Source organism: Phyllobates terribilis, unplaced genomic scaffold (genome assembly GCF_046119375.1).
Source record: "Phyllobates terribilis strain yellow unplaced genomic scaffold, ASM4611937v1 Scaffold_9__5_contigs__length_417890890, whole genome shotgun sequence".
Taxonomy (NCBI): Eukaryota; Metazoa; Chordata; class Amphibia; order Anura; family Dendrobatidae; genus Phyllobates; species Phyllobates terribilis.
Window position 1 is genome coordinate 332910308 of NW_027362769.1, and position 144179 is coordinate 333054486.

The following is a 144179-nucleotide window of genomic DNA, read 5'->3' on the forward strand; positions in this document are numbered from 1 at the left end:
CATTCCTGGGTTAGGCTCCGAATGCAGTCCATACAAGGTCCTGGTTATAAAAAGTCCATAACCTGTGAGTCCTTATGATAGCTGCAAGAAACTGAAACACAGAATTACCAAACATGCATGTAACTTGGCAAACAATTTCACATTTGGCAACAAGGTGTAACGGGTCCGGGAGGCGGAACCTCTGAGCTACTATACAAGGGGGCGGCCCTTGTAAGGGAGCGGGTGGCAGTCTCTGGGTGAACGGACAGGGAGTTACGGCAAGTGATCAGGGCAGTCTCTGGGTAAGGGGTAGGTACGACCTGTGATGGCAGAGCCTCCGGGTAGGCTAGCAGGCAGATGGTAGATGTGTGCTCCCAGGTGAGCAAGCGAGAGTCTCTGGAATAGCAGGTGGTCACGGCACGTGACAGCGGAACCTCCGGGCTGGCAGGCAGGTAGGTAACGGAGAAGCGCTCCCAGGTGAGCGGGCAAGAGTCTCTGGAATAGCTGGTGGTCACCGCACGTGACAACGGGACCTCCGGGCTGGCAAGCAGGCAGGTAACGGAGATGCGCTCCCAGGTGAGCGGGCAAGAGTCTCTGAGATAGCTGGTGGTCACAGCACGTGACAACGGAGCCTCCGGGCTGGCAAGCAGGCAGATAACGGAGAAGCGCTCCCAGGTGAGCGGGCAAGCTGGTCCATAGACAGACTGACCGGAGTAGTAAGGCAGACCGTCGGACCTCAGGCAAGCAGGCAGGTAGCTGATATGCGCTCCCAGGTGAGCGGGCAGGCTGGTCCTTTAGACAGACTGACAGGAGTAGTAAGGCAGACCGTCGGACCTCAGGCTGGCAGACAGGTAACAAGTATTCAGGCAGGAATCAAGCAGGTAACTAGCAGGAAACTGGCAGGAAACTGGCAGGTAACTGGCAGGTAACTGGCAACGGGACCTGAGGGCTGAAGCACAGGTGAGACACAGGTGCAAACAACATTGCTCGGGCACCTCCATTTTGGAGGAGGTGCCTTTTATATGATGAAGTCCTCCGGCCATTGGCCGGGGACTCTTTAGGGCGGCGCGCGCGGCCCCTTTAAGAGGAGGGGAGCGCGCGCGCGCCCTAAGCACAGGGGCCGGGAAGGAGCGCGCGCCGAGAGCAGAGCAGGAGGAGGACGCCGGGACGGAGCGCGCGCTGACAGCAGAGCGGGGAGAGGACGCCGGGCAGGAGCACGCGCTGACAGCAGAGCGGGGAGAGGACGCCGGGCACGGAGCAGAGCGGTGAGGGGAGCAGCGTCCCTGCCTAGCAGAGGGCAGGGACGCCAGCGCTACAGTACCCCCCCCTTTAGGCCCCCCCTTTTTTAGGCCAGACAGAAATTTAGCTAGGATGAGAGGGGCATGGATGTTCTCCCGGGGCTCCCACGTTCTCTCCTCAGGACCAAACCCCCTCCAATCTACCAGAAAAAAGGTCTTTCCTCTTACCCTTTTGCTGGCAAGAATGTTCTCTACCTCAAACTTGTCCTCAGCAGAAACCAGAGCAGGAGGCGTACCTGTAGACTTAGAAAAAGAGTTAAGTACCACAGGTTTGAGGAGAGATACATGGAAGGAGTTAGGGATCTGTAAGTTGGCCGGGAGTTTCAATTTATAGGCTACCGGGTTGATCTGACCGATGACCACCAGTGGGCCGATGAACCGAGACCCTAACTTATAGGAAGGGATCTTGAGTCGGACATATTTGGACGAGAGCCAGACTTTATCCCCAGGACGGAATTGAGGAGGGTCCATCGCTAAATGCTGCCAGGGGGCAGCAGGTACTGGCAGAGGAAGAAGGCGGCCGGCCGACAGGTGTCTCGGAACTTTGTTGCGGGCGCAGGACACACAGGCAGAAACAAAGTCCATAACATCCTTGTGCAGGTTAGGCCACCAGTAGTGTCGGGTAATAAGCTGGAGGGTCTTTTTCCGACCGGCGTGGTCAGCTAGTTTAGACGAATGACCCCAGTGTAGGATTCTCTCCCGATCAGGTACCGATACGAACGTCTTACCAGGAGGGAGACAATTTAGACTCACGGGAGCCACCTGCATTACTCTGGCGGGATCGATGGGGCAGTCACATGGTCTATGAGGTGGTGATGTCTCTGCCTCCTCCTTAACAAAGACATCAGTACTAGACCAATAAGGAATCGGAAGTCCAGGTAGATTAGCTGGGATAGGAGAGGGACGGACGGAATGGACGGGAACCAGGCAGGTTTTATGACAGGCCTGTCCCCAGTGAAGGACTTCTCCGGTTTGCCAGTCAAGCACGGGTGCATGTCTCTGGAGCCAAGGCAGACCTAGCAAGAGGGCGTGAGGGAGACCAGGCAGAACGTGAAAGGAGATACTCTCTGAATGCAGCATTCCCACCTGCAGAGTAATGGATTCAGTGATGAATTGGATGGGGCGAGGTAAGAGGCCCCCATCCACGGCAACAACAGACAAGGGTACAGCCAGAGGTTTGGTGGGGATGCGGAATTTCTCCACCAGGGACTGTGAAATAAGATTTCCGGCTGCTCCAGAGTCAAGTTGGGCTAGTTCGGAATAACGATTCTCCCCGCAGATGATTGAGACTGACAACAGCAGGGATGGAGAGGATTTATTTTTGTCTAGATCGACCCCTCTGAGTGAACCTAGATACAGGCGTTCTCCCGACCTCTCCGGGCAGGCACGGATCAGATGCTCCTTACTGCCACAGTAGAAGCAGCTCCCCTCGGCACGGCGGAAATCCTGACGGGATTTGACCATCTTGGTCTGGTCGACCTGCATAGGCTCAGGAGAGTGTACCTGTGGAGAAACGGAAGGAATGACGGGTTCCCGGAAAGTAGGAGCTAGACGTGGAATCCTTCTCTCACGGGTGACCTCTTTGGCACGCTCCTGGAACCGTAGGTCAATCCGGGTGGCAAGGGTTATTAGATCATCGAGAGTGGTAGGAATGTCCCGACCAGCAAGTTCATCTTTAATACGGCCGGACAGACCCTCCCAGAAGACGGAAACCAGGGCTTCGTTATCCCAGGCCAGCTCCGAGGCAAGGGTACGGAACCGTATGGCATATTGGCCCACGGTGAGGCTTCCCTGACGGAGGCGAAGCAGAGAAGATGCGGATGAGGTCCTCCGTCCGGGTTCGTCGAAGGCTTTCCGGAAAGCCATGAGAAAGGCAGGCAAGTCGGACACCAGGGGATCTCCTCTCTCCCATAGAGGATTTAGCCAGGCCAGGGCCTCCCCGGTGAGATGGGACATGATAAAGGCAATTTTGGCTCGGTCGGAGTTAAACTGGTGGGATAATAGTTCAAAATGCAGGGTGCACTGATTTATGAAGCCCCGAGCCAGGACGGAGTCGCCTCCGAAGCGAGGAGGTGCAGAGAGCCGGGGTCCGGAAAAGGATACCATGGTACTGGCGGAGGTTGTTGGTGGATCAGACAGAGTGTTCAGGCGAGTATTAACATTCCGCAGGTGACCCAGGATGGTCTCCTGTTGGGACCTCTGACGGGACAGTTCAAGACAGAGGTCCGAGAGCGAGGGAGCTTGGGTGCCACCGGGTTCCATGGCCCGAGCAAACTGTAACGGGTCCGGGAGGCGGAACCTCTGAGCTACTATACAAGGGGGCGGCCCTTGTAAGGGAGCGGGTGGCAGTCTCTGGGTGAACGGACAGGGAGTTACGGCAAGTGATCAGGGCAGTCTCTGGGTAAGGGGTAGGTACGACCTGTGATGGCAGAGCCTCCGGGTAGGCTAGCAGGCAGATGGTAGATGTGTGCTCCCAGGTGAGCAAGCGAGAGTCTCTGGAATAGCAGGTGGTCACGGCACGTGACAGCGGAACCTCCGGGCTGGCAGGCAGGTAGGTAACGGAGAAGCGCTCCCAGGTGAGCGGGCAAGAGTCTCTGGAATAGCTGGTGGTCACCGCACGTGACAACGGGACCTCCGGGCTGGCAAGCAGGCAGGTAACGGAGATGCGCTCCCAGGTGAGCGGGCAAGAGTCTCTGAGATAGCTGGTGGTCACAGCACGTGACAACGGAGCCTCCGGGCTGGCAAGCAGGCAGATAACGGAGAAGCGCTCCCAGGTGAGCGGGCAAGCTGGTCCATAGACAGACTGACCGGAGTAGTAAGGCAGATCGTCGGACCTCAGGCAAGCAGGCAGGTAGCTGATATGCGCTCCCAGGTGAGCGGGCAGGCTGGTCCTTTAGACAGACTGACAGGAGTAGTAAGGCAGACCGTCGGACCTCAGGCTGGCAGACAGGTAACAAGTATTCAGGCAGGAATCAAGCAGGTAACTAGCAGGAAACTGGCAGGAAACTGGCAGGTAACTGGCAGGTAACTGGCAACGGGACCTGAGGGCTGAAGCACAGGTGAGACACAGGTGCAAACAACATTGCTCGGGCACCTCCATTTTGGAGGAGGTGCCTTTTATATGATGAAGTCCTCCGGCCATTGGCCGGGGACTCTTTAGGGCGGCGCGCGCGGCCCCTTTAAGAGGAGGGGAGCGCGCGCGCGCGCGCCCTAAGCACAGGGGCCGGGAAGGAGCGCGCGCCGAGAGCAGAGCAGGAGGAGGACGCCGGGACGGAGCGCGCGCTGACAGCAGAGCGGGGAGAGGACGCCGGGCAGGAGCACGCGCTGACAGCAGAGCGGGGAGAGGACGCCGGGCACGGAGCAGAGCGGTGAGGGGAGCAGCGTCCCTGCCTAGCAGAGGGCAGGGACGCCAGCGCTACACAAGGTCATTTACAATCTTAGTGCACTCTATATTCTCCAGCGAGCGGGTATCTGCCCCTTTGTGCTCCTGGTTGACCTACGTAGCCCACTGTCTGGTGGTGGACCAAAGTGGCTTTCCCCACTAGCGTTAGGGGTACAGCTAACAGCTGGGTGTACAGGTAGGGCAGGCAGCTGTCTGCGGGTCCTTTGGCTTACCGCAGGCATGGCAGGCTCACTGTCAGCAGAGGGTTGACTCTCCTGGGCTGCTGGTACAGGCTCTTCTGCCTCTGGAACTGCTGGCTCCTCTTCACCTTCCGGCTCTGGTGTTGGTTGTTGCTGGGCCGGTTGCAGGAAATGCAGGACAGGTACCACTATGGCATCATTTATGCGAGTCCAGGACTGAGGGAACTCTCCGAGAATGGTGCTGATCATTTCTTCCTTGTCCTCTGCGGGTTCAAGGTCACTCTGATTCTCTTCTGCACTACGGAGTTGCTCGGGGCATCTTTTGAGGTGGTCCCTGGAGACGACACTAGTGGTTTCTCCTCCGTCCTTGGTGATTACGCACACCTTTGGGTTGTCGTGGTCAGACTGCAGTACGGTGTAGGGTTCCCTTTCCCACTGGTCGTCCAACTTATGTAGCCTTCTTTTTCACTTTAGGACTTGCTCACCAGGTTCTAGGGGACCAGCAGGGGCGTGTTGATTCAAGAGTTTTTCTTGCCTCTCTCTCACCTGGGCCAGGCTCTTCTCCACACTCTCCTGTACCTTCTTGTACTGCAGTTGCCTTTCCGTATCCCAGTCCGCATCCGGGGAGGTGTCCTCAGGTATTAGGACTCCCATCTCCAGGTCTACGGGCAGCTTACCTGGTCTAGCTCGCATCAGGTAAGCCGGGGTGCAGTTTGTAGCATTCACCGGGATATTGTTGTATAGGTCTATCAGGTCCGGCAGTTTCTCTGGCCACAGGCTGCGTTCCTCCAGGGGCAACGTCTTCAGGAGATCGATAACTATATTGTTCATCTTCTCACACATCCCGTTGGTTTGTGGATGGTAAGGCGTTGTCCGAATCTTCTTACAGCCATAGAGGTTGCAGAACTCCTGGAAGATTTCAGCCTCGAACGCTGGACCCTGGTCTGTCAGGACCTGTTCCGGATACCCGTGTGGACGGCAGAAGTATTGCTGGAAGGCTCTGGCCGCTGTTTGGGCTGTCAAGTCCTTTACCGGGACCACCACTAGAAAACGGGAATAGTGATCCACGATTGTCAGGGCATAGATGTATCCTGACCGGCTGGGAGCCAATTTGACATGGTCCAGAGCTACCAGCTCAAGAGGCTGCGTGGTGACGATGGGCCTCAAGGGTGTCTTCTGGCTGGCACGGTCCTTCCTCCTTAGGTGACAAGGGCCACAGTCTCTGCACCATTTTTCTACAGCTCCTCTCATGCCGACCCAAAAGAACCTTCCTCTTAGCAGGAACTCCAGTTTCTTCCAACCGAAGTGCCCCGCTCTGTCATGGTAAGCCCCCAGGACCATAGCTGCATCCCGCCTTGGGACCACGACTTGCCAGGTCAGCTCGTGCGTCCGGTGGTTGACAATTCTTCTGCACAACTTGCCTTCATAGAGGAACAGCTTGCTCTTCTCTTTCCATAGCTGCTTGGCTTCCTCTGGGGCATCTGGATCCAAGCGGGCATCTTCCCGGGTCAGCAGATCTTTCACCAGGCGGATTGCAGGGTCACTATCTTGGGTCTCGGCCCAGCTGTGGTGAGGTAGGGGATTGATCATCACGGTTGTTAGATCCTCCTCCTTCACGCGGTGGGAGTATTGAGCGGCTCCATACCGGTGAAACGCGCGGAGTTCTACCTCCTCCAGCTCTTCTGGGTCTTCGTCACCTTCAGGTAAGTGAGGCATCCTCGACAGGGCGTCTGCGTTGGCATTGGTTTTGCCGGCCCGGTACTTGATCACGAAGTCATAGTTGGAGAGACGGGCCATCCACCGCTGTTCTAGGGCACCCAGTCTTGCATTGTCCAGGTGTGTCAACGGGTTGTTGTCCGTGTACACGGTGAACTTTGCGGAGGCCAGGTAATGCTTGAAGCGTTCCGTCACGGCCCACACCACCGCCAAGAATTCTAGCTTGAAGGAGCTGTAATTCTCCGGGTTCCTCTCGGTGGGCCTCAGCTTCCGGCTGGCGTACGCGATCACCCTTTCTCTGCCCTGTTGGTTTTGGGACAGTACGGCTCCCAGTCCCACATTACTGGCGTCTGTGTGAAGGATAAAAGGCTGGCCATAATCAGGGTAGGCCAGGATCTCATCCCCCGTGAGGGCCATCTTCAACTGGCGGAAGGACTCCTCTTCCGGTTTATCCCACTTGAAGGGTGGCTTTTGACTCCTGGACTTAGACTGTCCGATCAGCAGGTCCTGCATAGGAGCTGCCATCTTGGTGAACCCAGGGATGAACCTTCGGTAGTAGCCTACCAACCCGAGAAACTGTCTCACCTCTTTGATGTTCGAGGGGCTTGGCCAGCTCTTGATTGCCGTGACCTTGTCAGGGTCGGGGGCCACTCCTTCCGCGCTTACCACGTGCCCTAGGTACTGGACCTTTGGTTTCAGCAGGTGACACTTCGATGGTTTTACCTTCAGGCCATAGCCTGCCAGGGCTTCGAACACCTCGGCCAGGTGCTTTAGATGGTCCTCGTAGGTCTTTGAATAGACGATCACGTCGTCCAGGTAAAGGAGGACCGTCTCGAAGTTTCGGTGCCCTAGACAGCATTCCATCAGCCTCTGGAAGGTCCCTGGTGCATTGCAGAGCCCGAAGGGCATACAGTTGAACTCACTCAGTCCCATCGGGGTGGTGAAGGCGGTCTTCTCCTTGTCAGCCTCTGCCACAGGAACCTGCCAGTACCCGCTAGTAAGGTCCAAAGTAGAAAAGAAGTTAGCAGATTTTAGTGCGGCTAAAGACTCCTCTATTCTAGGCAGCGGATATGCGTCTTTGTGGGTGATACGGTTGATTTGTCTATAGTCCACGCACATTCTCATGGTGCCGTCTTTCTTTTTGACCAGAACCAAGGGGGCTGCCCAGGGGCTACAGCTGTCTCTAATGACCCCAGCTTCTTTCATCTCTCTTAGCATGCCCTTTGCGTTCTGATAATGTGCAGGGGGTACAGGTCTGTGTCTTTCTTTTATCGGTGGGTGGCTCCCTGTGGGGATGTGGTGTTCTATCCCCTTTACTTTGCCGAAGTCTAGTGGGTGCTTACTAAAGACTCTCTCGTACTCCTGTACCACCCGGTAGACTCCTTGTTTTTGGTGCAGGGGAGTGGAGTCAGCACCCACATGGAGTTTCTGGCACCAGTCCTCCTTTTGTTTCTGGGAGCCATTACCCTCCGCCTGTGGAGCTGGAGGCAAGGGTTCCACGGCCCTGATAGCTTTGTGTTCGACAACAAACAGTTTGGCGAGTGTAGCGTACCTGGGTAAGTGTACCTCCCTCTCCCCAATGTTGAGGATGCAGACGGGCACCCTCCCATGACGGACATCAACCACCGCCCGGGCTGTCAAAATGGTGGGCCTGCTGTCTGAGTACACGGGTTCTACCATGGCTTGGTAGTCTCTACTAGAGATGAGCGGTGTTCGACTAGAACTGTTCGCCAATCTCAAATTCGAGCTGTTTTGGGCGGTGTTCGAGTTGTTCGACGAACCCGAACGATTTGCAAAAAATTCGGCTGTTCGAGGTTATGTTCGATAACTGTTCGTGCACCAAAAGCGTGTCCTGCATGTCTGGCGCTATTTAGAGCACCAATCATGCAGGGATTGTCTGCCACTCACTGTAATGCCACAGCCATGGTGGTTGTGGCATTACAGTGATTGCCCAAATCGATGGGAACAGTGCCAACAGTGAAACATGAAAAGCCGGCAATTCAGCAGCGGCATACACCTGTACCCGACAATTTAGAACCGAAAGAATAGAGCTTCACACATAGATTAGATAGATATAAACATGTCAGCCACATATATACGAAGTACAGTGAAAGTGCTGCTTACTGTACTTGTCATTTAGCGTAAAGGATTTATCAAAAAAAATAATAGTGTTTTCATGCACCGTCTCTTTAAAAAAGCCGGCCGGCAATTCAGCAGCGGTACCCGACAATTTAGAATAGAAAGAATAGAGAATCACACATAGATTAGATAGATAGAAACATGTCAGTCACATATATATGAAGTACAGTGACAGTGCTGCTTACTGTACTTGTCATTTAGCGTAAAGGATTTATCAAAAAAAATAATAGTGTTTTCATGCACCGTCTCTTTAAAAAAGCCGGCCGGCAATTCAGCAGCGGTACCCGACAATTTATAACAGACAGAATAGAGCTTCACACATAGATTAGATAGATAGAAACATGTCAGTCACATATATATGAAGTACAGTGATAGTGTTGGTTACTGTACTTGTCATTTAGTATTAAAACAAAGGATTTATTATTAAAAAAATTGGCGTGGGGTTCCCCTTAATTTTAGGCTCTAGCGGAGGTTAAGCAGACGGCTGGGGCAGATGTTTGAAGCCTGGGAAGGGGGTAATACCCACGGAGCTTCCCAGGCTACTAATATCAGCCCCCAGCTGAATACATAGCCTTTACTAGCTATTAAAATGGGGGACCCCCCAAAAAAAATGACGTGGGGTCCCCCCTAATTTAATAGCTAGCAAAGGCTAGGAAGACAGCTGGGGGCTGATATTAATAGCCCAGGAAGGGAGCCATGAATATTGGCCCCCTCCCAGGCTAGAAACACCAGCCGTCAGCCGCCCCAGAAATGGCGCATTCATAGGATGCGCCAATTCTGGCACTTAGCCTCGCTCTTCCACGCTGCCCTGGTGCGGTGGCAGGGGGTAATAGGGTTGGGGTTGATGTCAGCTTATAATGCCAGCTGACATCAAGCCCAGGTTAGTAATGGAGAGGCGTCTATAAGACACCCCCATTACTAACCCCATAGTCAAAGTTAAAAAAAACACAAACACCCAGAATAAAGTCCTTTAATTGAAATAAAGACACAATCCTTTATTGTTCTAAATTAAACCATACTTACCGTCACGCCCATTCCAGCTGAAGCCAACGATCTCCTGCAATGAAAGAAAAATAATAAAGCAACCTCATCCTTACCTTTCCATGGTTCCCACGACAGCTTCAGCTCTGCTACATCGAGATGACAGGCTGGACCGCAGCAGAACGCTGCCATCCAGCCTCTCATCCCGCAGACACTGAGAAGCGCAGGCTTGCTTGCGCTGCTCAGCGTCTCTCTGTGACGACATCCAGATGAGCCGAGTTCATGTCCAATGAACTCGGCTCACCTCATGCACGTCACTGACAGCGTGGGAAAATTCTCACGCTGAAGCGGTGAGTGCAGGAGAATTCTCCCACGCTGTCAGTGACTTGCATAAGGTGAGCTCATGTCCAATGAACTCAGCTCACCTCCTGCACGTCACTGACAGCGTGGGAGAATTCTCCTGCACTCAGCGCTTCAGCGTGAGAATTCTCCCACGCTGAAGCGCTGAGTGCAGGAGAATTTTCCCACGCTGTCAGTGACGTGCATAAGGTGAGCTCATGTCCAATGAACTCAGCTCACCTCCTGCACGTCACTGACAGCGTGGGAGAATTCTCCTGCACTCAGCGCTTCAGTGTGAGAATTCTCCCACGCTGAAGCGCTGAGTGCAGGAGAATTTTCCCACGCTGTCAGTGACGTGCATGAGGTCAGCCGAGTTCATTGGACATTAACTCGGCTCATCTGGATGCCCTCACAGAGAGACACTGTGGAGCGCAAGCAAGCCTGCGCTTCTCAGTGTCTGCGGGATGACAGGCTGGATGGCAGCGTTCTGCTGCGGTCCAGCCTGTCATCTCGATGTAGCAGAGCTGAAGCTGTCATGGGAACCATGGAAAGGTAAGGATGATGTTGCTTTATTATTTTTCTTTTATTTCAGGAGATCGTTGGCTTCAGCTGGAATGGGCGTGACGGTAAGTATGGTTTAATTTAGAACAATAAAGAATTGTGTGTTTATTTCAATTAAAGGACTTTTTTCTGGGTGTTGTGTTTTTTTTAAATACTTTACTAGAAATTCATGGTGGTCATGTCTAATATTGGCGTGACCCCATGAATTTCGGGCTTAGGGCCAGCTGATAATGCCAAGCTGGCCCTAACCCCTTTATTACCCAGTGAGCCACCGCATCAGGGCCCTGGATGAGTTGGGTACAGCGCCAGAAGATGGCGCTTCTATGAACGCGCCATTTTCCGGGGTGGCTGCGGACTGCAATTTGCAGCGGGGGTGGCCCAGAAAGCTTGGGCTTCCCTGCGCTGCGGATTCCAGCCCCCAGCTGCCTAGTTGTACCTGGCTGGACACAAAAACAGGGCGAAGCCCCACGTCAATTTTCTTTAAATTATTTCATGAAATAATTAAGAAAAAAAGGGCTTCCCTATATTGTTGTGTCCGGCCAGGTACAAATAGGCAGCTGGTGGTTGGGGGCAGCCCGTTCCTGCCTGCTGTACCTGGCTGGACACAAATATAGTGCGAAGCCCCACGTCAATTTTTTTTAAATTATTTCATGAATTTCCTGAAATAATTTAAAAAAATTGAAGTGGGGCTTCGCACTATATTTGTGTCCAGCCAGGTACAGCAGGCAGGAACGGGCTGCCCCCATCCACCAGCTGCCTATTTGTACCTGGCCGGACACAACAATATAGGGAAGCCCTTTTTTTCTTAATTATTTCATGAATTTCATGAAATAATTAAAAAAAATTGAAGTGGGGCTTCGCACTATATTTGTGTCCAGCCAGGTACAGCAGGCAGGAACGGGCTGCCCCCAACCACCAGCTGCCTATTTGTACCTGGCCGGACACAACAATATAGGGAAGGCCTTTTTTTCTTAATTATTTCATGAATTTCATGAAATAATTTAAAAAAAAGTACGTGGGGCTTCGCCCTATTTTTGTGTCCAGCCAGGTACAACTAGGCAGCTGGGGGCTGGAATCTGCAGCGCAGGGAGGCCCAAGCTTTCTGGGCCCCCCCCCGCTACAAATTGCAGTCCGCAGCCACCCCGGAAAATGGCGCGTTCATAGAAGCGCCATCTTCTGGCGCTGTACCCAACTCATCCAGGGCCCTGGTGCGGTGGCTCACTGGGTAATAAAGGGGTTAGGGCCAGCTTGGTATTATCAGCTGGCCCCAAGCCCAAAATTCATGGGGTCACGCCAGTATTAGACATGACCGCCATGAATTTCTAGTAAAGTATTTAAAAAAAACACAACACCCAGAATAAAGTCCTTTAATTGAAATAAAGACACAATTCTTTATTGTTCTAAATTAAACCATACTTACCATCACACCCATTCCAGCTGAAGCCAACGATCTCCTGCAATAAAAGAAAAATAATAAACCAACCTCATCCTTACCTTTCCATGGTTCGCACGACAGCTTCAGCTCTGCTACATCGAGATGACTGGCTGGACCGCAGCAGAACGCTGCCATCCAGTCTGTCATCCCGCAGACACTGAGAAGTGCAGGCATGCTTGCGCTCCTCACTGTCTCGCTGTGACGGCATCCAGATGAGCCGAGGTCATGTCCAATGAACTCGGCTCACCTCATGCACGTCACTGACAGCGTGGGAAAATTCTCACGCTGAAGTGCTGAGTGCAGGAGAATTCTCCCACGCTGTCAGTGATGTGCATGAGGTGAGCTCATGTCCAATGAACTCAGCTCACCTCCTGCACGTCACTGACAGCGTGGGAAAATTCTCCTGCAATCAGCGCTTCAGCGAGAATTTTCCCACGCTGTCAGTGACGTGCATGAGGTGAGCCGAGTTCATTGGACATGAACTCGGCTCATCTGGATGTCGTCACAGAGAGACGCTGAGCAGCGCAAGCAAGCCTGCGCTTCTCAGTGTCTGCGGGATGACAGGCTGGATGGCGGCGTTCTGCTGCGGTCCAGCCTGTCATCTCGATGTAGCAGAGCTGAAGCTGTCGTGGGAACCATGGAAAGGTAAGGATGAGGTTGCTTTATTATTTTTCTTTTATTGCAGGAGATCGTTGGCTTCAGCTGGAATGGGCGTGATGGTAAGTATGGTTTAATTTAGAACAATAAAGGATTGTGTCTTTATTTCAATTAAAGGACTTTATTCTGGGTGTTTGTGTTTTTTTTAACTTTGACTATGGGGTTAGTAATGGGGGTGTCTTATAGACGCCTCTCCATTACTAACCTGGGCTTGATGTCAGCTGGCATTATAAGCTGACATCAACCCCAACCCTATTACCCCCTGCCACCGCACCAGGGCAGCGTGGAAGAGCGAGGCTAAGTGCCAGAATTGGCGCATCCTATGAATGCGCCATTTCTGGGGCGGCTGACGGCTGGTGTTTCTAGCCTGGGAGGGGGCCAATATTCATGGCTCCCTTCCTGGGCTATTAATATCAGCCCCCAGCTGTCTGCCTAGCCTTTGCTAGCTATTAAATTAGGGGGGACCCCACGTCATTTTTTTTGGGGGGTCCCCCATTTTAATAGCTAGTAAAGGCTAGGTATTCAGCTGGGGGCTCATATTAGTAGCCTGGGAAGCTCCGTGGGTATTACCCCCTTCCCAGGCTTCAAACATCTGCCCCAGCCGTCTGCTTAACCTCCGCTAGAGCCTAAAATTAAGGGGAACCCCACGCCAATTTTTTTAATAATAAATCCTTTATTTTAATACTAAATGACAAGTACAGTAACCAACACTATCACTGTACTTCATATATATGTGACTGACATGTTTCTATCTATCTAATCTATGTGTGATGCTCTATCTTTCTGTTCTAAATTGTCGGGTACCGCTGCTGAATTGCCGGCCAGCTTTTTTAAAGAGACAGTGCATGAAAACACTATTATTTTTTTAAATAAATCCTTTACACTAAATGACAAGTACAGTAAGCAACACTATCACTGTACTTATTATATATGTGACTGACATGTTTCTATCTATCTAATCTATGTGTGAAGCTCTATTCTTTCTGTTCTAAATTGTCGGGTACAGATGCTGAATTGCCGGCCGGCTTTTTTAAAGAGACGGTGCATGAAAACACTAATATTTTTTTTAATAAATCCTTTACACTAAATGACAAGTGCAGTAACCAACACTGTCACTGTGCTTCTTATATGTGTGACTGACATGTTTCTATCTATCTAATCTATGTGTGATGCTCTATTCCTTCTTGTCTAAATTGTCGGGTACCGGTGCATGCCGCTGCTGAATTTGCCGGCCGGCTTTTTTAAACAGAGTGTCTTCTGAGCAGTTTGTCAGCTTTTGGACACCTTTGCAGGTGTTTTCTATGTGTTTCTATGTGTTTTTGTTTGCCTGCCATTGGTTTTAACGGTGTTCGACGGTGTTCTAAGGTGTTCGACGAACAGTTCCTCGAACATCCCGGTGTTCGACGAACCGAACCGAACCCGAACACTACGGGGGTGGCTCAACACTAGTCTCTACCTCTCAACCCGATTGCAGTCCGACACCAGATCATCATTTCACTTTTGGGAGGCATGGAAATGGGGAATGGGTCACTCAGTCTTACGCTACCGATCTCACCACCAGACAGTTCTACCTGCTGCCGTCTCATCAGGGCTTTTAGCTCCTTGTTGAGGACTCTCTGTTGGCTGGAACTAGCATTCACCGCCACCTGTTGTAAGATTACAATTACCTCTGAAAGACAATTTTCAATCACGTTAGTAACCACAGTTATTTTAGGGTGACTTTCACGACGGTCAATGTCCACAATAATCACTCCCTGTGCCGGCAGTTCAACTTTACCAATGTTAATGGTCATCTCCTTGAACCCCATCTGCGGCACAGGTAAGCCATTACTGGCGATGATGCTCAAGTTACTGTCTGGATACCGTGTGATATCAGCATCAGTCCAATACTGCTTAAAAAGTACATAAGGGATAGTGGTTACTTGTGACCCAGTATCCAGCAAGGCGCTCATGGGGATACCGTCCAGCACCACGGGTAAAACCGGGCGCCCCCCAACGTACTTATCACGCCAATTATAAGGGCCTGGTGATCTTATGCCTGGGGGTTGGCCCTCTGCCCCAGGTTGGACCCGTTTAAATTACAGTACCTGGAAATGTGTCCGGGCTGGTTGCATTGACGGCAAATGGGCTGTCCATCCTCTGCGTAGCGGTCTGTGGGCCTCCCTCGGAACGACGGGATCCTCCTCTGTCGACGCCACGGGACATCCTCCGGACTTGAAGCCAGCTCGATGGGTCTTGACGGGTCCACTTGCAACGCCTGGACGGTCCTGGTCAACGCCGCGACGCTCCTGGTCAGCTCCTGGACTTGGTGGTGCAGGTCTTTCGACTGGGCTTGGTTCAGGGCCTGTACATCAGCCCCCACGGGGTCCATAGAGGAGGGCGCCGCCTCCTGGTGGTAGGTGAGAGCAGGGCGCCGGGGGTTTATAGCGCCACTGGTTGCGGATTCACGGAGCACCCTTATGGCTCTGTCCTTAAATTGGGCAAAGGTCAGGTCAGGGTTCTGGAAGAACATGAGGCGCAGCTGGGTCCTGTGGGCGCTAGACAGCAGACCTTCTATAAACTGTTCTGTTAGTAACTTATCCGTTTCCTGCACACTGCCAGGGTCAGTTTGTTGAATAGCCCTCAAGGCTTCCTGTAGATTTAGGGCAGTCTCTGATGCTGTCCTGTGCCCGCTGCTTACATCCATAGAACCTCATTTTAATTTCAGCGGAGGTACGTGTGTCAAAGGTACCCCGCAGCCGGGCCAGAATACCCTTCACAGTCCTATTCTCCTCAGTGGGCCATGATTTTACCTCCCTTTGGGCTGCGCCAGTTAACTGTCCTGTTAGAATGCTGACCTTCTGTTCCTCTGTCAGGGGGTAAACCTGGAACAAACTGTACAGCCTTTCCTTAAAGTCAGTTAGGGCATGGGGCTCCCCTGAGTACTTGGGCAGCCAGGCCGCTCCAGGGATGTAGGGCAGGGAAAAGGGCATCACCGCTGCTGCAGCTGCGTTGTTGGTAGTGGGCGCCTCTGTATCCGACATCTTCCTCCCCCCTAGTTAAGCGTGGCCTACCTTCCGACGATCCTCTTCTGTAGGCCGCGGCTCCGCTGCTGCTGCTATGGACGAGGACCTGGCGTCGCGTCCTGATGACGTCAGCGTCGCTCTCTCTCCCTTCCAGGACCTTGCGCAGCGTCGGTGCGTGGGGCGGAGCTTCAGATCTCGTGCGGTTTTGACGTCCACACCCCTCTTCTTCCCGCGCGGCGTCCTGAAGATGGCGTCCGATGGCGGGAAGCAGCTGCGGATGGCGGGAAGACGGCAGAAGACGGCGGAAACGGTCCAAGATGGCGTCTGATGGCGGGAATCGGCTCCGGATGGCGGGAAATGACTCCGGACGGCGGGAAACTTCGCCACAGGTAAGTTACAAAAGTCTTTTTCAGGCACGCAGTACCCGGTGGTTGCGGGCACGAAATCCTGCCGACTACGCCAAAGCTGACTCACCCCCTGGGCCGTGGGGCACTCGGATCCGGGCAGTAGGGGAACGATGGGAGTAGTAGTGGCAACCCGGTTCCGTGGCTCAGGGTGGTCAGGCCAGTGGTTGTCCGTTATGTGCTGATGTTTATGTCCGACTACGCCACCCGTGGATTTGCGGTTATTAGGAACCGCCGCTGCATGCAGACCGCTGGGGCTGATGAGGTGTGCAGCTAGGGTAGTGTGACTCCCCACGGGAAGAGTGCGGCCCCAGGGCAGTATAGTGGATGGTGGGAGTGATGGTAGTGAGGGTCCCAGTGCCGGTAGTGCTGGAGAGGCGAAGGAGCACACAGACAATAGGTTGCAGTCCAGGGTCTTTACTGAAACAGGTAAACTGACCCATAAACAGTCCCAGCTAGGAGGGGACCTGGATGTCTGAGAGCAACGGGGAAATTGGCCCTGGTCAGGGTGAGGGTGTAGGCTTACCGTGCTTTCTGCGCTCCTTCTGGCTATCTCCTCCTGATAGGGTAACAGCCCACGTTTCCGAGCTTTCCGTGTATTCTCGCCTGTATGGCCTGCGACGTGGGTTCCTTTCTGCTCCCAGCCTTGTACGGCTTTACTGGTACCTTCGGTTGTGGCAGGGCCTCCAGGCTTCTTAGGCCAAGGAATATACAGTCCCTTGCGGACTGGTTCTCTGCTGGGGGATGTAGAATCCTCTCAGCCTCAGACACCAAAGTCTGGTAAATTAAGTCCTCTTTCTGCCAAGACAGGCTCTCTTCGCCTCTTGTCTCTGGCTTGTGGCTCTCCTCCTGCCACACTTCCTCTTAGGTGCAGTGCAACTGTCTGTCCCTGTTCTGTTCTGGGACAAGTCTCAGTGCTGAGACAGGCCATCAAGTTCTCTCTAACCCTGCCCCCAGTACCAGCTTTTATAGGGGCAGCCAGCTCCCCCTACTGGCCTGAGACAGGAGGCATTGCATGCTAATGTTCCCCTGACTAGAGAACCTCCCCCTTGCTCTCAGACACAGCTTTAATTACACTTGTGGCATCCAGGCCAGGGTGACACACTAGTTTATCTTTAGCTCTTCTTTCCATTCTATCTGTTTTAGAATCAAACCGCAGTACTCTAGAAATTTCATGAAACCTTTCACGACACATTGTAGCTCTAAATATGTGGTGACCGGTTTCGCAATTCCACAAACTTTTAGTTGATTCACCATAAGATTTGTATACTCCCGCTAAAAGAAGTAAACCAATATAAGCATTTAGAGCTGTCACATCTAATTTTTTACATTTAGCACCATAAACTACTTGTCCCTCAATGTTTGTCATTTGTATTATAATATTTAGGATAGTCATATTTAGGAACAATGCAAATGCTGATCCTATATCAGATATTCTTGATGTAGCGTACCTTGTAGGACCAGGAGTAGCTTTTATGATATTTTTAGAGGACAATCTACCAGCCTGACTAGGCTGCAAGTTCCAAATTACACACTTGTTTTTAGAAGGGATTTCTTGCATCCGGCTAGTTGTCTGGGTATCATGTTCCTCTTCATACTCCACTTCAGAATCTGAATTTTCAACATTGCTTTCCATCTCGCTTATGTGGTCCTCCTCTTCGGACATTATTTCCTGTGGGACATCATCTTCTGAGGCGTTGACAAGCTCTTCCAATTCAGCGTCAGTCAATATACTTTTTCGAAACATTTTTATCTAAGTTTGGAAAACAAAAGAATAGTTGTAAAGATATGTATTCACAGCGTCAGTCAATAGACATTTTAGAAACATTTTTATCCAAGTTTTGAAAAAAAAAGAATACCTGTAAAGATGTGTATTCACAGCTCAGTGCTCTCTCTCTCTCACAGATTCCAGTGTCTCTTTCACAGGACTTAGCTTCAGGGTGTAAGTCAAATGACTGGTGTCCAATTTATAAGACAACAGTGTCTTCTCTCACAAACTGAAAATGCATTTGACTAAATAAGTACTTGATTACTGATAACAGTGAAACCCCCAGCCTTTGAATGATAGACAACCAGTCTCCTCTCTCACAAACAGAAAATGGATAATACTAGATAATTACTTGCTTACTGATAAGAACAGTGAAACCACCACCATTTTGAGATGAAGTACACATAAAAAAACATAACTCTTGCAGTCAGAAATAATCAGAGACCTGTAGAACAGTATAAAATGCTATCGGGTCATATTAACCCGAACAGTACAAGTGTAACAATCAGCGTGTAGCAAAAAGTAAACAAAAAAAAATATATATATATATATATATATATATATGTATATATATATATATATATAGAGCTCCACAAATGAGAAGTCAAGATACCACTAGTTTCAGATCCTCATATAAAAAAATCTACAGGGTTTCAAAAATCATTTCGGGTCAGTACAGCAGAGTTAAATAGAGTGTCTTCTGAGCAGTTTGTCAGCTTTTGGACACATTTGAAAGTGTTTTCTATGTGTTTCTATGTGTTTTTGTTTGCCTGCCATTGGTTTTAACGGTGTTTGACGGTGTTCTAAGGTGTTCGACGAACATTTCCACGAACATCCCGGTGTTCGACGAACCGAACCGAAACCGAACACTACGGGGGTGGCTCAACACTAGTGGTTAGTGTTCCAGTACATGCTTAAATAAGGCCAGAGTGCCAACACACTCTGGGCCCATATTTGCTAACATTAGGTGTAATGTCATGTAAGTTGTTAAGCATGTTGTTACGGGTCCGGGAGGTGGAACCTCTGAGCTGCAATACAAGGGGGAAGTCCTTGTAAGGAAGCGGGTGACTCCCTGGGAAGGCAAGCAGGCAGCCACGACAAGTGTCGGGGACAGTCTCTGGGTAGACAGGCAGGTGGTCACAGCAAGTGACGGGGACAGTCTCTGGGTAGACAGGCAGGTGGTCACAGCAAGTGATGGGACAGTCTCTGGGTAGACAGGCAGGTGATCATAGCAAGTGATGGGGACAGTCTCTGGGTAGACAGGCAGGTGGTCACAGCAAGTGATGGGGACAGTCTCAGGGTAGGCAGGCAGGTTGTCACGGCAAGTGACGGGGACAGTCTCTGGGTAGACAGGCGAGGCGGATACCTGACAGGTAACTGGCGGGCGCTCCCAGGTGAGCGAGCTGACGGAGACAGCAGGTAACAGGCGGGTAACTGGTGGACGCTCCCAGGTGAGCGGTCAGACAGACGAGGCAGGTGACAGGCAGGTAACAGGCAGATAACTGGTGGACGCTCCCAGCTGAGCGGTCAGACAGACGAGGCAGGTGACAGGCAGGTAGCAGGCAGATAACTGGTGGACACTCCCAGGTGAGCGGTCTGACAGATGAGGCAGGTGACAGGCAGGTAACAAGCAGGTAACTAGTAGACGCTCCCAGGTGAGCGGTCTGGCGGACAAGGCAAGTAACAGGCTGGCAGGCAGGATGAGAAGTCAGGCTAGCGGAACCTGAGGGCTGAAGCACAGGTGAGACACAGTGCAAACAACATTGCTCGGGCACCTCCATTTTGGAGGAGGTGCCTTAAATATGGGAGGTCCAACGGCAATTGGCCGGGGACTCCTTAGTACGGCGCGCGCGGTCCCTTTAAGAGAGGGGGAGAGCGCTCGTGCGCGCCCTAAGCACACTGCCGGGGAAGGAGCGCGTGCCGGAAGCAGCGGGGAGAGAAGCGCTGGAGGACGCCGCGCCAGAAGCGGGGAGGTGAGAGGGGCGGCGTCTCTGCCTAGCAAGAGGCAGAGACGCCGATGCTACACATGTGAGTTTTTTTCACACCCATTGTACGTTAATGAAACCTTATATTTGTTATTGATGTTTTTCTGGGTGTCATTATGTTACACATCCACACAACTCAAACAAACACACTGACACCAATGATATTTGATGTTTTAAATTATTTGTTCGTTTAATTTATAATGTATGTATGAAAATAATAACCAACCATCTGAACAAATAAACAAGGTGTTTTATTGCGCAGCCAGCACATGTTATTCTGTTATTGTTGCAAGAACATCAATAAATATATTTATTTAAAAAACAGCAAATTCCTGATCATTAGTTAAATCCACATAATCACCCTGACTCGACAATGATTCTTCTGTTGGGTTTTGCGTGCTTCAGCGCTGGATGAGTGTGTGCCAATTTGGATGGTAGATGTTTGGGGATTGAGAGAGAGTTTTTGCCCATGTGTGTGTATGGCTGCATGTGTCACAGAGGTATCTGTCGGATAATATTCTTGTGACAAAGAGGTTAAAAAACTTGTTTATTCTGTGGTTTGTGTGTGATGTCTGTAATTTTGAGGGGCTCGTATTGGTGAGCTGGCACACTAGGTTGTGGATAATTTTGTGTTGTAGTAATGTGGCTGACATACAATATGTTTGAGAAGAATTAGCTTGTTGGGATCTTGCCAGAGACTTGTGAAGTCCAAATTGTTGTGTCACAGGTGTCTGATGCCTTGCAGGCAGAGTGTAGGGCTGAGGCTCAGAAAATATTGGCCCACCAGTATCCACTACAGGCATGAGGGTAGTCATATGTGGTTATTGCTGGTTGGATGGTGGTGTTGGGCGGGCAGAAGAAGGGCCAGGCATGTGTTGGTACTGATGGGTGTAGGCGGTGTTTGGCGGGACAGAAGAGAGAGCAGCCATGTGCTGATAATGATGGCTGTATCCAGGGTTTTGTGGAACAGCAGAGGGTGCAGGCATGTGCTTATAGGGTTGGGTTGCAGTTAGATTTACTGGCACAGAAGACAGCATAGCAACATTTTGACCATGTGTACTGGACATAGCAGATGTCAGATGAGTTCCATGGTGGCCAGCTCTCCATTGTTCAATTAGTGCAAGAACCTAGTTTGCCTCCTGCGGTCCCTGGCTTGCATCAATGAGGATCAGTGTTGAGGCCCGTATCCGTTTCTGTCATTCCTCTGGAACTTTTGCAAGACATGGAGACAGTGACCTACAAAAGCGATCAACTGATATTTGTGGTGTGAGGGTATTGATGATCGCAAGAACCCAAGCACCAATCACCTCTGGCAGCATACGCAGGTCTTCCTGATGCCTGGTTCTTCTTCCTCAGACATTGTTGGCAATGATCCTTGGACGAATCGGTGTGGATGATGCATGTGGCTGTGGTGCCTTTTGTGTTTGGGCTGATGGTTGAGAACTTTCTTGTGAGATTAGTGGAGCAGGATCAGTGGAGCCTTAAGCAGCATCAAACACATTTTCAGCCTCTGCTTGTGGATTCTGGTCAGCTGGGGGGGTCTGTCTCGGATGCTGATGTACATGTTACGGATGGTTCTGCTCTTGTAGATTCATCTGAGTCCTCCAGGTTGTCATCAGTTCTATGAGAAAGTACATTGACAAGATATTATTGTAGGCATAATAACATTTAGTCAAACATAAGTGTTGGTATCTTTTAAATGATAACAACATATGAAGCTAGAGCGTCAGTGTAAAGGCATTTACCATTATGAAGATCACAATTTGACTATGTGTACTTCTAACTTAACACACATGTTTTTTATTAGGCACATAATCTGTATGTGTGTTTATGATCTACATTTATGAATGTAACAACTTAACATATCAAATTATGTTATGCCTAAAATATTAAAAAACATACACAGTCACTTACTGGTTGAGTTCCATTATTGGCTTGAGAACCGACAAAATTCTTGTAGTAAACATATCGCCTTTTTTGGTGGCACCTGATGTCGTGGGTAGGGGAAGAAATTCTCGCCTGAACTGATCCCTCACTGAGCGCCATCGCCACTTTAAAAAATCAACTGAAAGACAAAATATATAAGTGTACATGTTTAAAGTTGGTACAAACAATTGCCTAATATACTATTTGTAAATTTACAAAAACTGTAGTTTTGCACACCTAATTCAATTGATAAGTTAAAAATCATACATTTTAAAAGAAAAATCCTTTAAAATTTAAAAAGTATTAGAGCTGAGTACTGTGGGATCAATTTAAGGAATGCTGTCAGCATTAAATTATATTTTGGGATAACATCATAAATGTAAACATTTATTTAATTTTTAAAGTGAAAACTTGGTTGAGGGACTCATGGTAGGTAGAGAAAAATGTAAATAGAGGGTGCAGTAATGCATTATATGTGTGTCCTTGCCAGGGGCAATAAATGGTCAGTGTTTACAGAAACACTGGAGATAACACACAAAAATAACAAGCACACAAAGGGATAGTATTAAGCCCCCATCTCACATAGCGAGATCGCTGCTGTGTCACGGTTTTGGTGACTCACCAGCGACCTCACCAGCGATGTCGCTATGTGTGACACTTTGCAGCGATCAGACCCCTGCTGTGAGGTCGCTGATCGCTGCAAAGTTTCCTGTACCATTTTTTGGTCCTTGCCCTCCCGCTGGTCAGCACACATCGCTCTGTGTGACCAGTGGGAGCAGCGATCAGGCTGGTAACCATGATAAACAGTGGGTTACTAGGGGCACACGTGCACTTAGTAACCCGCTGTTTATCATGGTTACCACTCGGATACGGTGAGCGGTAACCTCCCGCTCACTGTAGCAGAGTGGTAACCATGATAAACAGCGGGTTACTAAGTGCACGTGTGCCACTAGTAACCCGCTGTTTATCATGGTTACCAGCCTGCTCCTGCTTCAGCAGCAGGCTGGTAACCAGGAGCAGGACATTGTGGAAAGATTCTTTCCATGATGTCGCTGCTCCCCTGATCGCTGGAGAGCCTGCCTGTTTGATAGCTCACCAGCGATCACTTAGCGACGCACCAGCGATACCGGCCAGGTCACATCGTTGTCGGGATTGCTGGTGCGTCGTTATGTGAGACGGGGCCTTAAGGCAAACTTTAACATTTGCATGGACAACAATACCAGCCAGCACATGGCCACCTAATGGTTTTTACATGTTATGTTAACAATTGGCAGAGATATTATGGTTCCAAAATCCAAAAAGTCAATTAAAATGTAATTTGCTTTGCAACATACAGTTAATACATTGGATTATTTATGTGCAAATTTACCCATAAGCATCAAATGCAATATACATATGGGGCAATACAATAAGCAGAAATTTCAAAAATATTAGCAGAAAGTTACAAGGCCATGGAAGGGAATTCAAAACAATATTGCACTTTGTTTTTGGTAAAAAATGTAAAGGTATCTGGACAAACACATCACCAGCACACATACTGGATGTACACATGGCAGCTAATTTATTAAATATTTCAAAAAGTAACTAACACATTTTTGAATGTGTTGTAGGAAAAGACTGGAAATAACACTGGTATGATAAGATGCCTAAATACAAGCTGCAAAATCAGGCCACAGACACACACTGCATGTCTAATACATGTTTAAGCAAGGTTGGTTACTAGCAACCATACTTTAAACTAAACATTTGGGTATGAAAAAGAGTTCACACAGTAATATATGATTATTTAGGTACATATGTTATTTAAAATAAAGTCTAAACAATCTAAACATGTCTGGTAATATCTGTGTTGTTTAGCCCTTTACAATTAAAAACCACACAGCATAATGACCAGTCTATGTGACGCGCCCCTGGGCCTGTGTCGCGCTGCGCTGCGCATGCGGGAGCTTACCCGGAGCCGGATCTGTGGAGGGTTGTAGTCTCGTGGCGGTGACCCGGTCCGTGCCCAGGGAGTCAAACTAGACGGCAGTCCATTAGTAGTAAATGGTTGATGACTACGCCACCCGTTGAGTGCAGCCAGGGGGCTGCTGCTGCAGGGCAGACCGCTGAGGCCGATGGTGGGATTGTGCAGCGTGATAGTATAACCCCCAACGGGAGGGGTATGGCCTCAGGGCAGCCGACGTGGATGATGGGGGTAGCAGGAACCACTCAGAGACGGTACGGTGTAGTTCAGGGTCTTTACTGGTAACAACAAAAGACCCTCCCGGAGTACTTGCTAGCGGATGGGGCCTGGTCAGTCCTTGAGCAGATGGGATCTCCCCTGGCCAGGCGTAGTTGTAGGCCTCCCAAACTGACTGTACTCTTCTGGCTACCTTGCTAGGAGCTGATGTAAGTAGCCCACGTCCCTGAGTGTACCGTGTGGTGCTCACCCGTATGGCCGGTGACTCGGGGCCTTCTAATGGCTTCCGCTCCACGATGGCGGTGCTGGTCCCACGCGTGTGACCGTGCCTTCGGGCTTCTGGGCCAGAGGACCTGAAATCCCCTGCCTGACGGATTCTGCTGCTGGGCAGGAATTAGTCCCCACAGCCTCGGACTCCGGGTCCGGTAAAAAGTCTTCTTAGTTAGGGCGAACTCTGCAGCTGCCAGCCCCTGACTCCTTGTAACTGCTGTTTCTTCCTATGCTGTCTCTACTTCTTCTCTTCTTCTACTCACTCACCCTGCCTCAGCCCCAGGTTTATATAGGGGAAGTTCTTCCCCTCCCAAGACTGGGCAGGAGGTGTGGCATGCACAGGATCCCTGACTAAAGGACCTCCCACCTGCTCTCAGACATAACATTACGTTACTGTGGCAACCAGACCCCTGGGGTGTCACATTCCCCCCTAGTAAAATTTAGTACTCTGGGACTAAACACATTTAGAAAACATAACAAGGCAAAACATTAATAATACAATAAGAAAACACATAAAGATGGTTACGGCGTGTCCGCAACCGGGTGCAGTCTCTGAAGAAAGCAAGGTGTCCATTTCACCAACACAGGGAGACGTAACCAGGTAGGGGTCTGTTCTACCCCGAGTCCTTGACAGTCTTTAGTCCATCCTGGGTTACGCTCCAACTATATACAAGGATTCCCGGTAAATCCACCAAGGATTCCTAAAAACAACTAGAAATACAAAATTACACACAAGCAACTATAGACAGGTAAACATTATAAAATAGCTTAAACATTTAGATCCTCCAACGTGCGGGTAACTGGCCTCTAGTGGCCCTAGTGGACCTACGGAGCTGACTGTCTGGCCCTGAACTACAGGGTGTAGGAGCTGTCAAGGGTAAACTGGGCAGCTGTCTACCGGCTCTTTGTCTCACTAGGGGTACGGCAGGCTCACTATAAGCAGAGGGTTGATTCTCCTGTTCTACTTGTGTGGAGTCTTCTGCCTCCTGGACCGGCTGTTCTTCCAGCTCTACCCGTTGCTCCGTAGGTTCTTGGGATGATGGTTGGAGGAAGGTGAGTACGGGTACCACAACTGCACCATTGACTTGAGTCCAAGACCGAGGGAAGTCCCCGAGCACGGTACTAACCATATCTTCCCTTTCTCCCACGGGTCGATGGTCTTCTTGTTCCTCTTCAGGGTTCCTCAGTTGTTCGGGACACTTCTTCAGGTGGTCCCGGGATACAATGGCTGTGGTTTCCCCTCCGTCTTTACTGATGGTACAGACCTTCGGGTTCTCGTGGCTTGAGGGCAGTACGGTGTACGGGTCCTTCTCCCACTGGTCATCCAACTTGTGGAGCCGTCTTTTCCTCTTCAAGACCTGCTCTCCGGGTACCAGGGGAACAGCGGGAGCATACTGGTTGTAAGTCTTCTCTTGTCTTTCCCTAGCCTGACAGAGACTTCGCTCCACGCTCTCCTGTACTCTCCGGTACTGCTGCTGCCTCTCTGTGTCCCAGTCTGTTTCTGGTGAAGTGTCCTCAGGTGTCAGGACTCCCATTTCCAGGTCAACAGGTAACTTACCAGGTCTTGCCCTCATTAGGTAAGCCGGGGTACAGTTGGTGGAACCTACCGGGATGTGGTTGTATAGGTCCACCAAATCGGGCAACTTTTCAGGCCACAGACTGCGTTCTTCCAGGGGCAACGTTTTTAGAAGATCCATTACCACCTGGTTCATTTTTTCACAAAGTCCATTAGTCTGCGGATGGTAGGGTGTCGTCCTTATCTTCCGGCAGCCATGCAGATTGCAGAATTCCTGAAAGACCTCCGCTTCAAAGGCAGGTCCCTGGTCCGTCAGCACTTGGTCCGGGTACCCGTGTGGACGGCAGAAGTGCTGCTGGAAGGCTCTAGCTGCTGTTTGAGCCGTTAAGTCCTTGACGGGGACGACAACCAAGAACCGGGAGTAATGATCCACGATGGTTAACGCGTAGACGTAGCCACTTCTGCTTGGGGTCAGTTTTACATGATCCAAGGCTACCAGTTCCAACGGTTGCCGGGTGACGATGGACTGCAGGGGAGTCTTCTGGCTGGCTCGGTCCTTCCTTCTCAGGTTGCACGGGCCACAATCTCTGCACCACTTCTCGATGGTTCCCCTCATGCCTACCCAGTGGAACCGCTCGCGCAGCAGGAACTCTAGCTTTTTCCACCCGAAGTGTCCAGCTCCGTCGTGGTATGCCTCCATCACCATGGCTGCGTCTCTTCGGGGCACCACTACTTGCCAGAGTAGTTCATGCGTCCGGGAGTTAACCATTCTGCGGCACAACTTCCCTTTGTAAAGGAACAGTCGACTCTTCTCTGCCCACAGTTGTTTGGCTTCCTCCGGAGCGTCTGGTTCAAGGCGAGCCTCCGGCCGAGTCAGCATCTCCTTCACCAGCCGGACGGCAGGGTCGCTGTCTTGCGTTTCCGCCCAGTTGTAGTGGGGTAAGGGGTTCAACGTAGCAGCCTGCTTACTCCTTACCCGGTGGGAATACTGAATAGTCCCATGACGGTGGAACGCAGGGAGTTCAACTTCTTCCAGTCCCTCCGGATCTTCTCCTCCGTCCGGCAGGTTGGGCATCCTGGACAGGGCGTCCGCGTTGGTATTGGAGCGTCCTGCCCGGTATTTAATTGTGAACTCGTAGTTGGACAGACGGGCCATCCACCTCTGCTCCAGGGCACCGAGTCTTGCCGTGTCCAGGTGTGTCAGCGGGTTGTTATCCGTGTACACGGTGAACCGGGAAGAAGCGAGGTAATGCTTAAAGCGCTCAGTGATTGCCCATACTACGGCCAGGAACTCTAACTTAAATGAGCTGTAATTCTCGGGGTTCCTTTCGGTGGGTCGCAGTTTTCGGCTGGCGTAGGCGATCACTCGTTCCTTCCCCTGCTGGATCTGGGACAGTACGGCTCCTAGCCCGATGTTACTGGCGTCGGTGTAGAGGATAAAGGGCTGGCTATAATCCGGGTACGCCAGGATTTCGTCCCCCGTGAGGGCCATCTTCAGCTGGCGGAAGGACTCTTCTTCCAGCTCTTCCCATTTGAAGGGCGGCTTCTGGTTCTTGGCCTTCCGGGACTGGCCTATCAGGAGGTCCTGCATAGGTGCTGCCTTTTTGGTGAAACCGGGAATAAACCTTCGGTAGTAGCCTACCAACCCGAGGAACTGCCGCACTTCCTTTACGCTGGAGGGGCTTGGCCATCCCTTAATTGCGGTGATCTTATCGGGGTCGGGAGCCACTCCGTCAGCGCTCACCACGTGTCCCAGGTATTGCACCTTTGGTTTCAGGAGGTGACACTTGGAGGGTTTCACCTTTAGGCCGTAACTCGCCAGAGCTTCGAACACCTCCGCCAGGTGTTTCAGGTGGTCCTCATAAGTTTTGGAGTATACGATGACATCGTCCAGGTACAACAGGACCGTCTCGAAGTTTCTGTGGCCCAGACAGCACTCCATTAATCGTTGGAAGGTTCCTGGGGCGTTGCAGAGTCCGAACGGCATGCAGGTGAACTCGCTAAGTCCCATCGGGGTGGTGAATGCGGTCTTCTCCCGGTCCGCCTCTGCTACAGGAACCTGCCAGTACCCGCTAGTGAGATCCAAGGTAGAGAAGAAGTTAGCAGATCTTAAAGCAGCCAATGACTCCTCTATCCTTGGTAAGGGGTACGCATCCTTGTGTGTGATACGGTTGATTTTCCGGTAATCTACACACATCCTCATGGTGTTGTCTTTCTTTTTGACTAAAACTAGTGGGGCTGCCCAGGGGCTACAGCTATCCCGGATTACCCCAGCCTCCTTCATGTCTCTAAGCATCCCCTTGGCGTGTTGGTAATGTGCAGGGGGTACGGGTCGATACCTCTCTTTTATGGGAGGATGATCTCCCGTGGGGATGCGGTGTTCTACCCCCTTGACTCGCCCGAAGTCTAACGGGTGTTTACTAAACACTCTCTCATACTCTTGAACCACCCGATAGACTCCTTGTTTCTGATGTGAGGGAGTGGAGTCAGTACCCAGATGTAGTTGCTGACACCAGTCCTCCATGTCTTTCTTAGAGCCGTTACCTTCCTCCGGGTGAGATGGAGGCAAGGGTTCCACAGATTGTATAGAATTTTGATTAGTGATATATAATTTGGCTAGCGTGGCATACCGGGGCAGGTACACTTCCCTCTCCCCGATATTTATTATGCGAACGGGCACCCTCCCATGGCGTACATTGACGACCCCCCGTGCTGTCAAAATGGTGGGCCTACTGTCTGAGTAAACTGGTTCTACCATTGCCTGGTAATCTCTACCTCTCAGACCAATAGCTGCCCGGCACCAAATCATCATTTCACTTTTTGGGGTCATGGCAATAGGAAAAGGGTCACAAATTCTTACGCTACCAATCTCACCGCCGGAGAGTTCCACTTGTTGCCGTTGCATCAGTGCCCGGATCTCTTTCTGGAGCACCCGCTGCTCGCCGGAGCTGGCATTCTTGGCAACCTGCTGTAAAAGGAAAATCACCTCTGCAAGACAATTTTCAATTACATTAGTTCCTAGAGTTATTTTTGGGTGACTCTCATGTTTATCAATATCTACAATGATCAGTCCCTGTGCGGCCAGTTCGACTCTACCAATTTTGAGGGTCACCTCTTTAAATCCGATCTGTGGCACGGGCTGGCCATTGCTGGCGATGATACTCAAGTCGTCGTCAGGGTAGCGGGTAATATCCGAGTCATTCCAGTACTGCTTGAAGAGCACGTACGGGATGGTGGTGACCTGTGACCCGGTATCCAGTAGGGCACTCATGGGAATGCCATCCAGTACCACAGGCAAGACTGGACGTCCTCCCACATATCTGTCGCGCCAGTTCGATGGGCCTGGTGATCTTTTTCCTGGGGGTTGGCCCTCTACCCCAGGTTGTGCCCGTTTAAAGAACAGTACCTTGCCATATGTCCGGGTTGATTGCAGCGGCGGCAGATGGGTCGTCCGTCCTCACTGTATCGGTCACTGGGTCTTCCTCTGGCCGGTGGGGTCCTCCTTGGTCGACGCCACGGGATGTCCTCCGGTCCGGATGCCAGCTGGATCTTCCCTGGGGTGGAAACCTGTAAAGACTGCACAGTTCGGGTTAGCGCAGCAACGCTCTTAGCTAGCTCTTGGACCTGATGGTGTAGGTCTGGAGCCGGGTCATTGTCCAAAGCCTGCGCATCAGCTCCCACAGGCCCTGCTGACAAGGGCGCCGCCTCCTGGTAGTAAGTGGTAGTGGGGCGTCTGTGGGTCACAACGCCACCTGGTGCCGGTTCTCGGAGCACCCGGATGGCTCTGTCCTTGAACTGTGCAAAGTCCAGATGGGGATCCTGTAAGGCCATTGCCCGCAACTGGGTTCGGTGGGCATTGCAATATAAACCCTCTATAAATTGTTCAGTCAACAGCCTGTCCTCGTTTCCCACCCCATCAGGGTCGGTCTGCTTTATGGCCCTCAGGGCCTCTTGTAGGTTTAGTGCATAGTCCCTTATACTCTCATGCGCTCGCTGCTTGCACCCGTAGAATCTAAGCTTAATCTCGGCTGAGGTGCGGGTATCAAAGGTGTCCTTCAGCCGGGTTAGTATCCCTGCGACAGTCTTCCTCCCAGGTGGCCAGGATTTTACTTCCCTTTTGGCTGCCCCGGTTAGTTGGGCCACCAGGATGCTCACTTTTTGCTCTTCTGTGAGGGGGTACACCTGGAAGAGGCTATCCAGCTTTTCTCTAAAGTCATGCAGGGTATGTGACTCCCCTGAGTACTGGGGTAGCCAAGCTGCTCCCGGGATATAGGGCATGGTGAAGGGCATAACTGCAGCAGCGGTAGAGCTGGCGGGGGTTGAGGCAGCGAAGCTCTCCTCCGTATCTGACATCTTCCTCCCCCCTAGTGGACCGTGGCCTACCTTGCGATGATCCTCTTCCGTAGGCCGCGGCTCCGCAGTGGATCGTCAGGGTTGAGGACCTTCCGTCGCGCTCCTGTGACGTCGGCGTCTGCTGGGCTCCTTCCAGGACCTTACGCAACGTCCGGACGTGAGGCGGGGCTTCAGTTCTCGCGCGCTTTCGGAGTCCACGCCCCTCTTCTTCCCGCGCGGCGTCCTCAAGATGGCGTCCAATGGCGGGAAAACTCCACGGATGGCGGGAAAAAGGTCGAAGATGGCGCCGGATGGCGGGAAAACTTCGCGGATGGCGGGAAGAAGGTAGAAGATGGCGCCGGATGGCGGGAAACCTTCACCACTGGTAAGTTTGAACAGTCTTTGCTTTTCAGGCACGCAGTACCCGGTGGTTGCGGGCACGAAATCCTGCCGACTACGCCAAAGTTGACGCGCCCCTGGGCCTGTGTCGCGCTGCGCTGCGCATGCGGGAGCTTACCCGGAGCCGGATCTGTGGAGGGTTGTAGTCTCGTGGCGGTGACCCGGTCCGTGCCCAGGGAGTCAAACTAGACGGCAGTCCATTAGTAGTAAATGGTTGATGACTACGCCACCCGTTGAGTGCAGCCAGGGGGCTGCTGCTGCAGGGCAGACCGCTGAGGCCGATGGTGGGATTGTGCAGCGTGATAGTATAACCCCCAACGGGAGGGGTATGGCCTCAGGGCAGCCGACGTGGATGATGGGGGTAGCAGGAACCACTCAGAGACGGTACGGTGTAGTTCAGGGTCTTTACTGGTAACAACAAAAGACCCTCCCGGAGTACTTGCTAGCGGATGGGGCCTGGTCAGTCCTTGAGCAGATGGGATCTCCCCTGGCCAGGCGTAGTTGTAGGCCTCCCAAACTGACTGTACTCTTCTGGCTACCTTGCTAGGAGCTGATGTAAGTAGCCCACGTCCCTGAGTGTACCGTGTGGTGCTCACCCGTATGGCCGGTGACTCGGGGCCTTCTAATGGCTTCCGCTCCACGATGGCGGTGCTGGTCCCACGCGTGTGACCGTGCCTTCGGGCTTCTGGGCCAGAGGACCTGAAATCCCCTGCCTGACGGATTCTGCTGCTGGGCAGGAATTAGTCCCCACAGCCTCGGACTCCGGGTCCGGTAAAAAGTCTTCTTAGTCAGGGCGAACTCTGCAGCTGCCAGCCCCTGACTCCTTGTAACTGCTGTTTCTTCCTATGCTGTCTCTACTTCTTCTCTTCTTCTACTCACTCACCCTGCCTCAGCCCCAGGTTTATATAGGGGAAGTTCTTCCCCTCCCAAGACTGGGCAGGAGGTGTGGCATGCACAGGATCCCTGACTAAAGGACCTCCCACCTGCTCTCAGACATAACATTACGTTACTGTGGCAACCAGACCCCTGGGGTGTCACATATGCATTTTAAAAATTCATTTTGTTAGGATAAAGGAACTGCTAGGGGATAAGTTACCAAACTTTGCCTGCTTGGCTGGTGAATATGTGGCCCAACCTGGTCTTGGGAAGAGCTGTGCAGCTACAGCAAGCCAAGCCCGCTCTATTGCCAGCATGTCATGGTATCCCTCTGTTCTGGTGTCCCAAAGCTCAGGGTGCTGCTCCACAAGAGATATTAGCCGTGCTGTGTTCACACTGGGGGCCATTCAACATAGAAATCTCACCACACTTGCAAAACACCACCACTCTCATAGTATTCCAACTTCACCTCTCACAAAATGCTAGCCAAAACTTTTAAAACAATCATGGTCTAGACACCTGGCTGATATTGAAACAAATTGTTCTATGTTAACCCTATAACCTTTAAAAACGCACGCGGATGGCACACGGCTAGCACACGGATGTCATCCATGTGCGGTACGTGTTTACACGGACCCACTGACTTTAATGGGTCCGTGTGATCTGTGCTGTCGTCAAAAAACGGACTTGTCTCCGTGTGGAGCACACGGACACATGGTCCGTGAAAATACACTGAGATGTTCACAGACCCATTGATTTGAATGGGTCTGCGCGTGTCAGTGTCTCTGGTACATGTGGAAACTGTCACCACTCATACCGGAGATACTGACGTATGAAAAAGCCCTTACTGTGTGTTTTTGTTTCAATAAAATCAGTTTATCAGCATGAGATTATCACTACAGGACTAGGCGTCTCCTGTCTCCTTGTCCACTCCTGCCCCTAACCATTGATTAGCAGCTTTCTGTCAATATACAGGACAAGCTGAAATATTCTGTCAATACAGAGGACAAGTTGAGTTTTTACTGTTACTATTTTTAGGTACATACAACTTTTAGACGACTGGAATTCTTTTTACATTTAATTTTTTTTACAGAGTCCACCAGAGTATTAGTTAATTCTGCAAGTAGATCTGGTTAAGCACTCAGCTAAAAGTTTTATGTACCCAAAAATAGTAACCGTTAAAATGTGACCTCACATGGCGTCTTCTACAGTAAAAAAAAAAGGTATGGGTATTAAAATATGGCTACCTAACTAAAAATTAATTTCTTGTGCCAAAGTAACAGAACATAAAAACCTACATAGAATCCCAGCGGGATGGTAAGGAGTTATCTGACAGTCAAAAGATGGAGCAGTGCTGAAAAGTAAAGCGGGACGAATAGAGAATGCCCTGCGTGGTAGTTCCAAAGCATCAGCAAACAGAGAAGTTAAGTTTGCCTATAGTGGCACAAGTAGGTCCCCTAAGGCTATGTTCACGCATCATGGCTTTTCAGTGTTTTTTGTGCCTAAACCAGAATGAGATTTTTTTTTCCACTGAACTTTATGACAGCAATAACAGAGACAAAAGGACAGTGAGAAAAATGCTGAAAAAATTCCCCCAAAAAAAGCAAAAAAGCAAGAAAACAGCAACAAAAATCCTGAACAACCTTCTGGCAAGAGATCAGGTTTTGCTGCAGAAAATGAATGCTGAAAAAGCCATGATGTGTGAACATAGTGACTCGCCCCCTGGGCCGTGGAGTACTCGGTAGCCGGGCCGGTCGTTGCTAGGGGAGATGTCACAGTGGCGGTGACCCGGTCCGTGACCCAGGGCGGTCAATAAAAGGAATCTTTGGGAAAGGGGATTATAGTTTTTATATAATGTTCGTGACGCCACCTGTGGAATGCGGCTATATGGAGCCGCCGCTGTGGAGCAGGTCCTCTGGAGCTGATGTTAATGCAGCAGAGTTGGTTCAGTTCTCCATAGGTAGAGCTAAACTCCAGGGCGGTGTGGTGATGGTAGATGATGAAGTAACTGTGGTTGTGCAGTGTGGTGCAGGGGATGATGGCGCAGCAATGATTCACAGAGACAGTGGGGTGCAGTCTTCAGTGTTTACTCACAGTTCTCTCTTTGCTCCTGGTTACAACTGCCAGCTTATAACCTCCCACGTCGTGCTGCGTTCACCAGGCAGGGGTTCAGAAATCCCTCAGGTAATTCCAGAGTGCCTGACAGGACCCTGTTCTAGATGTCTCAGCCATCTTTCTGCGCTGGCTCTCACCCTTCCTGCCATGCGCCTCGCAAACAGAGTCTCAAGCCTTTATCCTCGGATCTTTCTGGGCAACCTGGAGTTCCATTGGATCCTATGTGGTTACCTTTTTGGCGACTTGAGTGTGGATGCGGCAACTACTCCCTGAAAGAGTAGAAGCCTCCGGTTTCTAGTTGAACGTTGTAATTCTCACTAGTTAGGGGCCGGTCCCCTTCTGCGGCTCAATCCCTCCACCGCCTGGTTGATTCGGGCGTGCGGGTGGCCTCCAGCACTGCCCGTACCCCTGGGATCCCTTCTTCACTCTTGGAGCCTTCCCTCTGCTCCCATTCCTTCTGTGGCACCCTGCTATCACAGGTACCACAGGACCCAAAAGGGTGCATGGACGGACTTCTCCACAAGAGGCCCTCACTACACACAGACACCTCCACCCTTCCACCTCATACCACCAGAGGGAGCCCTGTTAGGGATATATATACTGGAGGGTGGAGTTAGGTAGAAGAGTGTGCTGACACTTTAGATCAGTGAAGCAGCACGTGAGCTGCTGGGTGTTGAGGGCCCCGAGTGTGGCTGGAGACAAGGAGAGAGGAGTTAAGGGGGCAGAGGAGCATCTGAAGCTCACCCCAGGAGATAAGCCGGACACCAGGTCCGCGCCTACAGGGTCCTCTACACCCAGTAGGGACAACTGGCATACCAGGAGGATTCCGGACCCCTGGTCAACCTGAATCATCATTTTACAGAACTAGGAACCACGAAGGCCCCAGCGTCCATGGATAGTGGTAGCCGGAGAAAAGTTCTATTACCTAGCAGACAGGTGAGAGAGTGAAACAGCACAGAAGCTAGGCCTAGTTCCAGGCTGGCCAGAAGCTTTAGAGAAAGGAAGAAACGGACCAGGAGGCCTAATACCCACTCACTGGGGAGAGTCCTGAAGTGCACCCTCCTAATAGGTACCCTGGACCATACCTGCCATTACACCAGTAAAGGTACTGAAGCGAATCCTCTGTGTGCATGTCCGTCATTCCCCCTGACCCGACCGGGCCACCTCTCACCTGCATCCCTTCCATCAGCCTTGCCCTGGGGGCCCGCTCCGCCTGTGGAGAGCAGAAACATCCCAGCTGCCATCCCATCAACCCCGGAGGTCTGCAGCAGCGCTGGTACCCATTACCAGGAGCCACAGGTGGCGTCACGAGACAAACTGTTAACAAACCCCTTTTAAAAAGTGACCCCAGAGTACAGGCCCGGGAGCTGACTGCCGTGACCTCTCAAGAAGGTAAAGGCCTGGGTACTGAGTCTCCCCCATATCCCCCTGGGCGAGTCATCTGTTCCTGGTGTCACGAATAGGATTTCATGCCCGTTGCCACCGGGTACTGTGTGCCGTACTTGAACTGTGTTTGTAATGTGGTGAACATCGCCGCCATTACCGCGCCGCCGCGCAGGAAGAAGAGGAGCGTAACCGCGGGAACCAGAGAGGCGTGACCGTTGGTAGAGCGCGAAGCTCAAGCCCCGCCTCATGCTCTGACGCAGGACCAGGAAGCATCAGGTCCTGGTAGGAGACCGTGATCTGCGGAGCTGTGGCCTACCTGGTAAAAGTAAAGAAGGTAGGCTACGGTTTACTAGGGGCGCGCAACTATGGCCGACGACCAGCAAGACGCCGGAGCACCGGTTAACGCTCTCGATGCTCAACTTGCGCCCGGCGCTGCTCAGGCCGGAGCGGCCGCCCCACCAGCAGGGGTCATTTCTCCAGTGATACCCATGGCCCTGCCGTATGTCCCCGGAGTGAAATGGCTTCCCCAGTATGACGGCAAACCAGACACCCTGTCTGGGCTCAAAAGGAAAATATGCGGTGTATTGGACATGTACTCAATGACTGGTAAACAGAGAGCCGCTGTTGTGCTAGGACAATTGGCTAGTGCCGCAGAGCGGGAAGTTGAAGCCTGGCCAGCCGCAAACCAGGAATCAGTATCCATTATATTTAAGAGACTGCAAACTGTCTTTGAAAACCGCACTGAGACAGATCTTCGGATGAGGTTCTACCACTGTACCCAGAAACCTGAGGACAGTATCCGGGACTATGCCTCGCGTTTACAAGATGCCCTGCGGGCCCTGAAACATGTTAGTCCAGCCAGCATACATGATGAAGACAAAATGCTGATAGAACAATTCATCCGGGGGATAAGGTCCCAGGAGGAGAGCAGAACTGTACGATGGTGGGCCTTAGATCATCCAAATGCCACCTTTGACGCCCTGAACGACATGGCTAGTAAGGGCCTTCAGCCCCTGGAAACATCAGATACTGCTATTCAGTGTTACCAGGGTGGGGCCATCCCAATGCCCACGGCACTCACTGCCCCTTCATTAGCGGCTGAGGCAAAAGTGCAAGCAGCGTCCCCTAGCGAGCTGGACAGCCTGCACTCTGAAGTGCGTCAGCTAAGTAAAACCCTGGTCACTGTCCTGAGTGCCCTGCAGCTACAGACGGAGCCCGAGCCGGAAGGAAAGATCCTACTCGCCGACAGTCCTGAGGATGTCCCCTGGATGAGGAGAAGAGGGAGGACAACTCCTCCCCGTGGGAGGACCAACGACCGACCTCGCCCTCCAGGTGAACTCGTTTGCTACCGCTGCCACAAGGTAGGCCACACCACATGGATCTGTCCTTTAAACAGGCAAACCCTGGGGCCAAGGGCCGACACCCAGTAGTAGATCAACCAGGCCCATCGAGCTGGTACGACCGGTGTGTAGGAGGAAGACCTTTCCTGTCCATTGTGCTGGACGGCATAGCAACACCTGCATTACTGGACACTGGGTCACAGGTAACCATCATACCTGATGTCCTCTATAAAAGGTACTGGTCCATAGACGAACTCCACCCGCCAGCCCCAAATCTCTCTGTATATGCCTCCAATGGCCTTCCTTTTAACCTAGTCGGGGTTAAGGACGTGACAGTGAAGGTGGGAAGAGTGGAACTAAAGGACCAAGGACTGATTGTGATAGAGTCTAACCCTGGTGATACAAACCCATATATGATACTTGGCACAAATGTTGTTGGTAACGGTTTGGGAGAAGTGTTGTTTTTACTCCAACAGATTGCTGACACTGCCAAACCAGAGCAGAGGAAGGTGCTCCAGAGAGAGATTCGAGCCCTCCTGTACCAGGAAAAGGTAAAACTAACAGGTGGTGAGATTGGTAATGTACGGGTGACAGACCCGATACCCATTGTGATTCCCCCAATGAGTGAAATGCTGATTTGGTGTAGGGCAGCAATAGGTCTCAAGGGACAGAACTACCAGGTGGTAGTAGAGCCCGTTAACTCAGAGCACAGACCTAAACTCCTAACTGCTAGAGGGGTAGTTGATGTGTGCAATGGAGGGGTACCCGTATGGCTCCTAAATTGTGTGGAGGAGGAAGTCAAATTGCCAAGGTATGCCACTGTTGCTAGATTGTATACTGTGAATGATGATGCCATACACACAGTGGAATCCTTGACCCCACCAGATACAGTGGAGGACAATGACTCCAAAACCCAATTGAAGGAATGGTGTCAACAGCTCCATGTTGGAACTGACGCCACTCCTGACCATCAAAAACACGGTGTTTACAGAGTGGTTCAGGAATATGAACAGGTGTTTAGTAAACACTCACTTGATTTTGGAAGGGTCAAAGGGGTACAACACCACATACCCACAGGTAACCATCCACCCATTGAAGAGCGTTACAGACCCATACCACCAGCACATTACCAAAAGGCAAAAGAAATGTTGCATGAAATGAAAAAGTCAGGGGTAGTGAGGGATAGCTGTAGCCCCTGGGCAGCTCCCCTGGTCCTGGTCAGAAAGAAGGACGGTAGCATGAGGATGTGTGTAGATTATAGAAAAATTAATCGAATAACACATAAGGATGCATACCCTTTGCCCCGTATAGAGGAATCCCTGGCTGCACTAAAATCTGCCAATTATTTCTCTACATTGGATCTCACTAGCGGGTACTGGCAAGTCTCTGTTTCTGAGGAAGACCGGGAGAAGACAGCCTTCACCACCCCGATGGGATTATGCGAGTTCAACAGTATGCCATTTGGACTCTGCAATGCACCCGGAACATTCCAGAAGCTGATGGAGTGTTCCTTGGGACACCGGAACTTTGAGACAGTGCTGTCATACCTGGATGACGTTATTGTGCACTCGAGGACGTATGAAGACTATCTAAAGCACCTGGCGGAGGTATTTGAGGCATTGTCCCGGTATGGGATGAAACTGAAACCTTCCAAGTGCCACCCGCTCAAACGGAAGGTTCAGTACCTGGGACATGTAGACAGCTCAGAGGGGGTAGCACCAGACCCGGAGAAGGTCACTGCCATCCAGAAGTGGCCTTAACCAAGGAACATCAAAGAAGTACGTCGATTTCTGGGACTGGTTGGGTACTACAGGAGGTTCATTAAGGTCTATACCAAAAAGGCAGCACCTTTACAAGATCTCCTAGTAGGACAGTCCAAAAGAGGTAAAAGTCCCCCATTCCAGTGGGGCAAAGAACAGACTGAGTCCTTTGCATTAATGAAGGAAGCCCTAACCGGTGAGGAAATCCTGGCTTACCCCGACTACAGCCAACCTTTCCTGTTATAAACAGATGCCAGCAATGAGGGACTGGGAGCTATGTTATCCCAGAAGCAAAATGGCAGAGAAAAGGTAATTGCCTATGCCAGTAGGAAGCTTCGCCCTACTGAGAGGAACCTGGAGAATTACAGTTCCTTCAAGCTGGAGTTCCTGGCCTTGGTCTGGGCTATCACTGAAAGATTCAAGCATTACATAGCCCCAACTAAATTCACAGGCTTTACCGACAATAACCCCTTGACACACCTGGAGACAGCCAGGTTGGGAGCCATGGAACAGCGTTGGGTGGCCAGATTGTCGAATTATCAGTTCACAATCAAGTATCGGGCAGGTCACAAGAACACCAATGCTGAAGCCCTGTCAAGAATGCCCCAACAGTTGGACACCGAGGATGAAGTGGATGACCTAGAAGAAATTGAATTACCTGCTTTCCACAGAAATGGAATGGTCCACGAGCAACACACCTCCAGAAGATGTCATGGTAGGACGCTAAACCCTTTACCTCATCACAGCTGGAAGGAGACCCAGGACAGTGACCCGGTTGTCAGCCTCATCAAAGGACTGATAACCCAAGAAGGTTCTCACCTGGAGAAGGATGCTCCTCCACAAGCCAAACACCTGTGGAATGAGAGAAGCCGGCTGTTCATCTACAGAGAAAAGCTGTGCAGGAGGTACGTCAATCCTAGAACCCATGAGATGGTGTGGCAGATTGTAGTGCCCAGGACGGATATGCAGATGGTGCTAGAGGCCTACCATGACCAAGCAGGTCATTTTGGCTGGAAGAAGCTGGAAACCCTGCTGAAGGACCGGTTCTATTGGGTTGGAATGCGGAGTTCCATAGAAAGGTGGTGCCGGAATTGTGGGCCCTGTAGCCTCAGAAGGAAAGACTACAGAAGCCAGAAAGCACCCTTGCAGTCCATCAAAACAACCCAACCCCTGGAGATTGTCGCTCTGGATCACGTCAAACTGTCACCCAGCAGATCAGGCTATTCCTATGCCCTGACCATGGTGGATCACTATTCCCGGTTCCTGGTGATAGCCCCTGTCAAGGATCTGACAGCAGAAACTGCAGCAAGAACGTTCCAAGCCTACTTCTGCAGGCCCCATGGATATCCGGACAAGGTGCTAACAGATCAAGGCCCTGCCTTTGAAGCTGAGCTTTAAAGAATTCTGTCACCTATATGGATGCAAGAAGATCCGGACTACACCACATCATCCTCAGACCAACGGTATGTGCGAGAAAATGAATAACATCGTTATTGACCAGTTAAAAACCCTACCTTTGGAAGAGCGGAACCAGTGGCCAGAAAAGCTACCTGACCTAGTGGACCTGTATAACCACATACCTGTGAGTTCTACTAATTGTATGCCAGCGTCCCTCATGAGAGCAAGACCTGGAAAATTGCCCATGGACCTGGAGCTCGGAGTGGTAGAACCTGCTGCAGATATGTCCACGGAAGACTGGGACACAAATCGGCAAGAGCAGTACAGGAAAGTACAGGCCTGTGTTGAAGATAGCCTAAACAAAGTCAGGGAAAGACAGGAAGACCAGTATAACAGGCATGCACCAGCAGAACCCTTGGCACCTGGAGAAATAGTGCTAAAGCGGAAAAGAAGAGGTCACAAGCTCGATGATCAGTGGGAAAGAGAGCCCTTCTACAGTGTTAAATTCCATATTTGACAACACCAAAACTTGCCTGATCAGCAAGGATGGAGGTAGGACAACCACAACAGTCTCAAGAGACCACTTGAAATTGTGCGCAGGTCTACTGAAGACACAGGAGGAAGAAGTACCTCTTATAACACCGGAAAAACCCAAGGAAGATGTAGTTCATACAGTCCTAGGAGATATCCCCGCAGACTGGCCTCAACTCGATGGAGCAGTTATCATACCAGTGATACACTTCTGGCAGCCACCAGAAGAACCTCCACCACAAGAAGAGCCTGTTAGCACCCTAGAAGAACCTGCTCAGGAACAGGAAGAGTCCCCAGTAAGAGGATGATCACCTGTAGAAGCAAAGCCTGAGGGTCCAGTAAACAGTGCACTTGCCAGTCCTATAGAGATGTTGAGGCAGTTCTATAATTTACCCGCACGTAGACCTGATAGGCTAGCGGATAGTGCATGCACAGACACCAGTATCACCCCAGTGCTACGTATATCCACACGCAGCACACAAGGCCAAATCCCTGCCAGGTATAGGGAATAAAGTACAAAATTCCTACAGTGTAAATAGTTACCAAGTTGGGTATTGCCTATTGTTATTTATTGTGTGAACTGAAAAAGTTAAATGTGTGCATTTAGTTACCCGTGAGGGTATAAAGACTGTAGGTTATGGACGGTGAATAACCGAAAAACTTTTCGTTGTACATAGTTGCACTTATTAAAGTGCCCCCTATTGGTTTGATATTAAGACCACTGAACAAAAACCCGTTTGGCGTGGCCGAAGACGTGGTCCAACACCTGGATCACTTATGCCCTGTAGCCACGCCCAGGGCCTACGTTGAGGGTTTTCGGGCGGGTCCCTCATACTACTCTTGTTGCATCTTCACCAGTGAGATGGACACCTGGTTATGGGACTCACTGTAACTTTGATATATGTTATTGTTATTATAATTGTAATTGTTGTTGTTACCTGTTTACAAAAAAATGCTTCAGTCCAGGAGTACTGAGTTGTACTAGGGGGGAATGTGGCACCCTGCTATCACAGGTACCACAGGACCCAAAAGGGTGCATGGATGGACTTCTCCACAAGAGGCCCTCACTACACACAGACACCTCCACCCTTCCACCTCATACCACCAGAGGGAGCCCTGTTAGGGATATATATACTGGAGGGTGGAGTTAGGTAGGAGAGTGTGCTGACACTTTAGATCAGTGAAGAAGCAGCACGTGAGCTGCTGTGTGTTGAGGGCCCTGAGTGTGGCCGGAAGCAAGGAGAGAGGAGTTAAGGGGGCAGAGGAGCATCTGAAGCTCACCCCAGGACACAAGCCGGACACCAGGTCTGCACCTACAGGGTCCTCTACACCCAGTAGGGACAACTGGCATACCAGGAGGATTCCAGGCCCCTGGTCAACCTGAAGCTATCATCATTTTACAGAACTAGGAACCACGAAGGCCCCAGCATCTAGGGATAGTGGTAGCCGGAGAAAAGTTCTATTACCAAGCAGACAGGTGAGAGAGTGAAACAGCATAGAAGCTAGGCCTAGTTCCAGGCTGGCCAGAAGCTTTAGAGAAAGGAAGAAATGGACCAGGAGGCCTAATACCCACTCACTGGGGAGAGTCCTGAAGTGCACCCTCCTAATAGGTACCCTGGACCATACCTGCCGTTACACCAGTAAAGGTACTGAAACGAATCCCCTGTGTGCGTGTCCGTCATTCCCCCTGACCCGACCGGGCCACCTCTCACCTGCATCCCTTCCATCAACCCTGCCCCGGGGGACCGCTCCACCTGTGGGGAGCAGAAACATCCCAGCTGCCATCCCATCACCCCCGGAGGTCTGCAGCAGCGCTGGTACCCATTACCAGGAGCCACAGGTGGCGTCACGAGACAAACTGTTAACAAACCCCTTTTAAATAGTGACCCCAGAGTACGGGCCCGGGAGCCAACTGCAGTGACCTCCCAAGAAGGTAAAGGCCTGGGTACCGAGTCTCCCCCATATCCACCTGGGCGAATCACTTCCTCCTCTCCTTCTCCTGGGCCTCTCTCACTCAGGCCCGCGCTTCCCTGAGCAGAGCTCCCGCAGAGCTCCTGCTCCCAACTCTTCCTCTGACTCAATCCCCTCTGACTACTTATAGAATGTTCCATCCTCTCTTTTATTTTGCTTCTTACTGAGCTCCCCTGAACTACTTCCTCCACCCACACCCACTACATGGTTCCCCCTACTTTGGTTCCCCCCACTCCAGCCAGGGACAGGGCTCAGCAGAGAAGCAGCGCATCTTGCCCCTCCTGCCGGTCTGGAGTAGTGTAATGTTAGATGCAGTTGTTAGGGTCCCGGGCAGCACTCTATCCTTACCTGAGAGTGAGATACCACACCTCTGGGTGAGATGCAGTACCTCTGTGGCGAATGAACCTGCAGGGGCACCACATACCCCCCTGGAAAAACACAGCACGTCTGCGGGCTAGAACAGAGTAAAAACAAAGCAGTTTAAAGACATGCAAACATTTTTAGATGCATCACTTAGAAGAATTTTCAAACAACTTTTCTTCCCTTTATGGGAGGCACATTTCTTAAACGTTACAGGTTACTATATAAAACTTTTTAAAGAACATTTTTTTTCACACATATAAAACATTTCTCATATAAAACATTTTTCAGCTCAATACAGTGAGATACATAACCGGGTGTCCATCTCCCTGGAGAAGGTGCAATTTGAGCAACATGAGGGACCCGTCCGCAAACCCTCAACGTAGGCCCTGGGCGTGGCTGCAGGGCATCGGTGATCCAGTCGTTGGACTACGTCTTCGGCCACGCCAAACGGGTTTTTGTTCTGAGGTCAATTTTGTTGTATAAAACCAATAAGAAGCACTTTAATAAGTGCAAACTATTTACAAGTAAAGTTTTTTGGTTATCCACCGTCCATAACCTATAAGTCTTTTTCTTACCAGATAACTATAAAAACAACTTTTCAAAGCACTCAAGATTATTTCAATACCCTTCCGGGTTACTATATACAGTTCAGTTCCACATACTGCCATAGTAGTCGTGCTCCCTCTGGGGAGACACCTGTTTGCTGTAGGCTGGCCCAGCCGGGTCATCAGCCTCTGATTGCAGGGGCATGTCCTTTTCTTCCACTACCCTGTGGACGTTCAGGGCATACCATCCCCGCTCACCTCAGTGCCTGGTGTAGGTAATGCGGTCACCAGTGTACAGATCTCTGTCTGGATGTCCTTCCTTGAGGTGGGACTCCACGTCCCTCCTGTTGACAAAGAGATCCGTCTCGGCCTGTGGCTCCCTGATGAAGCCCCAGCCGGCTTCCAGGTTAAACTTTACCATGGTCCCTTCTGCACTGGGACTGTGTGCGGCCTTCTTGGCTTTGCGGGCCCGGGCTTTCTCCTCCATATTCTTTGCCTCCATCTTTTCCCAGTGCACCCGCCTGATGCGCCGCTCCTTCTCTAGCTGCAGGAGCTCCTCTCGGCGTGCAGCCTCCCTACGGGTCTCCTGAGGAAAACCCATGAGATCCCCCCTCGGGTTATCCCACAGGAATTCATCTCCCTCTTCCTGGTGGGCAACTGAGCACTCAGGAGCGGGCAGTAACGGGAGGCTCTGATCTTCCACCTCCGCGGACCGGTCCCAGGCCGTGCGTCCGTACACCCATTCGGGTGTGGGGGCAGGTGGCTGTAGCAGGGGGCCTAGGAGCAGGTCTGCGGCAGCAGCGCCTGGGGTGGTTGCTTCCGGGCCCAGGAGCAGCGTCAGTCGCGCCCGGGACAGGAACCTCACTCCTATCTGCTCCCGCGACTGACACCTCCTGGTCTGTGTGCGGCTCCGCCGGGGCCAGGGCACTGTGCTTGATTGGCCAGCAAACTCGCCTGACCTTAACCCCATAGAGAATCTATGGAGTATTGTCAAGAGGAAGATGAGAGACACCAGACCCAACAATGCAGACGAGCCGAAGGCTGCTATCAAAGCAACCTGGACTTCCATAACACCTCAGCAGTGCCAGAGGCTGATCACCTCCATGCCACGCCGCATTGATGCAGTAATTGATGCAAAAGGAGCCCCGACCAAGTATTGAGTGCATTTACTGAACATACATTTCAGTAGGCCAACATTTCGAGATTTTAAAAACATTTTTCAAGCTGTTGTTATAAAGTATTCTAATTTACTGAGATAATGACTTTTGTGTTTTCACTGGCTGTAAGCCATAATCATCAACATTAACAGAAATAAACACTTGAAATAGATCCCTCTGTTTGTAATGACTCTATATAATATATGAGTTTCACTTTTTGTATTGAAGAACTGAAATAAATTAACTTTTTGATGATATTCTAATTTTGTGAGATGCACCTGTATGTGACCAGACATTTGAGACTCAGAGGAGTCTGAGAAACAGAATTGGTTGTGTGTTCTCTTGTCTCCGATCGATCAACTCCCTGATTTGATCAAAAGTGGCAAACGTGTGAAGCCTCTTGAGCTTCTCCTAAAACTTTGCATATAGGTTTCCACATCATTACTATATATATACAGTACAGACCAAAAGTTTGGACACACCTTCTCATTTAAAGATTTTTCTGTATTTTCATGACTTTGAAAATTGTACATTCACACTGAAGGCATCAAAACTATAAATTAACACATGTGGAATTATATAGTTAACAAAAAAGTGTGAAACTACTGAAAATATGTCTCATAGTCTAGGTTCTTCAAAGTAGCCACCTTTTGTTTTGATGACTGCTTTGCACACTCTTGGCATTCTCTTGATGAGCTTCAAGAGGTAATCACCGGAAATGGTTTTCACTTCACAGGTGTGCCCTGTCAGGTTTAATAAGTGGGATTTCTTGCCTTATAAATGGGGTTGGGACCATCAGTTGTGTTGTGCAGAAGTCAGGTGGATACACAGCTGATAGTCCTACTGAATAGACTGTTAGAATTTGTATTATGGCAAGAAAAAAGCAGCTAAGTAAAGAAAAACGAGTGGCCATCATTACTTTAAGAAATGAAGGTCAGTCAGTCCGAAAAATTGGGCAAACTTTGAAAGTGTCCCCAAGTGCAGTTGCAATAACCATCAAGCGCTACAAAGAAACTGGCTCACATGAGGATCGCCCCAGGAAAGGAAGACCAAGAGTCACCTCTGCTTCTGAGGATAAGTTTATCTGAGTCACCAGCCTCAGAAATCGAAGGTTAACAGCAGCTCAGATTAGAGACCAGGTCAATGCCACACAGAGTTCTAGCAGCAGACACATCTCTTTAATAACTGTTAAGAGGAGACTTTGTGCAGCAGGCCTTCATGGTAAAATAGCTGCTAGGAAACCACTGCTAAGGACAGGCAACAAGCAGAAGAGACTTGTTTGGGCTAAAGTACACAAGGAATGGACATTAGACCAGTGGAAATCTGTGCTTTGGTCTGATGAGTCCAAATTTGAGATCTTTGGTTCCAACCTCCGTGTCTTTGTGCGATGCAGAAAAGGTGAACGGATGGACTCTACATGCCTGGTTCCCACCGTGAAGCATGGAGGAGGAGGTGTGACGGTATGGAGGTGCTTTGCTGGTGACACTGTTGGGGATTTATTCAAAATTGAAGGCATACTGAACCAGCATGGCTACCACAGCATCTTGCAGCGGCATGCTATTCCATCTGGTTTGCGTTTAGATGGACCATCATTTATTTTTCAACAGGACAATGACCCCAAACACACCTCCAGGCTGTGTAAGGGCTATTTGATCAAGACGGAGAGTGATGGGGTGCTACGCCAGATGACCTGAACCCAATCGAGATGGTTTAGGGTGAGCTGGACCGCAGAGTGAAGGCAAAAGGGCCAACAAGTGCTAAGCATCTCTGGGAACTCCTTCAAGATTGTTGGAAGGCGATTTCCGGTGACTACCTCTTGAAGCTCATCAAGAGAATGCCAAGAGTGTCATCAAAGCAAAAGGTAGCTGCTTTGAAGAACCTAGAATATAAGACATATTTTGAGTTGTTTCACACTTTTTTGTTAAGTATATAATTCCACATGTGTTAATTCATAGTTTTGATGCCTTCAGTGTGAATGTACAATTTTCATAGTCAAGAAAATACAGAAAAATGTTTACATGAGAAGGTGTGTCCAAACTTTTGGTCTGTACTGTATATATATATATATATATATATATATATATATATATATATATACCATTGCTTCGGCAAAAATAATTTATTATCAAAAGAGAAATAATTATGTTTTAGTAAGAACTCTAATGCCAAAAATTAGAAATGATTTGATTTAATCTGAAAAGGACTATTTATACTAATGATAGATAGGTTCAAATTTCATATTGTAACAGAACCAGATGGTGGAACCACTGTGCCGTGGTACAAGGAGGGACCAGAGCGGCGTAAGGGCCTACCCAGACCGACCCTGGCTACACAACGGCTTAGTCGACTCTGTGAACCAAGGAGGGACCAGGAAGGGGGTCCAGGTGCCACTCTGGGACAGACCTCGTGTGAGAGCAGGCGACTCCCATGGGACCGACAGCTGAAGCAGACAGGCACAGCAGATGAGTACGGCTGGTAGGCAGGCAGGCGGCACTGGTAGACGGGCAGGGTCAGTTGGCAGGCTGACTGGCAGACACGGCTGATAGATAGGTTGGCTGGCACGGCTGATAGGCTGGCGGGCACGACAGACAGACAGGCTGGCGGGCACGGCTGATAGAAAGGCCAGCAGGCAGCACTGGGACCTGGAGGCTGGAGAGAGTGTTTAGCACAGAAACAACAACTTTCCACAGGCACCTCCATTTTGGGAGAGGTGCCTTAAATAGCAGATGTCCTCCGGCCATTGGCCGGGGACATCTTAGAACAGTGCGCGCGGTCCCTTTAAGATGTAGGGAGCGCGCGTGCACCCTAAGCACAGTGCCCGGGAATCTGCGCACAGTGTGCGCATCCCGCGCAGGCACAGCATGGGAGATGGGCAAAGGAGAGGCAGATGCCAGATCGGAGCTGCTGTGGTAAGGTGATCGGCGTCTCTGCCGAGCAGGAGGCAGAGACGCAGATGCTACAGTACCACCCCTTCACGCCCCCTCTTCTTCAAGCCCGCAAGAAATCTTTCCAGAAGAAGAGGAGCATGAATGTTCTCCCTAGGCTCCCATGACCTCTTCTCAGGATCAAACCCCTTCCAATCCACAAGAAAGAAAGTCTTTCCTCTTACCCTCTTGGTAGCCAGAATGTTCTTTACCTCAAAAACGTCCTCAGTGGAGACTGGAACTGTAGTGGTACCTGGATAATCAGAGAAGGAATTGAGGACGACAGGCTTGAGGAGAAACACATGAAAGGAATTGGGGATCCGTAACGAGGCAGTGAGTTTCAACTTAAACGCTACTGGATTGATTTGACTCAGAATCTCGAAAGGACCGATGAACCACGGACCCAACTTCTATGAAGGTATCTTGAGATGAACATACTTAGAGGATAGCCAGACCTTGTCCCCCGGCCAGAATAGAGGCGGTCCCAGACGCCTCTTGTCGGTGTGTCTCTTCATCTGCTCAGAGGACTGCCGCAGCGCAGATTTAGTGTCTTCTCAAATCTCAGCAAAGTCTTTGATGAGAGACTCTACAGCAGGATTGTCCACGGAAGTAGAAACAGGAAAGGAAATATTGGGAATCACTCACATAATTATTGTAGGAAAATTTGGCCCAAGGCAGATGCTCCACCCAGTCGCTATGGTGAGCGTTGACGAGGTGCCAAAGGAAACTAGTGAGGATCTGATTTATACGCTTAACCTGGCCATTGGATGATAAGCCAAAGAGAAATCCAATGCGACATTCAGCAGCTTGCACGTTGCTCTCCAGAAGCGAGAAGTAAACTGAATTACTCTATCCGAGACAATATGAAGAGGTAGGCCGTGGAGACGGAAGTTGTGAAGGATGAAGTCTTTAGCTAGCACTGGCGCAGAAGGAAGACTCGGCAAGGGAATGAAGTGGGCCATCTTGGAGAAGCAGTCAGCGACCACCCAAATGACAGTATAACCGGCCGATAAATGAAGATCGGTGATGAAATCCATCGCAATATGTTGCCACGGAGTTGAAGGCAAGGGTAAAGGAAGAAGTCAACCTTTTGGAAGATGCCTAGGCATCTTGTTTCGGGCACAGGAAAAGGCCAATTTATGCGCTAAGATTTCTCATTTATTTCTATATTCTACAGTAGTAATGCTATTCATATTTCATACTTCATATTTACATGCGCTAAAATTTCTCATTTATTTCTATTTTCTACAGCAGTAATGCTATTCATATTTCATACTTCATATTTACATACTCAGCGTTACAGTGTGCTACTTTGTTTGTTCATTGTACATGGAGGTAGCTCCTCTTAGTAAGCACCTGTTCACACCAATTTCTTGTAGTGGAAGTGCCGTCATTTTCTTTGTTACTAGATTTAAGCTTTGACTGAGCACTCCACCCCCATGCCACAGGTGGTTTTAATTGCATCAGTATCTTACTTTCCCACACATAAGCAGACGGATGTCCCTTAGAGAGGTATTCACATTGTTAGGTCCTGACATCGAGAAACGACTTATCGCGGCTGTCAGGTACACATGAATTGGCCAAGTTATGCGCTAAGATTTCTCATTTATTTCTATATTCTACAGCAGTAATACTATTCATATTTCATACTTCATATTTACATGCGCTAAAATTTCTCATTTATTTCTATTTTCTACAGCAGTAATGCTATTCATATTTCATACTTCATATTTACATACTCAGCGTTAAAGTGTGCTACTTTGTTTGTTCATTGTACATGGAGGTAGCTCCTCTTAGTAAGCACCTGTTCACACCTATTTCTTGTAGTGGAAGTGCCATCATTTTCTTTGTTACTAGATTTAAGCTTTGACTGAGCACTCCACCCCAATGCCGCAGGTGGTTTTAATTGCATCAGGATCTTACTTTACCACACATAAGCAGACGGATGTCCCTTAGAGAGGTATTCACATTGTTAGGTCCTGACATCGAGAAACGCCTTATCTCGGTCGTCAGGTACACATGAATTGGCCAATTTATGCGCTAAGATTTCTCATTTATTTCTATATTCTACAGCAGTAATGCTAGTCATATTTCGTACTTCATATTTACATGCGCTAAAATTTCTCATTTATTTCTATTTTCTACAGCAGTAATGCTATTCATATTTCATACTTCATATTTACATACTCAGCGTTACAGCGTGCTACTTTGTTTGTTCATTGTACATGGAGGTAGCTCCTATTAGTAAGCACCTGTTCACACCAATTTCTTGTAGTGGAAGTGCCATCATTTTCTTTGTTACTAGATTTAAGCTTTGACTGAGCACTCCACCCCCATGGCGCAGGTGGTTTTAATTGCACCAGGAACTTACTTTCCCACACATAAGCAGACGGATGTCCCTTAGAGAGCAATTCACATTGTTAGGTCCTGACATCGAGAAACGCCTTATCGCGGCTGTCAGGTACACATGAATTGGCCAATTTATGCGCTAAGATTTCTCATTTATTTCTATATTCTACAGCAGTAATGCTATTCATATTTCATACTTCATATTTACATGCGCTAAAGTTTCTCATTTATTTCTATTTTCTACAGCAGTAATGCTATTCATATTTCATACTTCATATTTACATACTCAGTGTTACAGTGTGCTACTTTGTTTGTTCATTGTACATGGAGGTAGCTCCTATTAGTAAGCACATGTTCACACCAATTTCTTTTAGTGGAAGTGCCGTCATTTTCTTTGTTACTAGATTTAAGCTTTGACTGAGCACTCCACCCCCATGCCGCAGGTGGTTTTAATTGCATCAGGATCTTACTTTCCCACACATAAGCAGACGGATGTCCCTTAGAGAGGTATTCACATTGTTAGGTCCTGACATCGAGAAACGCCTTATCGCGGCTGTCAGGTACACAATAGTGTTGAGCCACCCCCGTAGTGTTCGAGTTTGGTTCGGTTCGTCGAACACCCTTGTATTCGCCGAACTGTTCGTCGAACTGTTCGTCGAACACCTTCGAACACCGTTAAAACCAATGGCAGGCAAACAAAAACACATAGAAACACATAGAAAACACCTTCAAAGGTGTCCAAAAGCTGACAAACTGCTCAGAAGACATAACTAACACATGGAAAAGTGACAAGTACATATAGTCATGCGAAAAGAAAAGAGGTGGAGGAGTAAAAGGAGGGGGAGACACAGATATAGGCATGTCATGCCCTTCTAAAATCCAAAACGTGAGAAGCCAACACGGCCAGTCCGTTCCTGCCCGTGCCACCTCCGTTTGTGCCAGAGCCGCGGTGGACCCTGGCTGCCAGCCCCTCTCTCCCGATACTGGTGCCTGTCCGCTGGTGGGTAGAGCGAGCCCCCCTGTGCTGGAGGCAGCTCTAAGCTTTTTAATTTAAATTGTCTCTCTAATTTGAATGAATACACTTTAAATCATTTTACAAGGATCTATTGAAAGGCAAGTCGCATGCCAGCAGCCACGTAATTCCAGCTCCAGCTGTTGCAGTTAAAAAGCTTTTAGAAGAATCGAGCTCGGCTGTCCACCGCATGGCGTCCTACCGCCAGTCCCAGCCCCTATGCCTTGGGGTGCCTCCTGATGCTCTTCACTGAGTATCCCGTGGTCCCGAAGCATTTCCTTTGAAAAAATTAAGTGTCCAAACTACAGGTGGTGTAGCTTGCTTAACAGCCGGGATAATCCGCTGACTAGCAGGCACTGCTACTAGGCACAAAGTATTTCCTGGGCTAGATGCAGTTAAAAATTTGTGTAATGCACACGCCCGGGCTGAGCGACGTGTGCGTGTGATTCCACTGGACCGTGCCGGAGAGTGAATGCCTGGAGGGGCGTAACTAGGTATTCACCCGATCCGACCAGGGTCGCACGACGGCATACAACGCCAGTGCACCAAGGGGGAACCGAGCAGAGGGACCAGGTGCTACTCCAGGACAGACCCCGGACACGGCTGTTGACCCACACTTTGAGGAATACAGGAACAGAATGGTTAGGCTGACACACAGACTGGTGGGTATAGGCAGGCACGACTGGTATGCAGGCAGGGGGGTACAGGCAAGCACGGCTAGAGTGCAGACAGGGAGGCACTAGCAGGTAGGAACACAGGCGGGATAGGACCAAGTACACACTGGGACTCAGGAACAGACCCACAGATGTGGCGGACAAACACAGCAGAGTGAGGCCGCCCAGAGAGGTGAGCAAGAGCAGGGCAGGATGAGACCGCCTGGAGCGATGAGCAAGAGTTGAGCAGGACGAGGCTGCCTGGAGCGGTGAGCAAGAGTAGAGCAGGACGAGGCCGCCTGGAGCGGTGTGCAAGAGTAGAGCAGGACAAGGCCGCCTGGAGCGGTGAGCAAGAGTAGAGCAGGACAAGGCCGCCTGGAGCGGTGAGCAAGAGTAGAGCAGGACAAGGTCGCCTGGAGCGGTGAGCAAAGGGTCAGAGCAGAGCGAGACTGCCGGGGCAGTGAGCAAAGAGTCAGAGCAGAGAGAGACTGCCGGAGCAGTGAGCAAAGGAGTCAGAGCAGAGCGAGACTGCCGGGGCAGGGAGCAAAGAAGTCAGAGCAGAGCGAGACTGCCGGAGCAGTGAGCAAAGGAGTCAGAGCAGAGCGAGACTGCCGGAGCGGTGAGCAAAGGCAGAGCAAGCTAGAACCGCCGGAGCGGTGAGCAAAGGCAGAGCAGGCTAGAACCGCCGGAGCGGTGAGCAAAGGCAGAGCAGGCTAGAACCGCCGGAGCGGTGAGCAAAGGCAGAGCAGGCTAGAACTGCCGGAGCGGTGAGCAAAGGAAGAACAGGCTAGAATCGCCGGAGCGGTGAGCAAAGGCAGAGCAGGCTAGAACCGCCGGAGCGGTGAGCAAGGCAGAGCAGGGGGGACAGGGCTCTGTTCTCACGGAACAGACAGGAAGGGAAAGGCAGAACCAGACACCCACAGGGTACTTGCAGTGAAGTAGCGAGTGGATCACAAACTCACAAACGGAGTACAGTGACAACGAGCAGGAGTTAGGTACGAGTTCAGACTCTGCAGAAAAAGGAAAAGGTACGGACATAGAGAAACACGGGAAACAGGCTAGAAGAGTATACAGATAAGAACAGACACAGTAGCAAGATACAGGAGCGGGTCTAGGTATGCGGCCCCTAGAGGGCGAAACGAACAGGCATGGAGCGTGTTCAGACAGGCCTGGAAATACAGCCTCCAGGATAGGCAGACAAGAGAACACAGAACGGGACCTGGCACATTCAGAGTGAAAGACCACACTGAATGAAAGACAATGCTCAGGCATGGGTTAATTGGAGCAGCTGGTTAAAATACCAGGTGACAGACAGCAATAGGCTGAGGACGCACAAGGGGTGTGCCTGCAGCAGGTATAAAAAGCAGGAAGTGATCGGGCGCCGCCCTTAAGCAGCAGACACAGAAGCAAACAGACAGCATGGAGGGAAGCCAGAGAGACATTCTAGATTGGAGATCAAGTGCGCGCTCTTGCACAGTGGGAGATGGACCACTATGCAAGGACGCCGCCAGGTATGTTACAATTTGTAATTAGATACTCTCGTTGGATGCTGAGAAAGCATTCCATAGAGTCTCCTGGCATGCCATATATTATCCTCTTAAAAAGCTTGGGGTAGGGGTCTAGGGGACCCTTTTATAGCCAAAATCACGGCCCTGTATCGCAATGCGTCACCTAGGCTGAAGATAAATGGAACTGTAGCACCCCGAGGGCTCGGTTGCTGCAGAGGTATTGCACCTCACCCAGAGGTGTGATATCTCACTCTCAGGTAAGGATGGAGTGTGGATCAGGACCCCGACACCTGCATGCATTACACCACATTGCCGTGGGGCAGGGCGACCAATATGCCCCTGAGATGGGCACGACAGTCCCTGTCCCTGGCTGGAGTGGGGGGAGGGAACACTGAGGAAGGGGAACCCTGTAGTGCAGGAGCATGGAGGAAGCAGTTCCTGGGTGCATTGAGAAGGGAGTATAAAAGGTGGGCACCATCTTAGTTCAGTGCAGAGAAGTCTAAGCAGAAGTGACAGGGAGCAGGGGCTCTGCATGAGCTCTGCTCCGGAGACAGGCCTAGTAACAGAGGCCCAGGCCTGGAAAAGGGAGAAGGAAGGAAGAGGAGCGGAGAAGGCTCCAGGAACGAGGAACGAAGGGATCCCAGGGGTATAGACGGGCGAGTCGCCACCGCACGCCCGAATCCACCTGCGTGGAGGGGTCAGGCCAAAGGGGGAGACCGGTCCCCAAAACTAGTGGAGGCGGGAAACGACCCTCAGCTAGAAACCGGAGGCTGTGACATTTTATGTGGCGCAGCCCCTCGCTACACCCGCTAGGAGGGCAGCACATAGGGTCAGGGAAAGTGGCGCCAAGTTTACCAAGAGGAGGCACGAGGCAGCCGGACAGAAGGGTTGGTAAGAAAGGCCAGACAAAGGACACACAAAGGGGGTCCTGTGAAGCGCTCCAAAGTTATCTGCGAGTTGTCTGAGCCCCTCACCTGGTGAGCACAGTACGACGTGGGCAGCCGTTACCTGCAGAAGTGGTCTGGATAATAAGAACTGTGAGTAAAGGCCCTGGACTGCATCACTGACTCCGTGTCGCTACTGCTGCTGCCCTGCACCATCACCCCCATCCTCCGCATACACTGCCCTGAGGCTATACTCCTCCCGTGGGGAGTTATGCTACGCTCTGCTGCACCCACAACACCAGCTTCAGCGGTCTGCCCTGCAGCGGCGGTTTACTCTGACCGCAATCCACGGGTGGCGTAGTCGGACATTTAAGCATCAAAACCACATAAATAGTTCCGCCACTGGTTTGACCGCCCTGAGCCACGGAACCGGGTCGCCGCCACGGAGACTACAACCACCAGCATCCACCAAAAAGGGTCCGGCTCCGGTTGTCCCAAGGCCCAGGGGGCGCGTCAGAACATTTTCATCACCTTTCATAATCACCAATGGGACAAGGCAGGGATGTCCTCTGTCCCCTCTCTTATACATCCTAGTGACGGAGCACCTGCTCTCATCAATTCGCCATAACCCCAATATTAGGTGGATTGAGGTGGGAGGCATCGAGTACAAGTGCTCTGCATTTGCTGATGATGTCAGTCACATATATCCATCAGCAGGCTGTTATGGCTGAAATAGATCACTTTGCTACATGGTCAAATTTTAAAATCAATACAGCAAAGTCTGAGGCCCTCGATGTCTCCCTCCCCAAATCCATACAGGATTATATCCAGTCCAACTTTCCCTTTGCCTGGCCCTCACAGAGTATCAAATTCTTAGGAATTCCTATTCATAGAGCCCTCTCCCGTCTATGTTATCTTAATTTTGGGCCATTTATTGAACAACTCCATACAGATCACGGTTGGCAAGTTAGAACTGTAAGATTCACTACGTGAACCACTGGTGTTTTGTGGAAAAGCACATGTACACTGTGTTCCAAATTATTATCCAAAAAGTGTTTTGGAGTGATAAGGGAAGAATTTGTTTGTTTGTCAGTTAAACTCATTGATGGTGATGTGTGTCAGGGCTCTTTATATCACTGTAAGCAATTGCAGACACCTGTGCTAATTAGTTTGGCAGGTGTGTCCAATGAACGGCAAGACTACTTAAGAAAGCTGTCCCACATTATTAAGCAGCCTACATTTTCTACCAAAATGGGAAAGAAAAAGGATGTGTTGGCTGCTGAGAAGCAACAAATTGTGGAGTGTTTAGGTCAAGGCATGACTACAATCAACATTGTGTGATGATCAGGATGAAGTGTCTTGGCAATCAAGAAGTATGTAGCTGATTCACAGTACACACGTGTGCGTGCTGATAAGGGCAAATTGAGGACTCTTTCCTACAGGCAATTACGTCAGGTTAAAAGAGCAGCGGCAAAAAAGCCTTGTCATAGCAGCAGACAAGTTTTTGAAGCTGCTGGTGCCTCCAACGTCCCCCGAACAACAAGATGCAGGGTCCTTCAGAGGTTTGCAGCTGTGCGTACGCCATCCTGTCGACCTCCTCTATCCACTTCACACAAGCAGAAACGGCTCCAGTGGGCCAAACATTACATGAAGACTGATTTCAAAACTGTTTTGTTCACGGATGAGTGCCGTGCAACGCTCGATGGTCCAGATGGATGGAGTGGAGGATGGCTGGTTGATGGACACCCCACGCAAACACGGCTACAGCACCAACAAGGAGGAGGTGGAGTAATGTTTTGGGCTGGAATCATGGGGAGAGAGATTGTCAGCCCCTTTAGAATCCCTGAAGGGGTAAAGATGAACTCCATAATGTATGTGGAGTTTCTCAAACAGCACTTCCTGCCATGGTTCAAGAAGAAGAACCGTGTATTCCACAGCAAGATCATTTTCATACATGATAATGCCCCGTCTCATGCTGCACATAACACATCTGCATTTTTTTGGTCTTTATTAAAATGAAAAGGTTGATCGAAGAGTGTGGGGGATCTAAGAGTGTGGCAACCCAGTAGTCATGATTACTTCGAATTCTGACAATCTGAGGGTCATGTTGCAGGTAGTGCAGCAAGAAGGCACTTATGTGTCTTGCGCATCTCGGAGCCCCAAAATTAATTTCCGGGCTAGATGCAGCTAAAAATTATTATTAATTTTAAATCTGGTGGAGCTTAGTATAGATGGCCTAATAGAATCAGTACTGCACACTGCTACAAAGCCCAAATTATTTTCCAGCCAAGATACAGATAAACATGATTAGTAATTTTAAATCTGGTGGAGCTTAGTATAGATGGCCTAATAGAATCATTACTGCACACTGCTACAAAGCCCAAATAATTTTCCAGCAAAGATACAGATAAACATGATTAGTAATTTTAAATCTGGTGGAGCTTAGTATAGATGGCCTAATAGAATCATTACTGCACACTGCTACAAAGCCCAAATAATTTTCCAGCCAAGATACAGATAAACATGATTAGTAATTTGAAAGCTTAAAACGGTTGGTGAGGTGATTTTAACCAATCATCAAGCTTTTACTCTCCCCAGGATGACACAGGGGTAGAAAAGTCATTTCGGATCCATGATTTGTTCATCTTTATGAACGTGAGTCTGTCTACATTATCAGTGGAGAGCCGCGTGCACTTATCTGTCAGCACACCACCAGCAGCGCTGAACACACGTTCAAACAAAACGCTGGCTGCGGGGCATGACAAGATCTCCAAGGCGTAAGTGGCGAGCTCCGGCCATTTATCTAGATTGGAAGCCCAAAAAGAGCAAGGGTCCAGTGACACAGTCATGGCTTCGATGTTTACTTGGAGATACTCCTGTACCATCGTCTCTAGGCGTTGACTATGTGTCAGACTTCTTGTCTCCTGTAGCCTTGCAAAGGATGAGCTAAAAAAGTGGTGAAATGATTCCGCAAAATTGATGTTACCAGCAGATACTGTGGTTCTGTTATGGTTTGAGTGCTGAACACTCGACGGTCCCACGGTTGGCAAGTTGGAACTGTGAGATTCACTACGTGCACCACTGGTGTTTTGTGGAAAAGCACATGTAAGATTCTGCAACAGTCTCTGCTGATACTCCTGCATGCGTGCATCCCTTTCTATGGCAGGAATTATTTCTGCAAATTTACTTTTGTACCGGGGATCTAACAGTGTGGCAACCCAGTAGTCAGGATTATTTCAAATTCTGACAATTCGAGGGTCATGTTGCAGGTAGTGCAGCAAGAAGGCACTCATATGTGTTGCGCATCCAGGAGCACCAAGTCCCTGTTGTGTTGGTGGCGAGGTAACAATCATGCTTCCTTCCTCTGTCCTCTCCCCCCAACCTCGCACAACAGAAATGTGATCAAGGTCTCCCTCATCTGATGAGTCTTCCATCAGTTCGTCCTCCACTTCTTCCTGGGCTCCTGCACCTTCCTCACTAGTTTGGCTGCTGCCATGCGCCCTGGTAAAACCATCTCCCCCACCCTCACATGCCTGCCGCCTTGGTGCTGCCGACCGTCTGGACCTTGCAGATGGTAGCCCATCCGCATACATCTCCTCCTCCTCTACTTCCTTCACCTCCTCTTGTGCCACCACCTGACTCCGAATTCTGTTTAACATGTGCTCCTGCATGTAAATCACCGGAATAGTCATGCTGATAATGGCATCGTCAGCACTAAACATCTTCGTCGCCATTTCAAAACTGTGCAGAAGGGTGCATAGGTCCCTGATCTGAGACCACTCCTCCAGCGTGATTTGCCCCACCTCTGGATCCCGTTGGCCCAGGCTATACGTCAGAAAGTATTGCACCAGGGCTTGTCGGTGCTGCCACAGTCGCTGCAACATCTGCAGAGTTGAATTCCACCGGGTAGGCACATCGCATTTTAGCCGGTGAAGTGGCAGGCCCAACGACTTCTGTAGAGATGTAAGACGCTGAGCTGCGGGATGCGAACGGCGGAAGTGAGCACACAGCGACCGTGCCCTCTGCAGAAGGCCATCTAGTCCGGGATAGTGGGCTAAAAATTGCTGGACAACCAGGTTCAACACGTGAGCCATACAAGGCACGTGTGTGACATTGCCCCGGCGAAGGGCCGCACCCAGGTTTGCAGCATTGTCGCACACGGCCTTCCCTGGTTTCAGGTCCAGTGGAGACAACCATTCATGAAATTGGTTCTCCAGAGCTGACCACAACTCCTCAGCTGTGTGACTCACATTTCCCAGACATTTCAATGTAAAAACCGCCTGATGACGTTGAGCCCTACTGCCAGCATAGTAAGGAGGTGTGCAGGATCGCTTCTGCGCAGTTAGAAAGCTTGTGGCATGACCAGACAGGCTTTGGGTGCAGGTGGAGGACCGAGAGGAGGTTGAGGAGGCAGAAGCAGTGGAGGAACTTTGACATAAAGAGGATTGACGCACAACTCGTGGGGACGGCAAGACTTGGACAGCAGCCCCTTGTCCTGTTGTCACCAAAGTTACCCAGTGCCCAGTCAGCGACATGTAATGCCCCTGTCCATGCCTACTCGTCCAAGTGTCTGTGGTGAAATGCACCCTGTCACACACAGAGTTTCTCAAAGAAGCGGTGATGTTGTGTGCGACATGCTGGTGGAGCGCAGGCACACCTTTCTTTGAGAAGTAGTGCCGACTGGGCATCTGGTACTGGGGCACTGCGACGGACATAAGGTCTCGAAAATCCTCTGTGTCCACCAGGCGGAAATGCAGCATTTCTGTAGCCAAGAGCTTGCAGATGGTGAAATTCAACCTCTTAGCTTTCTCATGGCTAGGAGGAAATGGTCTTTTACTTGTCTACATCTGAGGGACTGAGGGCTGGCTGTTGTGCTTAGACGGGGTTGATAAGGGTGTCCCCGGCAAACTGCCGGTCTGTGAGGAAGATGCAGGCGGACATGTTAGGTTGCCTTGATCCAAAGGTGGTGCTATCGATGTCGGACAGCGCTCAACACCAGCTGGTGTTACCACCTCCAAAGAAAATGATGACCTGCCAATCACGCTGGCTGTTGCGGGTAAAGAGGTGGCAGGTCTGCGTCCCAAAACAGGTGTGACTGCTGTCCCCCCAGGCACAGAGGATGAAGAGGCCGCAGATGCACAAGATGGGGCAGACGGTGGTTGGCCCGGCCGCCTAGGCCGCATTGTAGCACAGTGAGCTTCCCACTGCAACTTATGCTTCATGTCCATGTGCCGGTTCATGCATGAAGTACTCAAACTATGTATTTTTTGGCCTCTACTTAGCTTTTGCTGACAAATGTTACAGATAACACGAGTTGGGTCATCTTTATCGATCTGAAAAAATGCCCAGGCTATGCAAGGCTTAGCACCCATGCAACCTGAAGAGCCACCACGACTTGTGGTGAGAGGCAGAGTTGTGTTTGAGGATGCAGTTGTTGACGTGCTTCCAGTACTACGTCTCTGTCCAGGAAGGCGCAACCTGACCTCGTCGTCACTAGCATCCTCCTCCACCTCCTCTGCTGACCTCATCTCTTGGCTGACTGTGGGTTGACAGTAAGTGGGATCTCCAACCTCATCATCATCACCCTGTGTGTTATCACACCAGTCGTTCTCAGAGCCAACCTGTTCCTGCCCTGACAAAAAATTAAAGTTGTCGCTCCAATCAGGTATTTGAGTCTCATCATCGTCTTCCTCATTGTCTCCACCAACAGGAGTTACAGGTTGGGAATGAGGGTCTATATTATGGTCAGAACTTTCTGCGTCTGGTCCTGGATCCGACTCATAAAGATTTTGGGCATCAGTGCAGATCATTTCCTCGTCTGGATTCACAGAAGCGCTGGAGCCGACCTCTGATTCCCAGGCTATAGTATGAGTAAACAGCTCTGCAGACTCAACCATCTGTTCTACCTCATACTCAGACGGGCAGCTGGAGATTTGGGAGCTGTGAGGAAGCAAGTGCGATTGGGGTGACACCTTTGAGGACTGGAGTATTTGTGATGTTGAAGTTGATGTGGAGGAGAGCCCACTTAAAGGAGCACTTGATATCCGTTGAAGCACCTGCTGTTTTTGTGCCTCATCTGGAATTTGTAGCGATTGGCGTGGCAAAAGAAAGGGATCTTATCACATTGTCCGCTAAAAGAAGTAGACATTTTAGTTTTGCTGGAAGATGGTCTTTCTTCTGCAGATGTTACTGTTGCTTTAACAGCTACTCCATGGACACAACCTTTTTTCCCCTTCCCAACACGCCTATTCCCCTTTCCACCAGCAGCAGGCCTTTTTCCACTCATTTTGGTGGTTAACTAATTCACAACTCTGGAGTTGTTTACACAAAAAAACAATGGATGGGAACCGAGCAGAGCTGAGTGGCCAAACTGTGGTATTAGACCAAAACTATTGTCTGGGTTAGATGCAGAAAAAAATTATATTCAGTTTGCAACCTGATGGAGGTCAGTATAGATGGACTAATAGAACAAGTCCCACACACTGCTAGAAGGCCAAATATTTTTTCAGAGCTAGATGCAGAAAAAAATTATATTCAATTTGCAACCTGATGGAGGTCAGTATAGATGGACTAATAGAACAAGTCCCACACACTGCTAGAAGGCCAAATATTTTTTCAGAGCTAGATGCAGAAAAAAATTATATTCAATTTGCAACCTGATGGAGGTCAGTATAGATGGACTAATAGAACAAGTCCCACACACTGCTAGAAGGCCAAATATTTTTTCAGAGCTAGATGCAGAAAAATATTCTATTCAGTTTGCAACCTGATGGAGGTCAGTATAGATGGACTAATAGAACAAGTCCCACACACTGCAAGAAGGCCAAATATTTTTTCAGAGCTAGATGCAGAAAAAAATTATATTCAATTTGCAACCTGATGGAGGTCAGTATAGATGGACTAATAGAACAAGTCCCACACACTGCTAGAAGGCCAAATATTTTTTCAGAGCTAGATGCAGAAAAAAATTATATTCAATTTGCAACCTGATGGAGGTCAGTATAGATGGACTAATAGAACAAGTCCCACACATTGCTAGAAGGCCAAATATTTTTTCAGAGCTAGATGCAGAAAAATATTCTATTCAGTTTGCAACCTGATGGAGGTCAGTATAGATGGACTAATAGAACAAGTCCCACATACTGCTAGAAGCCCAAATATTTTTTCAGAGGTAGATGCAGAAAAAAATTATATTCAGTTGGCAACCTGATGGAGGTCAGTATAGATGGACTAATAGAACAAGTCCCACACACTGCTAGAAGGCCAAATATTTTTCAGAGCTAGGTGCAGAAAAAAATTATATTCAATTTGCAACCTGATGGAGGTCAGTATAGATGGACTAATAGAACAAGTCCCACACACTGCTAGAAGCCCAAATATTTTTTCAGAGCTAGATGCAGAAAAAAATTATATTCAATTTGCAGTGTGTGTGACTCTCTCTATTAGTCCATCTATACTGACCTCCATCAGGTTGTAAATTAAAAATAACTTTTATCTGCATCTACCTCTGAAAAAATATTTGGGCTTCTAGCTGTGTGTGGGACTTGTTCTATTAGTCCATCTATACTGACCTCCATCAGGTTGCAAACTGAATATAATTTTTTTCTGCATCTAGCTCTGAAAAAATATTTGGCCTTCTAGCAGTGTGTGGGACTTTCTCTATTAGTCCATCTATACTGACCTCCATCATGTTGCAAATTAAAAATAATTTTTATCTGCATCTAGCTCTGAAAAAATATTTGGCCTTCTAGCAGTGTGTGGGACTTTCTCTATTAGTCCATCTATACTGACCTCCATCAGGTTGCAAATTAAAAATAATTTTTTGTCTGCATCTAGCTCTGAAAAAATATTTGGCCTTCTAGCAGTGTGTGGGACTTTCTCTATCAGTCCATCTATACTGACCTCCATCAGGTTGCAAATTCAAAATAATTTTTTGTCTGCATCTAGCTCTGAAAAAATATTTGGCCTTCTAGCAGTGTGTGGGACTTTCTCTATTAGTCCATCTATACTGACCTCCATCAGGTTGCAAATTCAAAATAATTTTTTGTCTGCATCTAGCTCTGAAAAAATATTTGGCCTTCTAACAGTGTGTGGGACTTTCTCTATTAGTCCATCTATACTGACCTCCATCAGGCTGCAAATTAAAAATAATTTTTATCTGCATCTACCTCTGAAAAAATATTTGGCCTTCTAGCTGTGTGTGGGACTTGTTCTATTAGTCCATCTTTACTGACCTCCATCAGGTTGCAAACTGAATATAATTTTTTTCTGCATCTACCTCTGAAAAAATATTTGGGCTTCTAGCTGTGTGTAGGACTTGTTCTATTAGTCCATCTATACTGACCTCCATCAGGTTGCAAATTGAATATAATTTTTTTCTGCATCTAACCCAGCCAATAGTTTTGGCCTAATACCACAGTTTGGCCACTCATCTCTGCTCGGTTCCCATCCATTGTTTTTTTGTGCAAACAACTCCAGAGTTGTGAATTAGTTAACCACCAAAATGAGTGGAAAAAGGCCTGCTGCTGGTGGAAAGGGGAATAGGTGTGTTGGGAAGGGGAAAAAAGGTTGTGTCCGTGGGGTAGGTGTTAAAGCAACAGTAACATCTGCAGAAGAAAGACCATCTTCCAGCCAAACTAAAATGTCTACTTCTTTTAGCGGACAATGTGATAAGATCCCTTTCTTACGGCCACGCCAATCGCTACAAATTCCAGATGAGGCACAAAAACAGCAGGTGCTTCAACGGATATCAAGTGGTCCTTTAAGTGGGCTCTCCTCCACATCAACTTCAACATCACAAATACTCCAGTCCTCAGAGGTGTCACCCCAATCGCACTTGCTTCCTCACAGCTCCCAAATCTCCAGCTGCCCGTCTGAGTATGAGGTAGAACAGATGGTTGAGTCTGCAGAGCTGTTTACTCATACTGTAGCCTGGGAATCAGAGGTCGACTCCAGCGCTTCTGTGAATCCAGACGAGGAAATGATCTGCACTGATGCCCAGAATCTTTATGAGTCGGATCCAGGACCAGACGCAGACGGTTCTGACCATAATGTAGACCCTCATTCCCAAACTGTAACTCCTGTTGGTGGAGACAATGAGGAAGACGATGATGAGACTCAAATACCTGATTGGAGCGACAACTTTAGTTTTTTGTCAGGGCAGGAACAGGTTGGCTCTGAGGACGACGGGTGTGATAACGCACAGGGTGATGATGATGAGGTTGGAGATCCCACTTACTGTCAACCCACAGTCAGCCAAGAGATGAGGTCAGCAGAGGAGGTGGAGGAAGATGCTAGTGACGACGAGGTCAGGTTGCGCCTTCCTGGACAGAGACGTAGTACTGGAAGCACGTCAACAACTGCATCCTCAAACACAACTCTGCCTCTCACCACAAGTCGTGGTGGCTCTTCAGGTCGCATGGGTGCTAAGCCTTGCATAGCCTGGGCATTTTTTCAGATCGATAAAGATGACCAACTCGTGTTATCTGTAACATTTGTCAGCAAAAGCTAAGTAGAGGCCAAAAAATACATAGTTTGAGTACTTCATGCATGAACCGGCACATGGACATGAAGCATAAGTTGCAGTGGGAAGCTCAGTGTGCTACAATGCGGCCTAGCCAGCCGGGCCAACCACCGTCTGCCATATCTTGTGCATCCGCGGCCTCTTCATCCTCTGTGACTGGGGGGACAGCAGTCACACCTTTTTTGGGGCGCAGACCTGCCACCTCTTTACCCGCAACAGCCAGCGTGATTGGCAGGTCATCATTTTCTTTGGAGGTGGTAACACCAGCTGGTGTTGAGCGCTGTCCGACATCGATAGCACCACCTTTGGATCAAGGCAACCTAACATGTCCGCCTGCATCTTCCTCACAGACCGGCAGTTTGCCGGGGACACCCTTATCAACCCCGTCTAAGCACAATAGCCAGCCCTCGGTCCCTCAGATGTGGACAAGTAAAAGACCATTTCCTCCTAGCCATGAGAAAGCTAAGAGGTTGAATTTCACCATCTGCAAGCTCTTGGCTACAGAAATGCTGCCTTTCCGCCTGGTGGACACAGAGGATTTTCGAGACCTTATGTCCGTCGCAGTGCCCCAGTACCAGATGCCCAGTCGGCACTACTTCTCAAAGAAAGGTGTGCCTGCGCTCCACCAGCATGTCGCACACAACATCACCGCTTCTTTGAGAAACTCTGTGTGTGACAGGGTGCATTTCACCACAGACACTTGGACGAGTAGGCATGGACAGGGGCGTTACATGTCGCTGACTGGGCACTGGGTAACTATGGTGACAGCAGGACAAGGGGCTGCTGTCCAAGTCTTGCCGTCCCCACGAGTTGTGCGTCAATCCTCTTTATGTCAAAGTTCCTCCACTGCTTCTGCCTTCTCAACCTCCTCTCGGTCTTCCACCTGCACCCAAAGCCTGTCTGGTCATGCCACAAGCTTTCTAACTGCGCAGAAGGGATCCTGCACACCTCCTTACTATGCTGGCAGTAGGGCTCAACGTCATCAGGCGGTTTTTACTTTGAAATGTCTGGGAAATGTGAGTCACACAGCTGAGGAGTTGTGGTCAGCTCTGGAGAACCAATTTCATGAATGGTTGTCTCCACTGGACCTGAAACCAGGGAAGGCCATGTGCGACAATGCTGCAAACCTGGGTGCGGCCCTTCGCCGGGGCAATGTCACACACGTGCCTTGTATGGCTCACGTGTTGAACCTGGTTGTCCAGCAATTTTTAGCCCACTATCCCAGACTAGATGGCCTTCTGCAGAGGGCACGGTCGCTGTGTGCTCACTTCCGCCGTTCGCATCCCGCAGCTCAGCGACTTACATCTCTACAGAAGTCGTTGGGCCTGCCACTTCACCGGCTAAAATGCGATGTGCCTACCCGGTGGAATTCAACTCTGCACATGTTGCAGCGACTGTGGCAGCACCGACAAGCCCTGGTGCAATACGTTCTGACGTATAGCCTGGGCCAACAAGATCCAGAGGTGGGGCAAATCACGCTGGAGGAGTGGTCTCAGATCAGGGACTTATGCACCCTTCTGCACAGTTTTGAAATGGCGACGAAGATGTTTAGTGCTGACGATGCCATTATCAGCATGACTATTCCGGTGATTTATATGCAGGAGCACATGTTAAACAGAATTCGGAGTCAGGTGGTGGCACAAGAGGAGGTGGAGGAAGTAGAGGAGGAGGAGTTGTATGCGGAAGGGCTAACATCTGCAAGGTCCAGACGTTCGGCAGCACCAAGGCGGCAGGCATGTGAGGGTGGGGGAGATGGTTTTACCAGGGCGCATGGTAGCAGCCAAACTAGTGAGGAAGGTGCAGGAGCCCAGGAAGAAGTGGAGGACGAACTGATGGAAGACTCATCAGATGAGGGAGACCTTGATCACATTTCTGTTGTGCGAGGTTGGGGGAAGAGGACAGAGGAAGGAAGCATGATTGTTACCTCGCCACCAACACAACAGGGACTTGGAGCTCCTGGATGCGCAACACACATGAGTGCCTTCTTGCTGCACTACCTGCAACATGACCCTCGAATTGTGAGAATTAGAAATAATCCTGACTACTGGGTTGCCACACTGTTAGATCCCCGGTACAAAAGTAAATTTGCAGAAATTATTCCTGCCATAGAAAGGGATGCACGCATGCAGGAGTATCAACAGAGACTGTTGCAGAATCTTACATGTGCTTTTCCACAAAACACCAGTGGTGCACGTAGTGAATCTCACAGTTCCAACTTGCCAACCGTGGGACCGTCAAGTGTTCAGCACTCAAACCGTAACAGAACCACAGTATCTGCTGGTAACATCAATTTTGCGGAATCATTTCACCACTTTTTTAGCCCATCCTTTGCAAGGCCACAGGAGACAAGAAGTCTGACACATAGTCAACGCCTAGAGACGATGGTACAGGAGTATCTCCAAGTAAACATTGAAGCCATGACTGTGTCACTGGACCCTTGCTCTTTTTGGGCTTCCAATCTGGATAAATGGCTGGAGCTAGCCACTTACGCCTTGGAGATCTTGTCATGCCCCGCAGCCACCGTTCTGTCTGAACGTGTGTTCAGCGCTGCTGGTGGTGTGCTGACAGATAAGCGCACGTGGCTCTCCACTGATAATGTAGACTTACGTTCATAAAGATGAACAAATCATGGATCCGAAATGACTTTTCTACCCCTGTGTCATCCTGGGGAGAGTAAAAGCTTGATGATTGGTTAAAATCACCCTACCAACCGTTTTAAGCTTTCAAATTACTAATCATGTTTATCTGTATGTTGGCTGGAAAATAATTTGGGCTTTGTAGCAGTGTGCAGCACTGATTCTATTAGGCCATCTATAATAAGCTCCACCAGATTTAAAATTACTAATCATGTTTATCTGTATCTTGACTGGAAAATAATTTGGGCTTTGTAGCAGTGTGCAGCACTGATCCTATTAGGCCATCTATACTAAGCTCCACCAGATTTAAAATTAATAATAATTTTTAGCTGCATCTAGCCCGGAAAATAATTTTGGGGCTCCGAGATGCGCAAGACACATAAGTGCCTTCTTGCTGCACTACCTGCAACATGACCCTCTTATTGTCAGAATTCGAAGTAATCATGACTACTGGGTTGCCACACTCTTAGATCCCCCAAACTTTTCGATCAACCTTTTCATTTTAATAAAGACCAAAAAAATGGTCATTTTTGAAATTATAAGCATTAGCAGGTTATTAAAAACTGAAATCAAACAGTTTTCAACTCAAAACTTTATTCTAGGTGATGTTACATTTTCACATAGGACCCCTTGTTCGAAAGGAGCTTCTGAACTCTCTCGTCCATTGAATTTGTCAGGTTTTGGATGGTTTCTGCTTCAATTGTTTTGCATGAGGACAGAATACCCTCCCAGAGCTGTTGCTTAGATGTGAACTGCCTCCCGCCATCATAGACACTCCTTTTGATGATGCTCCAGAGGTTCTGAATGGGGTAGAGGTCAGGGGAGCATGGGGGGTCACACCATAAGTTTGTCCCCTTTTATGCCCATATCAGCCAGAGATGCAGATGTTTTATGTGCAGCATGAGATGGTGCATTATCATGCAAAAAAATGATCTTGCTGTGAAATACACGGTTCTTCTTCTTGAACCATGGCAGGAAGTGCTGTTTGAGAAAATCCACATACATTATGGAGTTCATCTTTAGCACCTTCAGGGATCCTAAAGGGGCCGACAATCTCTCTCCCCATGATTCCAGCCCAAAACATTACTCCACCTCCTCCTTGTTGGCGCTGTAGCCGTGTTTGCGTGGGGTGTCCATCAACCAGCCATCCTCCACTCCATCCATCTGGACCATCGAGCGCTGCACGGCACTCATCCGTGAACAAAACAGTTTTGAAATCAGTCTTCATGTAATGTTTGGCCCACTGGAGCCGTTTCTGCTTGTGTGAAGTGGATAGAGGAGGTCGACAGGATGGCGTATGCACAGCTGCAAACCTCTGAAGGACCCTGCATCTTGTTGTTCGGGGGACGTTGGAGGCACCAGCAGCTTCAAAAACTTGTCTGCTGCTATGACAAGGCTTTTTTGCCGCTGCTCTTTTAACCTGACGTAATTGCCTGTAGGAAAGAGTCCTCAATTTGCCCTTATCAGCACGCACACGTGTGTACTGTGAATCAGCTACATACTTCTTGATTGCCAAGACACTTCATCCTGATCATCGCACAATGTTGATTGTAGTCATGCCTTGACCTAAACACTCCACAATTTGTTGCTTCTCAGCAGCCGACACATCCTTTTTCTTTCCCATTTTGGCAGAAAATGTAGGCTGCTTAATAATGTGAGACAGCTTTCTTAAGTAGTCATGCCTTTCATTGGACACACCTGTCAAACTAATTAGCACAGGTGTCTGCAATTGCTTACAGTGATATAAAGAGCCCTGACACACATCACCATCAATGAGTTTAACTGACAAACAAATTCTTCCCTTATCACTCCTAAACACTTTTTGCATAATAATTTGGAACACAGTGTACATGTGCTTTTCCACAAAACACCAGTGGTTCACGTAGTGAATCTTACAGTTCTAACTTGCCAACCGTGGTCTGTATGGAGTTGTTCAATAAAGGGCCCAAAATTAAGATAACATAGATGGGAGAGGTCTCTATGAATAGGAATTCCTAAGTATTTGATACCCTGTGAGGGCCAGGCAAAGGGAAAGTTGGACTGGATGGAATCCTATATGGATTTAGGGAGGGAGACATCGAGGGCCTCAGACTTCGCTGCATTGATTTTAAAATTTGACCATGTAACAAAGTGATCTATTTCAGCCATAACAGCATGGATGGATATATGTGATTGAGTGATATATACTAGGACATCATCAGCAAATAGAGAGCACTTGTACTCGGTGCCTCCCACCTCAATCCACCTAATATTGGGGTTATGGCGAATTGATGAGAGCAGGTGCTCCGTCACTAGGATGTATAAGAGAGGGGACAGAGGACATCCCTGCCTTGTCCCATTGGTGTTTGTGAAAGGTGATGAAAATGTTCTGATGCACCCCCTGGGCATTGGGACACCCGGAGCCGGACCCTTTTTGGTGGATGCTGGTGGTTGTAGTCTTCGTGGCGGCGACCCGGTTCCGTGGCTCAGGGTGGTCAAACCAGTGGCGGAACTATTTATGTGGTTTTGATGTTTAAATGTCCGACTACGCCACCCGTGGATTGCGGTCAGAGTGAACCGCCGCTGCAGGGCAGACCGCTGAGGCTGGTGTTGTGGGTGCAGCAGAGCATAGCATAACTCCCCACGGGAGGAATATAGCCTCAGGGCAGTGTATGCGGAGGATGGGGGTGATGGTGCAGGGCAGCAGCAGTAATGACACGGAGTCAGTGATGCAGTCCAGGGCCTTTACTCACAGTTCTTATTATCCAGACCACGTCTGCAGGTAACGGATGCCCACGTCGTACTGTGCTCACCAGGTGAGGGGCTCAGACAACTCCCAGATAACTTTGGAGCGCTTCACAGGACCCCCTTTGTGTGTCCTTTGTCTGGCCTTTCTTACCAACCCTTCTGTCCGGCTGCCTCGGGCCTCCTCTTGGTAAACTTGGCGCCAGTTTCCCTGACCCTATGTGGTGCCTTCCTAGCGGGTGTAGCGAGGGGCTGCGCCACATAAAATGTCACAGCCTCCGGTTTCTAGCTGAGGGTCGTTTCCTGCCTCCACTAGTTTCGGGGACCGGTCTCCCCCTTTGGCCTGACCCCTCCACGCAGGTGGATTCGGGCGTGCGGTGGCGACTCGCCCGTCCGCACCCCTGGAATCCCTTCATTCCTCGTTCCTGGAGCCTTCTCCGCTCCTCTTCCTTCCTTCTCCCTCTTCCAGGCCTGGGCCTCTGTTACTAGGCCCGCCTCTGGAGCAGAGCTCATGCAGAGCCCCTGCTCCCTGCCACTTCTGCTCAGACTTCTCTGCACTGAACTAAGATGGTGCCCACCTTTTATACTCCCTTCTCAATGCACCCAGGAACTGCTTCCTCCCTGCTCCTGCACTACAGGGTTCCCCTTCCTCAGTGTTCCCTCCCCCCACTCCAGCCAGGGACAGGGACTGTCGTGCCCATCTCAGAGGCATATTGGTCGCCCTGCCCCACGGCAATGTGGTGTAATGCATGCAGGTGTCGGGTCCTGATCCACACTCCATCCTTACCTGAGAGTGAGATATCACACCTCTGGGTGAGGTGCAATACCTCTGTAGCAACCGAGCCCTCAGGGTGCTACAGTTCCATTTATCTTCAGCCTAGGTAACGTATTGTGATACAGGGCCGTGATTTTGGCTATAAAAGGGTCCCCTAGACCCCTACCCCAAGCCTTTTAAGAGAATCATATATGGCGTGCCAGGAGACTCTATGGAATGCTTTCTCAGCATCCAACGAGAGTATCTAATTACAAATTTTTAACTGCATCTAGCCCAGGAAATATTTTGTGCCTAGTAGCAGTGTCTGCTAGTCAGCGGATTATCCCGGCTGTTAAGCAAGCTACACCACCTGTAGTTTGGACACTTAATTTTTTCAAAGGAAATGCTTCGGGACCACGGGATACTCAGTGAAGAGCATCAGGAGGCACCCCAAGGCATAGGGGCTGGGACTGGCAGTAGGATGCCTTGCGGTGGACAGCCGAGCTCGATCCTTATAAAAGCTTTTTAACTGCAGCAGCTTTAGTGGACGCTACTGGAGCTGGAATTACGCGGCTGCTGGCATGAGACTTGCCCTCCAATAGATCCTTGTAAATGGATTTAAAGTGTATTCATTCAAATTATAGAGACAATTTAAATTAAAAAGCTTAGAGCTGCCTCCACCACGGGGGCGCTCGCTCGACCCACCAGCGGACAGGCACCAGTATTGGGAGAGGGGGGCTGGCCGTCAGGGTTCACCGCGGCTCTGGCACAAACCCGGCGACACGGAGGTGGCACGGGCAGGAGCGGACTGAACGTGTCGGCTTCTCACTTTTTGGATTTTAGAAGGGCATGACATGCCTATATCTGTGTCTCCCCCTCCTTTTACTCCTCCACCTCTTTTCTTTTCGCATGACTATATGTACTTGTCACTTTTCCATGTGTTAGTTGTGTCTTCTGAGCAGTTTGTCAGCTTTTGGACACCTTTGAATGTGTTTTCTATGTGTTTCTATGTGTTTTTGTTTGCCTGCCATTGGATTTAACGGTGTTCGAAGGTGTTCGACGAACAGTTCGACGAACCGAACCGAACTCGAACACTACGGGGGTGGCTCAACACTAATTAGGAACCGCCGCTGCAAGACAGACCGCTGGGGCTGATGATGTATGCAGCTGGGATGGTGTGACTCCCCACGGGAAGAGTGCGGCCCCAGGGCAGTGTAGTGGATGTTGGGAGTGATGGTAGTGAGAGTCCCAGTGCTGATAGTGCTGGAGGAGCAAGGAGCACACAGACAGGAGGTTGCAGTCCAGGGTCTTTAGTAGAACAGGTAAACTGACCCACAAACAGTCCCGGCTAGGAGGGGACCTGGATGTCTGAGAGCAATGGGGAAATTGGCCCTGGTCAGGGTGAGGGTGTAGGCCTACCGTGCTTTCTGCGCTCCTTCTGGCTATCTCCTCCTTATAGGACAACAGCCCACGCTTCCGAGCTTTCCGTGTACTCTCGCCTGTATGGCCTGCGACGTGGGTTCCTTTCTGCTCCCGGCCTGGTACGGCTGTGCTGGTCCATTCTGTTGTGGCAGAGCCTCCAGGCTTCTTAGGCCAAGGAATATACAGTCCCCTGCGGACTGGTTATCTGCTGGAGAATGTGGAATCCTCCCAGCCTCAGACACCAAAGTCTGGTAAATTAAGTCCTTTATCTGCCAAGACAGGCTCACTTCGCCTCTTGTCTCTGGCTTGTGACTCTCCTCCTGCCACACTTCCTCTTAGGTGCAATACAACTTTCTGTCCCTGCTCTGCTCCGGGACACGTCTCAGTGCTGAGACAGGTCACCTGTTCTCTCTAACCCTGCCCCCAGTACCAGCTTTTATAGGGGCAGCCTGCTCCCCCTACTGGCCTGAGACAGGAGGTACTGCATGCTAATGTTCCCCTGACTAGAGAACCTCCCCCTTGCTCTCAGACACAGCTTTATTACATTTTGTGGCATCCAGGCCAGGGTGACACACTAGAAGCCCAACTATTTTTTCAGAGGTAGATGCAGAAAAAAATTATATTCAGTTTGCAACCTGATGGAGGTCAATATAGGTGGACTAATAGAACAAGTCCCACACACTGCTAGAAGGCCAAATATTTTTTCAGAGCTAGATACAGAAAAAAAATATATTCAATTTGCAACCTTATGGAGGTCAGTATAGATGGACTAATAGAATGATGCTATGCCCAAAAGGTTTTACTTCACTAGGTGCAGTAAAAAAATTGGTATTCTATACACAGGTGGTGTAGCTTGCAACACAGATAGGCTACTCCACTGACTAACACACACTGCAAGACGACAAAAAGGATTTGCTTTGCTAGATTTAGCCAAATGCTGTGAAAAAAACTTGCACAGCACTGGCACAGACCTGCCTGGTAAAAATTGATAGGAACTGATGTAACTTAGTCCTGAAAAGGACTGCAATTACAATAAGTCTTTACTCCCACAACCTATCTATTTAAGAGCACAGACCTGCCTGATAAAAGTCGTAGGAAATGCTGTAACCTAGTCCTTAAAAGGACTGCAATCACAACTATTCCCTACTCCCAAGCTATCTGTAGATTAGTGCGAAAATTGGCTTGAAATTAACAAGGTATAGTGCACACAGCAACAGCGGTGCCGTCTAACACGCAGCTGCAACAGTGAGAAAATGGTGGCGACGGGGAAAATTGCTGGGTCTTATAGGGCAAGGACATGTGACATACACTGCCAATGACACATGCCCTTGCTTGGGTGAAAAAAAGCACTTCGCTCCATGTGTGCGCTGCTGATAGGTTGACAGATTGCACCTCCCACAGGTGTAGCACACTGTAACGCTGAGTATGTAAATATGAAGTATGAAATATGAATAGTATTACTGCTGTAGAAAATAGAAATAAATGAGAAATTTTAGCGCATGTAAATATGAAGTATGAAATATGAATAGCATTACTGCTGTAGAATATAGAAATAAATGAGAAATCTTAGCACATAAATTGGCCAATTCATGTGTACCTGACAGCCGCGATAAGGCGTTTCTCGATGTCAGGACCTAACAATGTGAATACCTCTCTAAGGGACATCCGTCTGCTTATGTGTGGGAAAGTAAGATCCTGATGCAATTAAAATCACCTGTGGCATGGGGGTGGAGTGCTCAGTCAAAGCTTAAATCTAGTAACAAAGAAAATGACGGCACTTCCACTACAAGAAATAGGTGTGAACAGGTGCTTACTAAGAGGAGCTACCTCCATGTACAATGAACAAACAAAGTAGCACACTGTAACGCTGAGTATGTAAATATGAAGTATGAAATATGAATAGCATTACTGCTGTAGAATATAGAAATAAATGAGAAATCGAACGATTTGAAAAAAATTTGGCTGTTCGAGGTTATGTTCGATAACTGTTCGTGCTCCAAAATCATAACTGGATTTTTTCTCAGTAATGATGAAAATTAATGTTAATATGCAGTTTGAGTTTACAGCGGGGCGGGGGGAGGGGCAGGGGATGGATCTCTGCAGGAATAATGAAGATCTCCATTTTTTTTTCTCTTTCCCGCATTTACAGTGGGGAGGTGCAATCTGTCAGCCTATCAGCAGCGCACACACGGAGCGAAATGCTTTTTTTCACACAAGCAAGGGCATGTGTCATTGGCCGTGTATGTCACATGTCCTTGCCCTATAAGACCCAGCCATTTTCCCCATCGCCACCATTTTCTCACTGCTGCAGCTGCGTGTTAGATGGCACCGCTGTTGCTGTGTGCGCTATACCTTGTTAATTTCAAGCCAATTTTCACACAAATCTACAGATAGCTTGGGAGTAGGGAATAGTTGTGATTGCAGTCCTTTTAAGGACTAGGTTACAGCATTTCCTATGACTTTTATCAGGCAGGTCTGTGCTCTTAAATAGATAGGTTGTGGGAGTAAAGACTAATTGTAATTGGAGTCCTTTTCAGGACTAGGTTACATCAGTTCCTATCAGTTTTTGCCAGGCAGGTCTGTGCCAGTGCTGTGCAAGTTTTTTTCACAGCATTTGGCTGAATCTAGCAAAGCTAATCCTTTTTGGCCTATTGCAGAGTGTGTTAGTCAGTGGAGTAGCCTATCTGTGTTGCAAGATATACCACCTGTGTATAGAATACCAATTTTTTTACTGCACCTAGTGAAGTAAAATCTTTTGGGCATAGCATCATTCTATTAGTCCTTCTATACTGACCTCCATCAGGTTGCAAATTGAATATAATTTTTTTCTGCATCTAGCTCTGAAAAAATATTGGGCTTCTAGCTGTGTGTGGGACTTGTTGTATTAGTCCATCTATACTGACCTCCATCAGGTTGCAAACTGAATATATTTTTTTCTGCATCTACCTCTGAAAAAATATTGGGCTTCTAGCTGTGTGTGGGACTTGTTCTATTAATCCATCTATACAGACCTCCATCAGGTTGCAAACTGAATATATTTTTTTCTGCATCTACCTCTGAAAAAATATTGGGCTTCTAGCTGTGTGTGGGACTTGTTGTATTAGTCCATCTATACTGACCTCCATCAGGTTGCAAATTAAAAATAATTTTTATCTGCATCTACAGTACCTCTGAAAAAATATTTGGGCTTCTAGCTGTGTGTGGGACTTGTTCTATTAGTCCATCTATACTGACCTCCATCAGGTTGCAAATTGAATATAATTTTTATCTGCATCTAGCTCTGAAAAAATATTTGGCCTTCTAGCATGGTGTGGGACTTTCTCTATTAGTCCATCTATACTGACCTCCACCAGGTTGCAAATTAAAAATAATTTTTATCTGCATCTACCTCTGAAAAAATATTTGGGCTTCTAGCTGTGTGTGGGACTTGTTCTATTAATCCATCTATACAGACCTCCATCAGGTTGCAAACTGATTATATTTTTTTCTGCATCTACCTCTGAAAAAATATTGGGCTTCTAGCTGTGTGTGGGACTTGTTGTATTAGTCCATCTATACAGACCTCCATCAGGTTGCAAATTAAAAATATTTTTTATCTGCATCTACAGTACCTCTGAAAAAATATTTGGGCTTCTAGCTGTGTGTGGGACTTGTTCTATTAGTCCATCTATACTGACCTCCATCAGGTTGCAAATTGAATATAATTTTTATCTGCATCTAGCTCTGAAAAAATATTTGGCCTTCTAGCAGTGTGTGGGACTTTCTCTATTAGTCCATCTATACTGACCTCCATCAGGTTGCAAATTAAAAATAATTTTTATCTGCATCTACCTCTGAAAAAATATTTGGGCTTCTAGCTGTGTGTGGGACTTGTTCTATTAATCCATCTATACAGACCTCCATCAGGTTGCAAACTGAATATATTTTTTTCTGCATCTACCTCTGAAAAAATATTGGGCTTCTAGCTGTGTGTGGGACTTGTTCTATTAATCCATCTATACAGACCTCCATCAGGTTGCAAACTGAATATATTTTTTTCTGCATCTACCTCTGAAAAAATATTGGGCTTCTAGCTGTGTGTGGGACTTGTTCTATTAATCCATCTATACAGACCTCCATCAGGTTGCAAACTGAATATATTTTTTTCTGCATCTACCTCTGAAAAAATATTGGGCTTCTAGCTGTGTGTGGCACTTGTTGTATTAGTCCATCTATACTGACCTCCATCAGGTTGCAAACTGAATATATTTTTTTCTGCATCTACCTCTGAAAAAATATTGGGCCTTCTAGCAGTGTGTGGGACTTTCTCTATTAGTCCATCTATACTGACCTCCATCAGGTTGCAAATTCAAAATAATTTTTTGTCTGCATCTAGCTCTGAAAAAATATTGGGCTTCTAGCTGTGTGTGGGACTTGTTGTATTAGTCCATCTATACTGACCTCCATCAGGTTGCAAATTAAAAATAATTTTTATCTGCATCTACAGTACCTCTGAAAAAATATTTGGGCTTCTAGCAGTGTGTGGGACTTGTTCTATTAGTCCATCTATACTGACCTTCATCAGGTTGCAAATTGAATATAATTTTTATCTGCATCTAGCTCTGAAAAAATATTTGGCCTTCTAGCAGTGTGTGGGACTTTCTCTATTAGTCCATCTATACTAACCTCCATCAGGTTGCAAATTGAATATAATTGTTATCTGCATCTAGCTCTGAAAAAATATTTGGCCTTCTAGCTGTGTGTGGGACTTTCTCTATTAGTCCATCTATACTGACCTCCATCAGGTTGCAAATTAAAAATAATTTTTATCTGCATCTTCCTTTGAAAAAATATTTGGGCTTCTAGCAGTGTGTGGGACTCATTGTATTAGGCCATCTATACCAAGCTCCACCAGCTTTGAAATTAATAATAATTTTTAGCTGCATCTAGCCCTGAAAATAATTTTTCCCAATAGTGGTAGCAATAGAAATATGGGGCGCGCGCCTGGCTAACAAAAATATACGCTTCATAACACAAAACACCAGCCTAGCGCACTGCATTAATAAGATGGCATCATCGTCTCTCCCAGTGCTAGGCCTACTACGCAGGCTAGTATTCCTGTGCCTAAAACACAATGTATGGGTCCGCGCTAGCCACTATGCTGAGGGGTATAAAGCTGCTGCTAACGCTTTATAACAATTCAATTGGCTGATTTTCACAGAGCTCTTCCACAACGCCCACCCATCGGGCAACAGTTGCCCAACCTCCCTATGGGATCTAGTGGCGAATAGTTGATGCCATTAATCAGAGCGTCAGTTGCCCCGTCAACGTGACAAGCATACGGTAAGGCATGGGAAGAGTGGACACGACTAGTAGCAGGCAGACGGGTTGACCAATGTGAACAAGCCAGATCACACGTCACCATAGAATTTCTCCACCAGCTAATGATGAGGGGCATATCAGGGGCGTCAGCGCAGCGGTGTCTGACCGGAGTAGCATTTCACTTCCAACTACTGAATTGGGGAGATGTGACAAAGATTCATCATCAGACAATCCATAAAAGGGTGGAAAAGGGGTCAGCCAAGTCAGGAATGTAGACGTCCCATCCCGTGTCACTAAAACTGATTTCTCACATCTTATCCCTAACACCATTAACATGACACTCACAATTTGAAGCAACACTAATGTCTACTGCATTTGTGATCGCCTTCTTCGGGGCGCTATGTATAAGCGAATTAGTCCCTCAATCCAAAATTACCACCAGTGGACACTTATTACACCAGGAAGTAGTCATAGCCAATAATGCAATACGTGTACGCATACACCAATCGAAAACGGTTCCAGCGGGCAGGGGTACTTGGGTACTTCTACAACCCACAAACGGTACACTGAGTCGGGTAACAATAGTAAAAACATATCTAACCATCAGATCACAAAGTAATTTCTTCGTATCACACATTGATGGAACGCCATTATCAAGATAGCTGTTCCAAGCTATATTTAATAAATGCATAACATCGGCAGGGAACCACCCAAAAGATTACGGGACACACTCATTCCGCATAGGTGCGGCCACGGAAGCAGCAAGAGCAGGACTGTCAGAAATGGAAGTTCAGAGGATAGGGAGATGGCGATCCACGTGTTTGGCGAGATACATAAGACCGGACTTGTTATCCTAACGTGGTTTGTTTCTTGTACAGGTGACGCTAAGCCAACAGTGTGAGTGATAGGCCACTCATATATATTGGGCGGAAAAAAGGGCGAAAGTCCACCCAGGTGGGAGGAAATTAGAGTTTCATAACACATATTTCAACTGGAGAGGTATTAGAGGCTTGCTATGGCCACAGGTACTAATGGAGATAATCAAGGTAGGGAGAGAGGCAAGAGGTCCGGTCATCTTAGTTATACAGGCCGGGGGAAACAACCTAGGTCATCACAAGAGCGCATAACTAATGGCAATAATGAAACTAGACACTGAGCACTTCAGAGAATTTTTCACAAAATTAGCTATAGTATGGTCAGAGATTGTGCCGATAGCGGTATGGCAAGGTGCGCGAGACATCACGGCCATCGAATGGACAAGGCGGGTAATAAATATTCGGATGGCAAAATTTAGAAGAGACAGAGGCGGTGTAGTGATACGACACCGACAACTGGAAGGAGATAAAGCAGGCCTCATACGGCCCGACGGTGTTCACTTAATGGATATTGGACTGGACATATTCCTGTCAGGACTCCAGGACGGAGTGGAACAAGCGTTAAGAGTGATGGGTGGGGGTCAGAGTCCTGCATACGAGTACGCTGGATCCTCCGTGGCCTGGAAATAGAAAGGACATGTTGGAGAGTTACACTTGTTGGCCAACTTGCCGGAGTGGGGACCCAGGGCATGCTGCAACAAGCTGAATTATTTTAGAAATAAAATGCCTTTCTAATGGAATGAGTATAAAGAGTTAATAAAGCTGTGACCGATCCTCACCCATCCAGATGTAAGAGTTACATTATTGGGTTGTCCATGAAAGGGGGGCGGTGGGGGGGCTGAGCATCTGGGTTTGGTTGGGGGTCCCCACAGTCTGCCTAGGCTAGATTAATTAAAAAATTCTTATTAGATACACAGGCGGTGCAGCTTGCTTCGCAGCTGGGCTACTACGCCCAAAGTATTGCCTAGGCTAGATGCAGTTAAAAATTCTACGCTGACTAGCAGACACTGAAGATTTGGAGCAGACCTCTGAGTAAACAGCTCTTCAGACTCAACCATCTGTGTTACCCCAAGCCATAGTGTATGTAGTTTCTTACAGTTAAAAGGGGGGGGTGCGACCCAACCCACCTGGAATTGACGATGCCAACGTCACGTAAGACACAGCAAGGGGACTCCCAAAATTGTGGCACAGACACCACTTAACCCTAGAACGCATACCTGTGGCCTTGCGGGCCCGCCCAGTTAATTGTTTTCTATTTTCTGCAAGATTGCTTTAGTTAGAATTTTGAAACTCTAGGTATTCTTCATGTATATAGTTGTTTGTCATTTGAGTTTGAGTTATTCCATGTTATTTGCACACGGGCCTAAAGGGCCCCAGGTATGTGAAAGTGTAGATTTTTATGGTCATGCGTTCTAGGGTTAAGTGGCATCAATTGCCCCACTGATGCTTAAAACGGTTGGTGAGGTGATTTTACCAAATCCCCAAGCTTTTAGTCTCCCAAGGATGACACAGGGGTAGAAATGTCCTTGCGAATCCATGATTTGATCATCTTTATGAACGTGAGTCTGTCTACATTCTCAGTGGACAGTCGCGTGCGCTTATCTGTCAGCACACCACCAGCAGCGCTGAACACACGTTCAGAGAGAACGCTGGCTGCATGGCATGACAAGATCTGCAAGGCGTGAGTGGCGAGCTCCGGCGATTTTTCAAGATTGGAATACCAAAATGAGCAAGGGTCCAGTGACACAGTCATGGCTTCGATGTTCACTTGGAGATTCTCCTGTACTATCCTCTCTAGGCATTGACTATGTGTCAGACTTCTTGTCTCCTGTGGCCTTGCAAAGGATGGTCTAAAAAAGTGGTGAAATGATTCCACAAAATTGCTGTTACCAGCAGATACTGTGTTACTGTTACTGTTTGAGTGATGAAGACTCGACAGTCCCACCGTTGGCAAGTTAGAACTGTGAGATTCACTACGTGCACCACTGGTGTTTTGTGGAAAAGCACATGTAAGATTCTGCAACAGATACTCCTGCATTCGTCAATACCTTTTTATGGCAGGAATTTTTTCGGCAAATATACTTTTGTACCGGGGATCTAAGAGTGTGGCAACCCAGTAGTCGGGATTACTTCGAATTCTGACAATCCGGGGGTCATGTTGCAGGTAGTGCAGCAAGAAGGCACTCATGTGTCTTGCGCATCCAGAAGGACCAAGTCCTTGTTGTGTTGGTAGCGAGGTAAGAATCATGCTTCCTTCCTCTGCCCTCTCCCTCCAACCTCGCACAACAGAAATGTGATCAAGGTCTCCCTCATCTGATGAGTCTTCCATGCCCATTGCCAGTTCGTCCTCCACTTCTTCCTCGGCTCCTGCACCTTCCTCAACAGTTTGGCTGCTACCATGCGCCCTGGTTAATCCCTCTCCCCCACCCTCCCATGCCTGCCGCCTTGGTGCTGCCAACCGTCTGGACCTTGGAGATGTTATCCCTTCCGCATACGACTCCTCCTCTACTTCCTCCACCTCCTCTTGTCCCACCACCTGACTCCGAATTCTGTTTAACATGTGCTCCAGCATGTAAATCACCGTAATAGTCATGCTGATAATGGCATCGTCAGCACTAAACATCTTCGTCGCCATTTCAAGACTGTGCAGAAGGGTGCATAGGTCCCTGATCTGAGACCACTCCTCCAGCGTGATTTGCCCCACCTCTGGATCTCGTTGGCCCAGGCTATATGTCAGAACGTATTGCACCAGGGCTTGTCGGTGCTGCCACAGTCGCTGCAACATGTGCAGAGTTGAATTCCACCGTGTCGGCACATCGCATTTCAGCCGGTGAACTGGCAGGCCCAACGACTTCTGTAGAGATGTAAGTCGTTGAACTGCGGGATGCGAACGGCGGAAGTGAGCACACAGCGACCGTGCACTCTGCAGAAGGCCATCTAGTCCGGGATAGTGGGCTAAAAATTGCTGGACAACCAGGTTCAACACGTGAGCCATACAAGGCACGTGTGTGACATTGCCCCGGCGAAGTGCCGCACCCAGGTTTGCAGCATTGTCGCACATGGCCTTCCCTGGTTGCATGTCCAGTGGAGACAACCTTTCATGAAACTGGGTCTCCAGAGCTGACCAAAACTCCTCAGCTGTGTGACTCACATTTCCCAGACATTTCAAAGTAAACACTGATGCGTTGAGCCCTGCTGCCAGCATAGTAAGGAGGTGTGCAGGATTCCTTCTGCGCAGGTGGCATTACCAGACAGGCTTTGGGTGCAGGTGGAGGACCGAGAGGAGGTTGAGGAGGCAGAAGCAGTGGAGGAAGTTCGAGATAAAGAGGATTAACACACAACTCGTGGGGACGGTAAGACTTGGACAGCAGCCCCTTGTCCTGCTGTCACCATAGTTACCCAGTGCCCAGTCAGCGACATGTAACGCCCCTGTCCATGCCTTCTAGTCCAAGTGTCTGTGGTGAAGTGCACCCTGTCACACACAGAGTTTCTCAAAGAAGCGGTGATGTTGTGTGCGACATGATAGTGGAGCGCAGGCACACCTTTCTTTGAGAAGTAGTGCCGACTGGGCATCTGGTACTGGGGCACTGTGACGGACATAAGGTCTTGAAAATCCTCTGTGTCCTCCAGGTGGAAAGGCAGCATTTCTGTAGCCAACAGCTTGCAGATGGTGAAATTCAACCTCTTAGCTTTCTCATGGCTAGGAGGAAATGGTCTTTTACTTTTCCACATCTGAGGGACCGAGGGCTGGCTGTTGTGCTTAGACGGTGTTGAGTAGGGTGTCCCCGGCAACTGCCGGTCTGTGAGGAAGATGCAGGCGGACATGTTAGGTTGCCTTGATCCAAAGGTGGTGCTCTCGATGTCGGAGAGCGCTCAACACTAGCAGGTGTTTCCACTTCCCAATGAACTGACGACCTGCCAATCACACTGGCTGTTGCGGGTAAAGAGGTGGCAGGTCTGCGTCCAAAAACATGTGTGACTGCTGTCCCCCCAGTCACAGAGGATGAAGAGGCTGCGGATGCACAAGATGGGGCAGACAGCGGTTGGCCCAGCCGGCTAGGCCGCATTGTAGCACAGTGAGCTTCCCACTGCAATTTATGCTTCATATCCATGTGACGGTACATGCATGAAGTACTCAAACTATGTATTTTTTGGCCTCTACTTAGCTTTTGCTGACAAATATTACAGATAACACGAGTTGGGTCATCCTTATCGATCTGAATAAATGCCCAGGCTATGCAAGGCTTAGAGCCCATGTGACCTGAAGAGCCACTACGACTTGTGGTCAGAGGCAGAGTTGTGGTTGAGGATGCAGTTGTTGACGTGCTTCCAGTACTCCGTCTCTGTTCAGGAAGGCGCAACCTAACCTCGTCGTCAATAGCATCTGTGATGCCCCGCTGCGCTTGGTATCACAGATCCTACAAGAGTGCATTGATGTAATCCTCCACAAGAGGCCCCCATAAACATTCACACATCTCCACCTTCCACCTCAGACCAGCAGAGGGAGCCCGTTAGGGATATAAATAGGGAAGGTGGAGCTAGGCAGTTCATTTCCTCTGAAGAGTTCCTGCAGTAGAGAAGCCTAAGAGAGGTCAGTCTGCAGTGGAGCTCAGTCTAGTCTAGAGAATGCAGTTAATAGTTCAGCAGTGGAGCACGAGGCTCCTGCTTGCTAGATTCAGGGAGCCCAGATAGAGCTTAAGGTGTGCCGGTGCCGTAAGATCAGTGAAGCGCGGCAAGCAGCCGTTAGTGTGTATAGCCTAGTGAGGGCCCGAGTAGGCCGAAGGCGAGTGGCGAGTTAGTACATAAGGGGCAGAGGAGCTTAACCAGCTCACCCCGAAGCATTTACCGGACACAGGATAAGAGCTTACCGGTATCTCTATGACCCAGTAAGGCATAACCGGAATCCCTGGAGAACTACAAGTCCCAGGATCGCTAAGGTGCTGATATGTAACAGAGCCAGGAGACGCTTAGGCCCCGCATACTGGGAGCGTGAACTCCAAGAGAAGGCCCTACCACAAGGTCAGCCAGCGCAGGACAGAGACAAAGTTAGGCCTAGCTCCAGGCAGGTCAGAAACTTACTACGCAGAGGCAAGAAACAGGAGGCCCTACACCCGCTCATTGGGGAGGATCCTGATATGCACCCTTCACCCTACAGTGCTCCAGGATGTGCCTGAATTTCCACCAGTAAAAGGTACTGAAGTGACTACCGTGTCCGTTCCCGTTCTTGCTCTGACCCAGCTGGGTCTCGCCTGTCCTGCATTCCCCCTGCATACGCTGCCCTGAGACCTAGCTCCACCTGTGGGGAGCTATACCATCGAGCTGCCTTATCACCGGCCACAGTGGACTGCTGCAGCGCTGGTGCTTGTCACCAGATACCACAGGTGGCATCATGAACTCTTATAAAATTAACAATTATCCACCCTTTTAAAGAGAGACCCCAGGGTACGGGCCAGGGAGCCGACCACCGCGACATCCCCAAGGCCAGGCAAATGCCCGGGTACCGAGTCATCCCCATCCCCAGGGCTAGTCACATCCTCCTCCACCTCCTCTGCTGACCTCATCGACTGTCTGACTGTGGGGTGACAGTAAGTGGGATCTCCAACCTCGTCATCATCACCCTGTGTGTTATCACACCCGTCGCCCTCAGAGCCAACCTCTTCCTGCCCTGACCGAAAAGTCAAGTTGTCGCTCCAATCAGGTATTTGAGTCTCATCATCGTCTTCATCATTGTCTCCACCAACAGGAGTTACAGTTTGGGAACAAGGGTCTACATTATGCTCAGAACCTTCTTCATCTGGTCCTGGATCCAACTTATAAAGATTCTGGGCATCGGATCAGATCATTTCCTCATCTGGATTAACAGAAGCTCTGGAGCAGACCTCCGTTTCCCAGGCTATAGTATGAGTTAACAGCTGGGCAGACTCAGCCATCTGTGTTACCCCATACTCAGACGGGCAGCTGGAGACTTGGGAGCTGTGAGGAAGCAAGTGCGATTGGGGTGACACCTCTGAGGACTGGAGTATTTGTGATGTTGAAATTGAGGTGATGGAGAGCCCACTTGAAGGAGCACTTGATATCCGTTGAAGCACCTGCTGTTTTTGTGCCTCATCTAGAATTTGTAGCGATGGGCGTGTCCGTAAGAATGGGATCGTATCACATTGTCCACGAAAAGAAGTCGACATCTTAGTTTGGCTGGAAGATGGTCTTTCTTCTGCAGATGTTACTCCCCCCCCACCGTGGGGGGCCTCGACCCACCGGCGGACAGGCACCAGTATTGGGAGAGGGGGGCTGGCCGTCAGGGTCCACCGCGGCTCTGGCACAAACCCGGCAACACAGAGGTGGCACAGGCATCAACGGACTGGCCGTGTCGGCTTCTCACTTTTTGGATTTTAGAAGGGCATGACATGCCTATATCTGTGTCTCCCCCTCCTTTTACTCCTCCACCTCTTTTCTTTTCGCATGACTATATGTACTTGTCACTTTTCCATGTGTTAGTTGTGTCTTCTGAGCAGTTTGTCAGCTTTTGGACACCTTTGAAGGTGTTTTCTATGTGTTTCTATGTGTTTTTGTTTGCCTGCCATTGGTTTTAACGGTGTTCGAAGGTGTTCGACGAACAGTTCAACGAACAGTTCGGCGAACACACGGGTGTTCGACGAACCGAACCGAACTCGAACACTACGGGGGTGGCTCAACACTAGTGGCGAGTTAGTACATAAGGGGCAGAGGAGCTTAACCAGCTCACCCCGAAGCATTTACCGGACACCGGATCCGAGCTTACTGGGATCTCTATGACCCAGTAAAGCATAACCGGAATCCCTGGAGAACTACAAGTCCAAGGATCGCTAAGGTGCTGATACGTAACAGAGCCAGGAGACGCTTAGGCCCCTCATACTGGGAGCGTGAACTCCAAGAGAAGGCCCTACCACAAGGTCAGCCAGCGTAGGACAGAGACAAAGTTAGGCCTAGCTCCAGGCAGGTCAGAAACTTACTACGCAGGGGCAAGAAACAGGAGGCCCTACACCCGCTCATTGGGGAGGATCCTGATATGCACCCTTCACCCTACAGTGCTCCGGGATGTGCCTGAATTTCCTCCAGTAAAAGGTACTGAAGTGATTACCGTGTCCGTTCCCGTTCTTGCTCTGACCCAGCTGGGTCTCGCCTGTCCTGCATTCCCCCTGCATACGCTGCCCTGAGACCTAGCTCCACCTGTGGGGAGCTATACCATCGAGCTGCCTTATCACCAGCCTCAGTGGACTGCCGCAGCGCTGGTGCTTCTCACCAGATACCACAGGTGGCGTCACAAACTCTTATAAAATTAACAATTATCCACCCTTTTAAAGAGTGACCCCAGGGTACGGGCCAGGTTGCTGACCACCGCGACATCCCCAAGGCCAGGCAAAGGCCCGGGTGACCTCATCGACTGGCTGACTGTGGGTTGACAGTAAGTGGGATCTCCAACCTTGTCATCATCACCCTGTGTGTTATCACACCCGTCGTCCTCAAAGCCAACCTCTTCCTGCCCTGACCGAAAAGTTAAGTTGTCGCTCCAATCAGGGATTTGAGTCTCATCATCGTCTTCATCATTGTCTCCACCAACAGGAGTTACAGTTTGGGAACGAGGGTCTACATTATGCTCAGAACCTTCTTCATCTGGTCCTGGATCCGACTTATAAAGATTCTGGGCATCAGTGCAGATCATTTCCTCATCTGGATTAACAGAAGTTCTGGAGCAGACCTCCGTTTCCCAGGCTATAGTATGAGTAAACAGCTCTGCAGACTCAACCATCTGTGTTACCCCATACTCAGACGGGCAGCTGGAGACTTGGGAGCTGTGAGGAAGCAAGTGCGATTGGGGTGACACCTCTGAGGACTGGAGTATTTGTGATGTTGAAATTGAGGTGGAGGAGAGCCCACTTGAAGGAGCACTTGATATCCGCTGAAGCACCTGCTGTTTTTCCGCCTCATCTGGAATTTGAAGCGATGGGCGTGTCCGTAACAAAGGGATCGTATCACATTGTCCACGAAAAGAAGTCGACATGTTAGTTTGGCTGGAAGATGGTCTTTCTTCTGCAGATGTTACTCCCCCCCCACCTCAGGGGGGCTCGACCCACCAGCGGACAGGCACCAGTATTGGGAGAGGGGGGCTGGCCGTCAGGGTCCACCGCGGCTCTGGCACAAATCCGGCGACACGGAGGTGGCACGGGCAGGAACGGACTGGCCGTGTCGGCTTCTCACTTTTTGGATTTTAGAAGGGCATGACATGACTATATCTGTGTCTCCCCCTCCACAGGTGGTTTTAATTGCATCAGGATCTTACTTTCCCACACATAAGCAGACGGATGTCCCTTAGAGAGGTATTTACATTGTTAGGTCCTTACATCGAGAAACGCTTTATCTCGGCTGTCAAGTATACATGAATTGGCCAATTTATGCGCTAAGATTTCTCATTTATTTCTATATTCTACAGCAGTAATGCTATTCATATTTCATACTTCATATTTACATGCGCTAAAATTTCTCATTTATTTCTATTTTCTACAGCAGTAATACTATTCATATTTCATAATTCATATTTACATACTCATCGTTACAGTGTGCTACTTTGTTTGTTCATTGTACATGGAGGTAGCTCCTCTTAGTAAGCACCTGTTCACACCTATTTCTTGTAGTGGAAGTGCTGTCATTTTCTTTGCTACTAGATTTAAGCTTTGACTGAGCACTCCACCCCCATGCCGCAGGTGGTTTTAATTGCATCAGGATCTTACTTTCCCACACATAAGCAGACGGATGTCCCTTAGAGAGGTATTCACATTGTTAGGTCCTGACATCGAGAAACGCCTTATCTCGGCTGTCAGGTACACATGAATTGGCCAATTTATGCGCTAAGATTTCTCATTTATTTCTATATTCTACAGCAGTAATGCTATTCATATTTCATACTTCATATTTACATGCGCTAAAATTTCTCATTTATTTCTATTTTCTACAGCAGTAATACTATTCATATTTCATACTTCATATTTACATACTCAGCGTTACAGTGTGCTACTTTGTTTGTTCATTGTACATGGAGGTAGCTCCTCTTAGTAAGCACCTGTTCACACCTATTTCTTGTAGTGGAAGTGCTGTCATTTTCTTTGCTACTAGATTTAAGCTTTGACTGAGCACTCCACCCCCATGCCGCAGGTGGTTTTAATTGCATCAGGATCTTACTTTCCCACACATAAGCAGACGTATGTCCCTTAGAGAGGTATTCACATTGTTAGGTCCTGACATCGAGAAACGCCTTATCTCGGCTGTCAGGTACACATGAATTGGCCAATTTATGCGCTAAGATTTCTCATTTATTTCTATATTCTACAGCAGTAATGCTATTCATATTTCATACTTCATATTTACATGCGCTAAAATTTCTCATTTATTTCTATTTTCTACAGCAGTAATGCTATTCAAATTTCATATTTACATACTCAGAGTTACAGTGTGCTCCTTTGTTTGTTCATTGTACATGGAGGTAGCTCCTCTTAGTAAGCACCAGTTCACACCTATTTCTTGTAGTGGAAGTGCCGTCATTTTCTTTGTTACTAGATTTAAGCTTTGACTGAGCACTCCACCCCCATGCCGCAGGTGGTTTTAATTGCATCAGGATCTTACTTTCCCACACATAAGCAGACGGATGTCTCTTAGAGACGTATTCACATTGTTAGGTCCTGACATCGAGAAACGCCTTATCGCAGCTGTCAGGTACACATGAATTGGCCAATTTATGCGCTAAGATTTCTCATTTATTTCTATATTCTACAGCAGTAATGCTATTCATATTTCATACTTCATATTTACATACTCAGCGTTACAGTGTGCTACTTTGTTTGTTCATTGTACATGGAGGTAGCTCCTCTTAGTAAGCACCTGTTCACACCTATTTCTTGTAGTGGAAGTGCCGTCATTTTCTTTGTTACTGGATTTAAGCTTTGACTGAGCACTCCACCCCCATGCCGCAGGTGGTTTTAATTGTATCAGGATCTTACTTTCCCACACATAAGCAGACGGATGTCTCTTAGAGAGGTATTCACATTGTTAGGTCCTGACATCGAGAAACGCCTTATCGCAGCTGTCAGGTACACATGAATTGGCCAATTTATGTGCTAAGATTTCTCATTTATTTCTATATTCTACAGGAGTAATGCTATTCATATTTACATACTCAGCGTTACAGTGTGCTACTTTGTTTGTTCATTGTTGTTAATATGAAGAGGTAGCCGTGGATACGGAAGTTGTGAAGGATGAAGTCTTTAGCTAGCACTGGCGCAGAAGGAAGACTCAGCAAGGGAATGAAGTGGGCCATCTTGGAGAAGCAGTCAGCGACCACCCAAATGACAGTACAACCGGCCGATAAATGAAGATCGGTAATGAAATCCATCGCAATATGTTGCCACGGAGCAGAAGGCAAGGGTAAAGGAAGAAGTCAACCTTTTGGAAGATGCCTAGGCATCTTATTTCGGGCACAGGAAGAGCACGCAGAGACAAAATGCGCAACATCCTTGCGCAGGATCGGCCACCAATAATGTCAGGAAATTAGCAGAAGCGTCTTCCTCTGACCGGCATGACCTGCCAGTTTGTACGAATGACCCCAGAGTAAGATCTTCTTCCGATCCGGAGCCGCCACTAAGGTCTTACCAGGAGGAAGATGAGACAGGTCAAACGGGGTGACAGTCATTATTCTGGAGGGCTCAATGATGTGTAGTGGCTCTTCTTCTTGATCGATAGACAGGAATGATCGGGAGAGCACGTCTTCCTTTATATCTTATTCTTGTCTGCTGGATGGAAGTGGAGAGTGAAATTGAAGTGGGCAAAGAACAGAGACAACCTGGCCTGATGAGGATTAAGTCGTTGAAGGGACTGCAAGTAGGTGAGATTTTTGTGGTCAGTGTAGATGGCCACCGGATGCAAGACCCCCTCCAGCAAGAACTGTCACTCCTCCAGCACCAGTTTGATGGCAAGTAGTTCTCGACTTCCAATGGAATAATTGCACTCCGAAGGAGAGAAGAGATTGGAAAAGAAGCAGCAGATCACCATTCGCCCGGATGAGGACTTCTGGTTGAGAACCACTCCATCCCCAGAGGAAGAGGCGTCAAGCTCCAGGAAGAACTGTGTTATGATCTGCAAACAAGTACTAAGGAAAGAAGGGGAAAGCTTTCCCTACAGTAAGACTAAGCTGAATCCCTAAGATGTAGCGAGCTGCCTGTTTCTAGCGAACAGACCCGCCTTAGTCCTAGGCTAGTCTGAATGAAGACCTATAGAATAAAGGGAAGGGGTCCCTAAAAGAACTAAGAACTGGAACAAAAATGGGACACCTCCTGAACAGAGAAAGTTGTTGCAGAACACAAAAGACAAACTGACAAAAAGGTACTAGAGGTCCTTAAAGGTAAGCGAACTGAGAGATATAGGCACTGAAGCACCTGGCTAGCAAAACAGTCAACAACACTGAAGTCCAGCACAGATAAAAAGTGCGGAGCTGGAATATAAAGGCAGATGGTCACGTGACCGCAAAACACAAGATGGAAAAAAAACAAACAGGAGTGTTCTAACAGTACCCCCTCTTTTAAGAGGATCCTCCGAATCCTCCAGGCCTATCCGGAAACCTCTTGTGGAAAGCTCTAACAAGCCTAGGAGCAGAGACATCATTCGCCCTTACCCAGGAGTTATCTTCGGGACTGAAACCCTTTCAGGAGACGAGATACTGTACTCTCCCTCTATGCCATCTACAATTCAAGATACATGAAATTTCATATTTGCCGTCTTCCACCACAGGAGGAACTGAGACAGTGGCATCCCTATCAGATACATCCCCTTTTTCAACAAGGAAACATGAAACACAGGATTAATCTTCCAGGAAGTAGGAACATCCAACCTAACCGCAGATGGGTTAACAGCCTGAAGCACTTTAAATGGACCCACAAACTTAGCACCCAGTTTTTTAGAGGGAATCCTCAACCGCAGCTTCCTTGAGGACAACCAAACCATGTTACCTACAGTAAACAAATCCTCCTTTCGTTTCCTGTCAAAATACTTCTTGGACTTCTTGTTAGCCTCTTGAAGGTTGCAATGTACATTAGTCCAAACTCTCTCCAAATCACTGGAAAAATTCTCCTGCTCTGGCACCGCCGACCCCAATTTGGAGAACGAACCAAAAGACGGATGTCTCCCAGTACAACAAAAAAAAGGAGAACACCCAACTGAGGAGGATGTATGATTGTTAAGAGCAAATTCTGTGAGTGGCAGAAACTCAGACCACACCTCTTTATTGTCCACCACAAAACATCGAAAAAACTGTTCTACATCCTGGTTATTTCTTTCAGTCTGTCCATTAGACTCAGGATGATATCCAGACGAAAATGACAAATGGACTCCCAACCTGTCACAAAAAGCACGCCAAAAGCGAGCCACAAACTGAGGCCCTCTATCAGAAACAATATCCGTGGCAACGCCATAAAGCTTGACAAACTCCTTGACAAACGCCTTAGCAAGTGTCTTGGCGCAGGGCAACTTAAAGAATGGAACCAAATGACACATCTTACTAAAACAGTCCATGACCACCCAGATGACAGTAAAATCCTCGGACACGGGCAGATCAGTAATAAAATCCATTGTGAGATGCGTCCAAGGCGCACTAGGAACCTCCAGAGGGCAAAGCAACCCCGCAGCAGAAGTGTGTGAAGCCTTTGACCTAGCACACACCGTACATTGAAGCACCCACTTGATGACTTCTTTCTGCCATCCAGGCCACCAAAAACTGCGACAGATAAGTCTCTTACTCTCAGAAATTCCTGGATGACCTGCCAACCGAGACTCATGACACTCCACAAACAAGTCTCTCCTAAAGGTTCTAGGCACGAACAACCTCCCATGGGGAGTGTTAGATGGACCATCATCTTGAGCTTTTAGAATCCCATTCTCCAAAACGGAGTCCAATGCTGCCACCACAACTCCTTTCTGTAAAATGTTCTCCTCCTCCTTGGCACCGACCGTAGGAGAGAAGCTGCGAGATAAAGCATCGGCTTTAACAATCTTAGTATCAGGGATATAGGTAACAGAAAAATGAAACCGAGAAAAAAAAAGTGCCCACCTAGCTCGACGGGCATTCAAGCACTTGGCAGCATCCAGATAGATCAAATTCTTATGATCTGTGAAAACCTGAATAGGAAATTTAGCGCCTTCCAAAAAATGATGCCAATGTTCAAACGCGAGTCTAATAGCCAGCAACTCCTGATTTCCAATATCATAATTCAATTGGGTTTCCGAAAATTTTTTAGAAAAGAAGGCACAAGGATGTACTCCATCACTGTTCTCCTGAGACAAAACTGCTCCGTCCCCCATCGATGAAGCATTGACCTCGACCAAAAAAGGCTTGGTCTCATCAGGTTGCATAAGGATAGGGGCTGAACTGAACCTCTCTTTGAGATATTAAACGCGTCAATGGCCTTTGTAGTCCATTGGACCGTATTCGCACTTTTCCTGGTGAGATCAGTTAGAGGCTTAACAATTACAGAAAAATTCTTAATGAATTTCCTGTAATAATTGGCAAAACCCAAAAATCTCTGCACAGATTTCAAACCAATAAGCCTAGGCCATTCCTGCACAGCCTGAACCTTCACCGGGTACATCTCAAAACCCTCGCTGGAGACACTGTAGCCCAAAAAACTAATTTTCTGCACAGCGAGCTCACATTTCTCCAGCTTAGCAAAGAGTGAATTATCACCCAATAACTGCACACTCTGCCAATGGGACTCCAGATCTGGTGAATGATTCAAAATGTCATCCAAATACACAACCACATTCTTACCAATCAAAGGTCTCAAGATGTCATTAATAAGGTTCTGAAAAAATGCAGGTGCATTGGTAAGACCAAAAGGTATCACCAGATTCTTAAAATGACCTACCGTAGTGTTAAAAGCAGTTTTCCATTCATCACCCTCCTTCACTCGTAACAAATTGTATGCCCCCTGGAGATCAATCTTAGAGAACCACTTGGCCCCCACTAACTAGTAGAGATGAGCGTTGTTCTACTCGAACTGTTCGCCAATCTCAAATTCGAGCTGTTTTGGGCGGTGTTCTTGCCGTTCGGCGAACACGAACAATTTGAGAAAAATTCGGCTGTTCGAGGTTATGTTCGATAACTGTTCGTGCACCAAAATCATAACTGGATTTTTTCTCAGTAATGATGAAAATTAATGTTAATACGCAGTTTGAGTGTACAGCGGGGTGGGGGGAGCGGCAGGGGATGGATCTCTGCAGGAACAATGAAGATCTCCATTTTTTTTTTCTCTTTCCCGCATTTGCAGTGGGGAGGTGCAATCTGTCAGCCTATCAGCAGCGCACACACGGAGCGAAGTGCTTTTTTTCACACAAGCAAGGGCATGTGTCATTGGCAGTGTATGTCACATGTCCTTGCCCTATAAGACCAAGCCATTTTCCCCGTCGCCACCATTTTCTCACTGCTGCAGCTGCGTGTTAGACAGCACCGCTGTTGCTGTGTGCGCTATACCTTGTTAATTTCAAGCCAATTTTCGCACAAATCTACAGATAGCTTGGGAGTAGGGAATAGTTGTGATTGCAGTCCTTTTAAGGACTAGGTTACAGCATTTCCTACGACTTTTATCAGGCAGGTCTGTGCTCTTAAATAGATAGATTGTGGGAGTAAAGACTAATTGTAATTGGAGTCCTTTTCAGGACTAGGTTACAACAGTTCCTATCAGTTTTTGCCAGGCACGTCTGTGCCAGTGCTGTGCAAGTTTTTTTCACAGCATTTGGCTGAATCTAGCAAAGCTAATCCTTTTTGGCCTATTGCAGAATGTGTTAGTCAGTGGAGTAGCCTATCTGTGGTGCAAGATATACCACCTGTGTATAGAATACCAATTTTTTTACTGCACCTAGTGAAGTAAAATCTTTTGGGCATAACATCATTCTATTAGTCCATCTATACTGACCTCCATCAGGTTGCAAATTGAATATAATTTTTTTCTGCATCTAGCTCTGAAAAAATATTGGGCTTCTAGCTGTGTGTGGGACTTGTTCTATTAATCCATCTATACAGACCTCCATCAGGTTGCAAACTGAATACATTTTTTTCTGCATCTACCTCTGAAAAAATATTGGGCTTCTAGCTGTGTGTGGGACTTGTTCTATTAATCCATCTATACAGACCTCCATCAGGTTGCAAACTGAATACATTTTTTTCTGAATCTACCTCTGAAAAAATATTGGGATTCTAGCTGTGTGTGGGACTTGTTCTATTAATCCATCTATACAGACCTCCATCAGGTTGCAAACTGAATATATTTTTTTCTGCATCTACCTCTGAAAAAATATTGGGCTTCTAGCTGTGTGTGGGACTTGTTGTATTAGTCCATCTATACTGACCTACATCAGGTTGCAAACTGAATATATTTTTTTCTGCATCAACCTCTGAAAAAATATTGGGCTTCTAGCTGTGTGTGAGACTTGTTCTATTAATCCATCTATACAGACCTCCATCAGGTTGCAAACTGAATATATTTTTTTCTGTATCTACCTCTGAAAAAATATTGGGCTTCTAGCTGTGTGTGGGACTTGTTCTTTTAATCCATCTATACAGACCTCCATCAGGTTGCAAACTGAATATATTTTTTTCTGCATCTACCTCTGAAAAAATATTGGGCTTCTAGCTGTGTGTGGGACTTGTTGTATTAGTCCATCTATACTGACCTCCATCAGGTTGCAAACTGAATATATTTTTTTCTGCATCTACCTCTGAAAAAATATTGGGCTTCTAGCTGTGTGTGGGACTTGTTGTATTAGTAGTCCATCTATACTGACCTCCATCAGGTTGCAAACTGAATATATTTTTTTCTGCATCTACCTCTGAAAAAATATTGGGCTTCTAGCTGTGTGTGGGACTTGTTCTATTAATCCATCTATACAGACCTCCATCAGGTTGCAAACTGAATATATTTTTTTCTGCATCTACCTCTGAAAAAATATTGGGCTTCTAGCTGTGTGTGGGACTTGTTGTATTAGTCCATCTATACTGACCTCCATCAGGTTGCAAACTGAATATATTTTTTTCTGCATCTACCTCTGAAAAAATATTGGGCTTCTAGCTGTGTGTGGGACTTGTTGTATTAGTCCATCTATACTGACCTCCATCAGGTTGCAAACTGAATATATTTTTTTCTGCATCTACCTCTGAAAAAATATTGGGCTTCTAGCTGTGTGTGGGACTTGTTGTATTAGTCCATCTATACTGACCTCCATCAGGTTGCAAACTGAATATATTTTTTTCTGCATCTAACTCTGAAAAAATATTGGGCTTCTAGCTGTGTGTGGGACTTGTTCTATTAATCCATCTATACAGACCTCCATCAGGTTGCAAACTGAATATATTTTTTTCTGCATCTACCTCTGAAAAAATATTGGGCTTCTAGCTGTGTGTGGGACTTGTTCTATTAATCCATCTATACAGACCTCCATCAGGTTGCAAACTGAATATATTTTTTTCTGCATCTACCTCTGAAAAAATATTGGGCTTCTACCTGTGTGTGGGACTTGTTCTATTAATCCATCTATACAGACCTCCATCAGGTTGCAAACTGAATATATTTTTTTCTGCATCTACCTCTGAAAAAATATTGGGCTTCTAGCTGTGTGTGGGACTTGTTGTATTAGTCCATCTATACTGACCTCCATCAGGTTGCAAACTGAATATATTTTTTTCTGCATCTACCTCTGAAAAAATATTGGACTTCTAGCTGTGTGTGGGACTTGTTGTATTAGTCCATCTATACTGACCTCCATCAGGTTGCAAACTGAATATATTTTTTTCTGCATCTACCTCTGAAAAAATATTGGGCTTCTAGCTGTGTGTGGGACTTGTTGTATTAGTCCATCTATACTGACCTCCATCAGGTTGCAAACTGAATATATTTTTTTCTGCATCTATCTCTGAAAAAATATTCCGCTTCTAGCTGTGTGTGGGACTTGTTCTATTAATCCATCTATACAGACCTCCATCAGGCTGCAAACTGAATATATTTTTTTCTGCATCTACCTCTGAAAAAATATTGGGCTTCTAGCTGTGTGTGGGACTTGTTCTATTAATCCATCTATACAGACCTCCATCAGGTTGCAAACTGAATATATTTTTTTCTGCATCTACCTCTGAAAAAATATTGGGCTTCTAGCTGTGTGTGGGACTTGTTCTATTAATCCATCTATACAGACCTCCATCAGGTTGCAAACTGAATATATTTTTTTCTGCATCTACCTCTGAAAAAATATTGGGCTTCTAGCTGTGTGTGGGACTTGTTCTATTAATCCATCTATACAGACCTCCATCAGGTTGCAAACTGAATATATTTTTTTCTGCATCTACCTCTGAAAAAATATTGGGCTTCTAGCTGTGTGTGGGACTTTTTGTATTAGTCCATCTATACTGACCTCCATCAGGTTGCAAACTGAATATATTTTTTTCTGCATCTACCTCTGAAAAAATATTGGGCTTCTAGCTGTGTGTGGGACTTGTTCTATTAATCCATCTATACAGACCTCCATCAGGTTGCAAACTGAATATATTTTTTTCTGCATCTACCTCTGAAAAAATATTGGGCTTCTAGCTGTGTGTGGGACTTGTTGTATTAGTCCATCTATACTGACCTCCATCAGGTTGCAAACTGAATATATTTTTTTCTGCATCTACCTCTGAAAAAATATTGGGCTTCTAGCTGTGTGTGGGACTTGTTGTATTAGTCCATCTATACTGACCTCCATCAGGTTGCAAACTGAATATATTTTTTTCTGCATCTACCTCTGAAAAAATATTGGGCTTCTAGCTGTGTGTGGGACTTGTTCTATTAATCCATCTATACAGACCTCCATCAGGTTGCAAACTGAATATATTTTTTTCTGCATCTACCTCTGAAAAAATATTGGGCTTCTAGCTGTGTGTGGGACTTGTTGTATTAGTCCATCTATACTGACCTCCATCAGGTTGTAAACTGAATATATTTTTTTTCTGCATCTACCTCTGAAAAAATATTGGGCTTCTAGCTGTGTGTGGGACTTGTTTTATTAATCCATCTATACAGACCTCCATCAGGTTGCAAACTGAATATATTTTTTTCTGCATCTACCTCTGAAAAAATATTGGGCTTCTAGCTGTGTGTGGGACTTGTTGTATTAGTCCATCTATACTGACCTCCATCAGGTTGCAAACTGAATATATTTTTTTCTGCATCTACCTCTGAAAAAATATTGGGCTTCTAGCTGTGTGTGGGACTTGTTGTATTAGTCCATCTATACTGACCTCCATCAGGTTGCAAACTGAATATATTTTTTTCTACATCTACCTCTGAAAAAATATTGGGCTTCTAGCTGTGTGTGGGACTTGTTCTATTAATCCATCTATACAGACCTCCATCAGGTTGCAAACTGAATATATTTTTTTCTGCATCTACCTCTGAAAAAATATTGGGCTTCTAGCTGTGTGTGGGACTTGTTGTATTAGTCCATCTATACTGACCTCCATCAGGTTGCAAACTGAATATATTTTTTTTCTGCATCTACCTCTGAAAAAATATTGGGCTTCTAGCTGTGTGTGGGACTTGTTCTATTAATCCATCTATACAGACCTCCATCAGGTTGCAAACTGAATATATTTTTTTCTGCATCTACCTCTGAAAAAATATTGGGCTTCTAGCTGTGTGTGGGACTTGTTGTAATAGTCCATCTATACTGACCTCCATCAGGTTGCAAACTGAATATATTTTTTTCTGCATTTACCTCTGAAAAAATATTGGGCTTCTAGCTGTGTGTGGGACTTGTTCTATTAATCCATCTATACAGACCTCCATCAGGTTGCAAACTGAATATATTTTTTTCTGCATCTACCTCTTAAAAAATATTGGGCTTCTAGCTGTGTGGGGGACTTGTTGTATTAGTCCATCTATACTGACCTCCATCAGGTTGCAAACTGAATATATTTTTTTTCTGCATCTACCTCTGAAAAAATATTGGGCTTCTAGCTGTGTGTGGGACTTGTTCTATTAATCCATCTATACAGACCTCCATCAGGTTGCAAACTGAATATATTTTTTTCTGCATCTACCTCCGAAAAAATATTGGGCTTCTAGCTGTGTGTGGGACTTGTTGTATTAGTCCATCTATACTGACCTCCATCAGGTTGCAAACTGAATATATTTTTTTCTGCATCTACCTCTGAAAAAATATTGGGCTTCTAGCTGTGTGTGGGACTTGTTGTATTAATCCATCTATACTGTCCTCCATCAGGTTGCAAACTGAATATATTTTTTTCTGCATCTACCTCTGAAAAAATATTGGGCTTCTAGCTGTGTGTGGGACTTGTTCTATTAATCCATCTATACAGACCTCCATCAGGTTGCAAACTGAATATATTTTTTTCTGCATCTACCTCTGAAAAAATATTGGGCTTCTAGCTGTGTGTGGGACTTGTTGTATTAGTCCATCTATACTGACCTCCATCAGGTTGCAAACTGAATATATTTTTTTTCTGCATCTACCTCTGAAAAAATATTGGGCTTCTAGCTGTGTGTGGGACTTGTTCTATTAATCCATCTATACAGACCTCCATCAGGTTGCAAACTGAATATATTTTTTTCTGCAGCTACCTCTGAAAAAATATTGGGCTTCTAGCTGTGTGTGGGACTTGTTGTATTAGTCCATCTATACTGACCTCCATCAGATTGCAAACTGAATATATTTTTTTCTCCATCTACCTCTGAAAAAATATTGGGCTTCTAGCTGTGTGTGGGACTTGTTGTATTAGTCCACCTATACTGACCTCCATCAGGTTGCAAACTGAATATATTTTTTTCTGCATCTACCTCTGAAAAAATATTGGGCTTCTAGCTGTGTGTGGGACTTGTTCTATTAATCCATCTATACAGACCTCCATCAGGTTGCAAACTGAATATATTTTTTTCTGCATCTACCTCTGAAAAAATATTGGGCTTCTAGCTGTGTGTGGGACTTGTTGAATTAGTCCATCTATACTGACCTCCATCAGGTTGCAAACTGAATATATTTTTTTTCTGCATCTACCTCTGAAAAAATATTGGGCTTCTAGCTGTGTGTGGGACTTGTTCTATTAATCCATCTATACAGACCTCCATCAGGTTGCAAATTGAATATAATTTTTTTCTGCATCTACCTCTGAAAAAATATTGGGCTTCTAGCTGTGTGTGGGACTTGTTGTATTAGTCCATCTATACTGACCTCCATCAGGTTGCAAACTGAATATATTTTTTTCTGCATCTACCTCTGAAAAAATATTGGGCTTCTAGCTGTGTGTGGGACTTGTTCTTTTAATCCATCTATACAGACCTCCATCAGGTTGCAAATTGAATATAATTTTTTTCTTCATCTAACCCAGCCAATAGTTTTGGCCTAATACCATAGTTTGGCCACTCAGCTCTGCTCGGTTCCCATCCATTGTTTTTTTGTGCAAACAACTCCAGAGTTGTGAATTAGTTAACCACCAAAATGAGTGGAAAAAGGCCTGCTGCTGGTGGAAAGGGGAATAGGCGTGTTGGGAAGGGGAAAAAAGGTTGTGTCCGTGGGGTAGGTGTTAAAGCAACAGTAACATCTGCAGAAGAAAGACCATCTTCCAGCCAAACTAAAATGTCTACTTCTTTTAGCGGACAATGTGATAAGATCCCTTTCTTACGGCCACGCCAATCGCTACAAATTCCAGATGAGGCACAAAAACAGCAGGTGCTTCAACGGATATCAAGTGCTCCTTTAAGTGGGCTCTCCTCCACATCAACTTCAACATCACAAATACTCCAGTCCTCAAAGGTGTCACCCCAATCGCACTTGCTTCCTCACAGCTCCCAAATCTCCAGCTGCCCGTCTGAGTATGAGGTAGAACAGATGGTTGAGTCTGCAGAGCTGTTTACTCATACTATAGCCTGGGAATCAGAGGTCGACTCCAGCGCTTCTGTGAATCCAGACGAGGAAATGATCTGCACTGATGCCCAGAATCTTTATGAGTCGGATCCAGGACCAGACGCAGAAGGTTCTGACCATAATGTAGACCCTCATTCCCAAACTGTAACTCCTGTTGGTGGAGACAATGAGGAAGACAATGATAAGACTCAAATACCTGATTGGAGCGACAACTTTAGTTTTTTGTCAGGGCAGGAACAGGTTGGCTCTGAGGACGACGGGTGTGATAACGCACAGGGTGATGATGATGAGGTTGGAGATCCCACTTACTGTCAACCCACAGTCAGCCAAGAGATGAGGTCAGCAGAGGAGGTGGAGGAAGATGCTAGTGACGACGAGGTCAGGTTGCGCCTTCCTGGACAGAGACGTAGTACTGGAAGCACGTCAACAACTGCATCCTCAAACACAACTCTGCCTCTCACCACAAGTCGTGGTGGCTCTTCAGGTCGCATGTGTGCTAAGCCTTGCATAGCCTGGGCATTTTTTCAGATCGATAAAGGTGACCCAACTCGTGTTATCTGTAACATTTGTCAGCAAAAGCTAAGTAGAGGCCAAAAAATACATAGTTTGAGAACTTCATGCATGAACCGGCACATGGACATGAAGCATAAGTTGCAGTGGGAAGCTCAGTGTGCTACAATGCGGCATAGCCGGCCGGGCCAACCACCGTCTGCCATATCTTGTGCATCCGCGGCCTCTTCATCCTCTGTGACTGGGGGGACAGCAGTCACACCTGTTTTGGGGCGCAGACCTGCCACCTCTTTACCCGCAACAGCCAGCGTGATTGGCAGGTCATCATTTTCTTTGGAGGTGGTAACACCAGCTGGTGTTGAGCGCTGTCCGACATCGATAGCACCACCTTTGGATCAAGGCAACCTAACATGTCCGCCTGCATCTTCCTCACAGACCGGCAGTTTGCCGGGGACACCCTTATCAACCCCGTCTAAGCAAAATAGCCAGCCCTCGGTCCCTCAGATGTGGACAAGTAAAAGACCATTTCCTCCTAGCCATGAGAAAGCTAAGAGGTTGAATTTCACCATCTGCAAGCTCTTGGCTACAGAAATGCTGCCTTTCCGCCTGGTGGACACAGAGGATTTTCGAGACCTTATGTCCGTCGCAGTGCCCCAGTACCAGATGCCCAGTCGGCACTACTTCTCAAGGAAAGGTGTGCCTGCGCTCCACCAGCATGTCGCACACAACATCACCGCTTCTTTGAGAAACTCTGTGTGTGACAGGGTGCATTTCACCACAGACACTTGGACGAGTAGGCATGGACAGGGGCGTTACATGTCACTGACTGGGCACTGGGTAACTATGGTGACAGCAGGACAAGGGGCTGCTGTCCAAGTCTTGCCGTCCCCACGAGTTGTGCGTCAATCCTCTTTATGTCAAAGTTCATTCACTGCTTCTGCCTCCTCAACCTCCTCTCGGTCTTCCACCTGCACCCAAAGCCTGTCTGGTCATGCCACAAGCTTTCTAACTGCGCAGAAGGGATCCTGCACACCTCCTTACTATGCTGGCAGTAGGGCTCAACGTCATCAGGCGGTTTTTACATTGAAATGTCTGGGAAATGTCAGTTACACAGCTGAGGAGTTGTGGTCAGCTCTGGAGAACCAATTTCATGAATGGTTGTCGCCACTGGACCTGAAACCAGGGAAGGCCGTGTGCGACAATGCTGCAAACCTGGGTGCGGCCCTTCGCCGGGGCAATGTCACACACGTGCCTTGTATGGCTCACGTGTTGAACCTGGTTGTCCAGCAATTTTTAGCCCACTATCCCAGACTAGATGGCCTTCTGCAGAGGGCACGGTCGCTGTGTGCTCACTTCCGACGTTCGCATCCCGCAGCTCAGCGACTTACATCTCTACAAAAGTCGTTGGGCCTGCCACTTCACCGGCTAAAATGCGATGTGCCTACCCGGTGGAATTCAACTCTGCACATGTTGCAGCGACTGTGGCAGCACCGACAAGCCCTGGTGCAATACGTTCTGACGTATAGCCTGGGCCAACGAGATTCAGAGGTGGGGCAAATCAAGCTGGAGGAGTGGTCTCAGATCAGGGACCTATACACCCTTCTGCACAGTTTTGAAATGGCGATGAAGATGTTTAGTGCTGACGATGCCATTATCAGCATGACTATTCCGGTGATTTACATGCTGGAGCACATGTTAAACAGAATTCGGAGTCAGGTGGTGGCACAAGAGGAGGTGGAGGAAGTAGAGGAGGAGGAGTTGTATGCGGAAGGGCTAACATCTGCAAGGTCCAGATGGTCGGCAGCACCAAGGCGGCAGGCATGTGAGGGTGGAGGAGATGGTTTTACCAGGGCGCATGGTAGCAGCCAAACTAGTGAGGAAGGTGCAGGAGCCCAGGAAGAAGTGGAGGACGAACTGATGGAAGACTCATCAGATGAGGGAGACCTTGATCACATTTCTGTTGTGCGAGGTTGGGGGGAGAGGACAGAGGAAGGAAGCATGATTGTTACCTCGCCACCAACACAACAGGGACTTGGTGCTCCTGGATGCGCAACACACATGAGTGCCTTCTTGCTGCACAACCTGCAACATGACCCTCGAATTGTGAGAATTAGAAATAATCCTGACTACTGGGTTGCCACACTGTTAGATCCCCGGTACAAAAGTAAATTTGCAGAAATTATTCAATTTTGCGGAATCATTTCACCACTTTTTTAGCCCATCCTTTGCAAGGCCACAGGAGACAAGAAGTCTGACACATAGTCAACGCCTAGAGACGATGGTACAGGAGTATCTCCAAGTAAACATTGAAGCCACGACTGTGTCACTCGACCCTTGCTCTTTTTGGGCTTCCAATCTGGATAAATGGCCGGAGCTAGCCACTTACGCCTTGGAGATCTTGTCATGCCCCGCAGCCAGCGTTCTGTCTGAACGTGTGTTCAGCGCTGCTGGTGGTGTGCTGACAGATAAGCGCACGCGGCTCTCCACTGATAATGTAGACAGACTCACGTTCATAAAGATGAACAAATCATGGATCCGAAACGACTTTTCTACCCCTGTGTCATCCTGGGGAGAGTAAAAGCTTGATGATTGGTTAAAATCACCCTACCAACCATTTTAAGCTTTCAAATTACTAATCATGTTTATCTGTATCTTGGCTGGAAAATAATTTGGGCTTTGTAGCAGTGTGCAGCACTGATTCTATTAGGCCATCTATAATAAGCTCCACCAGATTTAAAATTACTAATCATGTTTATCTGTATCTTGACTGGAAAATAATTTGGGCTTTGTAGCAGTGTGCAGCACTGATCCTATTAGGCCATCTATACTAAAGCTTCACCAGATTTAAAATTAATAATAATTTTTAGCTGCATCTAGCCCGGAAAATAATTTTGGGGCTCCGAGATGCGCAAGACACATAAGTGCCTTCTTGCTGCACTACCTGCAGCATGACCCTCGTATTGTCAGAATTCGAAGTAATCATGACTACTGGGTTGCCACACTCTTAGATCCCCCAAACTTTTCGATCAACCTTTTCATTTTAATAAAGACCAAAAAAATGGTCATTTTTGAAATTATAAGCATTAGCAGGTTGTTAGAAACTGAAATCAAACAGTTTTCAACTCAAAACTTTATTCTAGGTGATGTTACATTTTCACATAGGACCCCTTGTTCGAAAGGAGCTTCTGAACTCTCTCGTCCATTGAATTTGTCAGGTTTTGGATGGTTTCTGCTTCAATTGTTTTGCATGAGGACAGAATACCCTCCCAGAGCTGTTGCTTAGATGTGAACTGCCTCCCGCCATCATAGACACTCCTTTTAATGATGCTCCAAAGGTTCTGAATGGGGTAGAGGTCAGGAGAGCATGGGGGTCACACCATAAGTTTGTCCCCTTTTATGCCCATATCAGCCAGAGATGCAGATGTTTTATGTGCAGCATGAGATGGTGCATTATCATGCAGAAAAATGATCTTGCTGTGAAATACACGGTTCTTCTTCTTGAACCATGGCAGGAAGTGCTGTTTGAGAAAATCCACATACATTATGGAGTTCATCTTTAGCGCCTTCAGGGATCCGAAAGGGGCCGACAATCTCTCTCCCCATGATTCCAGCCCAAAACATTACTCCACCTCCTCCTTGTTGGCGCTGTAGCCGTGTTTGCGTGGGGTGTCCATCAACCAGCCATCCTCCACTCCATCCATCTGGACCATCGAGCGCTGCACGGCACTCATCCGTGAACAAAACAGTTTTGAAATCAGTCTTCATGTAATGTTTGGCCCACTGGAGCCGTTTCTGCTTGTGTGAAGTGGATAGAGGAGGTCGACAGGATGGCGTATGAACAGCTGCAAACCTCTGAAGGACCCTGCATCTTGTTGTTCGGGGGACGTTGGAGGCACAAGCAGCTTCAAAAACTTGTCTGCTGCTATGACAAGGCTTTTTTGCCGCTGCTCTTTCAACCTGACGTAATTGCCTGTAGGAAAGAGTCCTCAATTTGCCCTTATCAGCACGCACACGTGTGTACTGTGAATCAGCTACATACTTCTTGATTGCCATGACACTTCATCCTGATCATCGCACAATGTTGATTGAAGTCATGCCTTGACCTAAACACTCCACAATTTGTTGCTTCTCAGCAGCCGACACATCCTTTTTCTTTCCCATTTTGGCAGAAAATGTAGGCTGCTTAATAATGTGAGACAGCCTTCTTAAGTAGTCTTGCCTTTCATTGGACACACCTGCCAAACTAATTAGCACAGGTGTCTGCAATTGCTTACAGTGATATAAAGAGCCCTGACACACATCACCATCAATGAGTTTAACTGACAAACAAACAAATTCTTCCCTTATCACTCCTATACACTTTTTGCATAATAATTTGGAACGCAGTGTACATGTGCTTTTCCACGAAACACCAGTGGTTCACGTAGTGAATCTTACAGTTCTAACTTGCCAACCGTGGTCTGTATGGAGTTGTTCAATAAAGGGCCCAAAATTAAGATAACATAGATGGGAGAGGTCTCTATGAATAGGAATTCCTAAGTATTTGATACCCTGTGAGGGCCAGGCAAAGGGAAAGTTGGACTGGATGGAATCCTATATGGATTTGGGGAGGGAGACATCGAGGGCCTCAGACTTCGCTGCATTGATTTTAAAATTTGACCATGTAACAAAGTGATCTATTTCAGCCATAACAGCATGGATGGATATATGTGATTGAGTGATATATACTAGGACATCATCAGCAAATAGAGAGCACTTGTACTCGGTGCCTCCCACCTCAATCCACCTAATATTGGGGTTATGGCGAATTGATGAGAGCAGGTGCTCCGTCACTAGGATCTATAAGAGAGGGGACAGAGGACATCCCTGCCTTGTCCCATTGGTGATTGTGAAAGGTGATGAAAATGTTCTGATGCACCCCCTGGGCCTTGGGACACCCGGAGCCAGACCCTTTTTTGTGGATGCTGGTGGTTGTAGTCTTCGTGGCGGCGACCCGGTTCCATGGCTCAGGGTGGTCAAACCAGTGGCGGAACTATTTATGTGGTTTTGATGTTTAAATGTCCGACTACGCCACCCGTGGATTGCGGTCAGAGTGAACCGCCGCTGCAGGGCAGACCGCTGAGGCTGATGTTGTGGGTGCAACAGAGCGTAGCATAACTCCCCACGGGAGGAGTATAGCCTCAGGGCAGTGTATGCGGAGGATGGGGGTGATGGTGCAGGGCAGCAGCAGTAACGACACGGAGTCAGTGATGCAGTCCAGGGCCTTTACTCACAGTTCTTATTATCCAGACCACGTCTGCAGGTAACGGCTGCCCACGTCGTACTGTGCTCACCAGGTGAGGGGCTCAGACAACTCCCAGATAACTTTGGAGCACTTCACAGGACCCCCTTTGTGTGTCCTTTGTCTGGCCTTTCTTACCAACCCTTCTGTCCGGCTGCCTCGGGCCTCCTCTTGGTAAACTTGGCGCCAGTTTCCCTGACCCTATGTGGTGCCTTCCTAGCGGGTGTAGCGAGGGGCTACGCCACATAAAATGTCACAGCCTCCGGTTTCTAGCTGAGGGTCGTTTCCTGCCTCCACTAGTTTCGGGGACCGGTCTCCCCCTTTGGCCTGACCCCTCCACGCAGGTGGATTCGGGCGTGCGGTGGCGACTCGCCCGTCCGCACCCCTGGGATCCCTTCGTTCCTCGTTCCTGGAGCCTTCTCCGCTCCTCTTCCTTCCTTCTCCCTCTTCCAGGCCTGGGCCTCTGTTACTAGGCCTGCCTCCGGAGCAGAGCTCATGCAGAGCCCCTGCTCCCTGCCACTTCTGCTCAGACTTCTCTGCACTGAACTAAGATGGTGCCCACCTTTTATACTCCCTTCTCAATGCACCCAGGAACTGCTTCCTCCCTGCTCCTGCACTACAGGGTTCCCCTTCCTCAGTGTTCCCTCCCCCCACTCCAGCCAGGGACAGGGACTGTCGTGCCCATCTCAGAGGCATATTGGTCGCCCTGCCCCACGGCAATGTGGTGTAATGCATGCAGGTGTCGGGTCCTGATCCACACTCCATCCTTACCTGAGAGTGAGATATCACACCTCTGGGTGAGGTGCAATACCTCTGTAGCAACCGAGCCCTCAGGGTGCTACAGTTCCATTTATCTTCAGCCTAGGTGACGTATTGTGATACAGGGCCGTGATTTTGGCTATAAAAGGGTCCCCTAGACCCCTACCACAAGCTTTTTAAGAGAATCATATATGGCGTGCCAGGAGACTCTATGGAATGCTTTCTCAGCATCCAACGAGAGTATCTAATTACAAATTTTTAACTGCATCTAGCCCAGGAAATACTTTGTGCCTAGTAGCAGTGTCTGCTAGTCAGCGGATTATCCCGGCTGTTAAGCAAGCTACACCACCTGTAGTTTAGACACTTAATTTTTTCAAAGGAAATGCTTCGGGACCATGGGATACTCAGTGAAGAGCATCAGGAGGCACCCCAAGGCATAGGGGCTGGGACTGGCAGTAGGATGCCTTGCGGTGGACAGCCGAGCTCGATCCTTATAAAAGCTTTTTAACTGCAGCAGCTTTAGTGGACGCTACTGGAGCTGGAATTACGCGGCTGCTGGCATGAGACTTGCCCTCCAATAGATCCTTGTAAATGGATTTAAAGTGTATTCATTCAAATTAGAGAGACAATTTAAATTAAAAAGCTTAGAGCTGCCTCCACCACAGGGGGGCTCGCTCGACCCACCAGCGGACAGGCACCAGTATTGGGAGAGGGGGGCTGGCCGTCAGGGTTCACCGCGGCTCTGGCACAAACCCGGCGACGCGGAGGTGGCACGGGCAGGAGCGGACTGAACGTGTCGGCTTCTCACTTTTTGGATTTTAGAAGGGCATGACATGCCTATATCTGTGTCTCCCCCTCCTTTTACTCCTCCACCTCTTTTCTTTTCACATGACTATATGTACTTGTCACTTTTCCATGTGTTAGTTGTGTCTTCTGAGCAGTTTGTCAGCTTTTGGACACCTTTGAAGGTGTTTTCTATGTGTTTCTATGTGTTTTTGTTTGCCTGCCATTGGTTTTAACGGTGTTCGAAGGTGTTCGACGAACAGTTCGACGAACAGTTCGGCGAACACACGGGTGTTCGACGAACCGAACCGAACTCGAACACTGCGGGGGTGGCTCAACACTACTAACTAGTTAAACAAGTCAGGAATTAATGGCAATGGGTAGGAATTGCGTACGGTAATCTTATTAATTTCACGAAAAATCCAGACACGGACGCAAACCCCCGTCCTTTTTTTAATAATGAAAAATCCAACTGTCACAGCCAACTTAGAAGGTTTAATGTGACCAGCAGCCAGGCTAGTCTGTATGTACTCCTCCAAGGCCTTTCTTTCAGGGATAGTTAGATTAAACAAGCGACTCTTGGGAAGAGTAGCTCCCGGAATAAACTCAATGGCGCAATCATAATCCCTATGAGGAGGTAAAACTTGCGACTCCTCCTCCGAAAAAACCCACCAAAAATCTTGAATAGGTACAGGTAATTCCCCTTTTCCCATAGCCGCAATGCGACCATTACAACATTTATCATAGCATTTCGGACTCCAAAACTTTATCATATTAGTAGACCAGTCCAGCAAAGGATTGTGTAGTTTTAACCAAGGCAATCCTAGAACGACCGGAAAGGGTAAATTATCTAATACAACCAAGTCCAAAATTTCTTGGTGAAGACAAGTGTTGAGCGAGCACTAAAATGCTCGGGTGCTCGAAGCTCGGGCTGAGCTCGCCGTCATACTCGGGTGCTCGACCCGAGCAACGAGCCCAATGTTAGTCTATGGGAGACTAACAAGTTCCCAAAACGATAGTGACAGTGCTCAAATGACATGGGGACAGCATGGGGATCGCCCCAGGAAGCATTTCTGACCCCCAGGTCACTGCTGTCAACAACGTGGTCAGAGGTATTAAGCCACTTTTAAGGGCTCACAATAAAACGTTCAAAAACTAAACTGAAACTGCTTTCCTGTGAAATATATTAAGGAAGTTCCATTCCAGGGTAAAGACTTGTGTATAAGGTAAAATAAATAACCAAAAAAAAATACTCCTCCACACCTTGGGCTATGTTCACAAGTAGCATTATTTATGCATTTCTGCACTTTTGTATTGCTTTCAACCATGATAAATGCATTCACCGGGAAATATCATTTTAACAGACATGGGAACAGCATGGAGAAGACCCCTGGAAGCATCTCTTACACCCAGGTCACTGCCTAAAAGTGTGCCCATCAGAAGTCATCCTTGCCGCATCAGAAGATGCAGACTTGCAACTATCCCCGTGCAAGTCCTTGTCCCAGGGCAGTGTTCAATTGTACCTCCCCCATTCCTTGCAATGCAAGCGCAAATAAGCAGCCAACCACCCACCCAGCCCCAGGCTGCAATACCATACTGCTTGCTTGCACTTGAAATTGGGCCTTTTAGGCATGTGGAGGCAGAATCTGGCCACCACATCATGGCTGCATTGGCGGCCTGGTATCCATACTCAGTCCCCAGCCGCCTGGCGGCCGGGTGTCCACACTCGGTCCCCAGCCGCCAGGGGGCGGCCGGGTGTCCATACTCGGTCCCCAGTCACCCCGCGGCCGGGTGTCCACACACGGTCCCCAGCCGCCTGGGGGCAGCCGGGTGTCCATAAACGGTCCCCAGCCGCCCCTATTTCTCCAGTCAACTTCCCCCCACACACTTTTCTTAGCCCGGCATGCTTTAGGGCAGCATTGGATGAGCCCACCAGAGAACCAGACTCCTCCGGTGGGCCCTGGCTTCTCCATCAGGGGAGTTGAGAGTGCCAAGGTGAGGAGCATGATGATGATGATAGAAGTTAGCATCTGCTTTGTTTTCTTGGAATGCAAGCGTAAGTGTGCAGCCTGCCACCCACCAACCCCAAGGCTGCAATACCGTACTGCTAGCTTGCACTTGAAATGGGGCCTTTTAGTTTGGAGGAGGCCGAAGCTGGCCACTACCTCATGGCTGCTTCGTCAGCGAGGTATCCATACTCAGTCCCCAGCCGCCCATATTTGTCCCGGTGTGCCTTATACATAAGATTAAGCGCGCATACCAAAACATTACCTGTGCCCTCCCCAGTGCATTTAGTGGGAAGGACAGCCTATTCTGCTGTAGTGTGTGCATGCCAAACCCCTGTTCATGGTACATGCGAAGATGCCTCCCAACCTGCACCTGTCGTTGCAGACTTGCAACTATCCCCGTTCAAGTCCTTGTCCCAGGGCAGTGTTCAATTGTACCTCTCCCATTCCTTGCAATGCAAGTGCAAATATGCAGCCTGCCACTCACCCACCCCCAGGCTGCAATACCATACTGTTTGCTTGCACTTGAAATGGGGCTTTTTAGGCATGTGGAGGCGGAATCTGACAACCACGTCATGGCTGCATTGGCGGCCTGGTATCCATACTCAGTCCCCAGTCGCCCGGTGGACGGGTGTCCACGCTCGGTCTCCAGCCGCCAGGGGGCTACCGGGTGTCCATACTCGGTCTCCAGCTGCCCCGCGGCCGGGTGTCCACACACGGTTGTGGCCGGGTGTCCATAAACGGTCCCCAGCCACCCCTATTTCTCCTGTCACCTTACCACACACTTTTCTTAGCCTGGCCTGCTTTAGGGCAGCATTGGACGAGCCCACCAGAGAACCAGACTCCTCCGGTGGGCCCTGGCTTCTCCATCAGGGGAGTTGAGAGTGCCAAGGTGAGGAGCATGATGATGATGATAGAAGTTAGCATCTGCTTTGTTTTTTTGGAATGCAAGCGCATGTATGTAGTAGCGGCTAGGCCTGAGGTGGTCAGCATTTTGGAGCATATCCTACCTCCTCCGAGGATTGCTGGATGTTTTCCTGCTACTATCCCAGTTCTAGGACTCCCGTTAAAACAAAGCTTCAGGTGATAAATGATGGATGAGGTGGTGGCAAAGGAGAAAGAGCAGGAGGAACATGGACCATTCACATCAATATCAGGCCACAACCACATATGTCTTGTAGGATATGTTTCTGTAACAAAAGGAGCGGTTCGGCTACACAGTTATAGGGCATACAGTGAGTGCAATGCCTACCAAAAATTTCAAGGCACTCCAATGCCCCTTGGAAATGACATGGACATCAGAGGGCCTTAACTAAACCGTTTTTTCCTTTCATAGCAACTGGGTCTCCTGTACACTGTCGGCCTAAGCAGTGGATGGAAGGCTTTCCAAAAATTATGAGGAACTTCACTGCCCCTTGAAACAGACGTGGATTACAGCATACTAAAAACCTTCTACCCATTATTGGGGAGTGGGTCTCCCTTAGTTTCCGCCTTTGCATTGAAAAGCAAAAGCTGACTAAAATGAGGAAGAAATGCAATGCCCGTTGGAAGAGTGGTGGAGGTTAGAGGTAATTAAAAACATCTTTTCAATGCCCCTTGGAAGAGCTGTGGAGTTCAGAGTGGCTTAATAAAACACTTTTAATGCCCTTTTGAAGAGACGTGGAGGTCACAGTAGCTTAACAAGACGGTTTTAATGCCCCTCGGAAGAGACGTGGAGGTCCCAGTAGCTTAACAAGACGGTTTGAATAACCCTTGGAAGAGACGTGGAAGTCCCAGTAGCTAAACAAGACGGTTTTAATGCCCCTTGGAAGAGCTGTGGAGTTCAGAGTGGTTTAACAAGGCGCTTTTAATGCCCCTCGGAAGAGATGTGGAGGTCCCAGTAGCTTAACAAGATGGTTTTAAAGCCCCTTGAAAAAGTGGTGGAGGTCACAGTAGCTTAACAAGACAGTTTTAATGCCCCTCGGAAGAGACGTGGAGGTCCCAGTAGCTTAACAAGACGGTTTTAATATCCCTTGGAAAAGTGGTGGAGGTCACAGTAGCTTAACAAGACAGTTTTAATGCCCCTCGGAAGAGATGTGGAGGTCCCAGTAGCTTAACAAGACGGTTTTAATGCCCCTTGGAAAAGTGGTGGAGGCCACAGTAGCTTAACAAGATGGTTTAATGCCCCTCGCAAGAGACGTGGAGGTGCCAGTAGCTTAACAAGACGGTTTTAATGCCCCTTGGGAAAGTGCTGGAGGTCGCAGTAGCTTAACAAGATGGTTTGAATGCCCATTGGAAGAGACGAGGAGGTCCCAGTAACTTAACAAGACGGTTTTAATGCCCCTTACAAGAGCCATGCATTACAGCATATTACAAACATTATTCCCATTATTGGGGAGTGGGTCTCCCATAGTCTTTGCTTATGCTTTCCAAGCAAAAGCAGCCAAAAATTAGGACGGAGGAACTTGCAATGCCCCTTACAAGAGCCATGCAGTACAGCATATTACAAACATTATTCCCATTATTGAGGAGTGGGTCTCCCATAGTCTTTGCTTATGCCTTCCAAGCAAAAGCTGACAAAAATTAGGATGGAGGAACTTGCAATGCCCCTTACAAGAGCCATGCAGTACAGCATATTACAAACATTATTCCCATTATTGGGGTGTAGGTCTCCCATAGTCTTTGCTTATGCCTTCCAAGCAAAAGCTGCCAAAAATTAGGATGGAGGAAATTGCAATGCCCCTTACAAGATCCATGCAGTACAGCATATTACCAACATTATTCCCATTATTGGGGAGTGGGTCTCCCATAGTCTTTGCTTATGCCTTCCAACCAAAAGCTGCCAAAAATTAGAAGAAAATGCAATGCTCGTTCGAAGAGTCGTGGAGGTTAGAGTTAATTAAAAACAGCATTTCAATGCCCCTTGGAAGAGCTGTGGAGTTCAGAGCGGTTTAAAGAGACGTTTTTAATGCCCCTCGGAAGAGATGTGGAGGTCCCAGTAGCTTAGCAAGATGGTTTTAATGCCCCTTGGAAAAGTGGTGGAGGTCACAGCAGCTTAACAAGACAGTTTTAATGCCCCTTGGAAGAGCTGAGGAGTTCAGAGTGGTTTAACAAGACGCTTTTAATGCCCCTCGGAAGAGATGTGGAGGTCCCAGTAGCTTAACAAGACAGTTTTAATGCCCCTTTGAAGAGCTGTGGAGTTCAGAGTGGTTTAACAAGTGCTTTTTATGCCCTTCGGAAGAGATGTGGAGGTCCCAGTAGCTTAACAAGACGGTTTTAATGCCCCTTGGAAAAGTGGTGGAGGTCACAGTAGCTTAACAAGACGGTTTTAATGCCCCTCGGAAGAGACATGGAGGTCCCAGTAGCTTAACAAGACGGTTTGAATGCCCCTTGGGAGAGACGTGGAGGTCCCAGTAGATTAACAAGACGGTTTTAATGCCCCTTAGAAAAGTGGTGGAGGTTGCAGTAGCTTAACAAGACGGTTTTAATGCCCCTCGGAAAAGATGTGGAGGTCCCAGTAGCTTAACAAGACGGTTTTAATGCCCCTTGGAAGAGCTGTGGAGTTCAGAGTAGTTTAACAAGGCACTTTTAATGCCCCTCGGAAGAGATGTGGAGGCACCAGTAGCTTAACAAGACGGTTTTCATGCCCCTTGGAAATGTGGTGGAGGTCACAGTAGCTTAACAAGACGGTTTTAATGCCCCTCGGAAGAGACGTGGAGTACCCAGTAGCTTAACAAGACGGTTTTAATGCCCCTTGGAAAAGTGGTGGAGGTCACAGTAGCTTAACAAGACGGTTTTAATGCCCCTCGGAAGAGATGTGGAGGTCCCAGTAGCTTAAAAAGATGGTTTTAATGCCCTTTGGAATAGTGGAGGAGGCCACAGTAGCTTAACAAGACGGTTTGAATGCCCCTCGGAAGAGACGTGGAGGTCCCAGTAGCTTAAGAAGACGGTTTGAATGCCCCTTGGAAGAGATGTGTAATATTACAAACATTATTCCCATTATTGGGGAGTGCGTCTCCCGTAGTCTTTACTTATGCCTTCCAAGCAAATGCTGCCAAAAATTAGGACGGAGGAACTTGCAATGCCCCTTACAAGAGCCATGCAGTACAGCATATTACAAACATTATTCCCATTATTGGAGAGTGAGTCCCCCATAGTATTTGCTGATGCCTTCCAAGCAAAAGCTGCCAAAAATTAGGACGGAGGAACTTGCAATGCCCCTTACAAGAGCCATGCAGTACAGCATATTACAAACATTATTCCCATTATTGGGGAGTGGGTCTCCCATAGTATTTGCTTATGCCTGCCAAAAATTAGAAGGAAATGCAATGCTCGTTCGAAGAGTCGTGTAGGTTAGAGTTTATTAAAAACAACATTTCAATGCCCCTTGTAAGAGCTGTGGAGTTCAGAGCGGTTTAAAGAGACGTTTTTAATGCCCCTCGGATGAGGTGTGGAGGTCCCAGTAGCTTAACAAGACGGTTTTAATGCCCCTTGGAAAAGAGGCGGAGGTCACAGTAGCTTAACAAGACAGTTTTAATGCCCCTTGGAAGAGCTGTGGAGTTCAGAGTGGTTTAACAAGACGCTTTTAATGGCCCTCGGAAGAGATGTGGAGGTCCCATTAGCTTAACAAGACAGTTTTAATGCCCCTTGGAAAAGTGGTGGAGGTCACAGTAGCTTAACAAGACGGTTTTAATGCCCCTGGGAAGAGCTGTGGAGTTCAGAGTGGTTTAACAAGATGCTTTTAATGCCCCTCGGAAGAGACGTGGAGTTCCCAGTAGCTTAACAAGACAGTTTTAATGCCCCTTGGAAAAGTGGTGGAGGTCACAGTAGCTTAACAAGACGGTTTTAATGCCCCTCGGAAGAGACGTGGAGGTCCCAGTAACTTAACAAGACGGTTTGAATGCCCCTTGGAAGAGACGTGGAGGTCCCAGTAGCTTAACAAGACGGTTTTAATGCCCCTTGGAAAAGTGGTGGAGGTTGCAGTAGCTTAACAAGACGGTTTTAATGCCCCTCGGAAGAGATGTGGAGGTACCAGTAGCTTAACAAGATGGTTTTAATGCCCTTTGGAAAAGTGGTGGAGGCCACAGTAGCTTAACAAGATGGTTTGAATGCCCCTCGGAAGAGACGTGAAGGTCCCAGTAGCTTAACAAGATGGTTTTAATGCCCCTCGGAAGAGACGTGGAGGTCCCAGTAGCTTAACAAGATGGTTTGAATGCCCCTTGGAAGAGACGTGGAGGTCACAGTAGCTTAACAAGATGGTTTTAATGCCCCTTGGAAAAGTGTTGGAGGTTGCAGTAGCTTAACAGGGCGGTTTGAATGCCCCTCGGAAGAGACGTGGAGGTCCCAGTAGCTTAACAAGACGGTTTTAATGCCCCTCGAAAGAGACGTGGAGGTCACAGTAGCTTAACAAGACGGTTTTAATGCCCCTTACAAGAGCCATGCAGTGCAGCATATTACAAACATTATTCCCATTATTGGGGAGTGGGTCTCCCATAGTCTTTGCTTATGCCTTCCAAGCAAAAGCTGCCAAAAATTAGGACGGAGGAACTTGCAATGCCCCTTACAAGAGCCATGCAGTACAGCATATAACAAACATTATTCCCATTATTGGGGAGTGCGTCTGTTAGGCGCCGGGTGCTTGCTGGATCAGAAATGGGTTCTGAATCATCAGTGGATTCCACGGTCTCCCATTCTGGTTCAGCCAGGGCCGATGCTGCACAGCATCGCCGTCGGTCCCAACGCCTAGCCAATGCACGAGAGGTACAAGTGGTATCTCGTGTATTTGTGCCTAGCAACATGAAGCACAGGTTGCGGAGAGAGACTAGGTCACTGCAGCCTAAGTCTAAAATGCATCGCACTGAGCATGTCCGTGACCTGGCGGATCATGATTGGTGGTTTGGCACCCACCTGACCCGGTGAACTGGCACCGCCTGATTGGTCACGGGTGTCGTCACCAATGGTGCGACAGTGGGGCAGGGCTTAATCTTTAAACGGCCCGCCCACAAACATGGCGGTGCGCTCAGATCATTTGAGCTAGCTGTTTGTGTTGTGTGCATGCTTACTCCGGGCTCAAAGAGCCATAGCTTTAGCTAGGCAGGTAGAGGCCGGGCTCTAAGAGCCATAGCTTTAGCTAGGCAGGTAGCTTCGCCTCGCTGACTGGTTCTAACCAGGGGGTTCGCCTTTCACCCCGAGCCGCCTGCGAGCTAAATAGAGTGGGTTTGCTCAGTCCGGTAGCACGCCGGCTGAGTGCTCGAATACCCAGCGGGAATCATCCGCACGCTAGCGCCGTCTCCTATAGCGTAGTGCCTGTACCGCAGACAGGGCTACTGCTCATAGTCCGGTCACTCGTCTCCTTGCGGTTCTTGGAGAATAGTGTGAACCGCTTTAGCGCAAATTCCCATAGCGTAGCGCCTGTATCAAAGACAGGGCTACTGCTGTTCCCACGGTCGCACGTCTCCCTGCGGTTCTTGGAGATTGTGAGAACCGTCTTACCCTTCCGTGTGCTTTAAAACGAAGGGCTAAGGTTTTTGTTAGGTGAATCGCCGGTCGCTCTCCCTCCGTGCAGTCAACGGAGATAGAGTGTACCGCTATACCCTGTCCAGTGTGAAGTTAACACGGAAGGGTTATCTTTAGTTGGTTGTCTTCCCTTCTCACCCGGGAAGAGTTCGGCAGCAGTCCACCAGGCTGCATCGCGGACCCCGGGGTCGGTTGCGTTCCTATTTAATAAAGTGTTTGCAACCGTCCCCCTAACAGCATCTCCCATAGTCTTTGCTTATGCCTTGCAAGCAAAAGCTGCCAAAAATTAGAACGGAGGAACTTGCAATGCCCCTTACAAGAGCCATGCAGTACAGCATATTACAAACATTATTCCCATTATTGGGGAGTGGGTCTCCCATAGTCTTTGCTTATGCCTTCCAACCAAAAGCTGCCAAAAATTAGAAGGAAATGCAATGCCCTTTCGAATAGTCGTGTAGGTTAGAGTTAATTAAAAACAACATTTCAATGCCCCTTGTAAGAGCTGTGGAGTTCAAAGCGGTTTAAAGAGACGTTTTTAATGCCCCTTGGAAGAGATGTGGAGGTCCCAGTAGCTTAACAAGACGGTTTTAATGCCCCTTGTAAGAGCTGTGGAGTTCAGAGTGGTTTAACAAGACGGTTTTAATGCCCCTTGGAAAAGTGGTGGAGGTCACAGTAGCTTAACAAGACGGTTTTAACGCCCCTGGGAAAAGCTGTGGAGTTCAGAGTGGTTTATCAAGACACTATTAATGCCCCTCGGAAGAGATGTGGAGGTTCCATTAGCTTAACAAGAAAGTTTTAATGCCCCTTTGAAAAGTGGTGGAGGTCACAGTAGCTTAACAAGACGGTTTTAATGCCCCTGGGAAGAGCTGTGGAGTTCAGAGTGGTTTAACAAGATGCTTTAAATGCCCCTCGGAAGAGATGTGGAAGTCCCAGTAGCTTAACAAGACAGTTTTAATGCCCGTTGGAAAAGTGGTGGAGGTCACAGTAGCTTAACAATACGGTTTTAATGCCCCTCAAAAGAGACGTGGAGGTTCCAGTAGCTTAACAAGACGATTTTAATGCCCCTTGGAAAAGTGGTGGAGGACACAGTAGCTTAGCAAGACAGTTTTAATGCCCCTCGGAAGAGATGTGGAGGTCCCAATACCTTAACAAGACGGTTTTTATGCCCCTTGGAAAAGTGGTGGAGGTTGCAGTAGCTTAACAAGATGGTTTAATGCCCCTCGGAAGAGACGTAGCGGTCCCAGTAGCTTAACAAGACGGTTTTAATGCCCCTTGGAAAAGTGGTGGAGGTCACAGTAGCTTAACAAGATGGTTTTAATGCCCCTCGGAAGAGACGTGGAGTTCCCAGTAGCTTAACAAGTGTTATGCACATGCCCAGACTGACTGGCGTGTGCGTGTTTATGTAGTGATTCCACTGTGCCATGAACCGGAGAGTGCCTGGAGGGGCGTAACTAAGTATCTGCCCGATCCGACCAAGGTGGCACGATGGCATACGACGCCAGTGCACCAGGGAGAAACCGGGCAGAGGGACCAGGTGCTACTCCAGGTCAAACTCCAGACACGGGGGTTGACCCACACAGGGATTACTGGAACAGGCAGGTTAGGCTGGCACAGACTGGTGGATATAAGCGAACACGGCAGGTATGCAGACGGATGGATACAGGCGAGTATGCAGGCGGGGAGGTACTGGCCGAAAGGACGGGCTGGAGCACAGAGAGGACAAGACCCAGTACAGACTGGGTCACAGAAACAGAACCGCAGATGCGGTAGCCAAACACAGCAGAGAGGGAACGCCCGAAGCGGTGGGCAAGAGCAGAGCAGGACGGGACTGCCGGAGCAGCGAGCAGATGCAGAGCAGGATGGGGCTGCCGGAGCAGCGAGCAGATGCAGAGCAGGACGGGGCTGCCGGAGCAGCGAGCAGATGCAGAGCAGGACAGGACTGCCGGAGCAGCGGGCAGAAGCAGAGCAGGACAGGACTGCCGGAGCAGCGGGCAGATGCAGAGCAAAAACCGCAGGAGCGGCAAGCAAGGCAAGAGCAGAGTAGAAACCGCAAGAGCGGCAAGCTAAGCAGGAGCAGAGCGGAAACCGCAGAGCGGTAAACAAGGCAGGAGCAGGGCGGAAACCGCAGAGCGGTAAACAAGGCAGGTGTAGAGCGGAAACCGCAGAGCGGTAAACAAGGCAGGAGCAGAGCGGAAACCGCAGAGCGGCTAAGAAGGCAGGAGCAGAGCGGAAACCGCAGAGCGGCAAACAAGGCAGGAGCAGAGCGGAAACCGCAGAGCGGCAAACAAGGCAGGAGCAGAGCAGAAACCGCAGGAGCTGCAAGCAAGGCAAGAGCAGAGCAGAAACCGCAAGAGCAGCAAGCTAAGCAGGAGCAGAGCGGAAACCGCAGAGCGGTAAACAAGGCAGGAGCAGAGCGGAAACCGCAGAGTGGCTAAGAAGGCAGGAGCAGAGCGGAAACCGCAGAGCGGCAAACAAGGCAGGAGCAGAGCGGAAACCGCCGGAGCGGCAAGCAAGGCAGTGCAGGGGGGACAGGGCTCTGTTCACACGGAACAGACAGGAAGAGAAAGGCAGAGCCAGATACCCACAGGGTACTTGCAGTGAAGTAGCGAGTGGACCACAAACTCACAAACGGGAGTACAGAGACAACAAGCAGGAGTTAGGTACGAGTTCAGACTCTGCAGAAAAAGGAAGGGAACGGACATAGAGGCAAAACAGGTAAAGGATAGGAGAGAGTTCAGACTGGAACTGAGTGTACGGAGGAGACCGACACTGCAGCGGGATACAGGAGCGGGTCTGGGAATACGGCCCCCAGAGAGGCGGGACGAACAGGCAAGGAGCGTGTTCAGACAGGACAGACAAGATACAGGAGCGGGTCTAGGTAAACGGCCCCTAGAAGGCAGGAGGAACAGGCTAGGAGCGTGTTCAGACAGGCCTGGAAATACAGCCTCCAGGAGAGGCAGCAGACAAGAGTACACAGAAAGGACTCAGTTCAGACACGGGAACTGATACCGCAAGGCAGGAGACATAGACAGGACTCAGTTCAGACACGGGAACCGATACCGCAAGGCAGGAAACAAAGAACGGGACCTGGCACCTTCAGAGTGCAGCACACACTGAATGAAACACTATGCTCAGGCAGGGATAGATGGGAGCAGCTGAGCTATATACCAGGTGACAGACAGCAATAGGCTGAGGACGCACAAGGGGTGTGACCCACAGCAGGTACAAAAAGCAGGAAGTGATCGGGCGCCGCCCTTAAGCAGCAGAAACAGACACAAACAGACAGCATGGAGGGAAGCCAGAGAGACATTCTGGACTGGAGACCAAGTGCGCGCTCTTGCACAGTGGGAGATGGACCACCATGCAAGGACGCCGCCAGGTATGTTACAGTACCCCCCCCCCCTTGCGCCCCCTCTTCTTCAGGCCTGCCAGAATCTTCCGCAGGGAATTCGAGGACCAGTCGTCCTCTTCAAGGAGATCACTTCCACTGTCCACAGGAAAAATTGATCCCATCTGGTTAGCTAGGATGCTACCTCCTATCCAGCCATCCTCAGCAACAGACGAAACGGGTGGAGTACCAGGAACAGCACACAAGGAAGTCTCTCTCCACATATTTTCAGGTGGCACCCCAGAGGGTACAGGAGACAACTGGAAGTCCTTCACTGGGTTGGAAGGGGACAGAGACTTGGGGGTAATCTCTGCTTCGAGGTCCATCTTGTCAAGCTCACAGGAAGAAATAGACGGGTTATCAGGTACATAATGAGAAAATGTCACTGTCTCTTTGTGATCTGGTGGTACCCCGGAGAATTCAGGAAACAACTGGAGGTCCTCCGCTGGGTCAGAAGAGTGCAGAGGCTCAGAGAAAACATCTGCTTCAGAGTACACTAGGTCGGACTCACTGGAGGAAGCAGGCGAGGTATCGGGTACCGAGTATAGGAAAGTCTCTGTCCATTCACCACCAGGTGGCACCCCAAAGGGTTCTGGAGACAACTGAAGGTTCTCCGCCTGGTCAGAGGAGTGTAGAGACTCATGGGTATCCTCTGCTTCAGAGTACACAAGGTCGAACTCACTGAACGAAGCAAGCGAGGTATCAGATCCAGGATATAGGAAAGTCTCTGTCCATTCACCACCAGGTGGCACCCCGAAGGGTTCTGGAGACAACTGGAGGTCCTCCGCCTGGTCGGAGGGGTGTAAAGACTCAGGAGTAACCTCTGCTTCGGAGTACTCTAGGTTGGACTCACTGGACGAAGAGAGCGAGGTATCAGGTACAGAGTATAGGAGAGTCTCTGTCCTTTCGCTACCAGGTAGCACCCCGAAGGGTTCTGGAGACAACTGGAGGTCCTCCGCCTGGTCGGAGGGGTGTAGAGACTCGGGGGTAACTACCACTTTGGGGTACCCATTGTCAGGCTCACAGGACGAAGCGGACAAAGTATTGAGTACCGAGTGTAGAGAAGTCTCTCTCCATTTGTCATCGAGTGGTATCCCGGAGGATTCAGGAGGCAACAGGGGGTCCTCCGCCAGGTAGTAGAGGTGCACAGACTCAGAGGTAACCACAGCTTTGGAGCATCCTTGGACATGCACACCGGTTAAAGTGGGTGAAGCATCTGATGCCGGGTGCAGGAAGTTCTCCTGTGTGGATTCTGGATGGGCAGAAGTCTCTTCGGGCAGGAGAACCGGTGCACTACCCACGCACATTACCCGTTGGGGCTTCTCCGGGGTACAGGGAGATGAAGCTTCAGTAGGGACTTCAAGGTTGGGGTCAGGAGGTCTCAGGGAGGACAGACCCTGGCGTGACGGCTTGCCTCTACGTCTAGCACGTCTGGACTGCCTCTTGAGGTTGGGAGAAGTATTCCGGAAAGCGTAGTCACCCTGTGAGGATTCTGGGTGGGCAGTAGTCTCATTGGGCTGGAGGACTATTGCGCTACCCACACACATTACCCATCGGGGCTGCTCCGTGATATTGGGAGGTGAAGCTTCAGCAGGAGCCTCCGGGTTAGGATCATCGAAGACCATTAGAAAGGCCACCAGGAAGGCCATTAGGTCCAGGAGGATCGGATCCTGTGTTTCATATAGGGGGTTGATCCATTCCAAGGCATCACCCGCCAGGTAAGACATAATGAATGCCACCTTAACCCGATCGGTGGGAAAACATAGAGGGTAGAACTTGAAGTGTAGCATGCATTGCTCCACAAATGCACGACTTTGTCTTGGATCCCCATAGTAACGTGGCGGATCCGCAGGAACGAGAGCAGATAGATCCATCTGGACGGGTGCGTAATTCGCCTGGAACTCAGCTGAGAAAAAAAATATATATATTTATTTATTTTTAATGCATGTATTCGCTGGAAAACTTCTCAGAGAGCGAAGGCCGTGGGGCTCAACGGGAACCATGGCCTGAGCATGCTGTTATGCACACGCCCAGACTGACTGGCGTGTGCGTGTTTATGTAGTGATTCCACTGTGCCATGAACCTGAGAGTGCCTGGAGGGGCGTAACTAAGTATCTGCCCGATCCGACCAAGGTGGCACGACGGCATACGATGCCAGTGCACCAGGGAGAAACCGGGCAGAGGGACCAGGTGCTACTCCAGGTCAAACTCCGGACACGGGGGTTGACCCACACAGGGATTACTGGAACAGGCAGGTTAGGCTGGCACAGACTGGTGGATATAAGCGAACACGGCAGGTATGCAGACGGGTGGATACAGGCGAGTATGCAGGCGGGGAGGTACTGGCCGAAAGGACGGGCTGGAGCACAGAGAGGACAAGACCCAGTACAGACTGGGTCACAGAAACAGAACCGCAGATGCGGTAGCCAAACACAGCAGAGAGGGAACGCCCGAAGCGGTGGGCAAGAGCAGAGCAGGACGGGACTGCCGGAGCAGCGAGCACAAGCAGAGCAGGACAGGACTGCCGGAGCAGCGAGCAGATGCAGAGCAGGACGGGGCTGCCGGAGCAGCGAGCAGATGCAGAGCAGGACGGGGCTGCTGGAGCAGCGAGCAGATGCAGAGCAGGACGGGGCTGCCGGAGCAGCGAGCAGATGCAGAGCAGGACAGGACTGCCGGAGCAGCGGGCAGAAGCAGAGCAGGACAGGACTGCCGGAGCAGCGGGCAGATGCAGAGCAAAAACCGCAGGAGCGGCAAGCAAGGCAAGAGCAGAGTGGAAACCGCAAGAGCGGCAAGCTAAGCAGGAGCAGAGCGGAAACCGCAGAGCGGTAAACAAGGCAGGAGCAGGGCGGAAACCGCAGAGCGGTAAACAAGGCAGGAGCAGAGCGGAAACCGCAGAGCGGTAAACAAGGCAGGAGCAGAGCGGCTAAGAAGGCAGGAGCAGAGCGGAAACCGCAGAGCGGCAAACAAGGCAGGAGCAGAGCGGAAACCGCAGAGCGGCAAACAAGGCAGGAGCAGAGCAGAAACCGCAGGAGCGGCAAGCAAGGCAAGAACAGAGCAGAAACCGCAAGAGCAGCAAGCTAAGCAGGAGCAGAGCGGAAACCGCAGAGCGGTAAACAAGGCAGGAGCAGAGCGGAAACCGCAGAGCGGCTAAGAAGGCAGGAGCAGAGCGGAAACCGCAGAGCGGCAAACAAGGCAGGAGCAGAGCGGAAACCGCCGGAGCGGCAAGCAAGGCAGAGCAGGGGGGACAGGGCTCTGTTCACACGGAACAGACAGGAAGAGAAAGGCAGAGCCAGATACCCACAGGGTACTTGCAGTGAAGTAGCGAGTGGACCACAAACTCACAAACGGGAGTACAGAGACAAGAAGCAGGAGTTAGGTACGAGTTCAGACTCTGCAGAAAAAGGAAGGGAACGGACATAGAGGCAAAACAGGTAAAGGATAGGAGAGAGTTCAGACTGGAACTGAGTGTACGGAGGAGACCGACACTGCAGCGGGATATAGGAGCGGGTCTGGGAATACGGACCCCAGAGAGGCGGGACGAACAGGCAAGGAGCGTGTTCAGACAGGACAGACAAGATACAGGAGCGGGTCTAGGTAAACGGCCCCTAGAAGGCGGGAGGAACAGGCTAGGAGCGTGTTCAGACAGGCCTGGAAATACAGCCTCCAGGAGAGGCAGCAGACAAGAGTACACAGAAAGGACTCAGTTCAGACACAGGAACTGATACCGCAAGGCAGGAGACATAGACAGGACTCAGTTCAGACACGGGAACCGATACCGCAAGGCAGGAGACAAAGACAGGACTCAGTTCAGACATGGGAACTGGTACCGCAAGGCAGGAGACAAAGAACGGGACCTGGCACCTTCAGAGTGCAGCACACACTGAATGAAACACTATGCTCAGGCAGGGATAGATGGGAGCAGCTGAGCTATATACCAGGTGACAGACAGCAATAGGCTGAGGACGCACAAGGAGTGTGACCCACAGCAGGTACAAAATGCAGGAAGTGATCGGGCGCCGCCCTTAAGCAGCAGAAACAGACACAAACAGACAGCATGGAGGGAAGCCAGAGAGACATTCTGGACTGGAGACCAAGTGCGCGCTCTTGCACAGTGGAAGATGGACCACCATGCAAGGACGCCGCCAGGTATGTTACAACAAGACGGTTTTAATGCCCCTTGGAAAGGTGGTGGAGGTCACAGTAGCTTAACAAGACGGTTTTAATGCCCCTCGGAATAGACGTGGAGGTCCCAGTTGCTTAACAAGACGGTTTTAATGACCCTCAGAAATGTAATGGAGGTCGCAGTACCTTAACAAGACGGTTTTAATGCCCCTCGGAAAAGTGGTGGAGGTCGCAGTAGCTTAACAAGATGGTTTGAATGCCCCTTGGAAAAGTGGTGGAGGTCGCAGTAGCTTAACAAGACGGTTTTAATGCCCCTTACAAGAGCCATACAGTACAGCATCTTAAAAATATTATTTCTATTATTGGGGAGTGAGTCTCCCACAGTCTTTGCTTATGCCTTCCAAGCAAAAGCTGACAAAAATAAGGACGGAGGAACTTTCAATAATGGCAACACGGACTACGGTCACCCTGGTGGCATAGTGGTGGTGGAGGCTAAGAATAAAGACTAGAACATAAAACAGCCGAAATGAGGAAGTGTATACCCATGCGTGGGTGTGAAGCGATGCATGTGAATATACCTCCCGAAATAACACAGTGGATTTGACTTTATGTTACTCTGCTGTCATTTGGTGGTGATGAGAAGTCTGGCTCAATCCAGCCCTTGTTCATTTTGATAAGGGTCAGCTTGTCAGCATTGTCAGTTGACAGGCGAGTGCGTTTATCAGTTATAATTCCTCCAGCGGCACTAAAAACACGCTCCGATAACATGCTAGCGGCAGGGCAGGCCAGGACTTCCAAGGCATACAGAGCGAGTTCATTCCAAGTGTCCAGCTTGGATGCCCAACAATTAAAATGCACAGAGGAATCATGGAGGACACTGGTAAGGTTGGCAAGGTACTCCCTCACCATCTTTTGAAACTTTCCACTCCTTGTGAGAGTACCCCGTGCCTCAGGGTCTGTCCGAAGGGAGGGTCTGAGAAAACTGTCCCAGAAAGTTGACAGTGTTCCCCTGCTTCTGCTGGATTGGAGTTGCGTCTCTCTCGCTTGTACGCCTTGGTTGGGCAACGAACTGTGACCTCTACCGCTAGCGTGTTCAGATGGGAATTTTTTTAACAGTCCTGCAGTAAGGGCCTTCTGGTACTGCCCCATTTTTGTAGACCTCTCCACCTTAGGAATAAGAGAGTGAAAGTTCTCCTTGTAGCGGGGGTCTAAAAGTGTCACCAACCAGTAATGACTGTGACCCAACATTTTGACAACGCGAGGGTCACGGTTAAGGCAGCGTAACATAAAGTCAGCCATGCGTGCCAGACTGGTAACGGGCAAGACTTCCGTGTCCTCACCAAGATGACGACTGACCATGCTCTCCTCCTCCTCCTCCTCCCCCCTGTCCTCAGGCCACCCATGCTGAACTGACGGTAGGACAGTTGTACAGGTACAACCTTGGCACTCGAAAGTATGTTCAAATAGTGAAAATTTATTACAGTCCATTATATACAAAACGTTTCGGTCACTTTTGACCTTCTTCAGTTGACAGTATATAGACTGGAGTAGGAATAGTGGACAAAAGCAGGCATCCTAAGTGGGTGGATACCGCGTTGTAACGCCGTCACTGTCTATTACACTTCAATCAGGCAGTCCTTCATGGACCCACTTAAGATACCTGCTTTTGTCCACTATTCCTACTCCAGTCTATATACTGTCAACTGAAGAAGGTCAAAAGTGACCGAAACGTTTTGTATATAATGGACTGTAATAAATTTTCACTATTTGAACATACTTTCGAGTGCCAAGGTTATTCCTACTAGATTCAGGGCCCGGTCCCTTCTTGAGCACCACATTACGGGAGTGCAGCGATTTAATTATAGTTGTACAGGTACTACCGTCTACAGCGCATGATACAAGCTCCTGTTCTTCCTCCTCCTCCTCCTCTCCCTCATTGTCCCCCAATGCACGTTGGGATGAGATGAGGCTGGGCTGTGTGTAATCGACCATTACGGCTTCTTGATCCATCTCATCATACTCTGGCTGCAATGCCTCCTCTTTAACACTAGAACTACTGATGGAGTCATTTTGACTCCTTTCGTTTTTTATTTCTCTTCTGTGACTACATTTTTCAGAATTCCGGCTTGAAACTCGGTGACTTTTCCTCAAATATGATGTGAAAAAAGATTTTGTGAGAATAAATAATTTTGGTGAAAAATTTGCGCGTTTTTTTCAAAATTTACCTAGAACTATTGAAGGGAGTCATTTTGACTCCCTACTATATTTTGAGGTCCTTTTGTCACTAAATGTTGCTATAAAGTTTTGTGCATAATTTTTTCACTCTGTCTTATTTACCCTGATGTTCATATAGATGTAGTTCAATTTACATGTCAACTTTTCACATTTTCCTTGTGTTTTACCTGCTTGTATTACTGTGTAATGCTGAACAAAATAGCTTGTTTACTCTAGGCTCTTATCTTATGCTAATGAAGGGTGGTGTTTTTCTAAGGTCCTAGCAGGAGACAGTATTCTGGATAGTAACTTTACTTTCAGTTCAGCTGAAGAGACAAAGAGAACAGACGCAGACATACGAGCTCTGAAGACTCATACAGGTATGAATTGTTATGAAATAGTTTAGCTGTCTGTCAACTGATTCAGCCCACCTACTTTTGAAGGTGGCAGAACAGTTATTATTTCTTTTAGTTTTCATTTCATTTCTATTTTTCAGCAGGGAACTATATAGAATTATGGAATTTGTGAGGAATATGGAGAGAAGACGTTTGATAAAGCCTCAGGATATTCTGGCTACTTTGCAATCCATACCGGAGGATGAATCGGAATCCGAATTGCAGGAACATGTATTTGATTCTGACAGTGATGAAGATTTCATTCCTCAGAACATATCAAGTGAATCTGAAGACTCAGAAGGAACAAATCCAGAAGGTAAGTAGTTATGTGTATTTATTTGTTCTTCCACACACTGAGTTAGGGCCTGTGCACACTAGCAGAATTCTGGCTGAATAGCCATCTGGATATTCTTGCCGCAATACAGGCCGTACCTGCCCGCTCATGCCTGAAGCTCCGCTCCGAACCCCGGGCTGGAGCCGCTGTCAGGGACAGAGCAGCGCTTGCTTACGCGCGAGCACGGCTCCGTCCCAGACAGCGGCTCCAGCCCAGGGTTCGGAGCGGAGCTTCAGGTATGAAACTCCGCTCTGTACCTGAGCGGGCAGGTACGGGCTGGATTGTGGTGAGAATATCCGGTCGGATATTCCGCCGCTAATCCAGCCAGTGTGCACGGACCCTTACAAAACAAAAATTCTAAATATTCATCAACTTTTTTACAGATATTCCAAGCACATCAACTGGGGATCGGGCTCATGCAGTTATGTTGCCTCGTGACCATCCTCCTGGTCGTGGACAGAAAAAATCAGCAAAACGTCCCAGAAATGAAAGAACAACAGATAACGATGGCGGCGAAGGTAATGCAACAACAAACACCAGAGAAGGCGAATCTGAAGGAATACTAGTTTCAGCGGATGGTATTCAATGGAAACCTGTTGAAATTGGAGAACACTTGCCTGGTAGGCGTGACAGCCAAAATATTCTTCGAGAAGCACCTGGCCCTACAGGATACGCCAGAAGAAATATCATTATCGATAGTCCTTTGAGCGCATGGCGTTTATTTTTTGATTCATATATATTGACACATATAAAGAACTGTACGCTTGCAGAAGCATGCAGGAACAATAATTTACAGTTTACTCTATCTGATGAGGAGCTAGATGCATTCATTGCGATATTCTATGCTCGTGGAATATCTGGCACGAACCGTCACTCGATTAGCAGTATTTGGTGTAATGACTGGGGAATACCGTTTTGCAAAGTGACAATGTCTAGGGACCGCTTTGTTGAAATTATGAGGTTTCTCAGATTTGATGAGAAATCTACTCGATCGGAGAGACTGCAAACGGACAAGTTTGCTCTATTTTCTACTGTGTGGGACAGGTTTATTGAAAATTGTATTGCGTGTTACAAACCTGGCCCATACATAACGGTGGATGAGCAACTTTTCCCAAGCAAAACTAGGTGTCGATTCACGCAGTACATGCCTTCCAAACCAGATAAATATGGCCACAAATATTGGCTAGCTGTTGATAAGAGGAGCAAATATCTGGCAAATGGCTTCCCTTATCTAGGCAAAGATGACACACGCCGTGCTGAGGACCGTTTAGCTGACCATGTGGTAATGAAGTTATTGGACCCGTTTTTGAAAAAAGGTCGCAATGTTACAACCGATAATTATTTTACTTCAGTAAAATTAGCTAAACAGCTAAAAAGCAAAGGAACAACCATCGTGGGAACACTGAACAAGATAAGGCGAGAAGTGCCTAAAGAAATAAAATCCATGAAAGAGGAATTGTACAACACTAAAGTGTTTAGAAATGAAGACAATTTTACACTTACAGTATATCAAGGAAAGCCCAACAAAAATGTTGTCATTTTGAGTTCCTTCCATCCAGATGTTGTTGTTGCGTCTGATTCCGCTAAAAAAACTCCAGAAACGGTAAAGTTTTACAATGAAACAAAATATGGAGTAGATGTAGTGGATCAGATGGCACGAAAATATACCACACGAACATGCACAAGGAGATGGCCTGTTCATGCATTTGAAAATGCCTTAGACTTTGTGGGTATAAATGCATGGATAATATTCAATGAGATTACCCACCAAAAAATGTCACGCAAGGCATTTTTGCAAACGCTTGTGAGAGAGTTGAGTGGTCCTTATGTCACAGATAGGGAAAAGGGTTCCACGTCCCAAGTTTCTACATGCTCAGAAGTGATGGTTCAAACAAAATTTTGCCAGATCAAAGAAAAGTGCAAGAAAAATAGATCTGTCGGAAATTGTAAGACTTGTGGTAAGTCTTTGTGTGGGCAATGTACTGCCATAAATCAAAGGCAATGCCTAAAATGCGAAACACCAAATGTTTAGAAGGTGAATTCTGCGCCATATTTTCATTTTTATGCTCCTCCACCTACATTTTCTCTGCTTTTTGTTCTTCAGTTGTTGTTTATATGTGTGCACTTGAATAAAAAAAAATGTTTGAAAAACGTCTATTATAATTATTGTTATTTTCTGTAGAAAAATAAGAAAAGCAGAAAAAAAACAATCAAAAGCATTACTGTTGGATCTCACAATAATAATACATTACAAAAAATATAATTATTAATAAATAACCACAAATGAAACTCTAAAAATAAACGAAAACAAGCAAGGAGTCAAAATGACTCCTTTCAGTAGTTCTAGGCGGGGTCACGAGTCCAGTAGTCCTAGTGTTAATTCTCTGCAGAGACCGTTGCAAAAGACAGACCAGTGGAATGCTGACGCTAATGATGACGTCATTGCCACTCACCATCTTGGTGGACTCCTCAAAGTTTGTCAAGATGGTACATATGTCAGACATCCAGGTCTACTCCTGAGGTCTTATGTGTGGAGTCTGACCTGAATATCGACGGCCTTGTTGCAGCTGGTACTCCACAACTTCTCTCTTCTGCTCACAAATCCTTTTCAACACGTGGAGGGTAGAGTTCCAACGTTTGGGGACATCACACACCAGTCAGTGTGACGGAACTGCAAACACTGCTGCAACACAGCAAGGGCGGCGGAAGCTGTAGCCGACTTGCGAAAATGAGCTGACAGGCGGCGTACTTTGACGAGCAGATCTGGCAACTCGGGGTACGATTTAAGAAACCGCTGAACCACGAGGTTAAGCACATGAGCCAGGCATGGTACGTGTGTGATCTCGCCTCGCCTCAGAGCCGCCACCAGGTTACGGCCATTGTCACACACGACCATGCCTGGATGTAGGTTCAGTGGTGTCAGCCACAGATCTGCCTGCTCTTTCACAGCTGTACACAACTCACAAGCAGTGTGAGGTTTCTCACCTAAGCTTATGAGTTTCAGCACAGCCTGTTGGCGCTTGGCGGAGGCAGTACTGCAGTGTTTCCAGCTTGTAACTGATGTGGTGATATCTGAGATGGAGGCTGAAAATGAGGAGGAGGAGGAGGATGATGCGCAGGAGCTGTATACTGTGGGGGAACCTCTGACTGACATAGGGCCCGCAATCCTCGGTGAGGGGAGGATGTGTTCCGTCCCAAGGTCCGACTGGGTCCCAGCTTCCACTATGTTTACCCAGTGTGCCGTCAGGGAGATGTACCATCCCTGGCCACAAGCACTTGTCCACGTGTCCGTTGTCAGGTGGACTCTCCCAGTAACTGCGTTGTTGAGGGCACGGCAGATGTTTTGGGACACGTGCTTGTGTACTGCGGGGATGGCACACCGGGCAAAATAGTGTCGGCTGGGGACCGAGTACCGAGGGACGGCCACCGCCATAAGGTTGCGGAAGGATTCCGTCTCCACCAGCCTAAAAGGCAGCATTTCCAATGCAAGCAGTCGTGAAATGTGCGAATTTAGGACTGTGGCCTGTGGAGCGTTAGCTGCGAATTTCCGCTTTCGTTCAAAGGTCTGGGATATGGACAATTGACGTGGACGTTGATGCTGTTTCTTGAGAATCTGCCATAACAAGTGAAGACTGAGAGGAGGGGGCATCTTTGCATGCAGTATGGACAGGGGATTGCCTTGCACACACAAGGCACACACGTTCTACTGCACGCACAACAGTGGAAGAAGCAGTGGTGACACCCACTGACACTGGTCGTGGACCCTGGGGTTCACCCCACAAAGTCGGGTGCTTTGCTGCCATGTGCCTGATCATGCTGGTGGTGGTCAGGCTGGTAGTTTTGTCACCCCTGCTGATGCTGGCATGGCAGGTGGTACAAATGGCCTTTTTGGGGTTATCAGCAGAGTCTTTAAAAAAATTCCAGACTCTGGAAGACCTACAGGTTGTACTGGCAACGTCCCTCGTGTTGGTGTTACGGGGAACTGTTGCCTGCCTTCTGTGTGCGGCCACCACACTGCTTCTTCCTGCCTGTTGGGGTACTCTGCCTCCCTCACCTTGTGTGCTGCTGGCCTCGCTCTGCATGTCCTCCTGCCACATTGGGTCAGTTACTAGATCATCCACCCCCTCCTCCTCTTCCACTTGAGCACCACGATCCTCCTCCTCACTTCCTGGCAATTGTGTCTCGTCATCGTCCATCTCTTGTGACAAATTGCCAGCGTTGACTTCCTGTGGCTGTGGCTGTTCAAATATTTGGGCTTCGCTACATGGGATCTCCTCTTCCACCACTTCAAGCGGAGCAGGCGAGGGGCACAAATATGGAAATGGACCAGTGAACAGCTCTTCAGAGTGTCCAAGTGTGGGATCAGTTGATGTCTGACGACACTCGGCATGGTGGGAGGAAAGAGCATCAGGGTGAGGAGGAGTATGCGGTCGAGACTCACGGCTACTAAGATTTGACCGTGTGGAAGACAGACCGGAGGTGGTGGTGCCCAGGTAACTGGAAGTATTATCTGCTATCCAATTAATAACCTGTTCACACTGATCAGTTCGCAATACTGGTGTAGTTCTGTGCTTCCCTAGTAATTCGGTCAAGAAGTGGGAGCGAGAAGATGTGGCTGTTGGTTGTGGCACATTTTCACCTTGGCTACGGCCCCGTCCTCTGCACACACTATCACCAGAACGTCCAGTTCCACGTCCCTTGCCACGCGCCTTGCCCATTGTAAAGGAAGTAAAATAGCTTACACTTGCACTATCAATGGAAAAAGGGTAATAAAAAGTAGATTACAACCGTGTAAGAGGAAAACCACAGTTCTATTTCTCTGGCCTACACCCGACTCTTTTAAACAATCTGAACAATCAGGGAGAAACTATTACTGTTTTTCTTTACAGAAAAAATAACAAAAGCTGGATAATAGAGATTTTTTACCGTGGAACGGCAAAACCACAGCTATAATTTACTGGTGTATACCAGACTTTTATATTTGCGGCTGAAAAGTGAGTGACACACTCAAACTGGTTTTTTTTAGATACAAATGGCCCAAAAGTGGATAATACAGAGGTTTGAACCGTGGAACTGCAAAACCACACTTCTGTCTCTCTGGCCTACACCAGACTATTTTCAACAGATATATTTGTGTCTGAAAAATCAGGGAGACACTATTAGTTTTTCTTTTACGGCAAAAAATGCCAAAAGCAGGATAATAGAGATTTTTTTACCGTGGAACAGCAAAACCACAGTTATAATTTACTGGTGTATACCAGACTTTTTTAAATATATATATTTGCGGCTGAAAAGTGAGCGACACACTCAAACTGTTTTTTTTTAGATACAAATGGCCCAAAAGTGGATAATACAGAGGTTTGAACTGTGGAACTGCAAAACCACACTTCTGTCTCTCTGGCCTACACCAGACTATTTTCAACAGATATATTTGCATCTGAAAAATCAGGGAGACACTATTAGTTTTTTTTAGGGCAAAAAATGGCAAAAGCAGGATAACAGAGATTTTTACCGTGGACCAGCAAAACGACAGTTATAATTTACTGGTGTAAACCAGACTTTTTAAATATATATACTTGCGGCTGAAAAGTGAGTGACACACTCAAACTGTTTTTTTTCTATACAAATGGCCCAAAAGTGGATAATACAGAGGTTTGAACCGTGGAACTGCAAAATCACACTTCTATCTCTCTGGCCTACACCAGACTATTTTCAACAGATATATTTGTGTCTGAAAAATCAGGGAGACACTATTAGTTTTTTTTTTACGGCAAAAATTGCCAAAAGCAGGATAATAGAATTTTTTACCGTGTGTTAGGGGGACGGTTGCAAACAATTTTATTAAATAGGAACGCAACCGACCCCGTGGTCCGCGATGCAGCCTGGTGGACTGCTGCCGAACACCTCCCGGGTGAAAAGGGAAGAAACCAACTAAAAGATAACCCTTCCGTGTTAGCTTCACACGGGACCAGGTATAGTGGTACGCTCTATCTCTGATAGGTGCACAGAAGAAGAGCGTCCGGCGACGCACCTACAAACTGCCTAACCTCTACGTGTTAAAGCACACGGGAGGAGACTAACGGTTCACACAATCTCCAAGAACCGCAGGGAGACATGTGACTGGAGAGAAGCAGTAGCCCTGTCTTCGATACAGGCGCTACGCTATGGGGAATGGTGCTAAAGCGGTTTACACAATCTCCAAGAACCGCAGGGAGACGTGTGACCGGAGAAGAAGCAGTAGCCCTGTCTTCGATACAGGCGCTACGCTATAGGAGTAGGCACTAGTGTGCGGGTGTGATTCCCGCCAGGTATTCGTGCACTCAGCCGGCGTGCTACAGGACTGAGCCGACCCGCTCAATATGGCTCTTAGCGGAGCTCGAGAGATAAGCGTGCACACACCAAACAACCAGCTCAAATTATCTGAGCGCGCCACCTTGTTTGTGGGCGGGCCTTTTAAAAACTAAGCCCTGCCCCACTGTCGCACCATTGGTGACGCCACCCGTGACCAATCAGGCGGTGCCAGGTCACCGGGTCAGCTGGTTCCTGAACCACCAATCATGGTCCGCCATGTCATGGGCATGTTCAGTGCGACGCGCCTTGGACTTAGGCTGCAGTAGCCTAGTCTCTCTCTGCAACCTGTGCTTCATGTTGCTAGGCACAAATACACGAGATACCACTTGCACCTCTCGTGCATTGGCTAGGCGTTGGGACCGACGGCGATGCTGTGCAGCATCAGCCATGGCTGAATCAGAATGGGAGACCACAGAATCCACTGATGACTCAGAACCCATTTCTGATCGAGCAAGCGCCCGGTGCTTAACATTATCCCCCCTTCTAACCTCCCCCTCCACTTGACGCTCATATTCCTCAATGAGCAGGGAGGCATGAATGTGGTCCATTGGCTCCCAAGAGCGATCCTCAGATCCATGACCTCTCCAGTGTACGAGGTAAATTTTTTTCCCTCGAACCATCTTAGACCCCCACAATCGCCTGTATCTCGAAATCATCACCCCTGGTGTCTGGAGGAGATTGGGGTTCCGAAAATTTGTTCAGACGAACCGGCTTAAGAAGTGACACATGAAAGGTGTCGTGAATTCTCATGTGACGAGGTAATTGTAACCGGTACACTGCGGGGTTTATTTGGGCCAGGATTCTGAAAGACCCAATAAAATGGGGAGCAAACTTAGCGGATTCCCCGCGTACTCTGATGTTGCGAGAAGCGAGCCACACTCTGTCGCCCGGGGAGAATACGGGGGCTGGATGACGATGAGTGTCAGCCGACTCTCTCATCCGATTCTTGGAAGCCAAAATAGCCTCCTGGGTATGATCCCAAACCTCCCGCGCCTCCTGAGCCCAATCTCTGACCCCAGGATCCACAGAGGAAATTGGCATAGGAACCGGGACTCGCGGATGTTGGCCACTAATTAGGAGAAACGGAGTCTGACCCGTGAAATCCGCCACTGCGTTGTTTAAAGCAAACTCTGCCCAGGGAAGCAATGTCGACCAATCAATCTGGTTGGCCGAAACGAAATGGCGCAAGTATGTCACCAGCGTCTGGTTAGTGCGTTCCACCAGACCATTGGTCTCCGGGTGATAGGCAGTGGAAAGATTCAGTTCAATGTCAAGCAAATTACACAATTCTCTCCAAAACCGAGAGGAAAACTGTGGTCCCCGGTCACAGACAATCCTATCAGGCATCCCGTGGAGACGGAAAACATGACGAATGAACAATGATGCCAGAACCCGGGAGGAAGGGACCCTAGGCAGAGGGACCAGGTGAACCATCTTAGAGAAATGGTCAGACACCACCCATATAGTCGTGTTTCCCCGGGACTTAGGCAACTCCACAATAAAATCCATCCCAACCAGCTCCCAAGGTCTATCCGCCACGGGTAACGGGTGAAGAAGACCAGCCGACCTCTGACGGGATGATTTATTTCTCGCACAGGAGACACATGCTTGGACATACTCCTTAACGTCCTGAGATAACCGAGGCCACCAATACGACCGTTGGAGAAGCTCTGTGGTACGTTTGACCCCAAAATGACCTCCGATCTTAGAGGCATGTGCCCAGGACAGTACCTCATTCTGTAAATTTGGAGGAACAAACATCCTCCCGGGAGGAACCTGGTTTAGAGACACTGGAGCCAGCGTCTTCATACACTCTGGCGGAACAATGAGCCTTGGCTCGTCCTCATCCTCAGCCGTATCTATAGACCGGGACAGAGCGTCCGCCCAAGGGTTCTTCTCTCCTTTTAAGAAATGAATGGAAAAATTGAACCGAGAAAAGAAAAGAAACCACCTGGCCTGCCTCGGGTTAAGACGCTGCGCCCTCTGTAGGTATAACAGGTTTTTATGATCGGAATAGACCACGAAAGGATGCTTAGCTCCCTCCAAGAGGTACCTCCATTCCGAAAAAGCCATCTTAATGGCCAGCAATTCTTTGTCACCAATCGTATAATTCCTCTCTCCTGGAGAGAAGGTCTTGGAGAAGAAAAAACATGGTCTAGTCCGACCCTGTTCATTCTTTTGGGAGAGAACCGCTCCTGCTCCGACAGAGGAGGCATCAACCTCCAGGAAGAATGGCTTATCCACATCCGGGCGATGGAGAATGGGAGCTCTAGCAAAGTAGGATTTAATCTGCCGGAACGCCTCGGATGTCTCCAGAGACCAGTCCTTGGGATTGGCACCCTTCCGGGTTAAAGCGGCTAAGGGAGCCACCAGGGTGGAAAAATGTGGTATGAACTGCCGGTAGTAGTTAATAAAGCCCATGAAGCATTGTACCGCTTTAAGAGAATGAGGCTCCTGCCAGTTCTGTACCACCACCAACTTTTGTGGATCCATAGCCAATCCCTTACTGGATATGATGTAGCCCAGGAACGGTAATGACTCTCGTTCAAATTGACACTTCTCGAGCTTACAGTACAAAGAATATGCTCGCAATCGCTCGAAAACCCTGCGAACATCCTCTCGGTGCGTGGAGAGGTCCGGGGAAAAAATAAGAATATCGTCAAGATAAACTACCACGGAAGATAGCAGCAAATCCCGAAAGATATCGTTGACAAAATCTTGAAAAACCACAGGGGCATTGCATAATCCGAAAGGCATGACGAGATACTCGTAATGGCCATCACGAGTGTTAAAGGCTGTTTTCCACTCATCACCCTCACGGATTCGCACCAGATTATATGCCCCTCGCAAGTCCAGCTTAGTGAGAATATGAGCCCCCCGCAACCTGTCAAATAGCTCAGAAATAAGGGGCAGAGGGTATTTATTCTTGATGGTGATGGCATTTAATCCTCTGTAATCAATGCAGGGACGCAAATCACCCCCTTTCTTCTGGACGAAGAAAAACCCCGCTCCCGCCGGAGAGACCGATTTTCTGATAAACCCCCGAGCCAGATTCTCTTTGATATAGTCAGACATGGCCTGGGTTTCGGGTACAGACAGAGGGTAGACCCTACCGCGAGGAGGCTCAGTACCGGGAACCAGGTCAATAGGGCAGTCATACGGTCGGTGGGGAGGTAAAGTCTCAGAAGCCTTTTTAGAAAAGACGTCCGCAAAGCTCCGGTATTGCACAGGCAGAGCGGACAAGTCGAGAGAAGACTCAAAGACTGCTCCTCGGGCAGCTGTGACCATACACTGTGGCACACAATCTTTACCCCAGGAAGAAATTCTCCCTGTACTCCAGTTGTTGTGTGGAGAGTGACGGCGTAGCCAAGGAAGGCCCAATAACACCTCATCTAGTCCCCCGGGGATAATAAGGAAGGAGATAACCTCCCGGTGACCCTGAGGAAACGACATGGTGAGGGGAACAGACTGGTGAGTAATTTGTGTATCCAGCAGAGAACCATTGACCACCCTGATGTTCATTGACCTAGACAGTAACTCCATAGGAATGGCATGCCTCTGGGCAAATGCTGAAGACAAGAAATTGCCATCAGCTCCAGAATCCACCCACGCCTTGGCTGTAACCACAGTTGTTCCAAAGGACAACGTCACCTCATAAAGTAGTTTGGAGGACGAAACCCCAGAATCTAACACACCCCCTCCAACGATGGTTAGACACCCTCGTTTCCTGACTGCTTGGTGACCTTATAAACTGGGTACTCGAGGGGATTTGCGAGTCGGGAACGAGGGGGCTTAGACTTAGTCCGGGATATGTCCATAGCCTCAGGCCCCAGGTTGGGAACCGCGGGTTTGGAGATAGGCTTAGATAAAGTGGGTGCCAACTGAAACCGAGGTCTGGAAACCTCCTGCTCTAACTTGCGTTCTGCATGACGCAGATCTATCGGTTAGCAAGTGTAATTAACTCTTCCAGAGAGGTTGGAATCTCCCTGGTGGCTAGAGCATCTTTGATATGCCCAGCCAGCCCCCTCCAAAACACCAGGATTAGCGACCCCTCTGGCCAATCCAGTTCAGCCGCAAAGGTTCTGAACTGAATGGCATAGTGGCTGGCGGTGACCGAACCCGGGGTCAACGCAAGCAGCTTAAGAGCCATATCATGCGTGACCTGAGGCCCTAGAAAAACGCCTCTTAAGGTCCTAAGGAAAAGACCTGCATTAGCCACAACCGGGTCATTCCGCTCCCACAGTGGAGTAGCCCACTCCAGAGCCCTGTGGGAGAGCAACGAGATAATATAACCTACTTTGGCTCTCTCGGAGGGAAATCGTGCCTCCATCATCTCCAAGTGTATGGAGCATAAATTTATAAAACCCCTGCAGAATTTACTGTCCCCAGAAAATTTCTCAGGGAGAGCAAAGCGGGGTAATGGAGGACTTGCAGTGGTGGCAGCCGAGTTAATCATGTTGGCTGCTAGAGAAGCCACCTGGGTAGCTACTGCAGTGGTATCAGCAACCGGGACAGTTTGTTCCATAGACCTGAGTCTGGTCTCCAGTTGCTGTATATAGCGTTGCAGCTGCTGATTGTCGGCCATGTTCGGCAAGACCCTGGTGCTCAGATACTGTTAGGGGGACGGTTGCAAACAATTTTATTAAATAGGAACGCAACCGACCCCGGGGTCCGCGATGCAGCCTGGTGGACTGCTGCCGAACACATCCCGGGTGAAAAGGGAAGAAACCAACTAAAAGATAACCCTTCCGTGTTAACTTCACACGGGCCCGGGTATAGTGGTACGCTCTATCTCCGATAGGTGCACGGAAGAAGAGCGTCCGGTGACTCACCTACAAACTGCCTAACCTCTCCGTGTTAAAGCACACGGGAGGAGACTAACGGTTCACACAATCTCCAAGAACCGCAGGGAGACGTGTGACCGGGGAGAAGCAGTAGCCCTGTCTTCGATAGAGGTGCTACGCTATGGGGAATGGTGCTAAAGCGGTTCACACAATCTCCAAGAACCGCAGGGAGACGTGTGACCGGAGAAGAAGCAGTAGCCCTGTCTTCGATACAGGCGCTACGCTATAGGAGTAGGCTCTAGTGTGCGGGTGTGATTCCCGCCAGTTATTCGTCCACTCAGCTGGCGTGCTACCGGACTGAGCCGACCCGCTCAATATGGCTCTTAGCGGAGCTCGAGAGATAAGCGTGCACACACCAAACAACCAGCTCAAATGATCTGAGCGCGCCACCATGTTTGTGGGCGGGCCTTTTAAAAACTAAGCCCTGCCCCACTGTCGCACCATTGGTGACGCCACCCCTGACCAATCAGGTGGTGCCAGGTCACTGGGTCAGCTGGTTCCTGAACCACCAATCATGGTCCGCCATGTCACAGGCATGCTCTGTGCGACGCGCCTTGGACTTCGGCTGCAGTAGCCTAGTCTCTCTCCACAACCTGTGCTTCATGTTGCTAGGCACAAATACGCGAGATACCACTTGTACCTCTCGTGCATTGGCTATGCGTTGGTATCGACGGTGATGCTTAGCAGCATCAGCCCTGGCTGAATCAGAATGGGAGACCACAGAATCCACTGATGACTCAGAACCCATTTCTGCCCAGAACCTAACACCGTGGAACAGCTAAACCACAGTTATAATTTACTGGTGTATACCAGACTTTTTTAAATATATATATTTGTGGCTGAAAAGTGAATGATACACTCAAACTGTTTTTTTTTAGATACAAATGGCCTAAAAGTGGATAATACAGAGGTTTGAACCGTGGAACTGCAAAACCACACTTCTGTCTCTCTGGCCTACACCAGACTATTTTCAACAGATATATTTGTGTCTGAAAAATCAGGGAGACACTATTAGTATTTTTTTTACGGCAAAGAATGCCGAAAGCAGGATAATAGAATTTTTTTTACCGTGGAACAGCAGAACCACAGTTATAAATTACTGGTGTATACCAGACTTTTTTAAATATATATATTTGCGGCTGAAAAGTGAGCGACACACTCAAACTGGGTTTTTTTAGATACAAATGGCCCAAAAGTGGATAATACAGAGGTTTGAACCGTGGAAGTGCAAAAACCACACTTCTGTCTCTCTGGCCTACACAAGACTATTTTCAACACATATATTTGTGTCTGAAAAATCAGGGAGACACTATTAGTTTTTTTTTTTACAGCAAAAAATGCCAAAAGTAGGATAATAGAATTTCTTTACCGTGGAACAGCAAAACCACAGTTATAATTTACTGGTGTATACCAGACTTTTTTAAATATATATATTTGCGGCTGAAAAGTGAGCGATACACTCAAACTGCTTTTTTTGAGATACAAATGGCCCAAAAGTGAATAATACAGAGGTTTGAACCGTGGAACTGCAAAACCACACTTCTGTCTCTCTAGCCTACACCAGACTATTTTCAACAGATATATTTGTGTCTGAAAAATCAGGGAGACACAATTAGTTTTCTTTTTACGGCAAAAAATGCCAAAAGCAGGATAACAAAGATTTTTTACTGTGGAACAGCAAAACCACAGTTATAATTTACTGGTGTATACCAGACTTTTTAAAATATAAATATTTGCGGCTGAAAAGTGAGCGACACACTCAAACTGGGTTTTTTTTAGATACAAATGGCCCAAAAGTGGATAATACAGAGGTTTGAACCATGGAACTGCAAAACCACACTTCTGTCTCTCTGGCCTACACCAGACTATTTTCAACAGATATATTTGTATCTGAAAAATCAGGGAGACAATATTAGTTGTTTTTTTTACGGCAAAAAATGCCAAAGGCAGGATAATAGAGATTTTTTACCGTGGAACAGCAAAACCACAGTAATAATTTACTGGTCTACTGTATACCAGACTTTTTTAAATATATATATTTGCGGCTGAAAAGTGAGCGACACACTCAAACTGTTTTTTTTAGATACAAATGGCCCAAAAGTGGATAATATAGAGGTTTGAACCATGGAACTGCAAACCCACACTTCTGTCTCTCTGGCCTACACCAGACTATGTTCAACAGATATATTTGTGTCTGAAAAATCAGGGAGACACTATTAGTTTTTTTTTTACGGCAAAAAATGCCAAAAGCAGGATAATAGAATGTTTTTACCGTGGAACAGCAAAACCACAGTTATAATTTACTGGTGTATACCAGACTTTTTTAAATATATATATTTGCGGCTGAAAAGTGAGCGACACACTCAAACTGGGTTTTTTTAGGTACAAATAGCCCAAAAGTGGATAATACAGAGGTGTGAACCGTGGAACTGCAAAACCGCACTTCTGTCTCTCAGGCATACACCAGACTATTTTCAACAGATATACAGTGCTGGCCAAAAGTATTGGCACCCCTGCAATTCTGTCAGATAATACTCAGTTTCTTCCTGAAAATGATTGCAATCACAAATTCTTTGGTATTATTCTCTTCATTTAATTTGCTTGCAAGGAAAAAACACAAAAGAGAATGAAGCAAAAATCAAATCATTGATCATTTCGCACAAAACTCCAAAAAAGGGCCGGACAAAATTATTGGCACCCTCAGCCTAATACTTGGTTGCACAACCTTTAGCCAAAATAACTGCAAACAACCGCTTCTGGTAACCATCAATGAGTTTCTTACAATGCTCTGCTGGAATTGTAGACCATTCTTCTTTGGCAAACTGCTCCAGGTCCCTGATATTTGAAGGGTGCCTTCTCCAAACTGCCATTTTGAGATCTCTCCACAGGTGTTCTATGGGATTTAGGTCTGGACTCATTGCTGGCCAACTTAGAAGTCTCCAGTGCTTTCTCTAAAACCATTTTATAGTGCTTTTGGAAGTGTGTTTTGGGTCATTGTCCTGCTGGAAGACCCATGACCTCTGAGGGAGACCCAGATTTCTCACACTGGGCCCTACATTATGCTGCAAAATTTGTTGGTAGTCTTCAGACTTCATAATGCCATGCACACGGTCAAGCAGTCCAGTGCCAGAGGCAGCAAAGCAACCCCAAAACATCAGGGAACCTCCGCCATGTTTGACTGTAGGGACCGTGTTCTTTTCTTTGAATGCCTCTTTTTTTTTCCTGTACACTCTATGTTGATGCTTTTTCCCAAAAAGCTCTACTTTTGTCTCATCTGACCAGAGAAAATTCTTCCAAAACGTTTTAGGCTTTCTCAGGTAAATTTTGGCAAACTCCAGCCTGGCTTTTTTAGGTCTCGGGGTAAGAAGTGGGGTCTTCCTGGATATCCTACCATACAGTCCCTTTTCATTCAGACTCAGACGTCGACGGATAGTACGGGTTGACACTGTTGTACCCTCGGACTGCAGGGCAGCTTGAACTTGTTTGGATGTTAGTCGAGGTTCTTTATCCACCATCCGCACAATCTTGAGTTGAAATCTCTCGTCAATTTTTATTTTCCGTCCACATCTAGGGAGGTTAGCCACAGTGCCATGGGCTTTAAACTTCTTTACGACACTGTGCACGGAAGACACAGGAACATTCAGGTCTTTGGAGATGGACTTGTAGCCTTGAGATTGCTCATGCTTCCTCACAATTTGGTTTCTCAAGTCCTCAGACAGTTCTTTGGTCTTCTTTCTTTTCTCCATGCTCAATGTGGTACACACAAGGACACAGGACAGAGGTTGAGTCAACTTTAATCCATGTTAACTGGCTGCAAGTGTGATTTAGTTATTGCCAACACCTGTTAGGTGCCACAGGTAAGTTACAGGTGCTGTTAATTACATGAATTAGAGAAGCATCACCTGATTTTTCAAAGGGTGCCAATACTTTTCTCCACCCCCTTTTTTAGGTTTGGTGTGGAATTATATCCAATTTGGCTTTAGGACAATTCTTTTTGTGTTTTTTTCATTGAAGACAAATTAAATGAAGATAATAATACCAAAGAATTTGCGATTGCAATCATTTTCAGGAAGAAACTGAGTATTATGTGACAGAATTGCAGGGGTGCCAATACTTTTGGCCAGTACAGTATTTGTGTCTGAAGAATCAGGGAGACACTATTAGTTTTTTTTTATGGCAAAAAATGCCAAAAGCAGGATAATAGAGATTTTTTATCATGGAACAGCAAAACCACAATTATAATTTACTGGTGTATACCAGACTTCTTTAAATATATATATTTGTGGCTGAAAGTGAGCAACACACTCAAACTGTTTTTTTTCTATACAAATGGCCCAAAAGTGGATAATACAGAGGTTTAAACCGTGGAACTGCAAAACCACACTTCTATCTCTCTGGCCTACACCAGACGATTTTCAACAGATATATTTGTGTCTGAAAAATCAGGGAGACACTATTAGGTTTTTTTTACGGCAAAACTTGCCAAAAGCAGGATAATAGAATTTTTTTACCGTGGAACAGCAAAACCACAGTTTCAATTTACTGGTTTATACCAGACTTTTTTAAATATATATATTTGCGGCTGAAAAGTGAGCGACACACTCAAACTGTTTTTTTTTAGATACAAATGGCCCAAAAGTGGATAATACAGAGGTCTGAACTGTGGAACTGCAAAACCACACTTCTGTCTCTCTGGACTACACCAGACTATTTTCAACAGATATATTTGTGTCTGAAAAATAAGGGAGACACTATTAGTTTTTTTTACGGCAAAAAATGGCAAAGGCAGGATAATAGAGATTTTTTACCATGAAACAGCAAAACCACAGTTATAATTTACTGGTATGTACCAGACTTTTTTAAATATATATATTTGAAATTGAAAAGTGAGCAAAACACTCAAACTGTTTTTTTTCTATACAAATGGCCCCAAAGTGGATAATACAGAGGTTTGTACCGTGGAACTGCAAAACCACACTTCTATCTCTCTGGCCTACACCAGACTAATTTCAACAGATATATTTGTGCCTGAAAAATCAGGGAGACACTATTAGTTTTTTTTTTACGGCAAAAATTGCCAAAAGCAGAATAATGGAATTTTTTCACCGTTAAACAGAAAAACCACAGTTACAATTTACTGGTGTATACCAGACATTTTAAAATATATATATTTGCGGCTGAAAAGTGAGCGACACACTCAAACTGTTTTTTTTTTAGATACAAATGACCCAAAAGTGGATAATACAGAGGTTTGAACCGTGGAACTACAAAACCACACTTCTGTCTCTCTGGCCTACACCAGACTATTTTCAACAGATATATTTGTGTCTGAAAAATCAGGGAGATACTATTAGTTTTTTTTTTTCTTGCAAAAAAATGCCAAAAGCAGGATAATAGAGATTTTTTACCATGGAACAGCAAAACCACAGTTGTAATTTACTGGTGTATAGTTTTTTTTTAGGGCAAAAAATGCCAAAAGAAGGATAATAGAATTTTTTTACCGTGGAACAGCAAAACCACAGTTATAATTTACTGGTGTATACCAGACTTTTTTAAATATATATATTTGCGGCTGAAAAGTGAGCGACACACTCAAACTGGTTTTTTTTAGATACAAATGGCCCAAAAGTGGATTATACATAGGTTTGAACCGTGGATCTGCAAAACCACACTTCAGACAGGGCAATCTTGGGACAGACAGGGCAATCTGTCACAAAGACCGGGATCGCCGAACGGTGTGCTGCCTCCCTGGCACTGGACTCCGGCACATCGCGGATCGGGTTGACAGGTTACTGGGTGGGGCTGGCGAAGACCCAGCGGTCATGGTCCACATCGGCACCAATGACAAAGTGAGTGGTAGATGGAGGGTCCTTAAAAATGATTTCAGGGACCTAGGTAGGAAGCTTAGGGCAAAGACCTCCAAGGTAGTTTTCTCAGAAATACTACCAATCCCGCGAGCCACACAGGAGCGCCAACGGGAAGTTAGGGAGGTGAATAATAGAGATGAGCGTTGTTCGACTCGAACTGTTCGCCAATCTCAAATTCGAGCTGTTTTGGGCGGTGTTCGAGCCGTTCGGCGAACACGAACGATTTGAGAAAAAAATTTTCTCGGTAATGATGAAAATTAATGTTAATACGCAGTTTGAGTGTACAGCGGGGTGGGGGGAGGGGCAGGGGATGGATCTCTGCAGGAATAATGAAGATCTCCATTTTTTTTTCTCTTTCCCGCATTTACAGTGGGGAGGTGCAATCTGTCAGCCTATCAGCAGCGCACACACGGAGCGAAATGCTTTTTTTCACACAAGCAAGGGCATGTGTCATTGGCAGTGTATGTCACATGTCCTTGCCCTATAAGACCAAGCCATTTTCCCCGTCGCCACCATTTTCTCACTGCTGCAGCTGCGTGTTAGACGGCACCGCTGTTGCTGTGTGCGCTATACCTTGTTAATTTCAAGCCAATTTTCGCACAAATCTACAGATAGCTTGGGAGTAGGGAATAGTTGTGATTGCAGTCCTTTTAAGGACTAGGTTACAGCATTTTCTACGACTTTTATCAGGCAGGTCTGTGCTCTTAAATAGATAGATTGTGGGAGTAAAGACTAATTGTAATTGCAGTCCTTTTCAGGACTAGGTTACATCAGTTCCTATCAGTTTTTGCCAGGCAGGTCTGTGCCAGTGCTGAGCAAGTTTTTTTCACAGCATTTGGCTGAATCTAGCAAAGCTAATCCTTTTTGGCCTATTGCAGAGTGTGTTAGTCAGTGGAGTAGCCTATCTGTGTTGCAAGATATACCACCTGTGTATAGAATACCAATTTTTTTACTGCACCTAGTGAAGTAAAATCTTTTGGGCATAGCATCATTCTATTAGTCCATCTATACTGACCTCCATCAGGTTGCAAATTGAATATAATTTTTTTCTGCATCTAGCTCTGAAAAAATATTTGGGCTTCTAGCAGTGTGTGGGACTTGTTCTATTAGTCCATCTATACTGACCTCCATCACGCTGCAAATTCAAAATAATTTTTTGTCTGCATCTAGCTCTGAAAAAATATTTGGCCTTCTAGCAGTGTGTGGGACTTTCTCTATTAGTCCATCTATACTGACCTCCATCAGGTTGCAAATTAAAAATAATTTTTATCTGCATCTACCTCTGAAAAAATATTTGGGCTTCTAGCTGAGTGTGGGACTTGTTCTATTAGTCCATCCATACTGACCTTCATCAGGTTGCAAACTGAAATATTTTTCTGCATCTAGCTCTGAAAAAATATTTGGCCTTCTAGCAGTGTGTGGGACTTTCTCTATTAGTCCATCTATACTGACCTCCATCAGGTTGCAAATTAAAAATAATTTTTATCTGCATCTAGCTCTGAAAAAATATTTGGCCTTCTAGCAGTGTGTGGGACTTTCTCTATTAGTCCATCTATACTGACCTCCATCAGGTTGCAAATTAAAAATAATTTTTTGTCTGCATCTAGCTCTGAAAAAATATTTGGCCTTCTAGCAGTGTGTGGGACTTACTCTATTAGTCCATCTATACTGACCTCCATCAGGTTGCAAACTGAATATATTTTTTTTCTGCATCTACCTCTGAAAAAATATTGGGCTTCTAGCTGTGTGTGGGACTTGTTCTATTAATCCATCTATACTGACCTCCATCAGGTTGCAAACTGAATATAATTTTTTTCTGCATCTACCTCTGAAAAAATATTTGGGCTTCTAGCTGTGTGTGGGACTTGTTCTATTAGTCCATCTATACTGACCTCCATCAGGTTGCAAACTGAATATAATTTTTTTCTGCATCTAGCTCTGAAAAAATATTTGGCCTTCTAGCAGTGTGTGGGACTTTCTGTATTAGTCCATCTATACTGACCTCCATCAGGTTGCAAATTAAAAATAATTTTTTGTCTGCATCTAGCTCTGAAAAAATATTTGGCCTTCTAGCAGTGTGTGCGACTTTCTCTATTAGTCCATCTATACTGACCTCCATCAGGTTGCAAACTGAATATATATTTTTTCTGCATCTACCTCTGAAAAAATATTTGGGCTTCTAGATGTGTGTGGGACTTTCTCTATTAGTCCATCTATACTGACCTCCATCAGGTTGCAAATTAAAAATAATTTTTATCTGCATCTAGCTCTGAAAAAATATTTGGCCTTCTAGCAGTGTGTGGGACTTTCTCTATTAGTCCATCTATACTGACCTCCATCAGGTTGCAAATTCAAAATAATTTTTTGTCTGCATCTAGCTCTGAAAAAATATTTGGCCTTCTAGCAGTGTGTGGGACTTTCTCTATTAGTCCATCTATACTGACCTCCATCAGGTTGCAAATTAAAAATAATTTTTATCTGCATCTACCTCTGAAAAAATATTTGGCCTTCTAGCAGTGAGTAGGACTTGCTCTATTAGTCCATCTATACTGACCTCCATCAGGTTGCAAACTGAATATTATTTTTTTCTACATCTAGCTCTGAAAAAATTTTTGGCCTTCTAGCAGTGTGTGGGACATTCTCTATTAGTTCATCTATACTGACCTCCGTCAGGCTGCAAATTAAAAATAATTTTTATCTGCATCTACCTCTGAAAAAATATTTGGCCTTCTAGCTGTGTGTGGGACTTGTTCTATTAGTCCATCTATACTGACCTCCATCAGGTTGCAAACTGAATATAATTTTTTTCTGCATCTAGCTCTGAAAAAATATTTGGCCTTCTAGCAGTGTGTGGGACTTTCTCTATTAGTCCATCTATACTGACCTCCATCAGGTTGCAAATTAAAAATAATTTATATCTGCATCTAGCTCTGAAAAAATATTTGGCCTTCTAGCAGTGTGTGGGACTTTCTCTGTTAGTCCATCTATACTGACCTCCATCAGGTTGCAAATTAAAAATAATTTTTTGTCTGCATCTAGCTCTGAAAAAATATTTGGCCTTCTAGCAGTGTGTGGGACTTTCTCTATTAGTCCATCTATACTGACCTCCATCATGTTGCAAACTGAATATATTTTTTTTCTGCATCTACCTCTGAAAAAATATTTGGGCTTCTAGCTGTGTGTAGGACTTGTTCTATTAGTCCATCTATACTGACCTCCATCAGGTTGCAAACTGAATACAATTTTTTTCTGCATCTACCTCTGAAAAAATATTTGGGCTTCTAGCTGTGTGTGGGACTTGTTCTATTAGTCCATCTATACTGACCTCCATCAGGTTGCAAATTGAATATAATTTTTTTCTGCATCTAAC